We start from the raw sequence: 107063 nt of genomic DNA, 5'->3' as shown, positions 1-107063 counted from the left end.
AGATGGCACACACTTAATTCAATTAAGGATGGGTGGACTGTAGCAGTTGGGAAGTTCTTGAAATGTAAGGTGAAATTAAACTACCATAGTAATAAAATAGAAAGCGGGCAAGGTAAGAGGAATAGGGTAAAAAGAATTATATAATGAAATGGCACCGATGTGTAAGGCAGTGTTTCTCAACCTTGGCAAGTTAAAGATGTGTGGACTTCAACAGTGGAGCTGACAGGGGAATTCTGGCAGTTGAAGTCCACACATCTTAAACTTGTCAAGACTGTGAAAGACTGGTGTAAGGAATTATATTAATAGAAAGGGTAAACAAGGTAGGGAAAGCATGCGGAACAGCTTCTAGAATGCCTTCCAACCCCTTTATTAGCATAGAAGGAACATTTTCTTCTGTACGCCAAAGTAACATTACATCTGTGATTAAGAGCTTTTGCTGTACTTCATGTGGTATTTGTGTGTTGTGTGCGCAACAGGAAGTATGGAATGGACTGCATAATGGCCAGGAGGGGGAAGGAGGGAGGGAGTGTAGAATGGAGGTATTGGCAACATTCTCCCATAGGAATCCTTTGGGGAAATATTTTTCTCCACTGAGCCGTTTCATCAAGCTTTATTTGAAAATTCATCTTTCTTTTGCTGCCTTCTCCCCCACATCAAACCTAATCCCATTCTGTTCAATTTTCTGATTATTATTATACTGATAGACATCACCTTAATTCCCTTTAGAAAAAATATTTTTTAACACTCTGTTGAAAGTGGTGCAGACCCTGAACCGCTTTCAACAAACCAAATACTTCCTTAGGGATGCTGGCTGCTTCTGCTGCTGGATATCTGCAGGTCCAGGGTGATCAAGGAGCCTAAAGGGAACTGGATAGCAGAGGGGATAGCAGATTCAAGGGGGCTGTCGTGAGGCTGAAGTTATCCAGGCCTCTAAAAGTGGAGGGCAAATATTAAGCCAGGGGAAGAAGAGATATAATGAGATAAAACACCCACTTTCTAATTCTGACAAATATCTGACATCAACAATAAACCACACTTAGAACCATGGGAAGAACTGTAATCCAGAGAAAAGGAATGGATAAAAAGATACCAGATATACAACTTTACTTTCTTAAAATGGCTGCTCTGGACCTGGTAAAATGTTTTTCCCTTTCATAATCCCAGCCTCCAGCAGATACTGTAACTTGTTTTTTTAAAAAACTTTTGGCCAGTTTTTTTTTCCTATACAAGGGACAGCATATCTTACATTGTCTCTTGCAACTACCGTACGTCCAGGATCTCTTATCAGTACTCACGCTTGGAAACATCAACTGTTAAAACTGAGTAGGAATCACTACTATTGCATGGTAGCTATGTTTGTTTGCTTTAAAAAAGATACCTGGGATTTATTTAAGAAAAGCACCTTTAGGGAAAAATAAGAATGTTGACTTGAAACCTGTGTTGCTTTAAACTGTTGAGCCTAAAATTTCTGTGCTAAGCAAAACATTTGTTGGCTCCATTTCATGATCTTTCTTGCCACAGTTGTTAAGTGAATCTCTGCAGTTAATCACACAGTTGTTAAGTGAATTGACTTTAGTTCTCAGATCTCAAAAGGTGATCACATGACCCCAGGACACTGGAACCATCATAGATACATGCCAGTTGCCAAACATCTGAATTATGATCACATGACCAAGGGGATGCTGCAACGGTCATGTGAAAAACAGTCAGAAGTCACTTTTTTCACTACCATTGTAACTTCAGTCACTAAATGAATGGTTGTAAGTTGAGGGCTACCTGTAGTCCTTGGGAAAGCTTAATTACTTCATGAGTTAAGACCATATAATGCTCAAGACTGAATTGTTCATGAAAGGTCTGAAATCTCCACTTAGACCAGGGGTAGGCAACCTCGGCTCTTTTATGACTCATGGACTTCAACTCCCAGAATTCCTGAGCCAGCATGAATTCTGGGAGTTGAAGTCCATGAGTCATAAAAGAGCCGAGGCTGCCTACCCCTGACTTACCATGAATTCTACAAGTGGCTTTAGGTGAGGTACTTTGTGAGTGCTTTGACATCATTACCATCTTCATTCCCAACTGCCTTGCAAAGCTGGAGGAAGCCCAGTTGCAGTCATTCTCAATTTTATCTGTTTTGCTAGCATACCCCCATCATTTTTAGTTCTTGCCGATAATATTTCTGTCTCTGAGCAACATCCATGACAGCAGGTTCCTTAGCTGCAAAGTTATTGTCCTCTATTTACCAATTGGCAGATTCCCCAGTTGGTCTGATTATGGCTGTGTGTTGTTACGATAGCTACTTTGGGAAAGCAGAGATTCCTGACAATGATCCAAGACACTGGACTTCTACAAATAAAATAATGTCTCAAGCCCGGAAACTGAGACTCTATTAGCACTTTTGTGAATTTAAAAAATGGGCAAGCAGTGAGCTCTGCAATGTTGGAAAATAAAAGCCGAATTTTACTCTGGTTTCAAGTGAACTGTGCAGAGCCAGAAGCCATGTACCTTCAGAAGACTGCACAAGTTTATAACCAATCTTTGCTGATGCAAAATCTTATGCAAAGATGCCAGAAGCCTTGTGTTGAGATGGTGTCCTCCATTATCCTAATAAATACATTACTACCTGTCTGAAGGATTGTGGAGATCACATATCTGAAGCATTCTGAAAGAGACTTACAAATGCTAAATAGCTTTATTAGGATATTTTAGAGTGGTGTGACAAAAGCTTAAGAATTTATACTGCATTCCCAAAGTAATTTGGTGGGACTAGGAAGAAATCCTCTTTAAGAGGTTAGTGTCTGACTTCTGACCCAAAATGGTCTCTGTATCTACTGTACACAGTTGGAATGATAAAAAAAGAAGCCATATCACAGCTTGTTAGCTTAAGCCAAGGATTAGATAAAGGTAAGCAAGCATATCTATGATGGCATTAATGGCATATTAAATGTCAGAGCTGAGCTATTTACCAGTATTATAGTTCCAAAATCTCATTTATCTTCTAGTTACGTATCATCCAAAACCTTCAAGAAGTTCATAAAATGCATTATAATTGGCTAAACTTGTACACTTTTAACCAAGGGCTTTCGAGTATGTTTAAACTGATCTTTCATTGTTTTCTATTTGTCATGCATGATGGAAGTTAAACCCTTTGCATTTTTTTTTAAAAAAATTAAATTACTATATACCTAATAACATTCCCATATAGGTAGACCTATTTAGAATAAAAGTTTAAGAAAACCGTTAAGATACAAGTCACATAGTGCCACCTCCTGGTGAAAAATAAGATTCTATAAAAAAGAGTCTGAATTAAAAGCTTCCCACAAAAAAAATGACAGAGCATTTATTAAGTAAATATGTTTCAAACTATACAATATTGGTAAGAAAAGAAAGATATTTCACAATTGCAAAATTGTAGCTAGAATTTAAGTAAACAAATAATACAGATTAAAAATAACAGCTATACAATGCATCAGATCCAGTTCCCAAAAGGTGCTTCCAAACGGAAATGTGTGAACCAAAGCATTGGTCTACAACTTTTTAAAATAGCCACATCTTTTCCCAGGATTGCTCATCTGCCCTGAGCAGTTGCCATCTGATCTGGAAAAAGACAAGGATGCTTTAAAAAGCTGCCTGAGTATATTGTTTTATGCTCCACAGACTTTCAAGTTCCATTTTGGAATTGAATCCAAACAGCTGCATAGCCCTGTTAAAATTATTTCAACTAACTTTTTAACCAATTCAAAATACTATGTTTTATATAACACATGCAGCCAAGTTGAAAAACTCTAAACACATAAGTCTCAAAACAAAAGTTTATCATTGTATAGATTCTTTTTCTTGCAACTTTTTTCACACTAACTCAAATCTGGCAGTTTGGTTCACAGAGAACTCTGATTGCTTGTCAAAAAAGAAAATCACGTTTTCAAGAGGAAAAATGTTATTCAGGACAGCAAATATAGAAGGTAAATATAATATCCGAAAGACAGAAGTTTTGCCATTCTGTAGTTGATTCTTGGGAATACAGATGCCCCTAAGCCCAGGTCAGAGAAAGCCAATTGACTCATAGGCACCTGGGTGCCAATTTACAACCAGAGTGGTATGGACAAAATAAAATAAAATAAAAGGCAAAGTGGAAAGATTCTCTCCTAATCCTCATTAAGCAAAGTCAGCCATCCTCTTCTATCAAATTGCAGACTGCATATTATACTGTAGGTACTGAACAATGCCTCTCTTGAAAACAGTGTAACACCATTTTAAAAAAGTATTACTATGTTTTTATATATACATTAAAGTGCAGTCTCTTTTAAAGTAGTCCCTATCCCTTGGAAACTGATCTGGAAGCTCTGCAATAGTATTGTTAGTAGTGATAATATCATAATTAAGTATATCAAAGCCCTATCTCTTTCGTTCAACTGTGAAATGGCTGAAATTGTGTAAGCAGAAGAGAATACAATGCCTTTTAAGTGACCAAGTTACAGAATGGAATGTGAAACACATTTTCGCTCAACTGGGGCAGCAGCTATCTACAATTTTAAGCATTTAAGCTTCATCAAAAAATTGGTAACATTCTTGTAAGTTTCCAAAATATATTCCTATAAAATAGATCTGAAGTGTTATGTGATTTTCACACTAATTCGCAACACAAAGTCACTTTCATAAAGACACCTGCTTTAGGAAAGAACAAAACGTTAAAACTCCAACTTAAGGCTCTGCACCCTCTATTTAAAGAAAAAAAAAGAGAATAAAATCTATTCATCATCATCATCATCTTCTTCATCATAGTATCTGTTCTTCTTGATCTGTTCTTCCACAGTTAAACCTTCTTGGTCTTCTCCTTCAAAAAGCCCTACATCTTTGGATCTATAATTTGGACTAGTGGGGAATTCTTTTTCACTTGAGAGAATCAAGCATGTATATTCTGGAGAGATACAAATCATTGGCTCTTTCTCAAGAGATGCTGGCTGTCCTGTACCACCTTCTTCTTCCTCCTCCTCCTCTGGCTCAGCATTGTTCTGCCCATTCTTAAATAGGAACTCTTCATTTTGTGCTTCTTCCTTTTCTTGATCTAGTTCTTTATCCTTCTCAGCAGTATTTGTGGTGCCAAAATACTCAATTGTACTGCTTTCTTCCTTTGGTTTGTTTTGGACTGCCATTTCCTTCACAAACTCGTCATTTTGCTGTGCTGTACTTATTTCTTGCTTGGGAGGAGATGAGTTTTCCATCCGATAGTTCCTCACAGATACTGTTCTAAATGAGGCAGCTACCGTAAACGGTCGACTTCTTTCTTTTAATGATGATGTTCTGCGTAACTTCTTAAGATCTTGGTCCACTTCTTCCTGAGGATCTGGTTTATGGACCTCATCCTCTGGGGGCCACTTTGGTTTGAATACTTTAATGCCTTCTTCCAAGACACTCCCTTGACTGCCTTGTTCAGGAGGTGGTGGCCAGGAAATCTTCAACTTTTTTGTCTCTGTAGTTTTTTCCTCCTTCTCAGGTATTCCAGCAGCTTTTGCCTCCATGCTGGCAGCTAAAACCCCAACTTTTGCAATTGGGGCATCTTCTACTCCTGGACTATGAGGGGCTTCCACGGCATTTCCAATATAGTCATCATTCTCAGTTTTGCTTGCCCATGGTTCTTTGTGAGGCTTAAGTCCAAAACCTTCATCATAATTACCTTTGGATTTAAAGAGCTGGTTAAAGTGAGGCTTGCAGTAAACATGTCCTTGAAGAGAGGCATATGTTCCAAGTCTGTATAAATAAAATAAAAATGCCCATTAAGAATTGAAGAAGCTTACCATGCCTTCAAAATAAAAAAAAGTCACGTTTTATCACTGACTCCATAAGACAACCTAAGGTAACGTATGAGATTGGGCCGTTGCATGCATCTACTGTTAAATATTATAGCAGTCTAATTACACTAGTTGTTCTGTTTAGAATCACTTTCCTTATATAGCAATTTTAAAAGGGAAAAAATTTCAGATATAAAAAGTAGTCATAGTTTAAAAGAAATCATGGTTACTAAAAGGAACACCTGCTGTTGTACTTATTTCAAAGGGCCATATATAAAGAGAAAACTGTTGTACCCCATCTGCAGATGGAAACTGTAATATTAAACACTGTACAATAATTCATTTCAGGTCAAATCACTTTTTTAGCTTTAAAACTTAACTGGACATGTGGATTTTGACTAGAAAATTGTCAGGGAATTGCGCAGCCAGTGTCCAAATGGAGTCTGAGAGGCTGACATGAACCAGTATATTTACAGTAAATAAGATAGACAAACAGGAACATCGTCAGGTAAACCAACACAGCAGGAACATCATGAGGTAAAACAGAGAGCACACACACACACACATGGCACAGAGGAAAAAGGCGGAAAACAAGGAAACTCCCCCTTTGCTCTCACAGGAACCAATCACAGCTCAGATTCCCTCATGCTCTCTTTAACCAATTAGCTATAACTGTGTGCTCTTACTCATTGTCCAACTCTTCACTGCTCCAGCTATTAAATTTTAAATATCTTAAAAATGGATTTGAAATATAGATAATTCCTGCTTAATGATGTTAATTGAGACTAGAATTTCCATTGTTAAGGAATATGGTTGTAATGTCATGAGATTACATTGCTTAGCAACGTTAACCCCAGCAATTCCCATTAGCGACGATAGTTATCTGATCATATTTTTGAAAAAAAATATAGATTAGTAGCCTTCTCCATCTCTAAAGCTGTTAATTTTTAAGCTTATATGATCATATGAATTATAATTTTCTTTTTACTACCACAATTAGAAATCCCACAGTAGCTTTATTATCTATGATTACTTCATTGTAAGCATGTATAATTGCCCCCAAATTATTATATCTCTTAAACTTCTCATGACCATCCACTATACTCGGTTCACATTTTGGTGTATAGCTCTACTGTACTAAAAACATTTCTCTACTTTAAAGCACATTAGAACATTACATTTATAGTAAATTACTTTTATTTTGTCTGAGGCTTACGTGAGTTTGCTGTTGCAGTAAGAACACCGGAAACAGCTAATGTGATAGATTTGCTGGTTTGCAAAGAGGCGCTCCATTGGATATACAGTCTTCTTGCAAGCAATACATATTTCTTTTGCTGGCACCTGAAACTTCTGTTGGAAGAAAAGTGGACGAATGGTGTAAATATGAACAAGCTTTTGATATTTGAGTCCTGAGCCTCTACAGAACCTTCCTCTAAAGTTAATACAGATTAAATTGTTTATTTTAAAAATAACATTCTCTCCTATGTGTACCTAGTCCTAGATCCCATCACATTAGAAGGGTTGCCATTCTTGAAAACGTTTGCAAAATCCCAAAATAATTTAGCAAACTATCTTTTGTTGCTATTTTTAACCGTCTCCAAAATTTATCAAACAACCAGATGGAATGGACAAAATTCTGGATTTCTACCAATTTAATGTTACAATTGTATCATCTTCTTCAGCATCTCTAAAGGGACAGCAGATTCAAAAGAGAAGTAACATAAGAGGCAGACCAAGAGCAAAAGCAGCAAAGGCACTCAAGAGTCTAAAATGATGAAGACAGATTTAAAGGCTCTAATCAAATTCTTAAAATGTTAGCACTTAGTTTCACCACCAAAACGCCATCATCCTGAGCATTATCAAGGCTACTCCCTGTTTAAATGCCACACAGAAACTCACATTTTGTTTTTATTCAAGGTGGCAAACTAATGCTCAGAATAGGTCTGCTAAAAAGCATGCTAGAACTAGTCAGTCAGCACCACTCAGAGCTGGCTTATGATTGAAGCATGTAAGATTTTTCCTCTTCTCTCTTTTCCACTGTCCAAGCTTGGGGCTCTGCCTTCACCCAAGCAGAAAATGCATGAGAAAGTATACACAAAATTGAAGAAGCACAAGGAATTAGGGAAGCTTAAGGGTACCTACAGGCTGTGGTCAAAAAGTCACAATGGCAGCCATAATACAGGTAGTCTTCAACTTATACGAGGGCAATTCGGAAATAAGTCTCCGTTTGGTGATCAATGACACTCGCAGATACAGAACTTTTATTACATTAGAAAACTACATCATTACATTACTTTTCGATATAATCGCCATTTGAATTGAGGCACTTGTCATAACATCTTACAAGGTTTGAAATTCCTTAGTAGTAGTTGCTTGGCGGCAAATCTGGGCTGTGATCAAAAACATCCCAACAGAACTGCTTCAAAAGTTCTTGGGTGCTTCTAGTGATGTGCAGGTGAGCATTATCATAAACCAACACCGCACCGGAAGTGATGCCATAGAAAATCCCACCAAATGTGAAGATGCCAAAGGAGTACTGCTAGTGAAGTTCATGGAGTGTGGTTCGACCATCAATTCAGAAGTCTACTGTGAAATGTTATGAAAACTCAGACGAGCCATCCATAACAAGCGTCGGAGCAGGCTGACTTCCGGTGTGGTGTTGGTTGTTGATAATGCTAATGTATAATAAAAGTTCTGTATCCGCGAGTGTCTGTCATGGATAACTAAACGGAGGTTTATTTCCAAATTGCCGTCATACAACCTCAATTGGGATTTGAACTTTCATTACTAAGCAAAGCAGTTGTCAAGTAAGACGTGCAGTTTTGTGGCATTTTTTGGTCACAAGTGTTAAGTAAATCACTGTGGTTAAGTGAATCATGCAGTTGTTAAGCAAACCAACTTCTCCCATTTACTATGCTTGCCAGAAACTGGCTGGGAAGCTTGCAAATGATGATCACATGACCCAAGGATACTTCAACCATTGCAAATGTTGGTTGCCAAGTGGTAGAATTTTGACCACCAGGGCTCTGCGACAGTCATAAGTGCAAGAACGGGTTGTAAGTTCAGTACCGCTGTAACTTTGAACTGTTGTTAAATGAATGGTTGTAAGTGACTGATTGTAACCTCAGTGAATTTACCTGAGCAATTAGGTGAGCTTATTTTTATCACATGTTCTGCCTTCAAAATCAATTGTCAAACAATTGATTCTTATAATAAACTATCTACTGAAATAATTTCATACTTTTGGAATTGTTTCAAAAAGCAGAAATTATGAATGTAATCTAATGCATCAAAACTCTTTATGTGCATTATAAATGTTATAAGAATGTGCTGTCTAAATAAAAGTAAAAACAGACTGGTGGCACAAATTAAACAAATAGCTAGGACACAGCTGGAGGAAAGAGCTGTGCTGCTAGACAGATTATTCAAGCAATGATGACAATTAATAATATTGTACCTAAAGCATGTTAAGATTTCACTTAGTTTAAACACCTGACGTTGCTTTACACATGGATTAGCTGCCCAGAGCTTTTGGAAATGGTTGGCAAAAAAAAGCACAAGGCTGGTTTTGTGTTCTACAGAAAAAGTTTTTTGAAAAGAAAGAAATGTTGCACACAATGAAACATTTTCATTATAATGATCAGGGAAGCTATAGTGTCATGGAATTCCCCTAATTAGTGCAGACTGTAGATCCTTCTTAAAGAATCCAGGAAATAAATTTGAATATTAAAACCTCGCCTTTCCCAGTTTACTCTGGGAACAGGCACTTGCAATAAATGGCATCAATTGCAGCAATGTGTATTCCCCTTCCAACTTACATGGGAGAAACTTTTGGAGTGTGCAGAAGTATATTCCTTTTCAAGCATGTTATGAGGAGCAACTAGAGTAGAACTGTGAAGTCCAGTTAATAAAAAGAGGAGAGGACTCAGGAAAGCTGAAAGATGAGCTCACGTTAAAAGGGAAGCAGAAGACAGGAATAGAGAGGAGCAGGAAACAGAAGCTGAAAAAGACAAATGACTATTTATAAACTTATATAGATGACTGGAAAGTATAGTAAGTGTTCCTCCAGTGAAAACTATTTTGTTATAAAGCTATTAAAGTAGACTTAGCTGATAAGTATTATGAACAGGTAAAAAAATTCAAAACAAAGAGTAACAGTGTATATACCAGGGGTAGGCAACCTCGGCTCTTTTATGACTCATGGACTTCAATTCCCAGAATTCCTGAGTCAGCATAGCTGACAGGAATTCTGGGAGTTGAAGTCCATGAGTCATAAAAGAGCCACGATTGCCTATCCCTGGTATATACTGTAACATATTTCACACAGAACTGTTTAAGAAAAACTACATGGACACATCAGTGAAATCATTAGCAATACTGCACAATTTCCTATTTCAGTCAAAAATCTGACTCCCCTCCCTCAAATTAGTGATAGAACAGAAATCAAATGTTCTGGGTTCCATTAACATTTCTATGACTCAAAAACCATACCATGGAGTAACCTTTCTACCCCTTTAATAGACCCAGCTGAGAATAGAATTTAGTCTATTGCAATTAAAATGTAGAGGAAAATATAGATTGACACTTGTCTTCATTATTTCAGAAATGTCACCAATAACACAATAGACCTTATGATATGTGAGCAACTGGACTTCCTCATGGCTAAAGAAAGTTTAAAGCATTTTATATTAATAGAGTAGAGTAGAGTAGAGTAGAGTAGAGTAGAGTAGAGTAGAGTAGAATAGAATAGAATAGAATAGAATAGAATAGAATAGAATAGAATAGAATAGAATAGAATAGAATAGAATAGAATAGTTGGAAAGCAGCTTGGAGGTCATCTGCTCAGGCAGGAAACCCTATACCATTTCAGACAAATGGCTGTCCAGTCTCTTCTTAAAAACTTCCAGTGTTGGAGCATTCATAACTTCTGGAGGCAAGTTGTTCCACTAATTAATTGTTCTAACTGTCAGGAAATCTCTCCATAGTTTTAGGTTACTTCTCTCCTTGATTAGTTCCCATCCTTTGATTCTTATCCTGCCCTCAAGTGCTTTGGATAATAGCTTGACTCCTTCCTCTTTGTAGTAACCCCTGAGATATTGGAACATGTATTGATGCAAATTTGTTAAGTACAGAAATGGAACAAGCTTAGGGTCTCCAAAGTAGAATTATACCAATATGCCAGTCCTGAAACGAGTTTCTAAAAAACTAGATCTTTCTAGGCCTATATATGTATTTTTCTCATTTGTGTGCACACATGTACAATGCAGCCATGTCATTCTTCATTTGTATATCAACATATTCGTGTTGCTTATTTTGAATGCATTATTCTGTATGTTGAATAAAAATTAAATTGTGTTATATAGAAACCACTGTACCAATGATACAATTTTTTAAAATAACTTTTGTTAAGAGATCCTCAAAGCCAGCGGAATAGGGTTAGAGATACCGACTTGGTGATTTTAGGTCACTCACCTTTTCTCAACTCAATCTATATCCCAGAACTGAGAAAAAAGGTGTTAATTGGAAAAAATTGAAGACATAAAATCTAACAAAGGAATAAGTAAATATATCTTTACAAATTCACAGAACTATAATGTAATATACTTTCATGGCCTAAAATGTGCAGAAAGGTAACTTTAATAAAACTTGGAATTCAAAAAGCAGCATGACTACAAAAGGAAACACAGGCAATAATGTACAATTCTCACCAACTAATTTACATTATAGATTTTTTTCCCTATATTGCCCATTGCTAATAATGAAAAATAGTCTCCATTGTACCTTCATTGCTTTGGGAGGAGAGTTCTCAGACTGAGTAGACACTCTAGAATTAGGACTTTGCTGTTTGGCATAGACAGGTCTTTCAATTTCAATATCTTTCTGGGAGCTACACCCAGCTAAAACAAAAGAAATCATATTAGGTTCTTTTCTTCAAAACAAGGCTCTTCCACACAGTCCCATTTCCACTCCCCAGTTCCACCAAATCATTGTGAAGCCAGCCAAGCAATCAACACTGCTGCAATTGAAGAGTGATGGGCATCTGTCTGATCATATGGCTCCCACCCCCAGTGCAAAAAAAATCTGAATGCTTGCTATGAAGGGAGATCTTTGAAGCTGCTAGGCAACATTACATTTCAAGGACTTATGAACAGAACATTATATGACACCTGGGATACAGTGAGGTAAGAATTTCTGGCGAGAGGAAAAAATGGCTACCCATAACTTTTGCAAAGCAAAAATAAATATTTGTACGTGATACTGGATATACTGTAGTTGGTTTATGGTCTGGTTTTGCAGTGGTGCAAAGAGCCTATGTTGAAGTGCCCACAGACAAATCCTAGTTTAAATAATATTAACTTATTAAATTCAATGCACAAAAACATTGTGTCTTACAAGATGCAAGATGGAATAAATGTTTTCTCCATAAATGAAGCTAATTAGGTCATTCAGAGCTTAGGCTTTAAATGACTGGTGAGTTATTGGTTTGACCCAACAATATTTCCCTACCATATAAAATAAACTGCTAAGTACTTTTCTGAGGAGAGGAAATTGAAAAGCAGCAAAACAAAAACAAAAAACCTAGAGGCATGATGCAACTCTGAAAACCAACAAAAGGTATTATCCAGATGCAGGACAGATATTAAATAAAGGTCTATAGATCCATTAGCAACATCGCAGAAGAATCGTTTTTCAAGGATTAATGCTCTTAGCATTTGATTTCCCTAGAGCTACAACTGATATTCAAAAAAATTAAAAACAATATATTGAAAATAATGAGATGCTTTTATGCTTTGGAGCATAGAAGGTAGTCTACTTAACACCTGTCTGAACTCTTTAAAGCTGTCATATATTTTCCTAAGATTAAGCAAAATTCTTTAACAGACAATTCCCAAAAATTATATACTGCAATTGGAGTAAGTTAAAACATATTTTCTTTTAGCCTCTGAGATCAATTATTTATTTTGAAATGGTTAACATTTTCTATTATTTTGTACTTCAATGTTTCAATGGGAAACAGGATGTAGAACCATTTCTGCACTTCATTTGATTAGATTCAGTCACATAAGTTCTAGCAGCTAAAGCTTTCTGCCATTGACTGGCCAAGATTTCTTTCATTAATTGCATACATTTTAGTCAATAAAAGCATTGCACTGATGCATATGCTCACGACCACAGCTGAGCCCAAAATTTCTGTTGCTATGTGAGACATTTGTTAAGTGATTTTTGCCCCATTTTACGACCTTTCTCACCGTAGCTGTTGTGAATCACCGCAGTTGTTAAGTTAGTAACATGGTTGTTAAGTGAATTGGCTTCCACATTGACTTTGCTTGTCAGAAAGTGTCAAAAGGTGATTACATGATCCCTGGGACACTGCAACTGTCATACGTATGAGACAGTTGCCAAGCATACAAGTTTTGATCACATGACCATGGGGATGTTGCAAGTGTCATAAGTGTGAAAAACAGTCATAAATCACTTTTTCTCAGTGACTCTGTAACTTTGAAAGGTTACTAAATGAAGTGGTGTAAATCGAGAACTATCTGTAATGTTAAAAAGTGTTGTTTACAATTTTAGATGAAGCGTTTTTTTCAGGGGGGGCATTCTTTAAAGTAAAATAATAATTGACAGGACAGATCTGTTTTAAATACTAGGTTTTAATTTTTGGCTTTCCCCTCCGATTAAGACAGAAAGAATGGCAGTTTATTTTCTGCTAACTGAAGCATAAAGGGAATAAAAAAAAATAAAAAGGACTAAGCCTTCTTTCTCCCTATGCTAGAGTCCTAAAATAGTTCCTCTTTCCTACTCTTAGTATAAAAAAGTTTCACCTACACACAGTTTATATAAAACTGTAATTAATCTATAGTTGGCCTTAAAACAGCACATGCACATATATTTAAACTCATTTAATTTTTGTTTCATCTGCTTGCCAAATTATGGTTTAGAATCTAGATCAGGGATCTTCAAACTTGGCAACTTTAAGACTTGTGGATTTCAATTCCCAGAATTCCTCAGCCGGCTGAGAAATTCTGGGAGTTGAAGTCCACAAGTCTTAAAGTTGCCAAGTTTGAAGATCCCTGATCTAGATAATAAGCTTGTGGTTAACTGAAAGTAGAGGAACCAGCTCTGTAGAAAAAAATGATTAAGTGAGACCAAGGAAAGTTAGCCTTGTGTCTCTTATAAGCTATTTTTGCCTTGATAATTCCACCAAACAAGCTATTTCTTATCTTCACATCCACTCATATTTCCTTCAGGAGACAACACAAAAAGTACATTATTTCTAATACACATTAACTTCATGGAATAGCTTGGTACTCCTATGTGAGATCACACTATTCTGATAAACCATGACGCCAGGCAGATTTATATTCCAAATCTATTATTCTGCAATAATTCAAATTCAGAGATGGCATTAACGTAGAGTTGTACCAATATTTTTCATTTGTCTTTTGCATTTACAGTAGTCTCTTATCCCGGTTTCTATAGGCAAGTCCTCACATTACAACCAAAATTGGGATTGGAACTTCCATTGCTAAGTAATTTATTTATTTATTTATTTATTTATTATTGGGACTTATATGCCGCCCTATCTCCCGAAGGACTCAGGGCGGCTAACAACAATAACATACAATAATACAGAAGTTAAAATAAAATTAAATTAATGGCCCCTGTAGAATAAATTAAAATTAAAATAAGTTAAAAATTACAGTTAAAAATTAAAAACATAATTAAAATCCCTGTCAGTTCAGGTCAGCCAGGTGGAAAAAGAGTGTTTTGAGGCCGTGGCAAAAGGACTGGAGATCTGGGGCCATCCGAAGCTCAGGGGGGAGCTGGTTCCATAGGGCTGGCGCTCCCACAGAGAAGGCCCTTCCCCTGGGGTTCGCCAGCCGACATTGTCTAGCCGACGGTACCCTGAGGAGGCCTTCTCTGTGTGAGCGCACTGGGCGATGGGAAGTCGTTCCTGGCAGTAATGCGGTCATTAAGGAGCATGCCCTATTTTACAACTTTTTTACCACAGCTGCTAAGCAAATCCAGCTTCTCCCATTGGCTTTACTTGTTAGAAGCCTCCTGGGAAGGTTGAAAAAATGAAAATGTAACCCTGGAATGCTGCAACCTTCGTAAATACATACTAGTGGCCAACTGCCTGAATTTTGATCGTGTGAAAACTAGTCATAAGTTACTTTTTTTCAGCACCATCGTTATTTTGAACAGTATCATAAGTCAAAGTCTACTTGTATGGCAAAATCCATTTAGTTTTATTTATTTTTTAAGTCAGAAATGACCAACTATTATGCAAGCAAGAACACAATCCAGTCTGTTTTAAGCACATGCAAAATTCCTAAGAGGTTCAGACTACAGGACAAACAGTTGTGCGGTGATTTAGGCAAGTTTACTTCTGATTATATAAAAGACTGGCACTGTTTCCAGAATTAAGTTTCAGAAGGCAAAGTAGGCATTTTTCTGAACTAAATAATTGGTAAAAGCTAACCGACAGGGGGATCTTCAATGCAGCATTGCAAACTGAGCATTTGTGCTTTTTACGGGACCTATGAACAGGGTCAAAATAGGAGCTGGTGAAGGGATCAGCTCACCAGAATTCTTCTCTGGATTCAGAAGAAAACAAAGGTCACCCATGTGGATCTATTTAAAAATGCCAGAATATAAGAGTGGTATGCAAAATGATGTCAGGATGAATTTACCAATGAAACCAGTTGATGTTTTGATAGTTAAAGAGACATACAGGTATAATCAGAAGAGGGTCTTGAAACGCCTTCTTGCTTTGAATTTACAAAAGCAATATATGTGGAACCAGAAAAATTTTCTCCGGGAAGAGACAAATAGGAACTGCTCAAGCTGTTCCCAGAAAAACACAAAGAGAAATTGATAAGAAATCAACTTGATGGATATATAAAGTGGATTTGCGTGGTTAAGGGCTAAAAATATGTTATGGTTTTCTAGTTAGCTGTTCATGGGATTTCTTTTTGGCTAGGATTGTATGATAAGACTTTAAAGGCTTTATTTCTAAGAGGGAAGAAATTTCTTCTGTTTTATCCTTTAGAGAAAATGATAAGTTTGGCTTGCAAAATTAATTTTCTTACTAAGATTAGAATATGAATATATATATACTATATATATATATATACACTCTCTCTCTCTCTCTCTCTCTCTCTCTCTCTCTATATATATATATATATATATATATATATATATATATATATATATATGTATATGTATATGTATATGTATATGTATATGTATATGTATATATATATATATATGATAGTTCTTAACAGATTGTTATTGATCAGGATGTGTAATTTATTTAATTTGATTATTGATAATCAAATTACAAGAGACATAGGAAAAAGAGGGGTTTTTAAAATTGAAATACTAGAGAAGGCATTAATTTAATTGCTTATATTTGTCTGGAGGAAGGAGGGAGTCATCTCTTATAATCTTTTGTTTCTGTTTTCCTTTCCTTTTTTTCAATTTTTCATCTTTTTATATTTTTCTTAATTTGCATTTGTCTTTTTATCTTTGTTTTTGTAAACCTTAATAAAACTATTAAAACAAAACCTAACAGACAGGAACATCTGTTAATTCTTTATTTTTTAAGTTTGGGGATAAAAGAGAGATTAAGAACTCACCAGTGCCATCTTCACAGGGACTGGAATTCAAACCATCACTTATTGAAACCTGTAGGAGAGAAATGTATAGGAGCCATCGTTTCTTATGGAGTTATCCAGAGAACTAGAAACTACCTCATATAGTAAGCATAAAAGCAGCAAAGCTTTTTGTGTGTGTTGGGAAAAACACCAAGCAGATTGTGATTCAGTGAAAAAACAAAGCATTACTGCCACATCAAATCTTAAATTGTCATAAACAAGCAGTCCCTACTATTGTGGATTACATAAACCCTTATACCATGCCTGGAAGTTTCTGAGGACTACAAGCTAGCAATTGGCAATGTGAAAAACAGAACTCTCCCAGATAGTGTCCACAGAACCCAAACATTTAGTAACGCTTTAATTTATATTTTAAGGTAACAGTTAATTTTTAAAAAGAACTGCGTAAGATCAGCAAATCACAACCTGACATCTTATAAGATTTGGGTGACAAAGCCAAAGCCTCTTACATTTGATAATTCCCAAAGTTTTTTAAAAAAAACTTTGGCACCAGTACTAGAGAAAAACAATATCCTTGAGGCCTTGGATTGCAAACTGGGAACAACTACAGAACATGCAGAGTTTTAGATTCTATTTGTAGTCACTTGCATTGGACTAACAAGTCCAATCCTCCAGCTCCAAGATCTGTTTGTCTGTCTATCAAATATATATGCTTAAATTAATAGCTTCCACTACCATGATTTTGCAGCTCAAGTGCTTGCACATTGTTTGACCAAATCAGATTCTATGTAATTAATGAACATTTCAAAATGAAGTAAGTTCAGCGCAGGTACTATAAGACTATTTTCTTTGAGTAATATTCAACTTCATTTTTACAGATGCATCCATGTTTAATTTTTTTTTAGTATGGAAATAATTTGCCACTGGAACCTTCTGAATTTTTTTTCCAACTTCCCAGGCTAGCCTATCACCTTAATATGGCTAGGAGATCTATCTCCCTTTCAAGCACACGTGAGGATCAGCTCTGCTTAGCTTCAAAGGCCAGACAAGAGATTTCACTCCCAGTTGCAATAAATCTTGAGATATTCACTATACATGGTACAGTACCTATTCCAAAGTTAGCAGTCTTACTGATCAGCTTGATGCAGGAAGCTTGGGCTTGAAATGAAGCCTTGAACAAAGACCAAGGTGTAATCTGCTATGTCAGGCTGTCTTTTTAGTAGTGTACTTGGCTATTAAGCCACTAAATATCAGTAGCTTAAACAGTTCTCACACCTTTTTTTTGAAAAAGCTGATATGGATATAATTTCAACCACTGAGAATGCTTTGCAAGGAGGGGGTCTGATTGATTCAACACAGCTTAGTACCAACAGCTGTTGGCTATGTTTGCCTTGAAACACCAGGTCCAAGGACAACAGGAGAGCTGCACAATATAGAGATATTTCAGAGAGATACAGCCCTTCCCTTGGTTATGTAGTCTCCGTTCTAGAAAAAAAATGATATGCAATGGCCTCAATTATGTTAGCATTTTAAATCAAGTTAGCTAAGGTAATGGTTGCTGGAATTGGGTATGTCTAGTTTAATGAAGAGAAGGACGAGGGGTGATACGATAGCAGTGTTCCAATATCTCAGGGGTTCCAATATCTCCCCAAAGGAGCTTAAAGACTCTGTTCCAAAATTCCAAGCGCTCCGCCCAAAAATCATATCACTTATTTTGGGTGCCCATCAATTAGCCTGCATTTACGGCTGTTTGCAATGTCCTGTGGTCATGTGACTGTGATTTACATATTGGCCAAAAACCAACGTTTACTTCTGGGTTTTGGCAAAAATGCCTCATAACGTATAATGATGGCCACAAAAAAAGGTTATAAAATTGGGTTGGTCATGAGGGTGACCTGATTTACAACCGTCACGACTTATGATCACAACGTGCAGGCTCCATTAGGATACTAAGTCCAGGGCTACCTGTAATTTCCCACTTTGTTTTCCTCAACACTGAGTGATTATCTTTTAACATCTTGTTATTTGCATTAACAGTTTTTAATGTGCATGTCAATGCTTATGCATTCCACCTTTGAAAACACTGTACCGTTATCAGGAAGAAACACCAGCTTATCTTCACTCAATAAAAGTAGAACTCAGCATTTTATCTACAGGTTCTATCTGGAATTTTAGAGGACTGATCAATATACACAGAGACACAGAAACACACACAGGATATATATTGGTATGTGTGTATGCACATATATACATGCACTCTTGAATACAGGGCAATCATAAATCATGGCTTGGGTCCGGACTATCTAAGGGAACACCTGCTGCCGGCATCATCTTCCCATCGTCCTGTGCGCCCCCACAGGGAGGGCTTTCTCAGGGTACCGGCGGTTAATGAATGCCGGCGGGTTATTCCCAGGGGAAGGGCGTTCTCTGTGGGTGCGCCTGCCCTATGGAACCAACTACCCACGGAACTTAGGACTGCCCCGGACCTTCGCTCATTTCGCCGGGACCTGAAAACCTGGCTCTTTGATCTGTTTGGTCCAGACTGTGGGGTTGTTAATTTAACTGGGTTTTAGATTTACTCTTGGGGCTTGAATTTAATTTAATTGTTTTAATTGATTTTAATTTTTGTATTTCATGGTTTTAACTGCCCTGTAAACCGCCCTGAGTCCTACGGGAATAGGGCGGTATACAAATTCAATTAAATAAATAAATAAATAAATAAATAAATAAATAAATAAATAAATAAACAAGTTGTGCCACATTCAGAGTAAAAGGGTGTCTCCCCCTCCCCAGTATTCACCCGGTTAAATCAAATACACCTTAAGACTGCTCAATTAAGGAATTAATACACCATAATAAGCTTAACTGCAGCTTCCTTCTAATTTACAGTGAAAGTCCCACTGTGAGCAATTAAACTGTGCAAATTAACAAGAAGCCAAGTAAGCTGGGCTAACATTCTACGCTTGGGGGTCCTATTTGGAGAAACAGATGATTGCAGGCATTTCACAGCACATTCAAGAGCACTCTCAGTGAAGACACTCATGTTTTAAGCCCTCATGTGATATGAAGCGGTGCTTTCGGCATGCAAATGAAGACGTAACATGCTGGTAGGTTTATTAAATATTCTTGCGCACATTCTGCCTATACCTAGGAAAGTTGTAAAAACTTTCCCCACGCCTCATTTCCACATTTCCTGCATGAGGTTCTCATGCGTATCAAGCAAGCGCTTAATCGGGCAGAAGGGAAAGCCACAAATAAAGCCTATAAAATCATAAGTTATTCACTCTTTCAACTCAGCAGGAAGAGGCCTTTTACTGAAAGCATCCATTCAGCTGTAGGAAAAGAACAAACAAGGGAAATTACTTCTTTAATCCATGATGTTTGCTTCAAAAGGAGCTAACCTTCTGTTGGGGAAGCAACTTCGAACAAACCAAGAGGTTACTAGGATAGGATGAAGGTCAGTTTGCCTGAGAAGGCAGAGAAAAAGCTCCATGTGAGGAATAAAAATGTGCTGATAGCTTTCAGGAAATAAGGTTATAGGTTCTGCACAGGAATTTTTTTTTACGGGTATCTCATGCTACTCTACACATTGCTTCACGTTCAATGACTCTATTAATCTGTGCTTGGAAACAAAAAACTACTAAGATTATTCTGGATACTATAATACATATTAAAGGCCCACTCTACTCAGTCTCAGACAGTGCTTCTCAACTTCAGTGATTTTAAGATGGACTTCAAAACCCAAAATTCCTTAGCCAGCATGTTGGCTGGGGAATTCTGGGAGTTGCCGAGGTTGTAAAGTTGCCAAGGTTGAGAAACACTGGTTTATGCTAATAAAGGTAAAATTATATATATGCTATAAATTTTAGATTGAAATATTTCCACAATCTTAGAGCCAGAAGATTAATTCACCAATTTTCATCAGTACATACAATCCCATTTTAAACATTCACAGGAATTCCATATCTGGGTTGTTTTAATTTTTAGCACCATGGCAGTCTCTTACCTTTTCTTCAACGGGCTGGGGAAAGAAATTGTCGGAACATGGTGGCAAATTCTCCTTCTGCTCATAATTGTAGTCTTTGTCTTCATTTTCATTTGTTTGAACCTCATTCTACAAAAAAACAAACACTTGAGTTTGAATAAATACTAGGCTTTAGATTAAGTGAATACGGGTTGAGTATATTTTTTAATATGTCTACAGTTAGATTTCTATATAGAAGAATATGGCAAAAAAGATAAAAAAATGTAACATTAAAGTAACAGACCCATTATCTATACCCATACAGTATGTTATTTTAACCATTCAGTTGTGTCCAACTCTTGGCAACCTTAGAGCGTTGGACACGACTGAATGGTTAAAACAACACAGTATATATGTCCTATATTTAATTACCGTATTATTATGTTAACATTCAATTATATTCCTAAAGTCATTCTTAAGGCTAGAACTAAAATGATAGCTTCATATCATAGTGAACTAAAACCTGCAACATCAATCAATCAATCAATCAATAATAAACCAAAGGCAAACTACCTCCCTTAAAATCTTACAGTAGGACCAGGTCCACATATATAATGCTAAAGAAACTTGTTTGAAAGCTAAAGAAACCTGTTTCTAGAAAAATCAGTAAGAATTTCCAAGGGAATTTCTCAACAGAAGCATTGATATATGCAGTCCTCAGTTACAACCACTTGTTTAGTAACCGTTCAACAGCACTGAAAGAAGTGACTCACAACCACGACCGTTCTTCGTCCTTGTGATGGTTGCAACATCCCCACATCAATGGGGCAAGCTGGATTCGATCAACAACTGCATGATTCATTTAATAACTGTGGTGATTTGCTTAACAAGGTAATAAAATCGGGTACAACCCACTTAACAACGACCTTGCTTGGTAACAGAAATTCTGATCCCAACTGGGGTCATAACTCAAGGAATACAGAATATCCCTTATACAGAATATTCCACCAGTAAGGCACAACCCTTAAAAAAAGCCCTCTTTTGGCAGTTACTAGCCTCCACTCAGTGGCAATAGACCTTCGCCTACGAATTTGGTCTCTGTCTCAGTTTAAATAATTCCATTGTAGTCCTGATGGATTTTTTTTTGCCCAGCAAAATGGGCATAACAACATTCATTTCAGTATCACACTGGTGCTAACTTAAATTAATTTACATTATGTAATTACTATTAATTGTACAAGTGAGTCAGAAGTCATGCTGCTGGATAAAAGTGCCCATTTGTTCCTGTTAAAAGGAGGATGAGTGAGGAGAATTGTAGCTGTGAGAACAATTGGAAAAATTATTACTGGCAGAATCATAATTCACTAAAATTAAATTATTTCTAAATGCCAAAGCATCGCTACAGGAAAAGTAATAGTGCCAATCTGTTACTGTGGGAAATACTTCACTGAAAGGAATTTTAAAAGTTCAAAGATGTCAAAAGCCTTATAAAATCTTCACAGGGTTGAGAAGAATTTTTTTTCTTATGTTAACAAGAGTTTCAAACTGGTACCTCTACCAATACTAAAATATTTTTTTCTTTTGTTAAAAAGCTAGCTGTATTTTGGGAAAAAGAAATTATAATGAATATGGTTTGTGATTTTGCTCCTGGAATATGCAGGAGTGATGACTTTTGCATTGGAAAAAGAAAAGCTATTGGGGTTTTTTTGTTTTGTTTTTTACCAAAGCTTTATTTGCAGGCAGATGTCTACTTCTCCCTCTGCAATACATGCATACACACAATCATTAAACCATGCAAAATTGCAGGAGGAGAGATATCTTCCTTGCCATTTCCTGCCTGCCTCGTCAACTGCAAAGAATTTGGGGAAGAGAAATGTATTTTCCTTTAGGCTTTTGCAAAGGCTTAGGGAGAAAATGCACTTTGTTCATCCCCAAATTCTTTGTATGCTAAACTGAAGAACATAACATAAACTCTGATGACATATGATAGGGTTATTTGGGCTGATGGCTTCTATTCTACTCTCTTATTTAGGGAACTCTGAAATTTATACACTGCCTTCTGCATGGTACTCTTGAGATATTTTAGATCAGAATTCCCAGTGGCCAAACTTGCTGTCTTTGATGTGAATTGTAGTCTAACATGCCTTGAGAGGATCACACTTGCATAAATTAATCTAGATCTTGTAAACAGAAGGAAATCCCACCCACTCCCTGCCAAAAATTTATGTATATACAGAAAATATCTGGGTTTTGCACAGGGAAATTGTTTCTCCTTATCAAATTCCCAAGTAAAATGCCATTCCTTATTATCTTAAGCTTTAAGGAGCTATCAGCTCTGTAAAATAATATGTAACAACTGTTACTTATGGGTTTCATAGAATAGACATTGAAGTCTAACCTCAACCAGCTGTTCAGGGTTTATCACAATTTAGCCTTCCATTCACATTCACATTCCTTTCCTTCCTTTTTTATAAGAACCTCTGACAAATGAGTTAGCAGACTCATCCTTGGGGGATTACTTTTTCCAAGAACGTCAAAGAACATGAACTGGAATGGAGTGCAAAACAATACTGGAATCGAGGAGGAGGGCATCTAAACACAACCAACTTTTAAGACCAAAAATGTTTTCAATTTCAGAACTGCATTTATATATAGAAAGCCAGTGTTCTTCACGCTTTCTTAATTTCAGCGGCCTAATTTGGGAATAAATGGGGCTAGATCTTCTTTGGCAAAACAGGTGGGTTAGGGTTACCCTAAATCAGACATGTCAAACACAAGGCCCTGGGGCCGGATCCGGCCCGCGAAGTGGTTTCATGTGGCCCGCGAAGCCATCCTGGAAACAGTGAGGGAATGGCCCCCACTGCCTTGGCCCTGGCCCAGAGACCCTCCTTCTGCCAGAGACCCTCAGATCTGTCCCACTCCTGCCCAGGCCCCCATAGGCACCCTTGATGCGAACGATGTAGAGCTGGCCACGCCCACCCAGTAGGCCATACGCACTCTAGCCACGCCCGCCCAGTAGGCCACGCCCACCCTGGCCACGCCCACCCGGCCCCTGAGGGCAACCGCAATGCTGATGCGGCCCTCAATGAAATTGAGTTTGACACCCCTGCCCTAAATACTTGCTGATTTATTGCACAGTCTCCAGATATTATTTAAGTAGATGTTGATCTACCCTAGGTTCAAATTAATTTATTAATCTCTTCCAAACATACAGAATATAGAACAAGTTCAGTAAGCAGGATAGTATATAGTCTATTCGGTTGCTTTAAATGTTATGGTCTCTTTAAAATATAGCAAAAACTCATTTCAACTAGTTGTTGCTCGCAATTCCTTATTTCCGGCATGCAGTAGCACAAAATGGCATTCTGTAGGCATCTCCCGTCCATGCAAAAACAGAATCTGCTGATACTGCAGGACTTGGGAATCCTGACACCCACAGTTAAGGGCAGCGTTCAGCACATCTACCAAGGGGAAACATGCAGGAAACATCACATTTGAAGGCAAGAATGGTAGCAGCAAAGCCATAAACCGAGTTGATGGAGGTCATCCAGGTCATGGTTGTCTCAAAGGTGCTTTTTCAAAAGGCAACTGGGTTTCCTTTGTTTTTTTTTTTAAATTCCATTTATATCCCGCCCTTCTCCGAAGACTCAGGGCGGCTTACAAGCTTAGCAGTAGCCTTCATTCTATGTATATGCCTGCTTATTAGGGCTTTCACACACACACCAAGCGGCATTATTACAAAGTCAGCTTAATTGCCCCCAACAATCTGGGTCCTCATTTTACCTACCTGGGAAGGATGGAAGGCTGAGTCAACCTTGAGCCTGGTGGGACTCGAACCTGCACTAATTGCAGGCAGCTGGTGCTACTTAAGGAGGCATCAGCCTACTCCTCCACCAAGGCTCTGTTTTTCCTTGAAGATGTTTCGCTTCTCGTCCAAGGAGCTTCACTGGTTGAAATGTCTTGAATGAGAAGTGAAATGTCTTCAAGGAAAAACAAAGAAAGCCCAGTTGCCTTTTGAAAAAGCACCTTTGAGACATAAATCAACTCTCTCATCCTCAAAAGTTCTTTTTTGCTTAGAAGAGGTGGCTGGGCATTGCTATGTACATTTTCGTGAAAAAGCAGCTGTTGTAAGAGACCAGAGTTGTAATACTTGGCTTTCTTGAAATTGTTCATTTGATAAATTGCTATCCACTCATTAATTATTCCCCTACACCAGCCTTTCCCCCACTTGCTGCAAAAAACAAAACAAAACAAGAATATCTCCTTCAAGTTACATCTCCTTCAATGCACCATCTGTCAGCATTTTTGTGTGATCTGGAGTTATTGTTTCTTTCAAATGGTCCTTGAAGTTATTGATGGTCTGCTATTTAGTCTTAGGTGAGCATCCATGTTCAAACTGACGTTACTTAGTCAAGTAATGAAATGTCCATAAACAACTATGCTCAGAAAGCACCAAGGACTCCATAGCTGAATTCCCCTGCCCCCGCAAGAGGATATTGCCTACTGTGCCTCGATCTACATCCAGAAATACACAAAACATAGGGAATGGACTCCTACATCTACGTTTTATTTTACTGAAAAAAGCAAAGAATTCTAAGCCAGTCATTAGAAACACAATTCTTTCCATTCTGAACAAAATAGCACAAAATTTCCATTCCTTCCAGCATGGAACATGGAGTCTCTGATAGTTCTTTCATTACAAAACTAAGTGCTTTGGTGTAAACATAGGAGTCATCGATGATGATGATGATGATGATGATGGTAAAATGTTTAAAAGCTTTCTGATTCTTACAGGTAAGCAAAGCTTATCCCCTATGCTTTACAAAGGCAAAAAAGACAGAAAATTCCCACACACATAAAAAGAACTTGAAAGAGGTTACACCAGCTTTAATTAGAAATAAGACTTTAAAAGGGGAAAATTCATGAATCAAGAATTTTGAGCATGCAGGGCAAAGTCATCGGTGACATTTTAGATGGAATCCTCTACTGCAGAGCTGTGACAGCCACCCATCTCTAAAAAGTAAAACTTACCACATAACTGTGAGACCCGCTCTGCTTGGACACAGCCGCTTGGTACTTAGCAAGCCTATCCTTGATGGATGTTTCTGAAAAACGAGGTATTTCTAAATTTCTCCTGTTCTCTGCTTTCTCCGGGGTCGATACTGCAGAGGGGAAAAAAGCAAATTATCTAGAACCATGTTTTCCAAACTTGGCAGATATAAGATGTATGGACTTCAACTCCCAGAATTCCCCAGACAGCATGCTTAAAAGGTGGAAAAACACTGATCTTCTAAAATAAACATAAGACAGCTGCTGTTATTGAGATACATTATACGAGATCAAAACTTCACTCTGCTTAACTCAACAGCCATTTAATAACCCAGGTGGCCAAAGGGCATGAGTTAATTCCAGCTCCATAACCGAAGCAAAAAGAGTCTACCTTAAAGAATGAACTTTGCCTTGTTTAGAGATTCCTTTGGTTTCTTTGCTAATTTAAAGCTAAATTATAGGCAACAGCATCAGACCTGGAGGAGAGTGTTTCAAGAGCTACACTTTTCAAAACAAGAAGTTGACGTAAAAGTAACAAAAGTGTAGGTTGGGGAAATAGATGCTTATGCTTTTGGCTCCTCCCCCAAAAGTACTTCCCCATTCCCATTTGAGAAACTGATGAATTTATTGCTGAACTTATATATGAATTAATATTTCATATAAGATGAAGCACTTCGTACTTATTTTGTATATATAGCCATGGTGGCGAACCTACAGCATGTGTGCCACAGGTGGCACGCAGAGCCCTCTCTGTGGGCATGCGTGCCGTGGCCCCAGTCCTAGGCCTTCAGCTGGGTTTTATAAAACCTTTTCACTTTAGGCCTCCGCTGCTGTTCAATTAACCATAATGGACCTGATTTTATGACCATTTTTACTGTGTTCATTAAGTAAATCATGTGGTTAACCCAATCACATGGCTGTTAAGCAAATCCAGCTTTCCCCATTGACTTTGCATGTCAGAAAGTGTCTGTGAAGGTCACAAATTGTGATCATGTGACCACAAGATGCTGAAACCCTAATAAAAATGGGAGCCAAATTTTGATCACGTGACTATGAGGGTGGGGCAAAAGTCATAATTTTGAGGATGGGTCATAAGTCACTTTTCCAGCGCCACTGTAACTTCAAACCATTGTTAAACAAGTGATCAATCGACTACCCAAGGATAACTCTTGCATATTATAATAATCAGACACATGGTTTCAATATATTAACAATATATAAGCATTTATCTTACATTTCTCTTTTAGCTTTCATATAAAATAATTAGATATATTTGCATTTTAAGCTGTTTAACATTTTGAGTTCTGAAATGCCCTTCCTCTTTATTAAAGGGATAAATACTGGGCATGCCAGTGTACATATAGGAGTCATCCCAACTATACTGAACATTGCTTACATGAAGAACTGTGGCTTCTTTCTCCATGAGGTAAGTCGAGGTCCTCTGAAAAGAAATGGCTCTCTGAGATCATCCTACCCTCAGCAGCTCTGCTATGGTCGTGAACAACCTGCTTTAAAAAGGAAAGATTCTCTGATTATTGTTTGATTAGTGGTCAAATGAAGAGGAAGAAATAGGTAAGCAGCAGCAAGAAAGGTCAATCCAACAACATCCACGCAGCAAGCCAAGATGTTCTTTCTCTCGCAATGAAGTGTAAATGTACAGTGAAAGCTAAGAATTTATTCAAGCTGGTAAACCTTGATTTTGTTACGTTGACTCTATTAATTTTATGTGAAATTCCAGGTGTCTGAAAGCTATTAGACCCAAACAAACTAAGATATGTCAGGAGGTCTGGCCTGAGGTTGGCACTGTGTCGTAATGGGCTTTTATTAGGGAACCCTTAGAAGAAATAGTCTGTAAGTCAGGTTTAACTTTCACTATTTATTAAAGGAGGCAATTACATTTTAGGCATTTTTGTGTCCAATGGCAGGAACACATTTGCAGTGTGAAAGTTCTGTTTTAAGAATTAGAATTAAATATATCCTGGCTCAAAATTCTTTACTTATAAGTACGGTAATGTTGGTTGTTAAAAAACAAACAGTCCCACAAGTTTATCTATCCAGATTCAGAGCTTCTGGATAAAAGCTGCCAATGGAAACCCAGGTTAGCATACACAGTATATTTTTAAATTCTTATTTTGACCCTTTAGCAGAAAATATAGCAATTTCATCTGACCTTTAATGTTACTAAAAAAGTCGTATAATTTAGATGTAGTAAAAAAGAAGGCTCAAATACACAGAGACATACATATACATACTTCACCTCCTTTACACACAGCACACAATGACCTTAGTGAAGATAACCACATGAAATAAATACATATATACATAAATATATAGATAGATTGATGAGAGAGAGAGAGAGAGAGAGAGAGAGAGAGAGAGAGATAGCAGAGGAATCATTCCAATTCTAACAACAAAACTGAATGAATCCTTGGGCCAAAAATTATCAACAGACTAATCAACAAAGCCTTTGAGCAAATCCATCAGTGAGAGATGTTTTATTTCAGAAGCACTTCGTTTTGAAATAATCTTTTCCAGTAATAGAAAACATGGGGGGAGGAATCAAAATAATTTCTTTTCAAATTTAGAGATGGTTCTTGTTAAACTTCATAATGCTACACTTCATCAAAACACAAATTTCAGTGATAAAATACATTTTTAAAAAAGTGCAGATAGAAGCCAAATAGATTCAGTTTCATTAACAATGAGAGCTAAGGGGTTGCTCTAATTTCTCAGGATCTGATTCTCCTCTCTTACTAAGATGCTGTCAGCAGACAGGAATTTATCTGGGTCTGCATTTTTCTACACTCAAGAAGGGAAGGATTAGGCAACAGAATTGTAAGCCAGCACAAGTGACACACCCTACACACAGTTGTCACATATAAGTACTTCCTAGATGGTGAACAGCTTGTGCAGAAAGTTTAGAACCAACAAGAAAAAGCATTTCATCAAAGGAAAGAATGAATGTGTGCATGTTGACATTTGGGTATATGTGCATGCGTGAAAGTCAACAGCAGAAAAAATCATAATGTCTTGACCCTATTATTGTCAGAAACAGCAGAAAGGATATAGGAGACAAATGTGCTGACTTCAAACTAATTTTACTCAAAGAATTGGTTGTGGATTAAAGTAAAGATGGTTTATGGGTTTTGTTTTTCTTGTCACCCTTAGTTTAAGAAAAAGCAAGGAAAAAAGGAAAAAAAATATTGAAAGGGCAATTTATTTGTATAAATGTACTGAGGAAATATTAAGATGGGCATCAACTTCCATGGCTCTTCCACTTTTACCACAGTTTTTTTCTAAAGCTGTTACTTACCATCTAATAATTTTTTCTTCAATACTGTAGTTACAGCAAAGTCCTGTCACATCTAGAATTCTAAAATACAAGCCCAATGTTGCTCACTCACATAATTGAAAGGACATGACATCATATTTTAAAAGTAAAGCAGATTTCTGCTTGTTTATGCTAAGGTTTGAGTCAGTTTAGAATTCAGGGGGGTCAAACTGCCGGCCCGGGGGCCAGATGCATCATAGTCAAACCGCGCCCAGCCCATTGCCAACCATAGCAAAAAAAGTCTATGTCGCAACACATCACGTGATGCAAGTTTGACACCCCTAGTCTAGATCCTTAAAGTAGCTGCTCTGATTACCTGGAACAATCCAACTAAATCTACGCAGAACCCACTTAGCCCTTAATTAAATTCTGGGGAAAGGAAAAACAAAGCTACATTATACAGTTTTAAGAATTGCCTGTCCTTAACAAAGCTATATGGGAAGGTGTGGCAGAAATTATGCATCGGTTGTAAAAGATGTGTGTCATTGCCAAAAGGATAGCCATACTGTTTAAACCTGCACATCCTTTGTTTTGTGCAATATCTAAATTATCATAATTGTCCTCCTTGTAGAGAAGACCTCCCAGGTGGCATGATCCACTTTAATTCAAAAGGCTAAAAAAAGATTACTATGCAGTCATCTTTAGAATGATTACATCTATAATGCCAATTGACTATGAGATATAAATTGCTTTAACTTCCAAAAAATACATTAACAATCAATTCTCAGCTCAAATATAAATCCAGATTTTTTTCAAGAACTCCACAAGATTTTGTCTTTCTTTTAATCATATGTATCAGATTATTTCATTGGTATTTCAGTGCCAATTATTTTGCAAATACTGTTTGCATTAAAAGGTCATGTGTTAGGACTGAGTGTAGATATGTTAATTTTTATTATAATACGATATTATATCTTAGGCATTTTAGAACTCAGTACTTTTTAAAGGAGAGTTTGACAGATGGATGAAAGTATGGAGTGGTAAGATGTAGCATAATCAACAAGCAAAACAATGTCCTAAAATATCTTTGCATTAACTCTCCTAGTCTATTTTGCAGAAAACACACATTGGGGCGTGAGATTAAACTCGCATTCTCTTCAAAAGATTTTTCTAATATTATTCTAATATTTTGATTAAAAAACTCCACTATAGACATGTGTTATTTATACATGCTCAGATGTAGCACTATGCTGCAGATCTGCTAAATGGGATTGGAAGATGAATCAACATAGATCTGCATTCCACTCTTTAGTGTGCTAAAACCAGTTTGCATACTCTACAAGCAGTGTAACTTTGCAAATATATCTGGGGGGCATCTAGAAGAGGAAATCTGTTTAAGTATGTAATTATTCTGAATCCAGGATTTTATTTAAAATCCCAATGTCTAACACTGAATAAATTCCAGTTTATGAAATCTTTGTAAAGCCTTTCTCTTTCGAGATCACTGCTCAATGTCTTCACCAATTTATTCTATATTCTAGATAATTATCTTGTTAATGGTCAAAGTCAGTGCCTGGAAAGAACTACTGAAGCTGGAAGCCTTGTCAGCGTCTCTTCTGTCATCATTCTCAAATATCAGCCTGTTTCACAGCTGAAATGAATTAAAATGGGATTCTGACAATTTCCAAAGCAATGACGCATTCACTGCCAGTCTCAAGAACCACCTATGTCCCATATTGTTATTGAAATGGACCACATATATTTTTTATTCTAGGCACTTTTCAGCACAGTCTTTGCCAACTTAATATCCTTTCAATTTGTTGGCTTTCTAAACTCAAGACATGATCACTTATCTCATAATTAATGCAACTCATTTGGAGTTACTGTGTTGGGCATAATGTTGATAATACATTCTAAACTTAAAACCTTCTGGATACATTTAGGCCTTTATGGATATTTACTATCTCAGATTCTATTATTTAAGAACAATCCTTAGTATAAGATATACAACAGCATATAAACATTTTATTACTGCAAAGTTGGTAGTAATATAGCAAGATGTAGTTTAAAAGTAGGTGAGTGAACCAGAAAGGTAAACTTTATCTAGATCTTTGAGCTTGAACAACAATCAGGGTATATTAGGATTACCAAAATGCATAAGAAATAAAAGTGGGTGGAGGGGAGTGGGAGGATCAATCAATGGGTAAGATGTGTGAATACACAAAGACTCTGAAGGTATTTTCTAAATACCAGGGTCAGCAACTTGGGTCCTGCAATGACTTAAGTAACTCTACTCAACTTGCCAGGAGTTTGATCTTGAATGGCTCAAGGTTGATTCAGCATCCCATCCTTCCTCGGTAAAATGAGGGACCAGATTGTTGGGGGCAATAGGCTGACTCTGTAAATTGCTTAGAGGGGGTTGCAAAGCACAAGTCTTAACCACAAGACTTAAGACTTGAGGGTCCCTCAAGCCCAATGTTCCACAAGACTTTTCAAATTATTCTTTTAATAGAAGTAAGCTAGCATGCTCTAACAGCTTTCAACAAAGCATTTATAGCAATGCCTTTGTTCTGCATAAAGGTCTAAATGGGCGAGCACAAAGCATCCTGCAAAGCACATTTGCCTTCTGAGATATTGTATTTTAATAACAGTGGGGGCACAGTGGTTAGAATGCAGTATTGCAGGCTAACTCTGCTCACATTGCCAGGAGTTCGATCCTGACTGGCTCAAAGTTGACTCAGCCTTCCATCCTTCAGAGGTTGGTAAAATGAGGAGCCACAGTGTTGGGGGCAATAGGCTGACTCTTGTAAACCGCTTAGAGAGGGCTATTAACCACAAAGAATGCCCTTCCTGCTACACATATGTAGTAAGTAGTGCCAATGACATAAAATATGTCCTGGCATAAAAAAATCTCCCTAATGATCATTATTTTATGGCACAGGATAATTAATACAGCATGATCTACAGCAAAGTATAACCTCTGCCCATCAGAATTTTCTTTATTCTATAACAGTCCTTGCAAAAGGCAAGCTGATTAAGATAATGATTGCTCCAACATTATCTAGTGCATTTTCGACAAGTAGGGCTGGATCTCCAGATGATACAATTCACTGACTGCAATTCACCAGCTCTCACTGCAATGCCTTTCCAATGACAAACTTTTGAAGAAAGACCACATTGTTTATTAGGGCTTCAAAAATTACTTGAAAGCATTGCACAAAGCCCACCACATAACCGTACAAGACCAAAATGCCACTGCTTTAAGGAATATACTGTACTCATTAAAATTAATGCAACTAGAAATCTGCTTTAAGAAATAGTACAAAGGGGCTTGGCCTTGGGCAAGGTCCAAAGCACTTCTTTTGAAACATTTTCAAAAGCTGCAGGCACAGCCATATTGTTTGTGTCTTCAAATAAGTTATTAGGCAAAGGAAATGACGTTATCATAAAGCACATAGCACATAATTCTACTAGTCTTTCCTTCACTGCTGCATGTAGTAGTCAATCATTATAATATTTAAAATGCAACAATACTAACTTGAATCTAGAGGTATCTAGTGTGAGGAAAAAGGCATTTCTATTTGCATAAGGCAGCCAATCAAGTTCTTTCAATTCCTACTATTGTCTGCATTCTCTATTATGCAATTTCAGAGAAGCTCCTGAACTTTCAAAAGAACTTAACAGGAACATATGGGAGAAAAAGCCCTCATTTTGTATCAAATCTCTGTTCATCTCTACATCCAAACCATTATGTTTTGAGAGTTTATACAGTATACCCCTCCTGCATTTATCAACAAAATGGTTTGTTAAAAAAAAATCCTTAAATAGAAGAAGGGGGGGAACTGTTTGCAGTTTTCAACAAGATATTTACTTCTTACTGCTGTGAATTGATGTTATAGTTATTAAACAATCCAATCATCACATTACGCTTATCTTTCTTTCGAGCAATCAATGTACTTACTTCTCCTTCCTTGCCCCCAATTTTTCCCTAGTGACTTCTGTTATGTTGTCCAATCAATTCTCGCTCCTGGAAGTTCATTCTAAATCTATCATTTCAACTTATTTTAAAGAGAATAATTATAACTCAATAGCAGTCATATCCTAGTTGTAACATCACATAAGATTTATCATAGCCTATTCTTCTTACATAATTCTTATTATGTATTAATTCTGGACTACACAAAACTTATCATAATGAGGCACTTTCTGTCCTTTTCTTACTGCTACCCTATTGATTCTCCTCCATCTATATCCCAATCGCTCAGTTCACATCCTTCCCTTCTATTTGTTTGGTCTCATGATCTGCAGTTTGCAGGAGTAGCTCCACATGAGGTAAGAGGACATGCTTAATAGGCTTAAATCCATGGACAGAGACATCAGTATCTCTGTAATGCTGTCATCTGCTCCCAGATATTGGATAACCTAATACATAACACACATATGCCATTATATACCGTATGTATTCTAGTGGCTTCTGAACGTAACAGGTTGGTACACTCAGGACACATCAGGCATATGAATCAATGAAAACTGTATTATATATTTTATTCCAATCCTGATCTGAAGTTTCCAGAGCCTTGTAGTAAACTAATTCTGTCCATTGCACATATATTTTATAGGATTTTATATAAAATTGACTGAAGTTTAGCTATAAGGAAGAGGAAGCAAAAAATATCTAAAGCATTTAGTTTACCATTATAGCTTTTGTGCATCTGTGAAATCCAGATTTTGGCTTACTGCTGCTCTGACTTATTTTCTGTACCACTAATTTGTCAGTGATGCAAAACTACATAATAATAATTTCTATTAGGATATAACGTGTACAATGCAGAATTTTTATGACAGTTTTTTTTTTTAAAATGTAAACAATGATAAATATGCATCTAAAAATAATGTCTTCAGGCTGAAACATTCTTTCTGCAAGATCATTTTTACACAGCTAAGAATAGCTTTCTAATTATAAAGAGTATGAAAATTTTTCTCTATGGGCCAGTTTCCTTTTATAACTGAAAGATTTTTAAACCTGGAAAACTTGCATATTCGTACGGGTAGCATGTTTAATTGACTTTAAATCTGGCCTAGAATCAATAAAGGCCACACCTACACTAAGTTCTGAAACATGCTTAAGGTGAATAAGCTATGTCTACAGATCTTGGGATAGCTGTACACACCCAGCTATTTCATCCTTGTTACGTTCAGATCTAATTGGATCACTCAATCAGCATTGCAGGCTGCATCTAGTTAAGGTAAGATAAACTGCTCCTATGGCAACCTAGATTTGGAGATCTAATTTACAAAATTTAGCTTGACACCAAACTAATTCACCTTTTCAAAGCCCTGAGGAGTTTTAAATCACAACTATATCTGTTTATATTCTAGCATGTACTTGGAACACATTACAAGGGACTAAACTGATGGAAACTATGAAGAAACCGGGAAAAGTCAACCAAAGAGGGTTTCAAGTCACTACCATATGCAACTCATTTTCTTGTTACTCAATTTGCAATTTTCCCCAGGGATACAGTCTGTAGTCCACATGCTGGATCAGATTTCATGAGTACTTGTAGGAAAATGAAAGGCCCATGAATTTGCAAGTCAAAACTGGTGAAGACAGGCATTCTCCAAACTTTCTTCCTGTGAGAAGATTCAGCAGCAGACAGAAACATTCGCCAGGATGCAGACAGAGAAAAGTTTAAAATTTTTAGCTTCAAACATTAGTTTCCACAACTCAAAAAAATCAATGAATGGTAATACTGCAATCACAATATGCGCGCACACACACACACACACACATTCCATAGGTTCTTTTCACAATTACATGCATGCACAGTTCACAATTTATTTGGAGGCTTCAACAGGGCCAACACCCCAATTAGGCTAACCTTAGTTAATTAGGTTTCTTTTTGCAACAGCCACTGGCATTCTAAAAATCTGCATTCCGCCACACACACTCTTCTCCTTTGAGCGAGAATTACTGTGCTATCTGCATGGGGGATTTTTGACAACAGGACAAATGAAGATACTAGTCACCCCTTTGCAATTTGGTATTTTTTTTTTCAAGAGCTAGGGAGAATTGAAGCAAATCGTTCCTTACCTTTGTTTGAACTGCATCCCCCCTCTCAAACATCATCTTTAGTTTGCTTAGAGGAACATTAAACTTCTCTATTTTCCCTGACGATTCTGAGATTTCACTGAGATTCTCCAGCTTTCCTACGTCTTGTCTGGATTCTCTAAGACAATTTTCCATTTCCCCACTCTGAGATGAATGTGTTTTATCCTCTTCGCTGCCAACACTGGGATATCTGAACCGGCCAAACACTCTGGAAGAGGACTGAAGTCTCAATCTCGGACTAATAATCCCTGAGGTTTTGTTAATTTCTGCTAGGGAAGCAGAGCCGCTTTCAGTTCCACCACCAGGGCTGACAGCCTTCTGCCTAACCTCAGCACGGCAGCTCTCCACAGTTTCCTTCCGGACTTCTGTCCCCAAGCTTGGATTTTCCCACTTCTTCTTCAAGATGCTGAGGTTCCCCCTTTTAAAATGAGGGGGAAGTGGGTCAATGCTCTAAAAAAATGAACAAGAAAGTGAGACCGGTTATAAAAGTTGTCCCGAAGTTCTTTCTCCAGGGTAGAAAGGAAGTTAAACGCAGTTTCAGACAGCTGTGAATAGTTAGAACTGTGCCACATGGAGCAAGGCTGGATCCAGGGTGAGGGAGGGAGAGGGGAGGGAAAAAGAAAAAGGAGCTGAAGCAGGAAGTGAGAGAGCAGGATGGCCTTATATGGAAGCAAGGGACTCGGTGAAGGAGAGAGCTAGAACCAAGCCTTTCTGTCTCACAAAGGAAGGAGAGAACAAAAGCCCACCTTCTCTCTGGCTGCTTCAAGAAAAGGTGGGAAGCCACATGAGGTGGCTCCTGTCAAAAGAAGCCCTGCTCCCCATACCAACAGGCTGAAAAATAGCTTTTATCCGTGGGCTGTTAGGCTTTTAAATGGGACATAATCTTATGCAGAATTGACTTGGGAGGCCGGTGTGTGGTGTAGTTGGTTCACATGGTGTGGTAGGATGGAGGGTTTGTTGTCACTGTGTGTTGGGGGGAGAGAGCACGGGGGAAGGCTCAGCTAATCTCAATGTACACATGTTGTACTTTGACAATAAAGGTTTATTATTTATTTATTTATCTGCTCCACAGGATGACAAAGAGGACCCAACAGCAAGGTTTTTTAAAAAAATAAAAAAATAAAAAAATGGAGGCTTATCTTTCAAGGAACCTGTCACTTTTTTAAAAAAATAAGCATTCATTGATAATATTTTGATCATTTTTCTTCCTAACTGTGCCAGCCGTTAATTTTATTTCTTTTTTTACCTATTTATTAAAGGTTGATCACACACTTCACAGGGATTGTGATTTGGACCACCGATTAAATGATTTTAAAATAGAAGGGTTCTAAAAGGTTTAAGGTAGACCTGGAAAACCTTGTGCCCTTCCTGTTTTAACACAAGCATTTTACTTACTCAACGGGCAAGTCCTCTGCCCAACTTTTTCTAAGCCAGCCATTCATAGCAGTTGGCAAGATCCAGCTAAAAAAAATAATGGAAAGGGACTGCAAAGCTTTAGGTTATTAAAACAGGATAAGCGAGTATTCTGGGGTTACGTCTCTCTGTTATTCTTGGGGCCACATGCGAGTTCCACCTTGCAAATCAGTGAGAAGAAAACATAACTTTCAGTAATAATCAGTTTTCTGTCCCATTTCAAGCAGGTTTAAATTTGCAGAGAGAAGTAATGGTGCAAGATCAGGGAGTCAGAAGTAAAAAAAAAAGAGGGTGGGAGAGGTACAGAACCACATAAAACAATGTTGTCAATGCTTTTATAACAAAATCAGGTTCCAAAAAAGTATTCCGTTGCATCTGGAGATCTGGCACATACGGTACAGCACACTGTGACTCATATTGGGCACTATTTGAATTCCTCTTTGTTTTAACACCCCTGTGCAAAATTCACTTTTGTGGCCTCTGCTGACCTGACTCAGAGTTTACTATTCAATCCTGTATGTCAAAAGAATTATCAGCCAGACAGAGTTTGCTACCTAACAGACACAGGTCCAAGAGTCATCTCTTTAATACAGTGAGTCAGTCACACATTAGACAAGGAATGCTAAAAGGAAAAAAAAAGTTTGATAACAATCAAAAGCAGGACAGAGAGTTCTCAAGCTCACCAGAACAAAACTTCATCTAACACAGAGAATAATCAATTCCAGCAAATACTCTTAGTATGGTTGGAAGGTTACGCTGAGCAGACAGAACAGAATCAGGAGCCTGGATAAGGTCAAACATTAGCAAAAGCTGTATCCACATTCAGTGCCCTAGATTAGATAATAGAGGCCAAAATCAGCATATTTAATCAGCAATCTGTTTAAATTCAGAGCTATTTAAATGAAACCACTTCAGTGAACATAGTAGTGGGGAAGTTACAGAGGCCATTCTAAATTTCACTTGTACAGTACAGAGAAACTCCCAGGACTTAAGTTAATAACCAAAGGATCTCCTGTGGTCTAATCTCCCTTCTTCATTTATGTAATTTTTACCAGTGTTGCAGACGTTGTCATCTTCCATTTGTAGCCTTTTTCAGGTTTTCCCTTGTGCTTTCACCACTTTTCTTTACCACCACAAAGATGGAATATCTGTATTTTTTTTTTTTTGAATGATCTGATGGTAGCTTTCTATATGTTCCACCCCTTATATAGGTAGTCCTCGACTTACAACAGTTCATTTAGTGACTGTTTGGAGTTACAATGGCCCTGAAAAAAATGACATGACTGTTTTTCAGACTTACGACCGTTGTAGCATATCCCCATGGTCACGTGATCAAAATGCAGGCGCTTGCCAACTGATCCGTATTTATGACAGATGTGGTGTCCTGGGATCATGTGATCACCTTTTGTGGCCTTCCGACGATGTCAATGGGGAAGCCAGATTCATTTAACAAACATGTTACTAACTTAACAGCTGCAGCAATTCATTTAAGAACTGTGGCGAGAAAGGTCACAAAATGGGGCACAATTCACTTAACTGTCTAGCTTAGCAAGAGAAATTTTGGGCTCAGCTTTGGTTGTAAGTCAGAGGTTTTAGCTTCTTCCTCTACCTTTTCTAGGTGTCTCTCGAACCAAGAGAACTGACTGAGGGAGAGAACTCACTGCCTGCAGAGCAGGAATGTTCTTTGCCCTGCTGCTCCTCCTCCTTTCCCTTCCACCATTAATTCAAAATTTTGCATCTGAAGACTTTGGTGAGATGATCAGCCCAGAAATGTGATCGCTTCTTCCTGTTTCTAAAATGTTGAGTCCAGCCTTCCCTGTGAAGATGCAGTCCTGGTTCTCAAAGAAGATAAGCTCACACTAATGTGAAGGAGGAGGTAACATGATAGCGGTGTTCCAATATCTCAGGGGCTGCCACAAAGAGGAGGGAGTCAAGCTATTCTCCAAAGCGCCTGAAGGCAGGACAAGAAGCAATGGATGGAAACTAATCAAGGAGAGAAGCAGCCTAGAACTAAGGAGAAACTTCATGACAGGGAGAACAATTAACCAGTGGAACAACCTGCCTCCAGAAGCGGTGAATGCTCCAACACTGAAATGGTATAGGGTTTCCTTCCTGAGCAGAGGGTTGGACTAGATGACCTCCAAGATCCCTTCCAACTTTATATTATTATTATTATTATTATTATTATTATTATTATTATTATTATTATTATTATTATTATTATTATTATTATTATATTACTATTACTATTACTATTATATTATTATTATTATTATTATTATTATTATTATTATTATTATTATTATTATTATTATTATTATTATTATTAGCCTGACTTAACAATCGGAGGTTTTCAGGTGCAAGTTGTTTTGATGTATGCCTAGGGCAGGGGTCGGCAACCTCGGCTCTTTTATGACTCGTGGACTTCAACTCCCAGAATTCCTGAGCCAGCATAGCTGGCTCAGGAATTCTGGGAGTTGAAGTCCACGAGTCATAAAAGAGCCGAGGTTGCCTACCCCTGGCCTAGGGGCTCCTATCTGTGGACAGGGAAATACAATTTGAAGGCAGTGAATGCTGGTCCAAAAATAGAAATATATTCTGCCTTGTGCTTCAAAAGGTGATTTAAGCTCTCACTGCAAATTCTTGACTCACCCTGATTCCCGGCTCCTGCGAATACACTCTGCAGTAGCAGAAATTTGGAAGGCCAAATGTTTGCTATAGGGAACACAGGGAAATGTTACTGATTTGCTTATATCTGTGAAGAAGGTATTTATAGTGGACCCCAAAACAGGACAAGACAGTTAATAGTAAGTCAGTACTGGCTGGCTGACAATTCCTTATGTTAAACTAGAGGTCCCCAACTCCCAGTTCGTGGACCAGCACCGGTCCACAGCATGCACAAAGAAGCGAAGCCCCATCCGCGGGATGCAGCCAACACATGAAACCATGCCTCCTCCAGTCCACGGAAAAAGCTCTCTCCATGGAATTGGTCCCTGGTGCCACTATGGGGCACTATGTTTGGGGCCACTATGTTAAACTATAACTAATCAGAATGGTATTCTGAATACAACTGGCACTGAAGTTTCTGTTCACAGAAACAAACTTTGGAACCAAAATATAATATAAATTAGAAAATGAAGCTAAAATCCTCCTGGCATGTTTTATTCCCAGAAGCAGAACCAGGCATTATATCTGCATTAGGAAGATTATCTGTCACCAAGGCCATTTTTCCAATGGCTGGTTAAAGTATTATCCATAAGTTCTTAACTTGGTTGAATATTTGCTACACCTAGTGCTGTTTCTTTTCTTACCTCATTTATAGTGCACGGGGCAGGTTGAGAAAAAGGAATGCATAATTCCTTTGCTTCCATTTCCCTTCCTTCCCACCCAACAGCAGGAGCCACAGGGAAAATACCCCCCCCCCGTTTTTCTCTTTCATGTAGTATGAGAGTTGGGGAGGGGCTACTCCAGCAGTTTGCCTTTGGTCAGAACTCCTTCCAGCTTAAGGCAAAGGGTTTAGGTGGATGGGTTCATAGAAAGCCTGGCTAACAGTTGAGTGGTACAGGATAGGAGTTGTGTATTGAAGCCAAAGAGAAAGTTGGTTCTCCCGCTGCACCATACTGCCTCCCATTACCAGTTAGCTGTAAGTTAGGTTCCTAATTAGGCTCCCTTCAAAGATGAGTTTAAGTAAATGGAGATGAGGCTGTCGAGAAAGCAAGAGAGAAAGAACAGGCTCTCTGCCTTTCCCTGTACAGCATAGACCTCTTGGTGCCAGTTGGGTGTCAGCTGGGCTGATCCCTCTTTTAAGTCAGATCTACAAACAGAGACAACCTGGCCTTGGGAAGAGCTATGCCTGCAGCAGCCAAAAGTGGCCAATAGGTGCCAGGCTAATTCCACCCTCTAAGAAATCACCACCAGAATGCTTAATAGAACAATATCAGAGCACAACTATGGTAAAGCTGCCATGGGTTATTGACTACTTAAGAGGAAAACACAAGTTTAATACAAGAATCACTAAGGATACCTTTAATTATTTAAGATTTAAGATTTAAGATTTATTGAGATTTTTATACCGCCCTTCTCCCAAAGGGACTCAGGGCGGTTCACAGGGCAATTATGCTGCTTCCAGGAATGTGTTGGGACATTATAATGACATGGCAAAACAAACCAACCAACCCGTATTTACTTAATTCATATTGTCATGAGGAAAAATTAGGAAAAATTCTAAGCAGAATGACTTCACACCTACATAGATGAAAAGTACGAACTTTACATCCCAGAATAAAACTTGGGCTATCTTGTGCCACTGGAAGGCTGTTATAAAGCTTTCTTTTTTGCAAATACTTTTGCTATGTCAAATGTCCTATACTAAAATTTGGAGTTAATGATTAGAGAAGTGGATAGCCTGTACCTCAGGACAAATCAGAAGCAGCTTCAAATAGTCTTAAGGCCAGATCATTCTCCCAACTTTCTTCATGCTGGAGCAGGAGGCAAAGGAAGATGCTATTGTTCTCATTCTCCAACACCACATGCATTTCTGGATGTCTTTCCTTTCCGACATGCAGCGCAAGATCTACAAAGGGATGTGCTATACAGCATGAGCCCAGGCTTAGCACACTGGGCAAAACCCAGTCAATTGTGGTTTATTCAGTTAAGAATGTGTAAAGAATCCATGGCTTTGTACAATATGTGAATTCAGCTACTGTCTCTTTATATTATTTTTGTGGGCTTCACTAGAAGGATATGTGTTTAAAAGGCTTAAAAATTATTGTTTGCTTTTTATAGAACAAAAAACAGAGAGAGAGACTGTACTCAGTTAATACACACAACTGGGTCCAAAATCTTGGTCATTGAACAAAGCCATCATTAATCAAGATGTGGTGTTTTCTCTTAATGATGCAATCCTGGCCTTCTGGGTTGGGGATGTTAAGCAATCTCGGGCATTGTTAAGTGGAGTTGATTTCCAGGTAAGGAGTGCAGGGTGGCTCAGGAAAGTGGGAGAGACGCTGGGAGGCTCTGTTCAGTACCTAAAAATCCTCTCTGCCAAAATCCAAGCAGGATGTTCAGCCACTGAGTAAAAAGACACTTGTGTGTGGCCTGTACTGGGCCTCCTCCACCTGCCTGGAACATCCTCCGTGCCTTACCTTACCAGGCTGCCACTCAGTTTTCTGTTTGGATTTCAGTTCCCTCTCGTCTCTGGGGGATAACTGAAAGAGTTCCCTGCCAAAGGATTTCACCTCCTCTCTGTGCATGGAAGGAATCTGATTTGAGCTCTGTTTCTGCACCCTGCCAAAGGAGTTTAGCTCCCCTTAGCAAGAAGCTCTTTCAGACAATCCCCAGACAAGAAAGAGTCTTCTTGATAAAAGCGGAAGCCCCTTGTAGTCTTCCCTGCTGGCTTCCCCCACTGACTTTCTGCAGAGAAGGTTGCAAATGGCAATCACATAATTGTGAGTGCTTGGCAGGCAATCATAAGTGCAGACAGATTGCCAAGAATCCAGATCACAATCACATGACTGTTCAATGTTTTGGGATGGCAGGAAGTGCATTATGGGCTATAAAGCACCCTTTCTCAGACCATTGCAATTCTGGACTGTTGTTAAACAAACAGTTGTAATTCAAGGACTACCCATAGTAACAAAGGATTACAATATTCTGATCATATTAATTTGTAATTCTAGTCCTGGAATTTTCCAAGATGTGAGGGAGGGGGGAAGCTTAAGTGGAATTATGATGTTCCCATTTCAGAACTGAAGCTTTGAGTCCAAAACAGTATCTGATAACAAAAAATCTCTGAACAGCTGGAAAGTATTACTTGGAATAGCAAAGATGTTATTTTGGAAAGCAATGGCATGTTAGCTTTAATTTTTTCTTCAGACCTGCTACTTTGACGAATAAATTTTTTATTTTTTTTTAATTTTAATTCCATTTATATCCCGCCCTTCTCCGAAGACTCAGGGCGGCTTACAAGCTTAGCAGTAGCCTTCATTCTATGTATATGCCTGCTTATTAGGGCTTTCACACACACCCCAAGCGGCATTATTACAAAGTCAGCTTATTGCCCCCAACAATCTGGGTCCTCATTTTACCTACCTCGGAAGGATGGAAAATATAGATAATCAAGAACCAAGATCAACCTTATTTACACAAATATAAGGAATCAGCTAAAAAATTAACATAAGCAAAGAGGCAGAATTAGGCAGACACCTTTTATCTAAATTTGAAAGTTAGCATTACAACTGCATAAAAGCTGAACATAGCAGCCTAACATGCTTTGAATTTAGGAAAAACAAATTAACGTCTCAGAAGTTTCAAGTGTCAGGAAACTTACCTTGATTTTCTCATTAGTTAACCCTCGTGAAGACAAGAAACTGGGTCATAGCAAAGTCTAAACCAGGGTGGTGAACTGTGGCCCTTTTATCTGTGGACTTCAACTCTCAGAATTTCTGAGCAAGCATAGCTGGCTCAGGAATTCTGGGAGTTGAAGTCCACAAGTCATAAAAGTGCCACAGTTCCCCACCCCTGTTCTAAACTAAGGCCTACAGCTAAGAACATTTCTCAGAGTCAGCATTGGAAGAGGAGACAGAGGAAATCTTTTGAGGAAGTTCAAGAATAACTGCTAGAGGGGATTAAAAAACTGAGATGTTATTAAGCTGTCATGCTACTACTGAATTCATAACAATTTTAAAATACTTACATTTCTTTTTTTCTCCCCAGCAGCTTCCTCAGCTGCCTTCTGGTATCTTTACAGCAAAAGATAGGGGAAAAAAATTATTCCAACCACTAAATTTTTCAATGATACGTATACAAAATTTCAACAAACTAATTGTTTTTTTTAAAAAAATAGTAAGCTATAAGTAATTGATATCACAGTTTAGAACAGACATGTCAAACACAAGGATCCGGCCCGCAAAGTGGTTTCATGTGGCCCGCGAAGCCATCCTGGAAACAGTGAGGGAACGGCCCCCACTGCCTTGGCCCTGGCCCAGAGACCCTCCTTCTGCCAGAGACCCTCAGATCTGTCCCACTCCTGCCCAGGCCCCCATAGGCACCCTTGATGCGAACGATGTAGAGCTGGCCATGCCCACCCAGTAGGCCATACGCACTCTAGCCACGCCCACCCAGTAGGCCACGCCCACCCAGACCATAGCCACCCGGCCCCGAGGGCAACCGCAATGTTGATGCGGCCCTCAATGAAATTGAGTTTGACACCCCTGGTTTAGAAGAAACGGGGAACAAAAATGTGATCTTATGAAAAAAACAAAACAGGAAAGTCCTATGCAAAACCAAACAAAATATGTATTTTAAAGTGCCACATGTGACAGATGTATTGTAATATAAACTTTTACCAGCTACAGATCATTTTGCGAAATGCAAAAGTACTAATTTCATGCAGCCAGATAAATCCATTTGTAAACCCACAGAAAGAAAGGAAATTGTAATCCAGCTGCACTAATACTTCATGCCTCTCTCTGATAAAATAGGACAAAATCCATCAAGTTTATCCCACAATAAGTGATCTTTTAAAGATAAATAAAAATTGCATAACATTTTTAGTAAAAGATTAACAAGGATATCCATTGCCCAATTAGTTTACACCATAGCATTAGCTATCTATAATTATTTAAACTATTTAATTTTTGAAGCTTCTGGTGCTCTCAGAGGCCTCTGACGAGGAAGTATTGAAAGCCTTCAAGCAAGAAGATTATTTCAAGATGACTCTTTCCACGTTTACATACCAAGCAGCAATTGCAGAACAAGTTAAAACCAGCAGGTGAGATAATAGTAAACCTGAGGCGAGTCACTGCTCTTGAAAAGGCTGATCACCACACCCATGACTCAGGCTGATCTGATACCCTTTGTCCTACACTTCGCAATTATGCCACCTCTTTAGCAGCCTCCAGATTCAGATTCTAATACTAATTATAAATCTTTTTCCTTCCGAATAAAAAAATATATATAGGGAAAAATCAGAATACAACAGAATTCAAGTTCCTTTCCTGGCAAAACAGATTAGATCAAAAGATGCCCACAGAATATAGTCACTTGATACTCCAGTGAAATATGGAATGTAAATGGGGATTCTTTAATGTTTCCCAATCTTATTCTTAGGCTAATATAAGGAAGACTTTTTGAACTGCCTCAGGGTGCTACCCCTGTTAGAACAATTTTGCCCTACCTCTACCAAGCTTTTTCATGCGTATCAGCAACATAGGGTTCCAAAATCTCACTTCATCAAGATGGGATAATGGCAGTTGGCTCAGATTGCTTTAAGGGATCTTATACAATCATAACTGATCAGAAATGTTTTCAACAGCTATGACCCAGCATGCCTCCACAATCAGAGGGAATTTGCTTCCCAGAAATGTATTCATTACTTTGCACAAACGCTCCATCTCAAAACTCCAGCAATGAAATATTTAACACATAAAAATATGCATCAGCTTTCATCACCAACTGCTCTTCAAATGTGTTGGGAATTCAAGTATTGCAGAACTTTGGAAATTGCAGGCCCTGTAGGCCCAATGCAGCTAGAGCAGTGTTTCTCAAGCTTGGCAACTTTAAGATGTGTGGACTTCAATTCCCAGAATTCCCTGGCCAGTGTGAAGTCCACACATCTTAAAGCCTGAAAAACACTGCCCAAGAAAAACTAAGAGAAAGCTGAAACAGCATATCTGGAAGAGGAACACTCAATGCTACTCTATCAATTAAAAGTAGCACTCCAAAAACAAGCACAAATTGAAATATGTGGTTATTGTGAGAAACAAAACTTTGAGCTATATAGCCTTCAGTCTCCTTCAGTTGAACTACTATTCAATTTCAGTTATGTCCCACTCTTCCTCCAAGGAACGTAAAGTTGCATAAGTAGACCCGATTTCCAGGTTTCTATGATCAAAACATCCCTGTGAATTAGTTGGAGAAGTATTCCACAATGCCTCTCTGATGACACTAGTTATGACCTGCCACTGGAGACTTTTGGTCTATAGACATGCCTACTACAGTTGCTGAGCAATGCTTTCTATGGCCTATTTGTCAGATTTACATACTGCTTCAATCATGACAGACAAGCATTATTTTTGACTTGGGCCATTCAAAGCCATTATCTTGATGAATAAATAGCTACACTTGCTTCATTTAGTTTCCTAGCTATATTTGGTTTTTTCTCACATATTGCTGAAATTTCTACCAAATGAATTAACGTAACAAACATGAGAGCAGCTTTTATTTTTTTCAGATGAACATGCCAGATTTTGATCTAGGATAGTAGCCTGGCCTCTCTGCTTTGTAAACCATAGTTTATGCCTCAGCATGTTATATAACCAACTTAATTGTGGAAACTATTGGTTCATTGAACAAATCAGAATCTAGCAATTTCTCTGTGAGCTGATGCAATCTTTGGCTGTAGAATGTGGATTTTTAGTAAGAACTCCCAGATCAGCCTACTGTTTAACAACAACAACAACCCCATCTGTCTTCAAGTTTATTGTTAAAAAAAATTAAAGTCTTACATCAGTCCAGCCACTTTTTGCATCTGATGAACCAAGCTGCAATTCACAAAAGCTTATGCCTTTTGTTGCAACAGACAACATGGCTCTTCTTCTACATAATTAAAAAGTAAACTCACTTTCAGATTATACTTAATTCCTGATGCCTTCACAAATGCACTCATGTAGGTAAAGAATAAAGTATTTTGCTATGCCTTCTTATGGAATTTTTGGTTTTACTTCCTACTTTAGCTTACAACACTGGGATCCAAGGATTAACTAAGTCTGACACTGATTGGTTTTTAAAGGTCGGTCAGGGTGCTGCTAGCAGTACTTACAGTGGGAAGGGAAGGGCAGGAAAAGAAATGAGAAAAGGCAATACAAGTATAATCTGTTCTCTCTCTGACCTGGCTGCTGCTAGAATGATCAAATGAGGATCAGATGACCCATCCCTGCCCTGGAAGTTCTCATACGGTCTCACAGGGTACATATAGCTGATCATTTACTGATCATGTGCAGTTACTATGGTGATGGGGAAAAAAACAACTTTACAACTAATACTTACATTTACTGTACAGTATGACCTTGGCCTGTCTGTAAAGCAAAGGATCCTGAACTACAATCGTAAATACTTTCATGATTTCACTTAGTGACCACTTTGCTTAGCAACCGAGTCCCCAGTTCTAATTTTGGCAATACCTATACAGAGTTTGGAGCCCTCATATACAGCCTCCACATAACTGAAACAGAAGAAAAAGCAGCTCCACGTTGTCTCCTGCTTTAGGAATAAATAATGGCAAGGCTGTCTCCCTTACTGAAAACTACATTTATTATTTATTCCAGAGAAAGAGACTTGTAGGATTTTCTGCCTTCGATGCCAGAATAATTTGGCCAGTAATTTGGCACCATAATCCTTAAATTTACAATTTTAAATCGTAATTCTACTTCAGGCAGCATTTCACCTTGGACTGGATTAGTCTGTAGCTCAACTGAAGCAAATGCAGAAATTATTTAAGGGTTTATATGCCACTCCTGTAGGTGCACACTTTTGAGAGTAGCTTTTAATAATTAAAAACACTAGAAAAATGCAGTAACATTCTGTTAAAGTAACAAAACATTGAACAGAAAAACATTTAGCAGGATATGTTTGACTGATTCAGTAGTTTCCTGTTGGAATAACAATTTTATAATATTGTAGAACAGAGCAAAATGTGGTTGGGGGCACCATGGGAACCAAATGGTGAAACAAATGTCGGTATGACTTGTTCCCATCCTTACAATCTGCACAAAATATGCTAGTTCTCACTATATTGCATCTTCTTAAAGTTTCTTTCCGATGCTCTGAAAATATGTGATGAACCTTCTCTCCGCCTTCGTACTAATCTGCAGTCAACTCTTTTAATAAGCAAATTCAAAGCTAAAACATTTATACGCAGAAGTGACTTATTACACTAGCATTTTGGGTTTGTCATTAAAATGTCTTAATGTCTTAATGGGGTTAATTTGTCCAAAACATGGTTTAATGGTGTGTATGAGCCAGCCATCTTCTTGTCAAATTATACAGCGATGGAGCACTTTTTTTTAATTTAAGGAAGGCACACATAATTTTAAACAAGGCACTGTCTTGCAGCCATCCAGCAAGCTGATAGGGCCTAGAGGTATTCTTGGAAATAAAAGTGATGTTGGAAGCTGTCAGTTGTCAGATACTAATTTCATTTTTTTAAAATTAAACTAAATTCATTTTAAAAAATCATTGGGACAAAAAGCTTGGAAGGCACTGAAGAGGTATCTGGGTGGACATTGGAACTTCTGGAACTACCCTTGTAGGATCTTTTTGTCAAGAATTAAGAAATCAGTCGATCAATTATAGCAGCCTCTACATATGAATGTGCTTCCCCGCTGAAGCTGTTGGATGTTGAGGATATTCAGAGTGTGACCTTTACTGGTCCATCTTGAACAAGTTCAGGGATAGTCAGTTCTAATTTCAGCCTGTGGAGGAGGTGCTGCTATGCTAGTGGCAGGTAAAATTGCTGAAAGATTGGATTACAACAGTCAGGCCTTTTCAATTCTGTCTGTCTTCTTTAGAAATTTTAAACTGAACTATGCTCACTTGTGCTCTCTTTGTCTCTCGCAAGAATTCAGGGAAGGCATTTCCTGAAAACACTTAAGGCAGAATATGCTGCCAATTGTGGCTCTTTCTTTCCTTGGTTACAATGACGTTTTACTTTCCTAAGAACAAAAATACAGTTTTCTCAAACCCCTGCCTTTCTTTCTGCAAAGGAACATAATTGTCCAATACATAAGAAATGTGATTCAAAAACCTTATGTTAACTCAAATTTAGTGTCCTGTGTAAACCAATAACCCAAAATTACAGATGTAGTGCCACCACAGAAATTGGAGCACAGACCAGCTAGAAAGCAACAAAATACATCTGACTAAAAACTATAATTACATATATAAAGTGCAGCAAACTATGGTTTGATGGGGCATCTGAACCGAGCAGCCAAAATCTCCAAGGTACACTAGTTGCCACCACCATATTCAACCCCTCAAAAACAGAGGCCAGCAGCTCAGAGAATCTGCATAATTCCAAGAAAAGATCCTTAAATCTCTAGGCCCATCATTCCATTTGTTCCTTATCAGCTCAAGCTTTCTCTATTTTCTTGAACCCTAGTATCTACGTATTCATCACCTTTTAACTATATACCTAATAATAAAATTTTAAAAGAAAGCAAATTCCTGAAAAATACATAGCAAAATACTTTCCATTTTAAATATTCATTCCTATACCAGGCTAATGATGATTCCATTAGCTAAGCCAGGGAATATGCAATGCAGTGCCAGTAGACCCAACATGTCAGACATTTCCCTTGCTGATCCTGGCCTCAAGACATTAGGGGAATTTACACAAAAAATAACCACAAAAACAATAAATGCTACAAAGTGCCAGATAGGATTATCCTTATAGAAAATGTCTTGGGGGGTGTCCATGTTTGCTTTCTAAGCATTCTTAGGAAATAAAAAGTAAGGGTAATTTAATTTAATGTTTTGTTTAAAAATGTGCGGCTTGGCCAGAAAAAAAGAAAAGAAAAAAATAATATTGGTTAAAGAGTATTCAGGGAAGGAGTAGTTACTTATTGTGAGCTGAAATGGAAAGGATTTTGTTCTTTTGCTGATACACAGATACACATATTACTTACTCAATCCCCTTCCGCACCTCCACTCCAAGGCTGAAAATTCCCATTAAAAAGCTCTGATATTTATCAATTTGCATCTAATGTGGACATTCCTAATTACAACACAATGTATTAGGCTAATAAAGGACTTTTAAGGTAAACAATGCCTCAGAGTCACTTGAAAAGCCCATACACCGGAAACTTGAGACATAATTTTGGAGTATTAATTGTAAAAAGGACTAAAGTTCTGTGTGTGAATGTATGCCTTCTCTATATTTATTAAATATCTTTAGAGAAATTGATATTGAGCACAAAGTTTTACTGCAGCTCAACTCACTACTGCTGCGAGTTTGGAAAAAACCTGCTACATCAAGTCTTAAAACATGGAGTCTAAAGTAAGGGCTATATGTATCTGAAAAAATAACTTTATTTGATAAATAACATCACAACCTGAAAATCCCAACAGAACTTACTTGGAAAACCTCTGTAGGAGAGCTGACGATGTGTTCACATTGACGAGAGACAGTTCTTTGGCAGTTATCCTCAGAGAATGTGAAGCCCATTGCCTTCGGTTAAATGGAGATGGTTCCATTCTGAAATGCAGTAATGCCTATCGGAGAATGAAAATGACAAACTATTTTTTATATAGAAATACTCTCCATCCCATTGTCTTTGAGTGACAGTATTTCCCCACTTTTAAAAAGCCCTTTCATGCTAGACCTCAAGAAGATCAGAATATTTAACTTTCTGTTTAAATTTTAAGAAACCATTCTCTAGAAATATTTGTTTCTGATCCTCTAGATAGCATAGATTACAACAGCCACAGTTTCCAGCCAGTATTGCCCTGGAAGTTATCAATTTGGGAAAAGTTAATCTCGCTCACTCAAGCTACTCCAATAAAATAAGCTACACCTCATGAAAACAACTGCTGTGAATAAAATTGTTAGTCTGAAAATATGTTACTAGATTTTCTGAATCCTAGATCAGTCTGTAAAACAATGTTTTTATAGTAAAATATGTTAATTCATTAAGTACATTTTAATGACTGATATATCAGTACATTAATATCAACACATTGTCACTAATATATAATGCCAATAAGTCTATAATGTCATGGTAGTGATCATGTGTGGCTATATATTATTATTTGGATGACTGGAGTATGTGAGACCAATTCAAAATAAGCAGCAGAAGCAAAAAATATTTGTTCAGGAAATTGTCAGCTTATAGACAATGACAACTCTAAAGAAAACACAGTGAGATACAGAATATATCAGTCTCACAACAAAAGAAGCCTTCAAAACAACAGATAGTTTCCATATAAAGGCAATGGCACTCCACTGGAAAGTACCAGGAGGTATGAGAACGCACCTAAGATGTGATTTGTCAAACTTTAGAAGGTTTTAACATGTAGGCGTACTTTGGAGCTATCTCAGACTACCACAGTTGACATTTTGCCTTTGTTCTTCTGGAACACAAGGTTAGCCTATCCATACAGACTTTGAGTTGTACAGTTATGCATGGATGAGAAATTCATAAGTGAAGAACTTGTACAGCTTATCACTGTTTGTGTCAGACCTGGGGTTTTTTTAAGGAACAAACTGCATTGAAGGTACTTTCCATCTTCAAAAGATCTTCAACAAACACAATGGGTTTTTGAATATGCATCTACATAACCTGTCTTTCACCCTCATTCTCCTCACCCCATTCCAATTTAAATTCTACATCAGTCTAGCCACTCCATGTATTGTAAAGGATGAACTGCAGCTTACAAAACTTTTCAATAATGTTGGTTAGTTGGAAAATGTGCTACTAGTACCCTGATTTTTTTTCCAACCTCAGTATAACATTCTTGGGTATAATTTTGCAATAAAACCTCTTTTCTGGTACTGGACTGTCATCCATATAAGTAAGCAAATGCATTAAAATGCCCTTTTCTGCATACCTTTAAAAATCAGCCTAAATACATGAAAAAGACTGCAGTTAAGAAACTTAAGAAAACCCATTACCAAATCTTCTTTGCAAGATTTACATAGAAGGTTCATTATAAGTAACATTTTAGTTTTAAAGAAAGAAGTTCAAGGCAAAAAGTGTAACACTTAAAACCAGAGCAACCGAATATATTTATGAGTAGTTCAGCGATTCTGCACTGCCAATAGTTGCTCTTCTGGAGTAATCTGTTACTAGCAAATTATTATAACTGCACAAAATTGTTATGGAAAATTGAAAAATCAGTTCTAAAGAGGCAGATTTTAGCAGGGCAGATATCACTGACTGCTCTCATTCTTTGTTTTGTCTTTCTTTCTACAACTCCTATCATCTTCTCAAGCTGAAAATTAGGATAGGCTAACTTCACACCAACCTTATGAGATAGCGACAATGAAAAAAACCCAGCAACGTATACACTCCCCAAGTCCCTGTCATAGTTAAGCAGACACTGTATTTGAATAACAGTTGTCCTGTGTCCAAAGCACTCATTCCATCACATCGGCTAAATGTTATGTGATGATACTAAATCCTGGAATTTAGGCGAAAAGTGAAAAGTCCGAGTAGATAGTGTGAGCAGTTTCTTCCATGTGCAATGAATACAATGTCACATAGCATTATCCATGTCGGCAAGTTAGAAAGCATGACACACACTGCATGAAGTAATACTTTACATTTCAGAGAATGTTGTTTCCCCTGAATGATAACGTATCATTTTATCAACATATGGGGAAAAGATATAGGGCTTAACCTCCAAGTGATGCTAAAAGTACTCCAAACCACTACAACTTGTATGCCTAATGAGTTAAACAGAAACAAATGTTTTTTAAAAGCTATTAAGGCCTATGATCAAAGGGCATTTCAGGAAATAAGGCAATCACTGGTGGGGATGACAGGTGGGGTCAGAGCCCAGATTCAAATCCTTTCTTCACTGTGAAACTTATTAGGAAATCTTAGTCAATTACTATCCACCAAACAAACTTACAGAAATACCTATCCAATGCTCTATTAAGCCATAATATATGTATAGATATGCAGATAGCCAAGCTAAATGCAAGTTATTTAATCATAATAAACTATGATTTGTTGGGCTGTATTTATTCACGCTACCAAATTGTATATGCTTCTTTATGGCTTAACATATTTTCTGAAACCAGATCTTGTGGTCATAAAAACAATGTGTAACCTAAATGTGTGGCATGAACCCAGTCAACTAACTTGGTTAGGCGATCCATGGCATATGTTACCATCACCCTTAACCTGCAATTGACACAAAATGATGGTTTTGCTCAATAAACAAGCTAAGCACAAGCAAACTACAATGTGACTTAATGTGATGGTTTGATTCACACAAGAGAGATATAACATGGTTTTAATTTATTCTTGTAGTTTTTCAACCATATTTATGCTTTAAAATGTTGTGCTAAGGTAGCTATAAAGCTACCATAATGATTAAAAAAGGGCAAGAAAATTGTAAATACGCTTCGAAGAATATAAAAGGTGATGTAATAAAATAAATAATGCAGGCCTTGTCTTCAGGCAATTGATGAGAAGGCTGTTTTTTCCTGTCTTTAGCTTCCTCAGGGATTCCAAGAAAAAAAAATTACAGAGAGGGAGAAGGGACAGAATTCCTTTCTTGACTTCTTGTTTTAAGCATTCCTGTCTAGGAACTTGTAATCAACCAGCATTGCTTGGTGGCTCCCAGGGGGAGAGCGTTCTCTGTAGGCGCCCCTGACCTATGGAACCATTTACCGGTTGAGCTCCGGATGGCTCCCGACCTTCGCTCCTTCCGACACGATCTAAAAACATATCTATTTAAGCAATCCGGTCTGGTCTGACGGGTTTAATTTTAATTGTGGGTTTAACTTATCTTCTACATTTGGGCAGTAGGGCTTAATTTATTTTCAATTTTCTGTATTTGTACATTTTGACATTTATGTCACAGTTCACCGCCCTGAGTCCTTAGGGAGAAGGGCGGTATACAAATCAAATAAATAAATAAATAAATAAATTGCTGTAGCAAACGAATCTCATGAAGTAGCTCCAGCTTCAGACACAGATGCTGAAGTCCAGCAAGGGAAAGACACAGCACACAGGAAGTTCGGAAACTGGTTCTTCCACTCTGCTTAGTGAGGAAAATGAACCAACAGTAGAAACCTGGAAGAAGTCCTATTCCCCTGGGTAGAGACTGGCAGAAGGAATAGATCAGGGGGTCTTCAAACTTGGCCCTTTTATGACACTCTGGCTGAGGAATTCTGAGAGTTGAAGTCCACAAGTCATAAAAGGGCCAAGTCTGAAGACCCCTGGAATAGACTGTCTATTCCCCAACATAACAGGAACAGGAAAATGTGGCAATTATCGAGTATGTGCATTTGCAAATATAGGAGACCTAGTGAAGCATACTGAAAACAAAATGAGCTATTCAAACTCTCTTCAGGGAACTGAAGCTGTTGCTTCTAACGAGAGTCCACTGGATGGAGATAAGGCAAAAACTAGGCTGCAGAATGTAAAAACGTTCACCCCATTCAAGTAGCTATCATGAGAAGGGGCGGATATTCATATAAGAAGTCTGAAACATCAACCTGCACACAGGTTCTTGATAGAAAATTTAGAACAGTAAGTTTTTATTTGTGATTTAAACCCTTTGTACTGCATTATGTAAGAGTACTTAGCATCAGCACTCTTCTAAACAAAATTGCATTTTTTTTAAAGAGTAAAGAGCAGGCTTTAATTTTGACAATCCTTTAAACTTTGGTGGTGTTACTTCCTTTGCTGTTTCTTAATCTGAAATATATCTTGCATCATTATTAGTTATTTGTATTTGTGCACTTAATAATCATATAGTAATATATTAAAACTGTTCGGCCCCTTCATTAGATTGTGGGCAGGCATAAAGAGTGCAAAGGAAATGCTATCTTCCGAAATGGGGTCATATCTGTATATACATCTAACTGTGTAAGGTGATCTCTGACTCGGGAAGATTCAAATTCTCTTTCAAAGTAAGTTGTGTCACAACATAACCCATTCAATTTGTAAGCCATTCCTGATGCACTGGAAACCTAATCCACTTTTCCTTTATCTTGTCTTCCCGAATGGCAGATTGCTTTCAGGAGCTCACTACAAGCAAGCATGAAATGTGAGCTGGGAGGTAGGATGCTTTGCAAACACTTCAAGTCTCTCCGATGAAAGAGAAAAGCAGAAGAACGGCACACCGGAACGCAGGCTCCACTAAGAAGTCACAAGAGAAGAAATAAAGTCGGCATCCTAAAATTGCAGAGAAGGTGGAATTTTGGGAGTGTCTGCCATGTCCCAGTAAAGATTAATGTCACGTGACTCCGGGGTCCCTTCCAACACTGTTATTCTGACTGATGGGGGCGTTTGCAAAATACATCAGGTAAAGACTCTATGTGGTAGCATTACTACTACTTCTCTGGATATAAAGAACTTGGAAAGGTGTGAGATACAGTAATTCGGATTCGAGGCAGGAAAGGTCTTTCCGAGAGGGCTTGGGGGCACTCTGCTTCCATAAGAACACGTGTTTTTTTTTCCTTAGGATTGGGTGGTAGCTCTGCAGTCTCACAGCAATATGGTTTTGAGTTAAGGATGCCCAGACAGCATGCAGCAAATTGTCACGCACTCTTGCCTCCTGCTCAATTCAGATACACATTTTCCAGGGACCCTGAGGCTACCAGGTAAGCCAAGAAAAGGGGTAGCTTCTTTAAGACAATGACAACCTCTAAGCATGCCCACAGCCCTTCCAAAGCAGTTTTTGCTTCAGATCTGAATACGGTAGCTGCACATTTTGTTTTCAAAAGACGGGATAGGAGCCTGCAATGGTTAAATCACGTATTCCTAATATTGAAGAACTGTATGAATTGAGCTCACCTTTACCAGACACCTTCACTTACCCACCCTGGATTTAGCATGTGGCGCAACCGGAATGGGACAATTTGCCACAGCCAACTTGCTGCCGACCAATTCAACAATTCAATTTAATTATTTAAAAATAATTTTAAAACTTATTTTAATTTTTGTCATTCACATTTCATTTTGTCCCTTCTTTTGCATCCTTTCTTTAATAATTATATTCCACCATTTCTTTAATATTAGTATAACTCTTGTCCCATGGCAAGTTGTCCCATGGCTAGTTGGCTGTGGCAAGTTGTCCTAGAAGCCCTGGGGCAACTGTATAATTTTGCCTATTCGTCCAAAAGTGATTTGAGAAGGAAATCTGGGGGAAAGCTCTTGGTGTTCTATTTTTCTCTCTCCAGGATTTGGCTTTAGGAACACCCCAGATTTATGGAATCTCTTCCTTTGATGTCAGTTTGTACTCCAATCCACAGCTCTAGAAACCCAGTACAAAATTGTGTGCATTTCACTGAACACGAAAACCTCTAGCAAACCCTTGTGTAAATAAATTGTTGCAGTTCAAAATGTTTGTGAAACATTTTTCTAAAACGAAGCTAAGCAGATCCCAGGAAGTGTTTGTTCACCAGCACTCCCTTGGTCCCTCTCACCTTACCTGCTATTAAGAGTGCTATTTAATATACACTTTATAAAGGTGAAGTGCCATAGTCACACATTAACTCAAGATTAAAAGTACAAATTTCTTCCTTGCAATGTTAATTTATAGGGCTGAGCATGCTTCAGGATGATTCACAAAAAAATACTTCAGTCCTTATGCAAGCACAGCTATTAATTAAGGCAGCCTGATGTTTTTCAGCCTTCCATAGCCTTCCATAGAAATTTGAAAGAAAGCTACCATTGCTTTAGGGAATCAATTCAGTGTATTGTATGGGTTAATGATGCTGTACTTTTCTGCAAGGTCAGAAAGAAGCCTGGAAAAAAAAACAGGTTGCTTTACAAGGAGAAGACAGGTATTATCATTCACACATTCATGGTTGTGAATGATAATTTCTTCCAAATAATTTGAATCTTGCACAGCCTTACTGATTTATGCACCCTTCTGATTTTAATAATCTTTTGCTACAGAGTACCACCGTGAATGCAAAGTTTTAACAGCTAAGAGCAACATAGATGCCAAGATGAGAACTGATTATTTTTAAATATGGATTTCTGTGGAACATATTTCAATTATTATCTTTCAGCTTTAGGTTATATTTCTTTATACTATGTTCTGCACATACTACCCAGGGTTTCATATCAAATTCTACAGTGGCCAGCAAGGACAAAAATGACTTAATGAGATATTACCCAGAAATACACCCCCACACACCCCCACCCATTCCCTAGTTAACATATGTCTGCCCCAAAATAATACACATGTTGATTTTAAGGGAAAATTATGGTATCCACAAGGCAGGGCAACACTTTCAGTAAAGGTATAGAAATTTTGCAACATTTCAATAGTGCCTTGTACTTTTTCATCAAACAAGTTACTGAAAGGCAAGAAGGAAGGAGGGTATAGTAGTGACTAATTTTTGACGAAAATGTGTATTTTCATAGATGTTGTTGAAAGGCTGTTCCCCAGAGCTATTTTCATTCCACTAAGCTTAAAAATAATTTTCTGAACAGCATGTCTTCACTACCAAATGATGGCACATTCCCTTCAACTGACTATCACGGATCAGATCAGAAAAAATCCGTATCCAGAGCAGACATGTCCAACTCACTACGTCACGTGACATCGCACAACGTAATGGGATGGTTTTGCCATTGCCGGCAATGGGGTGGGCGCGGCTTCCATGTGATGCATCCGGCCCACGGGCCAGCAGTTTAACACCCCTGATCTAGAGGGAGACCTCTTCAACTCATTCCATCTTTCCTTGATTTTTTTACATGTGATTTGAAAGGAAGAACCCTGGTAATTGTCAGGGACAATGCCAGGCTATTCCTCTCTTTAATTTTAGAAGACCAGTGGGTGGAAATGTAACATTAAAAAGAGTTTATCAGGTAGAGAGAGGATAGAAAGTCAAAGAGCTGAGTGTTTCTATCAGTGGGAAACTGCCCACCCCCAAAGATCTAAGGCTGATGCTGCAAATTGGGTTCACACCAATTTCATTTGAACTACAACAGCAGCAGCTAATTTATAGATGCAGGCTTTCTTGGCCAATGTCAAACTGATATTCCAATGTTTTGCCAGCAGCTGTGGCTGGCATCTTCAGAGTTGAAATTGATCTGCTCTCTAGCCCGCTTCTTGGCAGCTCACTTTCACCTCTGAAGATGCCAACCACAGCTGCTGGCATAACATCAAGTTACCAGATAATTAAGCCACAGACTATTAGTTTGGAAACTCATCAACACTGGAAGAATGTAAGCTATTCTGCTGTTACCCAAAATGAAGATGTGATGTTTTAAGGGGGATCATAGCCAATCGAAGAGCACACAATCACTACAGGTGGAGCAGCCATAAGGGTAATGTATGCTCTCCTCTGCAGGAGCACACCTTTCCTCCTTTCATAAAGATAAGGCTGATGAGACTTCAACCGTCACAACTGTTCCTACAGAATAGCATTTGCCAACTAAATGAGTGGTTCTCCACCTCAAACTCTTTATCAAGGCACTTCCAGGCTTGGTTCAGGACATTAAGTGTTTAGTGTAGTTAATGTTTACATGGGAACATTCATCCGTAAATCAAACATTACCTAACTAGGTTGGTTGTACCTTTCACTACTGAAACTGAAGCTTCAGAATGGGTAGGTTTTATGACACCAATGTAATTTTTATAAATCCTGATGTAAAACATGACAAAGACTGTGATTCAAAAATTTGGCTTTCTTTCTTGAAATCGAGCACAGAAAGATTTAAAGAAGCAGATTGCCAGTGTCCTCAGAGCGACACACAAACGTGAATGGCATGTTTTAATGACATGCTATTAGAATAGTCACCAAATTTTGCCACTTCACTGAATCTAGGCTATTTTAACCAGCTTCTATGGCAAAATTCACTCTTAGTAAAACAGTTAAGAAAACAAGATAATAAGGAAAGCAGCTCTGCATGAAATTTGGCAAGTTAAGTAACCAATCCTCCTCCTCCCTCTGAGCCAAGTCCAGTCTTCTCTGTAAAATCATGCCAGGCAAAAACTCTTTGCTATTTATTTTATTTATTTATTTAAGCCTAAAGAACCAAGCACAATGTGTCTCTCCGGCCCTAACAGTGCACTGTACAAACACCCTTTTCATGCATGCTTGTACTTTTGTCAAAAGAACAAAGATTTTAATCTACATGACAAGAATCATTAGTTATTCCACCATTAGTTATTCTATAACGTGTTAATAGATATTACATAAGACCTGTCCTGTTATAGACTGGCTAGAATCCAACCATTTATATGAAATTTAGTAACATACATTATATACCTATGATTCCAAAATAGTTATGAAAGCATGAGGCCAGAGACACCTAAGAGTATACGCATGTAACAACAGGCATATCCATTGCAAGTAAAGGCGAACCTTTTAGAGACCAAATGCCCAAACTGCAACCTAAAACCCACTTAAGTATTGTTGGGTGCCGGGTGGGCATGGCCCATTGTTTGGGCGTGGCCATTGGGTGGGCGTGGCTACAGTGGTAATGGCAGACTGGGTGGGACTAAAAAGTTCAATCAATCAATTCCAATTTTGTGAGATCTTTTTTTCCCCGCGAGTTGAAATTCATTGATTGAACCTTTTTTTTTTTTGCACACAGCGGTGGAGGCCTAAAGCGAAAAGGTTTTTATAAAACCCAGCAGAAGGCCTAGGACTGGGGCGATGGCACGCGTGCCCACAGAGGGCTCTGCATTCCATCTGTGGCACATGTGCCATAGGTTCACCACCACAGGCATATCATTAAACATAAGACAGCTATGCTGGCTCAGATCACAGGATCATGTTCTACAACCACTTTCTATAAAATTCAATCCAACCAGAGGTTAGCCTATTGCTAAGCACTCAGTACAAAAACAGGATAAAAATGGCACATCCATTTAATAGTTCTGAATGTATAATTTTTATTTATTTATTCATTAAATTTGTTATACCCACCAACTTCACTAAAAGTGATTCTGGGGGATACACAACAATCAGATAAAAGTTAAAGTGTACCATGCCCAAAATGCAGCCATGTTAAGAAGGCTATGATATAATGAATACATCAAAAGATTTATCTCAGGTTCTGCTAACTATTGTTTTAAAAATTAAAAATTACTTCCTGAACTTTCTCTTTAAATGCAAGACTACAACTTGTTGCTTTTGTAGATTTTGCTAAGTAAATATGCAGACAGAGAATTCTAAAGTGCAATTATTCTTCCTTAGAAACCCTCAGATCAATCAAATCAAACTTTTATTATGGTCAAAGGTTAGCGTAAGGTGGGTTGGATGCAAATAATTAAACATCATAAAATAGATCAGAATTTTAAAAATCACGTCAAAACTAAAAATATAGAAACAAAAGTCTTAAAAAATCTAATAAGGAATAAAAACAGTGGATAGGAATAAAAGAGCATGACAAGCTAAATCTATCACAATACAAATCACTTTAAAACAAACAAATTAGATGCTCATTAAAGCCGGTTTGTGGCACAGGTCATCTTCTGACATATTTTAAGTACAGCTGGCAGAACCTGGCAATATTGTATGTTGTAGCAGGGTTAGTATCTGAAAGCACAGAGAGGAAGAAGTAAAAGCCTTAGAAACCGGGTTATGGTAATAGAAAAACCCATTAGCTCCTGAAAGAGGTCAAGAAACTGTCACATTACCCTTCTTCAAAGTTACTCATTCCTGGATAAGGGAGGAACTTGTACAGAATATTCCAAGGTTACTCCAAAACGAATAGAGAAGATAATCAGAGCAGTGGTGCCATTTGCACACAAATCTATAGAATCCTGCCAACCTACCTTATCAATTGCAATCTGCTTAGCCAGAATATGCAAATAATAATAATAATGATGATGATGATGATGATGATGACGATGATGTTGGAAGGGACCTTGGAGCTCATCTAGTCCAACCCCCTGTTCAGGCAGGAAACCCTATACCAGTGATGGTGAACCTTTTAGAGACCGAATGCCCAAACCGCAACCCCAAAGCCACTTATTTATTGCAAAGTGCCAGGGTCACATCAGCATTGTGGTGCCCTCGGGGGGGGGCAGGCGCCTCTGTCAGGCAAAAACCGGGGGCGCAAAAATGGGCCACTGTGCTGCAAGGCACAAAAACGGCCGCTGCCGTGCCACAGGGTGCAAATACAAGGTGCTGCAACACGCAAGAATGGGGCAGGCACTAGCCCCGCCCCATTTGCAGCCCGTGTGTGCTCATGGCCCCGTGTGCTCATGCACGCATGTAAAATGCTTCCCCCTCCCAGTCCACCAATCGACAATGGTTGGTGACCTCTGCTCTACCACCTCTACTCGGCCACTTTGCCTCTTTGTGCTGGGCGGGGCTCCTGCTCCGGGTGGCGGGGTGGCCTGATGGACCTGCTGGTGGTGGTGGTGGTGGCGCACATGCCAACAGAGAGGGCTCTGAGTCCCGCCTCTGGCACGCATGCCATAAGTTCGCCACCACTGCCCTATACCATTTCAGACAAATGGCTGTCCAGTCTCTTCTTTTAAACTTCCAGTGTTGGATTAGATTGTTCCACTGGTTAATTGTTCCAACAGTCAGAAAGTTTCTCCTTAGTTCCAGGTTGCTTCTCTCCTTGATTAGTTTCCATCCGTTGCTTCTTGTCCTGCCTTCAGGTGCTTTGGAGAATAGCTTGGCTCCCTCTTCTTTGTGGCAGCCCCTGAGATATTGAACACTGCTATCATGTCACCCCTCGTCCTTCTCTTCATTAAACTAGACATACCCAATTCCAGCAACTGTTCCTTATATGTTTTAGCTTCCAGTCCCCTAATCATCTTTGTTGCTCTTCTCTGTATTCTTTCTAGAGTCTCAACATCTTTTTTACATCGTGGTGACCAAAACTGGATGCAGTATTCCAAGTGTGGCCTTACCAAGGCATTGTAAAGTGGTATTAATACTTCATGTGATCTTGATTCTATCCCTCTGTTAATGCAGCCTAGCACTGTGTTGTACTACCTCGCTAGTACTTCCTAGCTAGTACAGATAGTCCTTGATTTGTGAACATTTGTTTAGCAACCATTCAAAGCTAGAATGGCCCTGGAAAAAGTGACTTACAACTGGTCCTCATCTTACTACTGTCGCAGCTTCCCCATGGCCATGTGACCAAAATTTAAGCAAGTGGTATGTATTTACGATGGTTGCAACAGCCCATGTAGTAAGTCATAGTTCATTTAATCATATGATACTGAAGAAATCATGGATGAGTCCATATACAATACTACTAACAGTCTATGCTTTATAAACCACAAGCATAATAGTAAGGTTTACGTACAACATTAAGTCAAAATCAATCAGTTTTGCAATAAAACAGAACATGCATTACTATAAGAATGGTTTCAGAATCATTTTTAATTGATTACCTTTTCTTTCTGAGCCACGTTTTTCTCAACATCCACTTTTTTACCTCTTAAGGATCTATTTTCAGGAATGTTTTATTGAAATACATGTAAATGACAGAAAATACTATACAAAGCTAACAATAAGAAGTTAACTGGCAGCTTACAAAGCTATATTACAACGCTGGTGATGACCTATAAAGCCCTAAATGGCTTGGGTCCAGATTATCTCAGGGAGCACCTGCTGCCAGCATCAGCCTCCCATCGTCCTGTGCGCTCCCACAGGGAGGGCCTCCTTAGGGTTCCGCCGGTTAGGGAATGCCAGCGGGTGATTCCAAGGGGGAGGGCATTCTCTGTGGGCGCGCCTGCCCTATGGAATGAACTGCCGGTGGAACTTCGGACTGCCCCGGACCTTCGCTCGTTTCGCCGGGACCTGAAAACTTGGTTATTTGATCTTTCTGACCTGGACTGAGGGGGTTTTAATTTAACTTTAAATTTTAAATTTTAATTTGTTTTAATCGTGGGCTAGTCTTAATTTAATTCTGTTTTAATTGTATTTATTTGTACTGTTTAATTCACCCTGTAAACCACCGTGAGTCCTTCGGGAATAGGGCGGTATATAAAATCAATCAATAAATAAATAAATAATAAATATTCCCATAATATACTTCCCTCAGAAATTCACTCCTCAAGGTGCCTACCAGTAGTAAAAGTGTTTTCAACACTTTCCTTTTCTTTTTTTTTCTTCTTTTCTTTTTTTTTTATTGAAAAGTTTTTCAATACATTTTATCTTTAACAATCCCTCCCCCCCCACCCAACCCTTCCTAACCCTTCCTAACCCTCCCCCCACCCCCACTTTCCTTTTCTTATCATGAAAAAACTTCATTAGAAAATCTATACACAAAATCCAGGCTTTTATGCGTTTGTTAAACTGAAAATGTATGTCTTCCAATAATTTTAAAGGCCATTCATTCACCAGTATATCCAACTCAAACAGAATTCTGTCACAGTATATTAACATTTCAAGAGATCTTGATGAACTGAAGTATTCAGTCACAAATTATAGAACAACGACCACAAATCTCTATCAAAATCACTTCTTTAAAAAAGTAAAATGTCTCTTTTTAGTAAAAACAGTAAAGTATGACAGCTTAAAAATCAGTTCAATAGCTATGAAAAATACATCTTTAAAGTAGTAGATAAAAAAAGAAAATTCACCCAAAAATATCTACCTGGCATATCGGAATGGTCAATTAAGAGTGTCATAGCCAATGGCCTAATACTGTAACTATGGCTTACTAACTGCCTGCATGAATTCATCTAAGATTACTTCAGTGCAATCATTCCAAAAGGAAACAAGGTGGTGAAAACCAACATCAGACTTGCCCTTACACAAAAGCAATTCTCAACTAGTATATACTTGGTATGTTTCTTTAAAACCTAGACTTTTAAAAACTATACCACCAGATCACTCGAGTGGTACACCTAATAAAGTGAGGGTGCTGCATAATTTAAACCAGCTTTCTTGAATCTGGTGCCTTGCAGATTTATTAGGGTCATTTGTTTCCAAGCATTCCACACAAGCCTTGGAAATATATATTCCCAACTCTCCCAGGAGGTCCAAGGTTTAGGAAACTGAGATATAAGTGATGCACCACTCTTTATGCCTCCCTTCTTCCAGAGACTGTTACTAGTCGCTGTGCAATGCACAATAATACATGAATTTCTCCAAAATATTCTAATCCAGATAATAGAACATTTAACTGAACTAAATCAAAAGAAAAAAAGGACATTTACTATTAAAACTTGGCAAAACAGCGGATAACAAAGCACTAATGAATCTCCAGATTCATGCTTGGATATAAGGAGGTCATTTAACACCCTTAATAAAAGGGCTTCTTGTTTTCAGCAGCAATATTTATGCCATAAATTAGAGACATCTGCAATAGTACAATTACCTGCTTCTGCCACTAATAGGCTTAAATCATTTCCTCACTAGAGATAATTTTGCTGCTTGATCCATAAGCTTCATTGTTTTCTGGACAGGTTGCTTTCACAACGATTTTAAAATGATTATGATATGGAGCTCAAGTTGACATATTTGCTAAGTGAAGATAGTTTGTGTGTGGCTCACCATTTTGTGTGAATTCAGGCACCATGGCCTATAAAACTAGTCATGATTTAGCAAGGGTAGGCAACGTTGGCTCTTTTATGACTCAACTCCCAGAATTCCTGAGCCAGCCATGCTAGTCATAAAAGCTAGTCATAAAAACTAGTTATAAAAAAGTCAAGGTTGCCTACCCCTGGTTTAGAGCTTAGGGCATGTTGTGGTACAATTTATAGTTATTAAAAGCATGTTAATCAACTATGGCAGGGATCCCCAACCCCCGGTCCATGGACCAGTACCGGGCTGCGGCATGCCAGCAACCGGTCTGCACAAACAAGCAAAGCCCCATCCACGAGTTGTAGGCAGCACAACAAAACCACACACCCTCCTTTCCGCGGAAAAGCCTCTCTCCACAGAACCAGTCCCTGGTGCCCAAAAGGTTGGGGACCTCTGAACTATGGTTTAAGGTAATATATGAAGAAAGTAACATACATGTCAAGCTTATCCACAAATGTTTTCTTTGGATCTTGCTTAGTATATAGTACAAAACTACCTTTTGTACTTTACAGACTATGCTTTGTAACTAGCACAATATGTGACCCACACTAATGTAGTATGTTTACAAATAATGGTTAATGTAAACCATAAATTGGTATTGTGCTATCCAGATATAGTTAAGAAAACACAGTTTCTAACTAACAAAGAAAACAGCTTATGGGGTGTTGGTTTGATCTCTGAGCTTGGCAATTTGGCTGCAAACGTTTCACCTCCATTTGCAGCCAAATCGCCAAGCTCGGAGATCAAACCAATAGCCCAACTACCAACCCCAGCTACTAATATTCAAACACATCTCAAAAAAGCTTATGTAATAAACTATTTTAAAATCTGGATAACAAGTCTCAAATTTGGAACATTAAGCTCAGACAATTGAACAAGGGGTGGGTGGAGAGGAATTACCCAGTTTGTTGAAAAATCCATAGTAGCCTGATTCAAACATAATTCTTAATTGTTGGGTTTACCCATCATGGTACATCAGAGCAAAGCATATTATGGCTTAATATGATGTGTGAATGCAAACTAGAATACTCTTACCAAAGTATAATGTAACTTTTTTCCACAGCCAGTAGTTATATCATGTTACAGTGTGTGTGTTTGTATTAATACAGTATGTATTAATATAAATATTAATTATGATTGAAGATTTCAGGTCAGAGGTAGCCCTCTGTATTTTGAGTCACTATCAATTGACAATTATTATTCTGCAGATTTTTCCTTTATGAACAACAACAAAAAATCCATTCCAGGTATTAGCAACCACTCCCTCATTTGCAGTACAGTATGTAGCCTAGAGAGTATTCCAGTGTTCAGGGAGAAAGGTGAGTCAAGGACATAACTCGGTCAGAATAAATTTTTAGATTTTAAAGGTACACCTTGAGCTTTAACAAGCCATACACTGGCCTCCACACAGTTCTTTTTATATACCTTTTCTCAGCTCACTTTGGTTAAGAATTAGTCAAATCCTGGAATAAGCAGGATTTACACCTTCAACCATTTTTCAAACATGGCAATTTTCATTAGATTGTATTTTACAGATTTTATGTAGTTGGGCTTGCCTCAACAAATGCAATAAATAAAAATAAACAATATTGGTCTCAAGAAAGGTTTTGGCTAGCTTGCTTCCTTGCAAGTATTATGCAGTACTATATTGATGGGATAAAAAAGGAGAACACTTGATTACTATTAGCCAAAGGGAGAACTGATCATCATTTGACTAAGGACAGCACTAGAATCAATAGGCCAACAACCTTGCACCCTATTAAGCCTACATAATAGATACTGCAGTAATTTCTAGGGCAATCTTTCCCAGTAGAATATTTTTGTACAATACCCTTGCAATTGTGTTGGGGCAACTCCTCCCAAGGATCACAGCCAGCATCCTTGGTAATATAAAACTACAATGCCAACTCATCTGGAAGGCAATAAATTGGGGAAAACTAACCTAATGCCAGGATTACTTGAGATTCTAATAAGCTCTGGAAAAAATGCTGAAAGATACACAGATACACAGCTAGGTTATCTTTCATAAAATTCAGTAACCACTTTCCCCAACAGATTCAAGATCTTAAAAACTCAAATCACTATACAGACATTTCCAGCTTATTGAGCACCAAATAGTTTAACATTGAGAAAATGAAGTCCACAAGAACTATATCAGGTATTCCCAAAGTGCTAACCAAAAGGCAAGATCAAGGTGTACACGATGAATGACAATATGGAAGACTTGGCAAGCCCATTATTACTGCCTCTACCTAATGATTTTCAATATAAAAATGTCTAGGAAATTATAAAGACTTTTAACAGAAAAAAATCTAACTTTCTAACATAAAAACAGGGTTCTAGGCCAGAAACATAACAAACATATACACACCCTGGAAGAGATATCTTCCTACAAATTGAGCTTCCTGGCCCCTTGCTATTTAATCTGCTGAAGACTTATTGCTACCTATTTGTTTATTCAAAGCATTTGAGCAGCCAAGAGGACACCAATAGCCAGTTCACTGCAGACAACTAAGTCTGTTCAACAAACTACATTCTTTTAACAGTCTCATACAAAACCCTCCCCCCCCGAATTAAACAACTCAAGGCTTCCTTTAATAGTTACTCAACTCTTTCTTCTCCCATCCAAAGGACGGAAGGGATAAAAAGAAGAGTGGTTGGCATTTCACTATTAATTGATATAACCATTTCAGAAACAGGAAGCAACCACGGGAGAACAGCTACCCATTCCTTAGAAAGGATATACTGGATTATGCACACCATGCTATAGGGAATTTGATCCTAGAGTGATACGAATTACATTTTCCAAAAGCAAGATTACAGCATCCCGGCGAAATAAAATGTGCGTCACAAATACCAGCAAGATAAGCAAAACGTAATTGATTTCCATCTACCTCGACTCCTCAACGGCGGCGGCCGCTCCCCAAACCTCTTAACTGCGCGCACCTGTTGCTTCTGCTGCGGCAATAGGTACTTCCAGCGCTAAGTAAAGAAGCGAGATAACCACGCCTCCCCGGAATCTGAGCCGCCTATGCCCGCCTTTTGGCCCCGCCCCATCATGTTCTAAGCCAGAATGCTTCTAATTCTTTAGCGCATGCTCGGCTTGCTTTGTTCCCCTTCTTTCTTTTCTTGCACTGTCTTCCTCCCCCTCCCTCTCTAAAATACACGGTATTCCCATTTGTTGATGGCGAACAGCGTAATTTAGTAAACACAAATTTATCCTCAGAAATAAATGGTGGGACAGCTCCTTGTTCAAATGAGCAATGGCTTTTCGAATATGGGCTACCATCTATTTTTCGCTCTTGAGATGCCGCCGCACACAGAATTAAACTAGCCAACCACACCTTAGTCTTAGCAAACCCAGCCAATGTAGTTAGTTTATGGCTCAGTAGATGAATGATCGAGTAAACCGTGGATAATAAGTTAACCATAAATGAGCCTGTGATAACAAGCACAGCCAGTAGATAATTCTCGAAATGATTTCAGATCTGCGCTAAAAATGCAAACGATTCAATCCTTGGAATTTTCATAAGCAGTTTTCCATGCAACCTATTGTCCATAAGTTGCAAACAAAGGAAAAAATATATTTTACAGAACAATAGAAAAGGCATATTAAAAGGGAGATTCTGAATACTGAACTGTTACATGTGACACTTGCTTTACAATATTGGGAAGTCTAAAACTGAATTTCATTTGCCTTTTAGAGATCACATTTCATCTGTGCAGTGTAAGGATTACTTTCTGTCCATTAAACAATTATACTAGTACAGTATTTACTGCAACCGTTACTGCTATAATCAAGTTCTTCCACTTTGCTGGTCTTCCTCTTTTTCTTTCGCCCTTCCCAGTAATGTAGGTATTTTAAGAAAGGTCTTCACATCATGTTTCCAAAATATTATACTGCAGTCTGAACTTGGTCATTTGTGCCTTGAGTGAGGATTTATTTGTTCTGATCCATTTTTAAATTTTAATCAGCTAGCCAGAGTTTTTCAGAAATCTCCAAGAGCAAAATTTCAAAATTTTTAGAGTGTTTCTATTTTGCTTCTTCAAAGTCCAACTTTTGTTTTCATAGAGTGTTATAGGAAAGCTATTGCTTACATAATTCTGATCTTTGTATAGACAACTGTGCAAACTGAATACAGTACCTTTCCCAAGGCTTTCACTGCTACTATTCCAACTGTTAGTCTGTGGTCTATTCTTGACTGTTGGTTCTTTTACTGTTGATAGTGAATCTTAAAGGCAAAAAGTTACTTACCGGTATTTTCATTGTCAGCTCTAAAGCTGGTTTCTGTGCCTGTTGTTACTATCAGAGTAGTGTCATCAGCATAGCATAGGTTATTGAAGTTTCTTCCTGAAGTTTTAAAATCACATTCATCTTTTCCCCATCCAACTCCTTGTTTTGTTGTTTATATATATAATGCTTTGTTTATATATAATAAGGGAGACTAGAAAGCTTTGCCTCATTCCTTTGTCAATTTGGAGCCAGCCTGTTTTGCTGTTTTGTCTGGACTATGATTTCCTGAGCTGTGTACAGGTTTTGCATGAGGCCAATGAGATGTTCTAGGATTCTTATTTTTCTAAGTGCATTTTTGAATATGATTGGTACAATCAAAGGTCCTTCTATAATCAGTGAAGCACACGCTGACTTCTTTTAGATGCTCTGTGGCTTTCTCAATTATCCAGCATGCATCCACAATAATGTATACTGTTCCCCACCTCTTTCTAAGCCATTGGCATTGCTCTATGTAGGGTTTTAATCTTCCTGGAATAATGTGGTATGTAAAATTAAGAGTATTGTATGACAGTTTATATTGTCTATCAAATGTCCTTACTTTGGTATTTGAATGTAGGCAATCATCTTCCAATCTTCTGGCCACTATGTTTTTCTCCAGATTTGCTGGTATAGCTTGGCCAGAACATTTACTTATTTTTGTTCTGTTGCTTGATATTTTTCTGTAAATATTCCATCAGTTCCTCTAACCTTCTAACGTATTAATAATCAGAGTGCTGATCTAACTTCATATTCTAATACTAGAGACTCTTGTGAGTTTAGTACATTTTCTAAGGCATTTCTAAAAGTTCTTATGAACATAGAATATTTTCTAAGATATTTTGGAATTTGACATTCCTTCTGTAAAGTTTTTCAGGATACTTCTTCCATTTTGTTTTTGTTTTCTTTGAATCGGCCAGATATACCAATGCAAGGTTACATTGGAGTTCAGCAATCTTTTGGAAGAATATTTCCTTTTTTCAATTTTCCGTACCTGTAGCAATATCACTGCAATTCTATTTCTTGTTTCTTCTGACAGCTCTTTAAAATTCTTTCTTAATTCTTGAGATCTTTGTCCTTTTTTTGCTTTGGCTTCTCTTTTCATAGCAATTTTCATAATTTAGTTTGACCTCTAGTTTGCTTTCTTCTGGCTCTTGATCACTGGCAGTCTCTTTTCACACTCAACTTTAATAATTGCTTCAATTTTTTTGGATTAAAATTTGGTGGAACATTCAAAAGATTTTTAAGAGAAAGATAAAGTTTTCTCCACAATTGTTTTTATTGGGTATTGTTGTAGATTGTGATACTAAAGAAATTAATTGGATGTTGAACTTGATAACAGCAGCACGGTTACTGGTGGGACAATATTGGAAGAAGGATAGTTTGCCTTCTATAGAAGAATGGGTACTTAAGGTATCGAATCTTGCAGAAATGTCTAAGATTTCTGCTTATTTGAAGGATCATTCGCAAGAAAGATATATTTCAGTTTGGAGGAGATGGATAGATTATATTCAGAATAAATATGGGACTAAAAAGTTCCATTTAGCTTATGAGTAGATTTTAGATTTTTATTAACTTTAGTATTAGTATTGATTATATTTTTGTTTAAGTTATTATTATGTTTTTAATAATTTGAATGTATCAGTGTTAAAGGGGAGTTAAAGCACATTATTAATTTGGTTAATTTTATAATGGATAATTTTAGTTAGAATATGATTATTTTATTTATGACCCTGTATTCAGCTCTGGGAAGTGGGGGGGGGGTTTGGGGTGGGTGGGTTTTGGGGATGTTTTGTAAAAAATTTTTTGTAAAACTCTTTAATAAAAAAAAAATTGCTTCAATTTCATTCCATGCATCCTCTTGTTCCTTCTCAATGAGTTTCAGGACTTCAAAATGATCTCTGATGTTATCCTTGAAAAAGGTCATGGAAATGCATGGATATCAATTGTGATGAGTTTTAATCAGTGACTTGACATACAAGTTAAAAAGCAATGGTGCTAGAATACAGCTTTATTTCACCCCCTTGACAGTCTGAATATAGTGGGAAAGGTCCCCTTCCTGCTTCTTATTCTAAGGCCAGTTTTATCGTATTGTTTATGAATCAGGAATAAGGATGGAGAGATAGTTAGTGGATGCAGTTGTCAATTTGCTGGTTCTCTTGCGGTACTGTCTGTGGATAATTATTTAGAAGGGGCAACATTTGTTGGACAAATTGATGACTAAGGGAGAAAGCAGAGAACAGATCTCCTGCTGCCAGTTAGGCTAGCTAGTCCTGAGTTTGGGATAATTCCATAGGAGAAGTTTCATAGGAAGAGCAAATAAAGAGATTGGGGATCAGAATCAGAGAGCTGGCCATGTTCAAGGCTCCTATGGAAAGATTTCAGTTGAATGGAGGAATAACAAGTTGTTGATGAAGCAGCCTTTGGATGAATAGAATCAGGATCCATACAGGAAGAAGCCAGTTGGGGTGGGGCTGTAATTTGACAAGTGTGATCTTTAGAGTCCAGTTGTGAGGGATTATCAGCTACGGAATCTGGAAGCTTATAAAGAGTTTATGTTAAATTAATATACTTGTGTGCTCTCATTTCTCTGAATGAGTTTTGGGCTGGCACCCTGGCATCCTATAATGATTAATAATTAACAATAATCAATTATGATAAATTAGTTTTACTTTTTTCTAACAAAAGAAAAAAGTGGACAGTTGATTCTCATGAATTATAAGCAAGTCAAATGTTTTAAATTGTTAGGCATAGTATTCCAGGCTCCTAGGAAATTAATAGCCTGGATAAATTATGCCATATCTACTGCCAAAAAGAACACACAAGCAATAACTAAACTGTATAGGTTAGCAGGGGGCAAGTTACATTCCAGCAGCAATCAAACTGTTTACAGCTAAAACAGCTGCCCAACTATTATATGGGATACAATTTGGCCCATATTCAAACAAAGATTTATGAAGCATTTCAAATAAATTTCCTTTGGGCTTTGATGGTATCTCAAAGTGCACACACACCCTATGCAATCTTGAGGCTTGAAGCTAAGGTGTTAAGTATTAAGGTTCAGGCATGAACTGGGATTCTAATCTCAGGATTGAAAATCAAGTTTGCATCCTACAGACCTGTTGCCTCTGCTGTTGTTAGATAGCTACCAATCTCATTGGCACCATATCTATTTGAAAAACTTTTCCTTTTTGGCCTCTCTCTTGAATATTTAGGTCAATTAACTTGGGAGATGGTCAAATCAATACTAAAAGAGAGGATCGTGGACACTGATTGTCAAAATGATATTTCCAGTATGCCTGAATTGTATCACCAAATGTTAGGTAGTCACAAGCTCTTTTCTGCGGGATATCCATACAATCTAATCTTAAGCAAATATAGATGGATCTTTTCCAGAGCCTGATTTGATGTCCTACCACTTACTTTTACTAGCAGGAAGATTTCTTCTTGCAGAATCCTTATTTGATTTTGCCCTTGTGGATTCAGAAAGGTAGAAACTCTTAGTCATGTCCTCAGATGGTGTCCTTTTCATGATGTCCCAAGATGTGCTCTGATCTCCCCAATCATCTCCAAATATGAGGATCACACTGATAAATTTTATGTTTATTACTCTTTTTTTATTTAAAAAGTTTTACAATACATTTTGACTTTAATCCCCCCTCCCCCACCCCCACCCAACCCTCCCTATCCCTTTCCCCCATTCCCTCCTTCCCCCCCCCCGACTTCCCAGAGCTTAATACAGGGTATAAAATCAAAAAACAAACATAAGCACCCCTATGTTATCAGCAATAGACTATTAATTCTATCTCCCTCTAGCTCATATAAAATGAATACAAACAATATTAATATTACAAATAAAGTAAAAAAGAAAAAGAGAAAAACAGAAAAAGAGCTTTACTCAGAATAGATTTTCTTAATCCCAGTCCTTATTCATATTAATTTCAAAAAAAAAGAAAGAAGAAAAAAAAGAAAAAAAAACTTTCACCTACTATTTACATTCTCCAACCTTTCTCTAATTTCTAAACAAATTCTCAGTTACGCGCCAAAAGCGCCTATCTATTAACCTTAATAATCTCCAACCAAACTAAACCATAATCAAAAATAATTCTTGCATGTATCACACCAAATGTCTCGCAGTTCCAAGTCATCCTTGAGTTCAAATAAAAAGAGTAAAAAAAAAAAGGTTTAAGCAGTTTGTAAGACAACTTGTTGTTAATTAGGAGCTTGCATACCCATTCTTAGTTCAACACATACTTTTAGTCCTAATATACTTTTCTAACAAGCTAATAACATCCATCTTAAATTGTGTTAAATATTAAAAAAAAACTTTCTTTCTCCTCTATGATAAATTTAATCCATTAAGATTCTAATTTAAAAATTTAATCAGCAATCTTAACGCCCCAAAACTTTTGGAGCACGTCTGTCATGACCCCCAAAACTTCTTTGGACCGCGCCCCTCCCACATCTTCACTGTAAGTACACTTTGGAGATTCCATAACTATCTGCTGGTCTTGCTCTTGCTCTCGTCTCGCTCTTCTTAGGGCGGCACGCGTCTTCCTCTGGCCTCCTGCAGCATCCGATGAAACTGTATCTTGATCCCCTCCAACACCATTGTCCTCTATCTGTCTGTCTGCAACATCTTGAAGCTTTCCCTCGCCGTATCCCTTTACAGCTTCCAAAAATGATAGGGGGGTTGCTTTTAACACATTGCTATAAAAATCACGTGCCTGGGCCACAGTAACCAGACGATGTCTTTTACCTTCATGCGTCACCACCAGTCCAACTGGAATCTCCCATCTAAACTTAATATCACATTTCTTAAGTTCCTGTACTAAAAATGCAAAATCTTTCCTTCTCCTTAAAATCTTCGGAGGAATCTCTTTTAAAACCAAGACTTCTTGCTCAGCCACTACCAGTTTAGTATCATAAGCAGCTTGAATAACTTCATCTCTAATTACTCTCTTTGTAAAATAGACCACCACATCTCTGGGTAACTTCCTTTGTCTTGCAATCCATGAATTTACACGAAAAATTTTGTCCATATTTCCCTCAATTTCAGATGCTGGCTGGCCCAATACCCCTTCCAGAGCCTCAGAAATCAGCTGCTTTAAATCTTCTTTACAGTTCTCCTTTAAACCCCTGATTCTAATAGCATACTGCATCTGATGATACTGAGCAAGGCTCAATTCTCCGTCCATTTTATCCCTTATATTTTCATTTTCTAATACCTTTGCTTCTAATATAGAGTTCTTTTGACTGAGATCCTTCACTTTTACATCCAGCTGTTGCACACATTCAGCTACAGATTCAATCATAGACAACATGTCCACCCTCATTGCTCTAAACTTCTCTTCCATCTTCTTCTCCAATTTCTCCATTTTCTCCTCCATTTTCTCCTCCAACTTTTTCAGCTTTTCATCCATCATGTCAGACATCAATTGTGAATGCTTTCCAAGAGCATCTTGTAAATCCTTAAGCGTCAATGCCGGAGGAGGTGCAGGAGGAAGCAAAGCTTGCAATGAGGTCTGTTGCACCAGGGAAGACCCCGCACTCCGAAGAGCTTTAGAAGTTTTAGCCGCCATCTTCCCCCACTTTCACTTATTGCGCACTTTCACTTTAAAGCTATAAAATCCATTGAGCTAGAGAGTAAAGATAAGAGTCCACATCACCTTGACCTCCTGTACCGCTCTGCCTGCATCTTGATAATCAAAAGTATTTCCTTTTGGCAGGGGTGGTTGCTAACGCCTGGCTCTGCTCCATAAATCCCGGAGCAGGGGCACTGCGCAGCTCGGAGCAACCCAGGCTTCGGGGGGGCTCAATCCTTCAGCCGCCCAAACTCTCAGCTCAGGCGGCCCCGGAGAGCTCAACCCCTACCTGGGGCCTCACCCCCTCCTCTTCTCCCGAGGAGGGGGCTTCAAATCCATCTAAACAGCTGATCGGCGCTGTTTACGATGGAAAAACACAGCTGCGGAGCGGGCAGCCCGAAAACGGCTGTCTTCGGCGTCGCCGGAAGTCGCCGGAAGTCCTATGTTTATTACTCTTTAAAGGATGTCCACACTATGTACCAGGTGGTCAAATATCCTTACTAAGTCATACAATTGTGGCAACTTTTAATTAGATGTATCATTTTATTGTCATAGTCTTATCCCAATTGTTGTATTAAACTTTCTCTTTTTACTGTAAAAAGCTGGTCAACGACTATAATAAAGACATTTGATTTCACATATCAAAGGCTGTATCTGGGTCATAAACATCATTAGTTCTCCAAAAGATCCTTGGCCTTTATCAGTAATATGTTGATTGCCATCTGACCTGAGGGGGCATCTTCTGGCACGATAACTTGAAACACATTATCTAGGGTGTTTTCTTGGTGAAATATAGGAGTGACTTATCATTGTCTTCTTTCATGCAGTATAAAATGGTGCCTTTGCCATTGTCACTAAAATGAACACCTGCCTCCAGCGTCTTTCAGTATCACTGCTGCCTTATATAGATGCCTGTTTGCTTTAACTAGACAGCTGGGTTGATTATTACACCTGGGATAACCTTATTGGGAATATATACTCTTGGCATACATTTTTTATTTATTACATTTTATCTCACCTTTATTATTTTATAAGTAACTCAAGGTGGCAAACATATCTAATACTCCTTCCTTCTCCTGTTTTCCCCACAACAACAACCCTGCAAGGTGAGCTGGGCTGAGAGTGACTGGCCCAAAGTCACCCAACCGGCTTTCATGTAAACTCACAATCTCCTGGTTTCTAGGCCAGCACCTTAACCACTACATTAAATTGACTCTCTAAATCAATCCCAGCATTTTTCAAATCCCTTCTAGAAACATCTGGCCATAATGAGGCAGTACAGCAGTACCTGAGGGGGTAATGTGATTTAGAATAATAAAAACACTAATGTAAAAGACCATTATTTTGAATAGTCACAGGCTGCTGCCAAATATATCACTGGCTGGTGGAACTGCCAATCAAAGTATAGCAATGCAGGACATTTCCTCCCATTTTACATTCCTGTCAGCCTTCCCATGTAAACCAGACAAGAATCAACCAATCAATCAATCAGAATAGAGCTGGAAAAGTCCTTGGAGGTCTTCTAATCCAACCCCCTGCTCTAGAAGGAGACCGATACCACTTCAGACAAGTGACTGAAAACCTCCAGTGATGGAGCGCCCACAACTTCTAGGGGCAAGCTGTTCCACTGGTTAATTGCCCTCACTGTTAGGAAGTTTCTCCTTAATTCCAGATTGCTTCTCTCCTTGGTTAGTTTCCACCCATTGTTTCTTATCATCCAAGGTCCCTTCCAGCTCTATTCTATTCTATTCTAAAATAAAGGAGAAGAAAGAATGTCACAATCAGGAAAGGACAGTGGCAGCAATACTGGCAGCATCCCATAGAAATTTCCCGTTTGTTAATAGGATTTCAAAAATACCTGCTTTAAAGTAAAAGGGATAAGAAAAGTACACCCACCACTGGGAGAGTTCCCAGTGCTGGGATCTGATAATGGTCATCAAGAAGGATAGTTCAGTAGAGAGACAAAATAATAAGAATTTGTGAGGTAAAGTTTAAGAGTAAGTACATAACTGGGCACATCTAGTTTTAAAAAAAGGATAGTGAGTAGGTTCTTAACACAAAAGCTAACAGATGGCTATCATAATTGGCTAGTGAACAAGGTGACCATTGTAAAAAAGTGTGAGAAAAGTTTCCCTTAGGAAGGAAGTAATAGAGAAATCAAGGAAATAAAAAAGGAAATGAAATGAAATAGAGCTGGGGTGTCAAACTCAATTTCATTGAGGACCGCATCAGCATTGCGGTTGCCCTCAGGGGGACGGGTGGGTGTGGCCAGGGTGGGCGTGGCCTACTGGGTGGGCATGGCTAGAGTGTGTATGGCCTACTGGGTGGGCGTGGCCAGCTCTACATCATTCTCATCAAGGGTGCCTATGGGGGCCTGGACAGGAGTGGGACAGGTCTGGGGGTCTCTGGCAGGAGGAGGGTCTCTGGGCCAGGGCCAAGGAAGTGGGGGCCGTTCCCTCACTGTTTCCAGGATGGCTTCGCGGGCCACATGAAACCACTTCGCGGGCTGGATCTGGCCCCTGGGTCTTGTGTTTGACATGTCTGAAATAGAGGATTCCTTCATGATGGCATGTTTGTAGAAGAGATTCAGCTTCTTCTCCAAAACAAACTATATAGATAGTTCTCAACTTACAACCACAGTTGAGTCCAAATTTTCTGTTGCTAGAGAAGTGAGTATTACCCCATTTCTAGAACCTTTTTTTGCCACCTTTGTTAAGTGAATCACTGCAATCATTAAGTTAGGGACATGGTTGTTAAGTGAATCTGGCTTCCCCATTGACTTTGCTTGTCAGAAGGTCACAAAAGGTGATCACATGACCCCCGGACACTGCAACCATCATAAATATGAGTCAGTTATGAAGCATCTGAATTTTGACCATGTGACTATGGGATGCTGCAACATCTATTCAAACAAGCAGTTTATAAGAAATTTTAAATTTGTCCTACTTTGTTTAGAAAATATAACATCTTAAAAATGAATGCATGACAATCTTTTATTGAATTTGACTCACAATCAATCAGTTCTTGAGGAAATGGAGAGAAGGAACTTAGTGGAATTTGCTGGAGAATATAATAAAAATAGTAGGGCTATACTAATTTTATTTACAATGACCTCATTAACTGCAGGTAAAAGTTAAGGACCTGACCGTTGACATACTTTAAAAGTGTCAATAACAGTAGCTCAATTAGTTATGAACGAAGAAAAATCCCCATACTAAGTTAATTAGAAATGAGAAAAAGATTGAATATGTAGGACAAAGAAAACGATAAGACCTAACATAGCATGTTTTCAAAACAAGGGAAGACTTAAAAGTAGTGATGAGGTTTGCATAGCAAAATCTAACCAGATCACACAATACCCAGATCATTGGTACAATAAGAAAGCTAGAATTAGAAAGTTACAAATAACAAACCAATAATATAAAGATTGGATAGGAAAATTCTTCTTTCATGCAAAAAAGGCTGGAAGAACATTTCTACAGTATGTGGCCCACTGAAAAACTCAAAGCTAAAATAATTCATCTTGACATGCAGAAACTGTAATACAAGAACTGTATTTATGGCAGCTGTATTCAAAAATTCTATAAACCTGATTTCAACAGTCCAAATTTACTGGATGCAACAATAGAGGAAGATGGTGTGGACCAGATCCAATGCAACAAATAATTTGCAGAGGAGGACCAAAAGCAACTGTAAGTAATGGTGCAAAATTTTAAAGACATCTTCAGGAGTCAGCTTGTCCTGAAACACTGGATCCATACATAATAATATACCATTGAATATTATAAGAAATTACCGTAAGAACATGCTCAGACTAAAGATAACTAGACCTTTTACCAGTCAGTGGGATTCATCAGTGGTGTTGGTTAAAAGGTTTGGTGACTTTATGAAAATATATAAAGATTATAGAATATAAACTTCGATTAATGTACTTTATGGGTATTATTTGCAGTTTAGTTGAATTACTGGAACATGCCATTCTTATTTCTCCTCTAAACCTATCTAAAGTGTCTGGCAGATGAAGATGGACCCCAATTCAGTGGAAACGTTTTGTATTTTAGATTAACCTATGAAGGAAAGCTGGTAAATTGTATAATATCAGTAATTTACTTTAGGGAATGTGTCCTGCTATTTGTCTTGTACTCATGGTACTATTTTCAGTACTAATAATGAAAACCATATAAAATATTCAGGAATCCTGTTCCATTGCATAAGGATAGTAGGATTTACAATGAATGCATAAAAGTTGCATACCTAGGTTATAATATGCAGGGAGAAAATGTCATTCCTATCATAGATAAGGGAATGATAGAGAGTAAAATATGTATGTAATCAAAATGGAGGTCCGATTTTTTATTAATGTTTTAGTGCTTTAGCCTCTGTCTGACATTAAAAAAGTATGCAGAGTTCTCTAAACTGTGGAAGAAAAAAAAGGAACATATATAGGTGTTATGGAATTTGTTGTGCAGAGGTCTCCTTGTGCTACCAAAGAGTTGCACAGACAAGGAAGGGCACTGAGAGCAGTAAAAATCACACACAGAAATACACTGAGTTCTAAAAGCAAAAAGTATTTTACTTTGAGGTGGTGTAAAAACAAAAATGCACAGTCAAAAATAAACAGTCCAAGTCATACACAATAGCAACAGTCCAAGGAGTAATCCAAACTACAAAGTCTTCTTACCGGTCCAGAGGTCAATACACAGTTCAGGTTTACAACAGTAGTAAACCAACAGCAGAGCAAAAACAGTAATAGTAGAGATCAGTGAATTCAGAGAGAGAGAGAAGCTACGTTCCTAGCTTCCTCTTATGGCCATGAGAACACTTACACACCCATTGGCCAATTAACAACTTAAAGACATAGCATTATGGTTAATATATTTTCAACCCAACATTGTAGGCTAACACCATATGCCTAACATTCTCCCCTTTGGGTAGAATAATATATAACTCTTACAATCTTATGCACATTCTTTCACAATTAGCATTGTGTTTCACAGCACTTTGTACATTCGTAAAATGGTCTGCAATATTTACATCAGATGGACAATACTCTAACTGTATTAATTTATCTTTGACACATTGTCTGACATTTAAATAACGAAGATCAGTATGTTTAGATCTTGTTCTTACTGCAGCATTATTAGCCATCTTTATCGCAGCTTGATTGTCCTCATACACAATGAATGGATCATTTACATTTAAACCCATATCTAACAATAATTGTTTGTACACTAGCAGTTCTGTACATAACACTGATAGACATGAAAATTCAGCCTCCATTGTAGATAAGCTTATGTGTTTTTGTCTAATAGACTTCCATCCAATCAAAGAATCACCCAACATTATAGCCAACCCTGAGGTAGATTTACGAGTGTTTGAATCAGAGGCAAAACTCGCATCTGCATATGCAGTAAGGATTAACTCACGATTTGGCTCTAGATATAACGAGTAGTGAATAGTCTGCTTCAGATATCTTAATACTCGTTTAGCTGATTGCCAGTGTCTAACAGTTGGATTATTGTTGTACCTAGCTAATTGATTTACACAGTAAGAAATATCAGGTCTAGTCCAATTACTCAGATACATAAGACTTCCTATCAAAGATTGGTACATAGTCTTATCAAATACAGGACTCTCCACATTAGTGTCCTTAAAATCCATAGCCATCGGAGTTTTTGCTGGTTTACACATTTCCATATTGTATCTCTTTAATAACTGAGATATTTTACTGGCTTGCGAAATCTTAAAACCCCTATTTGTTTTCACAATATCTAACCCCAAATAGTGGCTAATTTTCCCAAGATTTCTAATTGTGAATTTAGTTTGCAATCTTGAAATGATAGTTTGTGCTTCTAACTCAGTTTTTGTTATTATTGCAATATCATCTGTGAATAATAAAAGAAAAGATAATGCTCCGTTGTGTTCCCTTCTAAACAAACAAGGATCAGCATTACTGGCTACAAAACCTAATGCACTCAACTCATTAACTATACATTTGTTCCACTCATAGCCTGATTGTTTCAATCCATAGAGGCTTTTCTTTAATTCCCAACAATCATGGTCTCTATCACTGGTCAATCCTGGTGGTATTCTTAAATAAATAGTATGTTGCAATGGAGCATGTAGATATGCAGTTTCAACATCTACATGGTTAACCATATATTGGTTTTTAGCCGCCCATACTAAAGCTGCTCTTAAAGTAGTTGCCCTTAAACTGGGTGCAAACACTTCGTCATAATCCTCAGTAGTTTGGGCAAAACCTTGTGCAACCAAACGTGCCTTATGGGTTACAGTCCCGTCTACACCTTTCTTTAACTTATATATCCATTTACAACCTATAGCTTGCTCACCAGGTGGCAGTTTTGCTTTCACATAAACCTTAAGATCCTGCAAAGAATTCAACTCCCTGTTCATTGCAGCTTTCCATGATGCTTGTTCCTTTTCAGGATACATCCTGATCTCATCATAGTTAGAAGGCTCTACACTAACTTGACATACTATACTAGCTTCATAGCGATCAGGTGGATGTCTGATACGCATTGAACGCCAAGGAATTACAGGGCTTTGAATTTCTGTCTCCTTTCCTTCCTCTGATTCATCTATTATCTCCCCTATCTCCTCTTCATCTTTTATATTTACAGGAGATGTATTATCATTACTAGTTACGTTATCAGAGGAGTCCTCAAACACTAGAGGATCAGTATTAACAGTTACTTGCTCTAACCTATCCCAACCAACGTGCTCAAGGAATTTTGCACTAGCACTGTTATATACATTAGTTGTGCCTCGTTCCCAGAAACGATAGGATCTGTGGTTAGCTTCGTAACCTACGAAGTATAATTGCCTAGCCCTATGTTGGCCTTTACTCCTGAGTTGTGCAGGAATGTGGACCCAAGCTGGGGTGCCAAATGTGTGCAGGTAATCAAGGTTTGGTTTTTTACCATGCCATATAGTATATGGTATTTTACCAGTAGAAGTATTAACAACTATATTCAGAACATGGTTTGCACATTTTGCTGCCTCCCCCCACAGTCTATCTGTTAAGCCAGAATCTTGTAACATGGTTCTCATCATGGCTTGTAACTTTTGCCCACGTCTCTCAACAAATGCATTATGTTGAGGTCTATAAGGGGCTGAACGTTTATGCTCAATGCCAGCTGATTGTAGCATATCAACAAAGCGCTTGTTTGTAAATTCAGTACCATTATCAGTAATTATGCACTGAACCTTTCTCTTTGTTTTTCTCTCCACGAACTTCAGCCAGTTTGCAAATTGTTGGAAAGTATCTGCCTTTGACTTAAGCAGATAACAAAAACCATATCTAGAGTAGTGGTCCAATATACTTAAAACATAACATGACCCTCCTAAACTTGGTTTCATGGGTCCAATTAACTCAGCAAACACAACTTCCAAAGGAACAGTTGTTTTGAAGCTGTTTATCCTGTGTGCAGGAGTTGCCTTACTCTTTTCCTGATTACAGGCATTGCAATTCAAATACTTACTACATGGCTTCAGTTTAACTCCCTCTACTAATTCCACTGTTTTACGTAGTGAGTTAAAGTTTACATGCCCTAACCGCCTATGCAATAAATGTATACACTCATCATGTGGCTTCTTGTTCTCACATATCGAGTTAGCTTTAACTGTACTAACCTGGTTACTTGTGAGAACGAATAAACCATTTTTCAAATTAGCAGTTACACAGGTTCCATTCCTCTCAATAGTGCATTGCTCCCCTCTGAATGTTACCACAAACCCAACCTTAACCAATTCCCTTACAGATAACAAGTTGAATCTTAGTTTAGGTATATATAACATAGGTAACTGTTCATCAATGCATGGACAATAGGAATTACCTTCACCAGAGGCCTTCATCCTCCAACCGTTGGCCAGTGAAACATATTGGTTGCTGTTTTTCATATTAATAAACCTCTCTTTCACTTTAGTAATGCATTGTGAAGCCCCACTATCAACAACCCACAATTCATTGTTTCTGGATGTTGGTTCACCAGAAATAGCCAAACCAATGCCCTTCTTAGCCTTCCCACTGCTATTCACATTCTGTTTTTTACCCTTTCTACAGAATTTGGCTATATGCCCTCTAGCCCCACAAGAATAACATTTCTTGACGTTGTAAGCAGTGGAGAATGGCTGCTCCTCTTGTGGCTGTGTCTCTCTCAGCTGGTCTCTGTCACGCCTCCTTCTGGACTCTTCCAGCAGTCTCCCAGTAATGTTAGTCAATGTCAGTTCCTCTCTGGTCAGGACTTCCAAAGAAGAAACATATCCATCATAACTCTCATCCAAAGATGACAGAATAATGTAGACCTGATGCAACTCTGAAAAAATCAGCTCCTTTTCATGAAGCTCTTGAAAAATTGCTTTCATGTAATTTAAATGGGTCAGCATATCTCCATTCTTCTGCAGACGAGCCCTAAACAGCTTACGTGTAAGGTGTATATGTGCACCCACACTGTCACGAACATAAAGCCTTCGCAAAACACCCCAACACCTAGCAGCAGACTCCTCACCACGAATATGGACAAGCTGCTGGTCATTCAGTGTTAGTCCAATAATGCAAAGAGCTTTCTCATTGCTACGTTTAAAGTTGTCTAACTTCTTTGCATCCTCTTCGTCATCTGGATCCCAAGCAGTAGTATCTGGTGGGTTATTTACAACAGCCCATAGTCCTTCCTTGCGCAAAAGCAAGCAGCATCTTGTGGACCAGGAAACATAGTTTGTCCCATCCAACCGGGTTATCCAGGAGATGCCTGACAACAGTTCTTGTGCCATTTTACACCAAATAGCTAACACAAACTCAGCTAGCAATACTGTGTGTACTTACTCTCAGTACAGGCCTGGGCCCATAACCAGTGTTATGGAATTTGTTGTGCAGAGGTCTCCTTGTGCTACCAAAGAGTTGCACAGACAAGGAAGGGCACTGAGAGCAGTAAAAATCACACACAGAAATACACTGAGTTCTAAAAGCAAAAAGTATTTTACTTTGAGGTGGTGTAAAAACAAAAATGCACAGTCAAAAATAAACAGTCCAAGTCATACACAATAGCAACAGTCCAAGGAGTAATCCAAACTACAAAGTCTTCTTACCGGTCCAGAGGTCAATACACAGTTCAGGTTTACAACAGTAGTAAACCAACAGCAGAGCAAAAACAGTAATAGTAGAGATCAGTGAATTCAGAGAGAGAGAGAAGCTACGTTCCTAGCTTCCTCTTATGGCCATGAGAACACTTACACACCCATTGGCCAATTAACAACTTAAAGACATAGCATTATGGTTAATATATTTTCAACCCAACATTGTAGGCTAACACCATATGCCTAACAATAGGAAATGTTAAAAATACTAAAGCTCACTAGAAAAAAGGGAAAACGAAACAGAGTATTTGCAAGGAGAAAATAACAAATTTGTAATAGATGACAATGAAAAGACAGAACTTCTTAACTTCTATTTTTTATCAGTCTTAGATAGGAAGTGAAGCACTAGTGGAACATGGTTATATCACTGGGAGGAGAACTAGACTTAATACAGAGAAGGATATTATAAGAGAGAATTTAGCTAATTTAAATGAATTCAGATACCCAAGACCAGATGGATTATAACTCATAGTACTAAATTTCATGGTCCAGCTGCAGGAACCAAAAGGAAGGGGTATAGAACACTCAGCAAATATTGACTTACTCTAGCTACACTATAGAATCAAATGAATCTCTTTATAAACCATTTTAAATTATTTAGTAAAGGTCAATTAATTACAACACTTTCTTTAATTGTTAACCAAATAATTGTGTTCTCCTATGTCTTTTCCAGATTACTCACAGTTTCATTAACCCAAACACATAATAAAATATAGGAGGAAAAGAAAATAATTTCTAAAGCAAAAAAAAGTAGATGTTGTAGGAGAAAAGCCAATTTAATTTATGGTAGCCAAAATCAGAAAGGGTGTGGTAGCACCTTTTCAGACTAAATTTTTTTACTAAAAGCGATAAGCTTTTGCAAACTGCAGCTCACTTCATCAGATCCATGAAATGGCTATAGACAGGGCAGTTATGCAGGTCTATCGCACATGCAACTGACATGTGATACAGATTATAAGTACTTTAACAATTGCAATGTGTTAAAAATTAATTGTGTGTATTGAGACCACAGGTAACCTGAAAACTTTAGATATATGTGAATGTGGCATTTGCTTACAGTTGCTGTTAAAATTTCTTTTTTCTAAAATGGGTTCTTTTAGATCAGTAATAGATTGTTCTGTGAGGTTGGAATTCTCTACTTTATACTTCTTTTGACTCCTGATGTCAAATAATGTGTATCCAATAATTCTTTTGCCCAAAATTTGCCCTGTTTATTCTACGTAAAACCAGAGGAGCATTGTTGTTGTTGTTGTTGTTGGCTGCGAAGTCGTGTCCGACCCATCGCGACCCTATGGACAACATTCCTCCAGGCCTTCCTGTCCTCTACCATCTTCTGGAGTCCATTTAAGCTCACGCCTACTGCTTCAGTGACTCCATCCAGCCACCTCATTCTCTGTCGTCCCCTTCTTCTATTGCCCTCGATCTTTCCCAGCATTAGGCTCTTCTCCAGCGAGTCCTTCCTTCTCATTAGGTGGCCAAAGTACTTGAGTTTTAGCTTCAGGATCTGGCCTTCTAAAGAGCAGTCAGGATTGATCTCCTCTAGGACTGACCGGTTTGATCGCCTTGCGGTCCAAGGGACTCGCAGGAGTCTTCTCCAGCACCACAGTTCAAAGGCCTCAATTCTTTGGCGCTCAGACTTTCTTATGGTCCAACTTTCACTGCCATACATTGCAACTGGGAAGACCATAGCCTTGACTATACGCACTTTTGTTGACAGGGTGATGTCTCTGCTTTTTAGTGTGCTGTCTAGATTTGCCATGGCTTTCCTCCCCAGGAGCAAGCGTCTTTTAATTTCTTGGCTACAGTCCCCATCTGCAGTGATCTTGGAGCCCAGGAAAATAAAATCTGTCACTACCTCCATTTCTTCCCCATCTATTTGCCAGGAATTGAGAGGGCCAGATGCCATGATCTTGGTTTTCTTAATGTTAAGTTTCAACCCAAGTTTTGCACTCTCCTTCTTCACCTGCAACAAGAGGCTCTTTAGTTCTTCTTCACTTTCTGCCATTAGAGTGGTATCATCTGCGTATCTTAGGTTGTTGATATTTCTTCCGGCAATCTTAATTCCAACTTTTGATTCATCTAGCCCTGCCTTTCTCATGATGTGCTCTGCATATAAGTTAAATAGGCAGGGCGACAGTATACAGCCTTGCCGGACTCCTTTCCCAATTTTGAACCAATCAGTGGTTCCGTGTCCAGTTCTCACTGTTGCTTCTTGACCCGCATATAGGTTTCTCAAGAGACAAATAAGATGGTCTGGTACTCCCATCTCTTTAAGAACTTGCCACAGTTTGTTATGATCCACACAGTCAAATGCTTTAGCATAGTCAATGAAGCAGAAGTAGATGTTTTTCTGGAACTCTCTAGCTTTCTCCATGATCCAGCGTATGTTGGCAATTTGATCTCTAGTTCCTCTGCCTCTTCGAAATCCTGCCTGCACTTCTGGTAGTTCTCGATCCACATACTGCTGAATTCTAGCTTGTAGGATTTTAAGCATGACTTTACTAGCATGAGAAATGAGTGCAATGGTGCGATAGTTTGAACATTCTTTGGCACTGCCTTTCTTTGGAATTGGAATGTAAACTGATCTTTTCCAATCCTGTGGCCATTGTTGAGTTTTCCAAATTTGCTGGCAAATTGAGTGTAGCACTTTTACTGCATTGTCTTTTAAGATTTTGAATAGCTCAGCTGGAATACTGTCACTTCCACTAGCTTTGTTGTTGCTCAGCTTTTCTAAGGCCCACTTCACTTCACATTCTAGGATGTCTGGCTCGAGGTCAGTGACCACCTCATTGTGATTATCAGGGACGTTAAGCTCATTCTTGTATAGTTCTTCTGTGTAATTTTGCCACCTCTTCTTAATCTCTTCTGCCTCTGTTAGGTCCCTGCCATTTTGGTCCTTTATCATGCCCATTTTTGCATTAAACGTTCCCTTCATTTCTCCAATTTTCTTGAAAAGATCTCTGGTCCTCCCTATTCTATTGTTTTCTTCTATTTCTTTGCACTGTTCATTTAAGAAGGCATTCTTATCTCTTCTAGCTATTCTCTGGAATTCTGCATTCAATTGGGTGTATCTTTCTTTTTCTCCCTTGCCTTTCGCTTCCCTCCTTTCCTCAGCTATTTGCAAAGCTTCCTCAGACAGCCATTTTGCTTTCTTGCATTTCTTTTTCTTTGGGATGGTTTTGGTTGCTACCTGTTGTACAATGTCGCGAACCTCTGTCCATAGTTCTTCAGGCACTCTGTCTATCAGATCTAATTCCTTAAATCTATTTGTCACCTCTACTGTATATTCAACAGGGATATGATTTAATTCATACCTGAGTGGCCTAGTGCTTTTCCCTACTTTCTTCAGTTTAAGCCTAAACTTTCCAAGGAGAAGCTCATGGTCTGAGCCACAGTCAGCTCCTGGTCTTGTTTTTACTGACTGTATAGAGCTTCTCCATCTTTGGCTGCAGAGCATATAGTCAATCTGATTTCTGTGTTGACCATCTGGTGATGTCCATGTGTAGAGCCGTCTCTTGGGTTGTTGGAAAAGAGTGTTTGCTATGACCATCGTATTCTCTTGACAGAATTCTATCAGCCTGTGCCCTGCTTCATTTTGCACTCCAAGGCTAAACTTGCCTGTTATTCCAGTTATAGGAGCATTATTGGCCTATAATGGTGTATATTACATTAAAGGAACATGTGAAGATCCTCTATTGTTATGTGTGAAATTAATGGGGCCTGCGATGGTGCTGTTGACATAAACATGGGGGCAAACTAGGCATCTAGGTTTGTTGCAGAGTCTTCGTTAGCATTATTGTCTTTCACAAGAATCTGCTTTAGGTTGGATGGTTCTCTGAATGCAAGCATAGGCCTCCCATCCAATTCTTGAGAAAGTGCGGTGCCACTGTCTAGTGGGGCTGTAGCTTATTAATTATGCATTTGAGTGGTTTGATCTGTGAGACATAGGTGACCAGCAATGGTATTGTGTTGTGATTCTATTTTTGTGATAGATCCTCATTGGGAATAAATCCTTCTTGGGAATCAATTTATTTATTAATGATTAGTCTGTTGAACTTACTGGATGGGTAATTTAATTCTGTTAACTGAACATCTCAGCCAAGTATGTCCCAACAAATGTAATTGTTGTATAGAGTCTGGCTATAGATCATAGACTTGATGGTATATTCTGGATAGAAGCTGGAAGTAGGTAGGGTATGCATGGCAATTTGTAGTTTCCTATATAATAAGATAAGGTAAGGAAAGGAAAGGAAAGGCAAAGCAAGGCGAGGCGAGACGAGACGAGATAAGATAACCTTGATTGTCATTTTTTTTACTGTGGGCACAACAGCACACACCAAAAATGCCCACTCTCAAAGTGAAACACATACATGACACACACCTAAACATACTATATGCAACCTATGTATAGACCCACCCCCTACATATACATAACAAATAAATATTAAATACTGTCCATCTTGAGTATATAATGGAAGGAGGAAGCTTGAGAGTTCACAAGGTTAATGCTGTATTAAATGAAACTATGGCTGAATCTGGATGTTCTGCTACGGATACCATGAAGCCTCCTCCCAGAAGGTAACAAGGAAAACAGGTTGTGAAGAGGATGTGTAGTGTCTCAGATAATCTTATGGACCCTGCTCAAGCAACACTTCTGGATGGGAGGGAGGGAACTGCCAATGATCTTTTTGGCCACTCTCTGCACTGCCTTCCTGTCTGAAGCAGTGATGCTTCCAAACCAGATTGTGATGCTGTGTGACAGGATGCTCTCGATCGTCCCCCTGTAGAAAGTGGTAAGGAGAAGGAACATGTGCTTTTCTCACACGACACAGAAAATGCAGGTGCTGCTGTATCCGCTTCACCAGTTTCTCACTGTGATGTTTATGTTTCCATTGTGTAGTTTATAACTCTAGTTCTAGCCAAAGTTATCATTATTTATTTATTTAGTTTCATCTACTTTGTAGCTGAAAGTTGTGTGGATGTTGTTAATATCAGGATGGAATTTGATGAGAAATTCATTTCCGTGAGTCCAGATAATGCAAATATTATCAATGAATCTCAACTAAGGAGAAAAGTTGAGCATATATTGTTCTAGATCGGTTCTTTTATGACTCGTGGACTTCAACTCTCAGAATTCCTGAGCCAAAAGTCTCAGGAATTCTGGGAGTTGAAGTCCATGAGTCATAAAAGAACCAAGGTTGCCTACCCCTCTTCTAGATCATCCATGAAGATGCTGTCATATTGTGGAACCATGTGTGGCAGTACCACAGATTTGCAGATACTGTATACGTCACTGCCAACTGTAAAATAGTTATTGGCAAATACAAACATACAGTCTGATGATGTTTATTATGTTTACCCTATTTGGTGGGGGCAGGTGATAATATATAGTGCTTGAATATCCATGGTGGCTAAAGTGACATTTTTAGAGTAATTGCCAATGGATTTCAGTGTTCTTAGAAAGTGTGTGTTGCCTTGGTGGCTGAAAGGGAAGTAATTGTGTAGTTTACATTAAATCTCCTATCATAGTCATATTTTCCTAGAAATAAAGTCTTCATGATTTCTACTTATTGAAGCTGAAGTTTTATTTTTATGTAGCATATATAAACCATCCAGATTCTGATTATAATAAGAAAACTGAAAGAAAATTTCTGAACTTGTACAGACAGAGCCTGGTATGCTGGCAATTGACAACAAGAGTAAACTGAAACCAGTTCCTAGGCACTGCCAACAGGGTGAAAAAAATGGTGGACTTCCAGATGATATTGAATATTTCTCTCAGCAGCCTCATTAAGCATATCTACCATAAAGGGAGTTGTAATTCATCAGTATTTGGACATTGGAAAGCAACATGTTCCTCACCTTGGTGCACAGCTAGGATACTTTATTCCAAAGCACATAATTCATAATTGCTTTACAATGCCTCACTCCCATTCAATACTAATTTATTTGATTCCCATTTGGATATTCTAGAGTCTGACTGTAGCAAGTCCAGGGCTGCAAATGACCCGCCTTGACAAATAAATGGGTAAATTTCCAAAAAAAACAACCATAAAAAACCAACCCCAAACCAAAGGGACGTGAGATGAAAGATAGGTGAATATTATTTACCTTTGCTTAATTAACTACAGCCATATTTGGCTATGCTGATTGTGCTTGCATGTGGAACATATTAATAGAAATAGGTGTGCCAGAAACTGATTATTCTTCTGAGAAATCTTTAGAATGAACAAGAAGCTACTGTATCTAGAGAAATAGTGATTAAAAATAGGGGAGGGAGGAAGACAAAAATCCACATTGTTCCCATATTGTCAGGTGTGAACAAACAGACCCACACATGCCAGAGTTCATGTGAAATATTTTATTATCTTCTGACTGTAATACAAGAATGTTCCCCAGTCTGGCAGTCTTCCCTTGGGAACAATTATATAAGGCTCCAAGGAACTTGGGGGATGGGGTCGGTCCTAGTTCTTTTGGAGTTGTGCAGTGACCAAGCTAACTCTATACTTCATCCCTTTTCCCGGCCAGGCTGGCTGCTTCCCAACACATACCAGATTCAAGGTGCTGGTAATGACCTTTAAAGCCCTACATGGCTGGAGTACCTTAGGGAGCACCTGCTGCCGGGATCAACTTCCCTCCGCCCAGTGCGCTCCCACAGAGAGGGCCTCCTCAGGGTGCCACCGGTCAGAGAATGTCATCTGGTGGCCCCCAGGGGGAGGTCCTTCTCTGAGGGTGCGCCGGATTTGTGGAACCATTTACCGGTTGAGCTCTGGATGGCGCCCGACCTTCGCTCCTTCCGACGGGATCTAAAGACCTACTTGTTTGAACAAGCCGGCCTGGCCTGATGGGTTTGGGTTTTATTATTGTTTTAATGTTTTAAATGTATTTTAACTTATTGTTCTGAGGTACTGGGCACTTTGTTTAATTCATTCTTAATTTTTGTATTTCTGTATTTTACTATTTATTGCCCTGTTCACCGCCCTGAGTCCTTGGGGAGAAGGGCGGTATACAAATACAATTATTATTATTATTATTATTATTATTATTATTATTATTATTATTATTATTATTATTATTATTATTGTTGTTGTTGTTGTTGTTGTTGTTGTTGTTGTTGTTGTTGTTGTTGTTGTTGTTGTTGTTACTGAACTCCTGGACCAGATGAGACTAAGTTAGTCTAAAATGACAATAACCATTGCCTATGTTTGATCATTATGAATGTTTTTATTCTAGTAGAATTTGGTCACTTCAAATGCTTACTTATTCAGAATCCTTTTGCTCCAATAATATAAATCCTGATTTATTACATTCCTATTGCAAAATCATTCTGTACACCCTGTTCCTAGAGGCACAATCTTCTGAGGAGAAAGAGGAAGAGATGGGTACAACTAAGCAAGCTACAAATGGCCTCAGGCATGGCACTTCTGTTTTTCTCCACAATATTGCATAAAGGCCGTTGTTTCAATTTATGTGGGCGAAAGTATATGACAGTGTCCTAGGACATATTTGTGGGTGAAGTTATGCAGTGATTATTTTGGTGATAATGTTACCTTCTAAAAAGCTGTTTATAAAATGCTTAATGTTGTGAAAAACTATTTTCCCAGCAGAGAGGAAAAACATGATTAAAATGCTCAGGGACATTCTACACGCATTTCATTTAATTATATACTGAATTATATACTGCCTCTGGCAGCATGAAAGGCACGCTGAATTGTGTCTTGACTGGGTGACAAATCCTATAGAATTCAATAGGAACTACTGACAAATAAGTCCCCCTTCACCTGGATAGCCCCATCTCTGTAATAGATTTTGTTTCTTGGCATCATGCTAGTAATTCAGTGTAATTTGATAACACATATTCAGTTTTTTAAGAGCACCCAGTTATTTCTAAAAATAATTCTAGCTGAAATTCAGTATTACCTATGAAGAATTGCATGAGGGGGAGAGAGAAGGAGAGGGAGAAGAGATTTCTTGGCATTTTTCTTTGTTCACGTCTTTTCCATCTCTTTATGCCTGCATTTTTTTTGCCCATTTGAGGAGAATAATAAAAATGATCCCAGGGAAGAAGCATACCCTGTTCTGGTAATGTAGACCCAAACCAACCCTACAGCTGTTCATTAATATCCTGGTTTTGCTCTACATTTGTTATTTCTGCCTAACAAGGAGTCTACCAAGTTCCTGGCAATCCTCCACATTTATGAGAGGCCTTTTATTTGTTAAAAAAATGATTCCGTTTCTTAATTATTATTTTTGCCATCAACTGTAACCACTCTTTTCTTCCAGTTGGCAAAAACATTGGGTTCAACCGAGCTTGAGTTTGTTGCTCAGGAGAGTGACCATGAGTCACTATTTGGCTGGTGCTTAAATTTGCCAGATATAAATTTTTGAGGAGGTTTGTCCTCGTTATTTTTGCCTATCAGGAAATTCTAGAGGCTCAGGTCTAGAGTTCCAATACAGTATTTCTACCAATATCCACGTTTTTGTTCATACTGATGCTTTTCCCAACCAAAAATGAAATGTTCGGGGCCCAGACTAATACCTGTGAGCCTTTGATGTGATTTCATCTCTTGGTCTATGCTGGCAAACAATGCATAGGATACAAACACAATTGCATTGTCGTGCTCTTGCAACTGGTCATGACAAACTGCATCTCATTGTGGAGCTGCATGAGGCATTACAATTTCCCAGATCTGAAGCACAATCCTATCTCAGTATATTATTTAAGTTATCCCATATTATAGACAAGGATGCATTAGTTCCTTTTGCACCCTGCTAACTGGGGGATGAGGTAGGGTGGAGCCTAAGCTAACTCTCACATTTAATTTAGCTCTAAACAAACTGAAATTTATTTCCTGGTCAACTAAATCTCCACCCTACTTAAATCTCCACCCTACCTCCCAGCACTGCATCATGCAAACCTATGTCTGTAGGTTAACTGTCACATCTGGTAAGCTATTCTCCAAAGCGCCCGAAGGCAGGACAAGAAGCAACGGATGGAAACTAACCAAAGAGAGAAGCAATCTAAAACTATGGAGAAACTTCCTGACACTTAGAACTATTAACTAGTGGAATAACCTGCCTCCAGAAGCTATGAATGCTCCAACACTGGAAGTTTTTAAGAAGAGACTGGACAGCCATTTGTCTGAAATGGTATAGGGTTTCCTGCCTGAGCAGGGGGTTGGACTAGATGACCTCCAAGGTCCCTTCCAACTTTACTATTATGATTATGATTGGCATGAAGTCCTAGAATAGGACTATCATATCTAGACCCCAAAAATCTGAATAAAATCTTCTGCCTACTAATGGTTGTCTAGATTTTTGCAGTCCAGAGAGGTATCAGGAAAATAGGGCCTAAAAATATATATATTTCTATGGCCATCTGGAAGGGTTAAAACCAGGTATGAATGCACACATCCCCCTAAGCCTATTTATATAGCACCAGCTCTGATTGGGTCACTGCCAGTTTTCTTTTCACTTCTGCAGGAAAAACAAAACCAAAAATAGGAAAGGAAGCCACATCTACATAATATACAGTATATAGATAGATAGATAAAAATATTGTCTTAACCACTGCCAGTAATGTAACCTTTCATGTTCTAGCAGTGCAAGGTAGTCAGTAAGTAACCAAAGGAGGAGATGACTTGGATAAGCATGTATGTTGTATATATTCAACTTATTGTCTTATGGCCATATATTTAATTTGGCCTCCTTTAAAAAGTAGTAACCACATTTCTTTCTTCAAGTATTTTGCTAGCATCTAAAACATATAAAAGTATGAAACCCCATCCTTAATGCTGAAATTCCTACTATTCTTTGGCAATGAAAAGTATACAGTAATGAATTTATGAAGTGTTTTTATTTAGTAGCTATAGTGACACATTACACAACACAAAAAGTATGAACATTTTCTGCAACATCAGTGCTTTTCAAACATCTGACTGCTTAACTGATTTTAGTTACTGGGGAATAAAAGAAAAAAAAAGTATAGAAAATTAACCACTGGAAGAAATGGGTAGACTTTGGTTCTTGAATAGTGCATGTCAAATAATACACTGGTTGCCAATTCCTCAAACAGACCATTTTTTTTTCTTTAACTCAGAATTGGCATTAGCACTTGGAAGCTGTGGGGCCATAACTCTAGCAGAATTCAGTATGGAAACTGACCCCGAAGTAACCTTTTGTTAAACCTAGGGCTTTGAGCAATGTCAAATGCTAATTTATTTTTGTGTAATGGATATTTTGTTAAGAAATGTAGGGAAAAAATGTGATTTGGCATTTGTATCCCTAACCCCATCTCTGCCTTTTATTCAGTTGCTTGATCAAGTTATTTGTCACTGAGGCCCGTTTATTTCTTTTCTTTAAAACAAGCATTGCAGCAGGAAACTGTGGGTTCAAAGAAAAACTTATATGTTTATAACTCAGAATCTGTTATCCTCTTTAGATTTAGGTTTGTGGTGGAATGTTTGGTATGACTCAGAAAAAAGGAAAGTGCTAAATATTTGAGTCCTGGAAAGTAGAAAGTGTGAAAAAGGAACTCAAAACAACCCCATCTGGTTTTGATAGAAATGGAGATAAATAGGTTGACATGAAGACATGCTACAGACTTTCAAGATTCTGTTACAAAACTCTTACCACATTCAAGTGTAATTCAAAACTCCTAGTAGTTTCCAGACTGTGCCTACCTTGAATGTCTAGCAATTATTTTCCTTTTGACCACAAACTTGTGTTCTGGGAAATGAGTATTATTTATGACTAAGCTTATTACTTTATGTACATAGGTATTTTTTTCATCTGCAACACATATTCCATTTCAAATGTGCTTGCTCACCCCAAATGATAGGAAAATGCAAATGGTGACTGAGTCTAGCATGTTTAATTTCCTACAGCCTTATCGACTGAAGCTGTACTACTTTACTTAAGGAGGGAAAAGAAGCTACTGGCGCAACAGCATTCTTTTGAAATAGCAGGATTAAATTAAAATAGTAGGACTGGCACCAACCAGGTAAACAAAGTTGATAGTTGTGAAAATAACTATGAGAAAATAATTATGACGAAGAGTAGAATAAAAAAAATAATAATAGGCTGGTAGGTTGCTCAGCATTTGACATAGGAAGCTGTCATTACGGCAACTTTTAATTTTATTTATTTTTTTTATTTTTATTACATTTATATCCCGCCCTTCTCCGAAGACTCAGGGCGGCTTACAAGCTTAGCAGTAGCCTTCATTCTATGTATATGCCTGCTTTCACACACACCCCCAAGCGGCATTATTACAAAGTCAGCTTATTGCCCCCAACAATCTGGGTCCTCATTTTACCTACCTCAGAAGGATGGAAGGCTGAGTCAACCTTGAGCCTGGTGGGATGCGAACCTGCACTAATTGAAGGCAGCTGGTGTTACTTAAGGAGGCATTAGCCCACTGCTCCACCAAGGCTCTAATTTGCCTACAGCAGCAGAAAATAAAAGCCACGAACAAGCCTTGACTCAAGGCTGACAAATACTGAGCTGGGGTGGCACGTTACTGAATTATGAACTATTGCCCTGGGTCAGCTGGGCATTTCTGCTGTGTACTGAAAGCGGCTCAGGCCAGAATGTGCCTTGGGCCTATGGTTTCTCCTCCCCGCCAGACTCTGCTGAGGGCTTCCAGCACAATAGGGCTTAGTCATACTATTTGTCAGCCTGACTTGGCAGACAGGATCTTTAACTTTTGGCCTCTTTAGGAAGCAAATTCCTGATATGCTGCCTCTGAGGTGGAGTTTCCTGTAGGTGGAGAAACAAGGCTCTTGCGAAATGATGAGAGTTGAAGTATGACTTGCTGGAGGCAAGGAGCTCTTAACACGTACTGACAACAGACACGCTGGGGAAACCAGATAAGGGTGGTCTTGATTGGCTAGTTGTAGGTTAGCGTACAATTCAACCCCTATACTGTGTTTTTATTTTAAAATATGCTGATTGTTTAAGTCCCACTGATTCAATAGGACTTATTTCCAGGCAATTCTGCATAGGATTGCCATTAATTGATTTTTTTCAGAAAGATTTCCCCATCAATTGGAAAAATGCTTCTTTTATCAGTGCCTGTAGCCAGATACAAGAAACAGTAATAAACAATCCCAGGAAGACTCTGATACAAACGTGACTGCTTTGTCCTTCCTTGAGTTCTCTATCTGGAGGCAAAAGAAACCGATTAAAAGAAGTCTGATAATAAGACATCTGTTGTAACTTCAGTAAACTGAGAATATGAATGTTACTATGTCATGACTTTTATCATTTGTAAATTGGTTAGCATTGGTTTCCATCAGTTGTTCCATTCCACAGAAAAGTTGTTTTTCTGAAAAGCATCCCTCATTCTCACTGGATCTGAGGAAAAAGAAATCTTTTACGGTTTGGGAGTAGGAAAGGGAGGGAGGTCCATAAATTCCAAAACCCAGACAGGCTCAGATGCAAAAGGCAAAAAAAAAAAAAAACTCCAGAAGGAAGAGACAAATTCTTCTGGATTGATCTGTTTATACTAGCCTCTTCTAGCCTTCTGTGTCCACTGGTCTAAATCATACAGACAGATCAACAACAAGGAGCAAGACCACCTAGACAGGCCAACACAAACCCAAATGCATTTTGTGCTACTGTGGAAAGGAAGAGAGAGTGCGAGAAATAATTCAACTCCCTAAAAAAGACGTTATTATCTATCTGATTCCTCAGAGATTTGATTACCATCTTTGATTATTCACCCTACTGGATGGTATTTATATGGTTATAATATTAAATCAGAAAGGTGACTATTCCTGCTAAAAGGGACAAGTCAGCCTTCCATCCTTCCGACTTTGTAAAAATGCCGCTGGGGGGGGGACGAAAGCCCTAATAAGCAGGCATATACATAGAATGAAGGCTATTGCTAAGCACATTGGTTTGTGCTTCTTAGATTGTAAGCCGCCCTGAGTCTTCGGAGAAGGGTGGGATATAAATGGGATTTTAAAAAAAAGGGGCAGAAAGAGACATTCCTTAGCTCAGCAAAAATCCAGTACCTTTTCTTGTAAAACCAGTTGTCAAAAGCTCTGTGTGACAAACCTTTCATCTGTGCTTTTGGACCCTTAAAATTCATGGATTACGGCCAAACACATGTTTTATAAGGCTTTTTATTTATTTGTTGCTTGTTTTATAATATGAAGCTGATTTATCTAAACCTTTTTAAAGTATCTTGGACTCTCTGTTGAAGAGTAAAATATCAGCCAAACTAATAAAACTTTCAGTTAAATAAATTAATAAAAATATCAGAAAAATATAAATGGATCAGGCCTACAATAAATACTGTAGATTGTTATCCGATCCCTTATATAACATTGTTTTAACATATTGAAACTAATTGTGATTATTATTTAATTTACAAATGCTTAAAATTATATCCAGATATTTTCCATCTGGGAATATTCTGAATCCTGCAAAAGAAGAAAGAACACGAGTTTATATATAACACAAAATATATTCATAAATATGTTGTGTATTTTTAAAGCAGTAAGTATATGATTTTGCTTTCAAAATTTTGGCATTTTGAAGCTATTTACTATGCACAGGTGTAAAGATATAAAATAGATTATAGTTGTACAATTAACATTTAACCATTTTAAAAAATTAATTTTAAAACAGAATTATATTTTTCAAAGTTTCAAAATAGCAATTTAAATCTGTGATTGCATGCTGTGAGTTGTTAATACTTTTTCTGCTTTCTCCTTGTCTCGTTGCAACTTGCCAATGAATATGTTTCAAAATGCAACAGATACAATCATATAATGTGTTAAAAAGAGGTGCATTGCAAAGTGTGAGCAACACATCTCTGCTCAAAGCATTAAGACAGTTATGTTCTTTGCAAGACTCACAACATTGTTCTAAGGGCTCTTTGTGTGAAGGTGTACAAACATAGTACTTTGCTTCACTAAGAGTCCCAGTAGAAGTAATGTCTCTGGATGAACTTCAGATAGGATAGTCTAGGAAAGAGGCCCCCAACTTTTTGGGCACCAAGGACCGGTTCTGTGGAAAAAGATTTTTCCGTGGACCTGAGGGGGTGTGGTTTCATGTGCTGCCTGCATCCAGTGGATGGGCTTCACTTGTTTGTGCGGACTGGTTGCTGGCATGCCACAGCCTGGTGCTGGTCCACGGCCTGGGGTTGGGGACCCCTGGTCTAGGAAGCAAAGGTACCTGCAGGATCTGATACTTCTGTCAAAAAATGAAAACAGTGTTGCACCATTGTGATACCATTTCTGCCCCCATTATAATGTATGTGGGATGCCCTGATGCATATACAAGCTTACATCATGATGGTACAGCATTGCTCTCATCACTGCACCTTTCATGCACACTGCAGATGCTTCTGTATAATGTAACTAAAATAGACACTAAGATTCACTAAGCAGGGGACCAGCGTGCCTCCAGAAGTTGTGGGTGCTCCATCATTGGAGGCTTTTAAGAAGAGATTGGACAGCCATTTGTATGAAATGGTATAGGGTTTCCTGCCTGAGCAGGGGGTTGGAGTAGAAGACCTCCTTCCAACTCTGTTATTCTGCTAGTCAATTGAAATTAAACTGTGATGAACTTTTCAAAAACTGATGTAAATTTTTCCTATTCAATAGTGACATCTACAGGCTACTTTGCACAGAACTGCAGCTAATTTCATATTGTTCCATATTAAGGTCATGCCTATCCAGTATTCCCAACCACTAACAGATACTATCTATGCATCATGTATTTTACATATATGAGCTGTTTTAACCACCTGAGCAAATTGCAAGAAGTAGATGAGGGGTAGAGCCTTTACAATCTTTCCCTTTTCTTACCTAACCAGTGGTTAGTTAAATGAAACTCTGTCTTTAAGAGACAAGGGCAATCTTTCTTTCTTCCTTCCTTCCTTCCTTCCTTCCTTCCTTCCTTCCTTTTCAAGATGTAGTTTAGAAACAAGTGAGGCTTTTCTGTTCTCATGTCTTTACTTTTTAGGAAGCTGGCATGCAGATTGATAGTTTACTTCTACTCTCCTCTGTCAATCAATCAACCAGGTTTTTTTTGGGGGGGGGTTACTATAGAATTACAGGACTATTATTCTCCTGGAAGACAGATCAGTCCTATAGTGAGTGGGGGGGGGGAGGGACACACACACACACACACACACAGAGAGAGAGAGAGAGAGAGAGAGAGAGAGAGAGAGAGAGAGAGAGAGAGAGAGAGAGAGAGAGAGAGAGAGCTGTCAGTCAAGGATGAAGCTCACATGGAGCAGAATTATCAATCAGGATGAAACTCCCCTAATACTATGATAAAGTAGCAAACAAAAAAGTTGCTAACTGACAGGCCTATTCTGCATAAGTTAATTTTTCTTGCAGTTCAAGCCAAGAGAGTCTGGCAAGGAAATCAATATTCCTATAAACAATAAGAGTAAAAAACATCAATTTTAGTCTTTGAGTTGATTGATAATAGGACTGTTAGTCAGTTCACGACTCTCAGAGGTGGGCCCAACAGGCAGAAATCTGGGGGAAGGTTCAGGCCTATTTCAAGCTTCTCTTGCTCTTGTTTGCAGCTGGTTTATCTCCAGTTACTTTAAAAGTAACCTTGAGGAACAGGAAGAAGAGACACAGCCAAGACAACAGTGAGATAAAACAAAATGAGCCCAAAACAGAAATGTAGTTTGAAAAACATCTTAGATTTGACCATCCCTAGATCTCACAAAGAAAAAGAGAGAATGGGGAAGTATATTCAGACTGGAAAGATTTCTTTCTTGTAATAGTATAATAAAAGTACCGGTAATATTAGCATTCATAATCTTGCTTGCTAGTGTGGTCTAAGGCTAACAGTGCATTCCTACCTTCCATCAACCTGTCAGCAAGGGTTCTATTTGTTTGCTTTTGATTCAACTATGCCAATCTCTTAGAAATACAATGTTTGTTTGGAAAGAACCAATCTTTCAGAAGATCAATATTCAGATATCAATATAGTTCAGAAAAGTCTATGTATGCAAACTATTTGCTCTGTCTAGCTCATAGCCCATGTCAAAATGGCCCCCAACAACTTAAGAAGGGGTTATGTGTCTGTAGCAAACTTAAATGGCCAGATAGAGCTGGACATATTCGTGGTCTGACTGAGTCATCAGCCTCATCACTGGGGCACTGTAGATTGTATGATAAGATTTGCATTAGAAGAGAGGGAACACTGCATTAACATCAGCGCCCTCTGTAATGGTCTGGGGATGAAATTTATGCATTGATTCATCTTAGATATAAATCTGATCTTTTGTGTGAGAGCTCAAAGCAGCATTCAGAATATCCCTCCTGCTTATTTCCACAATAGCAGCCTTGTGAGGCAAGAGACAGAGATGGAAGTCATGTCATGAGACTGTGTGCTTTAAGAATTGTTGAAAGCTGCTTCATGCAAGGCCAAGTAGGATGTGAGGATGAGCTAGTGACATGCAGACTCCATAAAATTCCATGAATGGAGCAGGAAGAGCTGCTTCATTTCTTTGTCTCAAAACAACTAGGATCCCTGACAGAAAGGAGGCAGTACTTGACTAAAGTAAGAACATGGGGAGAGTGGCAAGCAGTCAGAATGATCCTGCTTTGTGGTCTTAGGTCTGGATAGAGAGCCAATAGAACAGCTAAGGGCTAGCTTGCCCTTCTCAGCCAGGGTCATAATCATAGACAGAGGTAAGCAATTTTTGATGGCCATGGGCCAACATTTGGGGGATGCAATGGGCATGGCAATGGGACAAATTTCCATCATACATGTGAAAATATTGTCTTCCTCCTCCCTCCCCCCGATTTTATGTATACTTCTCATTCTTGTCATGCTACCATTCATCTGTATGTGCTGGCTGTTTCAGAATGGCAGGAAACCATTTCACTCATTTGTTGCTTATGTTTGGTGCTGGGCATACACAGGCAAAAACATGTATAGAGTCAATGGTTGCCTACCCATGCCACAGAGATATCCTGGATGTATCTATGAAGAGAGGGAGGAGATCATCTTCCCATCTTTAAAACCTCTATCTGAAATAGCTGTTACAAAATAGAGCCGGGGGAGGGGGGGAAGCATTGTTATTCAAGAACTAGCTGCTAGAAAAAGGGACAATCAGAGGTATCTATGGAAGCAAAAAACGTTCTGAGAATGATAATGGCAGAAGCATTACATCAGAGAAATTGCTGAAGCTACTCTAGATTGATGTTCTTTAATCAATATGAGAAAACATTGCATTAACATCTTTATGATTTCTACTAGCCGTCATGACAGAGATTCCTTAATGCAAGGCCACTTACCGAGTCTCCATATGTCGAAGGGGCTTCCCCCTAACAGAAGAAATGTCTAATTCCAAAAATCTAGGAATATCTGGAAAACCACAGGACTCAGACCACAGAAAAGACACAGGTACTTTGGGTCCAAGGGGAAAACTCAGTTCTGTGATATCTGTCTTCCACAATGATTCTATTTGCTCACTGCTTGGCTTTCTTCTGTAGAGAAAATACAGTTATAATCCAAATGGAAAAATATTGGGCAGTCTACTATTTAATACATTTTAATAAAAAGATCTATCAATTTGTATATATTTAACATGAGGCAACAGCTCTGCAGAGAGGAAAAACAATTATAGAGAGATTGGTGTGTTTGTTTAGATATGGTGTGTTGAATAAGATAGAATTAAGTGGATGTCTACAATATAGTAAACCATGAGGCATGAACTATGTTTCTCAAAACACAATGGCTGAATTCACACAACGCTATTAGCCAGAATCAAATTATGTCTTAGAGTAATAAGTGATGCTTCATCAGCTCTCAACTACCCCCCCACCCCCACAGCAATTGGATTATTAATATTATTATGCTATAGGCATTTCTATATAAGATGTATTTCGGGCATTAATTACTTCAAACAATACAATGACTAAAAAAAGTAAATTATATTCTTAAAAGATCTGGGAATAATTTTGGAACACCCTTAACTTAGTCTCATCAGAAAAATTCACAATTTTTCAAAGCTATGAAAAAGTTAACACTTCCCTTTCATAAAGAGCTTTAGAAAATAATACAGTTGTGCAATGCTTCAGATTCAAAGATATTTTAGGACATACAAGAGCACAAATATAGCATCTGTCTACATCACAGCAATTGTGATTTTCCAGATTTGCATGCAATCCTCAAAAAAGATATGGATGCTTTTAAAGTGTTGCAAGCAGGTGGTATATTCATGCTTCAAAGCATGTTTGGGCGATCAAACCATAGTTTTGTTACTGATTCAACTATCTTTTATGTGTTTTAATGATTTACGGGGTTTGATGAAAATGGTATTGCAGTTATTGCCATAAGCAATCTGATGGTTGCATTTGATATTTTGCTTGAACATAACTTTAAAAATAATTTCCTACAGGAATTTAGGTTACCCGACATGAAAAATATAACTTAAGGATTTGCCCCATTGTAGCCTTCCTTCCCCATGGGTTTTTTTCCAGCCATACCTGACCATAGCTGTTACTGTGAAATCTTGAGATTTCTTCACCCTAATCAGCGGGCTTTTGTAAACCCTGGACTTCAGGACGACAGATCTAATGTGAGGCATGTGGAAGGTCTCCTTCTTTGTGCTATCTTCTGCTTTAACTATCAATGGACATGGATTGCTGAGGTGGAGTTGGGCACTTGAACGGAGCTATAACAAGGGCAGAAAGAAACAATAATTTATTGCACCTCACTATGGATGTTTACTAAGGGACGTGGTGGCTCAGTGGGTTAGGACGCTGAGCTTGTCGATCAGAAGGTCGGCAGTTTGGCGGGTCGAATCCCGAGTGCCGCGTAGCAGAGTGAGCGCCTGTTACTCGTCCCAGCTTCTGCCAACCTAGCAGTTCGAAAGCACGTAAAAAGTCAAGTAGAAAAATAGGGACCACTACGGTGGGAAGGTAACAGCGTTCCGTGCGCCTTTGGCATCTAGTCATGCCGGCCACATGACCACAGAGATGTCCTCGGACAAGCGCTGGCTCTTCGGCTTTGAAACGGAGATGAGCACCGGCCCCTAGAGTTGGAAATGACTAGCACGCATGTGCGGGGGAACCTTTACCTTTACCTATGGATGATTAATTGTCTATTATTTTGATTCACCATACTATCATTGTGAAAAATTAAATCTGAATCAGATTGTTGGTTTGGACTTCTAACTGGCTAATCAAATACAAATCAAGAAAGTATACTTTTTTCTGTAAAAATATTTATCTACAAGTTAATTCTAGCGTGGGGATTAACATCCCCATCTTGAACATCCGATTCCTACCTTCATTTATATTGCAAAATAGAATTTGCTGACTGGATTCATACATCATGCTACATCATTATCTATTCTTTAACCATTATTTTAATCAGCAACAAGTAACTAAGATTACACACAATACACAATACCACATTAGGGTTTAGTAAGCTATATGAATACCATGTGAGTTTAAGCTACTATATAGCGAGTTTCTTTATTCTCTAAACTTTCCCCAGTGTAGGATGATTGTGAATCATAACTTCATGACATCAAAGTTCTCCAATTTGGCAATCTCCAAACGAACTGGCAACCTCCAAACATATTATGGTATTCATAATAATAGTAAGTCTAAAAGATATTAGAAATAGACAGCAGTAAAGGATTTTTAAAAAGCTATTGCTTGCATCTGCACTTTGTATACATAAATTCTTTGTGTACATAAAATATGTCTGTGTGCGTACATACACATATAATTATACATAGATATTATAGAAGAACCATAAAAGGGAAGGAAAGTGATTGGCCATGACTTTTTTGGAAGAGAATGGTGGAAAGGCACAGCTGCAGGGGAATTGTCCAATGGAAGGATGTGGCAATCTGCAGTCCAGACTGACCTTGCAAGCTGCTGCCAAAGTATCTCAGTCCTGAGTGGATTTTCATAAACTCGTTTGAGCCAAACCAGGATGAACACAGGGTAGGAACAGTGTAAGCACTAAGAGCAGTCATTGATAAGTGTCTCAAAATACCAGAGGATGGGGAATTGGATGAGTGCTTATAAACTCCCCAGAGCTGTGGAAAAGCAGTGGGATTATTAGCCTACGTAACTGAGGTTTTATGCTGTCAATTCATACTTTTGGGCTTACCTGGGCAAACAGATCAACCATTTTTGTAAGGCAGTGCTGCCGCTGCTTCTCTACAGCACTCTGCTTAACTTTCCAGCTGTCCAGAAGCCTTTTCTGATAAGCATCCACCTTGTCCACCATCTTGTACAAATTCTGCATTTTAGCACTATCTTTTGCTTCTTTGGCCGTGTCTAACTGAAGAATTAAGCTATGTCTGTGAATCAGGAGTAGTGAGAATAAAGTAGGTACATATTTCTTTATTGCAAGTAGTTTAGACTTAATGCTTTAATAACTTGAACCAATAAATAATTCTTCTTTCTCTGAATCTCAATTATATATATCTCAGCTGCTCAATATTGCTGTTTAATATTTCAAAGTTGGAATAGTAACGATAATATGTTTCTTCCAGGTATCAATGTCTAACTTTTATAATTGCTTACAGTTTAGGACAGTGAAGCTCCACCCATTAGTACTAGGGTCTGTGTGTGTAGGGGCCGTGGATGTATATGTGTCATCAATGTTTTTTTTGAAAGAAAAAAAAAGTTGCCGGAACTCACACACATCATACAACCTGCCTTACAAGGTTCCATCCAAAAAAGGTACCGGAACTCCATTCTGAGCATTCTGTAACAAAAAAAGCCCTGTGTGTCATGCTGATCAAAGCAGTGCTACCTTGTCACCAGTCCTGCCCTTTTCCTACAGGCATTGGAGCAGAATCCTACAGATGCCACTGACCTAGTCTGCTAAAATAGTATATAAAATCTCTAACACAACTGCTGCAAGTTTTTCTTTCTTTTTTATTCTTTTCTGGTAATTTAGGAAGAAAAAGTGGGTAGTCCATTCATATTACAGTTATATTATAGTACTATATTATACACTTAAATAGTAAAAGAAACATTAGACCTTTACAAATTCCAGCAATAGAAGTCAGAATGGCAGGAAGTTAACATGTAAAGTAAAATTCCACTGAGATAAATGAGGCAGATTTCTGAATAGGTTTTCTCAGTGCTTTTTTTGTAAAAGAAAAAGGTGCCGGAACTCACACATGTCATACAACCCGCCTTGCCTACCCTACAAGTTTCCATCCAAAAAAGGTGCCGGAACTCCATTCTGAGCGTTCTATGAGAAAAAAAAGCCCTGGGTTTCCTTGGGGTCAGAGTATGATACTGGTTCTTTTCCCCCTTTGAGAAATAGTTTTTTGTTCTTACAATTTCAAACACTGTAATCTAAAATTTAAATATCACACATGTAGTAAAAAAAAAGTTACCTTTTTAAAAAGGAAAACTAAAATTAATCTAAGAGTGAGCAATTCCCAACTCTACTTTTTCATTAACATATTTGCATTTGAAAACAAATGGTAGAGGAAAGTATTGGTTGTAGTGGTTGGAAAGGAAGTCAGTCATGCAGATGGAAAAACTAATTTTCAGCAAAAAAAAGTACAGGAAAAATAACTTTTTCTAAGAAAAAATGCATAGTTTATGCATAGTAATACGCAAATTTTAAAAAACCTTCTTGTAAAGTTTTTGCCTTATATACAATTTTGCTAACTACTCACTATTGTTTTAATCTGGCATCTACAGAAATTCTGATAGCTAGAAATATCTGTACCTTTTCAGATGTTTGGCTGCTAATATGGGAGCAATTAACTGAGAAAAACAAGAATAACTAGGAATTTTTATCTGGAGTTGCCTGAAATTAAAATGCAGTTACTGCTTTTGTGAAATTTTGTATTAACATTTCCATTGCCTGCTTTAGATGTCTTCCTGCTTTCAATATTTTAAACTTGTACATTTTGTTTTAAAAAGTATTAATATGTGCACCAAACAATTCAGAAATGCCAACAATTTAGGATACTACAAGGAAAGAAAGTATTTTTCAACTGATACATATGCATAACCAGACAGAACGAAATTGGGCAATATTTATTTAACAACCGACAATGTATCGTTCATAACTTAAGTTATCAAACCAATCATATGAATATTTATTCAGTAGATAGACTCTTTTTGATTAATAGAATGTATTCCCTGCATTGCAATCTCAAAAGTATTAATGTATTGCAGAACTATTTGATAACAGAATTGGTGAGGAGTAAAGCACTGAATATTACTTTCAAAGCATCCCTTAGGCAAGGAAGATGCAGCTTTTAAAACTGTGGATATTTTTTGTTCCCTCATTTAAAGTAATTAAGAGGCATAATAACAAATCTAACTAATAAAACTGAGGTGCTTGATCCCAGGAAAGAAAGGGTTTTTGGACCCACTTTGTCCTGTTTCCAGAATACTTGGTTTTATTGTCTAATGCTAGGGGAACATAACTGAAAACAGTTGAAGCCTATAAACAAGTGAAGCCTATCACGGCTTTTGCAAAATATGAATAGGGCCCTTCACTATACAAATAGAAATTATAAATATGTGCAGTACTTCACACAGAGAGAAAACTGCAAATAGTTACACCCTACATTATTTCAACATTTAGACCTTGCTCTCTGATGAATAGTAAACAAAATGTTGAAACTAGAAACCACACCTTCTAAAACAAAAACCCAGCAATAGCTTCATATAGTTACAACTGGGATTTAGTAAATCCAATGCATGTTTACAGTATACACAGGAAACATTATTCTCCACTATTTATGGCATACATACAAATCCTCCTCTTACACATTCATTGATATTTAATGAGTAATATCTTCTTCCAAAATGGTGTTTACAAAACTTCTTATTGGTGTCCTCCAAAGTTTCATTTTCTTCTATTTTTTTCCTTCCAGAATAATATTAAAACTAAAAACTTGTTATATTTTCCCAAAGCCTGGGAGATTTATAAAATGGACCTTTTTATTCATTGTAGTTTGCCTTCTGCTTGCCTAATAATTTGTAAAAATTGTAGACTGCTTATAATATGAGTAAAGTTTTCCATTGTGTTTATAAATTGTTGGGATATCTCCACCTTGTTATATTTTAAAGTAACAAATGGCAGGGTATAATACTGAGGCCTGTAAATACCAAATATTTGGGAAATAGTGTAAAACTGCTTTATGACCTTCAAGTTTGCAAATATCACATTTTCTAAGTTTCTCTGGCACTGATGTGACTATTAAAATTTCTTTTCATTGAGAATATTTATTCTAGCAAAACTCCTAGCCTATTTGCAAATGCTAGGAAATCATTGCCATCAAAGTCTTGCATGGCTTCTGCATTTTGTGATGTCTAAATGGCTTTAGATGGAACAAGGATTAATTAATTCCTATAATATTATAAGGCTTTCTTTTAAAAAAAACAAAGAATGGGTTGCATGTAATAGCCAACTATTTAGTATTCATGTTTTGAGACATGTAATACTGCTTCATTAATTTGAATGGCATCTAAATCAACTGTAAGTGTTTTACCTGGACAACATTTTGTACATGGGTTTTAACTCATCATCTGGAGAAGAATTCTGGCAACTCATAGGTACCCAATCCAAATATTTGCGATTTATCTGGAAATGAATGACTTATATTTAGGTTGGAAGGATTCCTGCTTAAAAATATATTTTCAAAACATATGCATGTCCACACTGCTGTAAAACACTCTTTCTAAATTTGGGGAAATTATTTAGGCATATTTGGATCATCGAGTGTACTGGAACAATAAGCCACTGGCTTCAATAATCGATCATAATTTTGAAACAATGTTCCACCTTTTGCATGGCTGCTAGTGTCAGCATTCACATCAGTATGTCACTATGTCTTCAATTCAGCTGTAGCCTTTTTATTCTTAAAATCATTTCCATCTTCTATGGATCTGGTTTACTCCACGTTTAATCAGGTAATGTTCCATATAGGCATCATATTTGTTCAGTTTTAGAACTGCAGCTTTACCAGCTTTTTAGTTAGTTTCTGCTCATAGTCATCCGTGAGTAAGCTGTACAGGGGGATTGCCCACAGACATCAGAATGCTTTCCAGATGTGAGACAAACAAAGACATTTCCCTTTGGAATGATTTGGAAATACCAGAAATCGCAAAAAATAAGTGACTATATATTAACTGCCATTATGAGCTATCCTTGTCTATATTTTGCTATGTTGTGGATAAGATTAAAAAGGAAAAGGAGTTCCTGTGGGTTTTACTCTGCTAGTCATAGTCAGCTTCAGGGGGCAGTGCTCATCTCTGTTTCAAGGCCATTGCGCCAGCACTGTCTGAAGACATTTCTGCACTCATATGGCCAGCATGATGTCACAGAGTACTATTAGCCTTCCACCAAAGGGGTATCTATTTATCTACTCATCTGCATGTTTTCGAACTGCTGGTTTGGCAGGAGCTGGAGCAAGGACAGGGACACACTCTGTTGTACAGTGCTCGATTCTCGAATCTGGGCTATTGGCTTTCCAGCCAACAAGTCCATGTCTTAATTGCTGAGCCATTGTGTTGCCCTGAATAGGGTTAACCAAAAATTAACTACCGGTATATCACTATATAATCTGTGTATGTGTTTTTTATTATTAAAGTAGGTATTTTATTATTTTATTTTATTTTATCCTTCTTACCTTTTGATTCT

At 38.1% G+C, this 107063-nt stretch overlaps 1 protein-coding gene across 5 annotated transcripts; it reads right to left on the bottom strand.

The window, feature by feature from the left end:
* Window positions 1-3245: 3245 nt before the first annotated feature.
* LIMA1 (LIM domain and actin binding 1) lies at window positions 3246-66434 on the bottom strand. Of its 5 annotated transcripts, none has more exons than XM_081321419.1 (11): window positions 66314-66434; window positions 49353-49489; window positions 42915-42960; window positions 34790-35257; window positions 26821-26932; window positions 25407-25537; window positions 20418-20525; window positions 16433-16481; window positions 11568-11683; window positions 7003-7136; window positions 3246-5745 (listed from the first exon to the last, which is right to left on the bottom strand). In XM_081321419.1, exons 2-11 carry the CDS (start codon window positions 49469-49471, stop codon window positions 4746-4748), a joined length of 2283 nt encoding a protein of 760 aa, XP_081177545.1. In that variant the 5' UTR covers window positions 49472-49489; window positions 66314-66434; the 3' UTR covers window positions 3246-4745. The 5 variants fall into 5 exon arrangements, with proteins under 5 accessions (XP_081177545.1, XP_081177546.1, XP_081177547.1 ...); XM_081321420.1 differs by having other exon boundaries at window positions 26821-26929; XM_081321421.1 differs by lacking the exon at window positions 34790-35257.
* Between the last annotated feature and the right edge of the window lie 40629 nt (window positions 66435-107063).

The sequence above is a fragment of the Vipera berus genome (assembly GCF_964194415.1).
Source record: "Vipera berus genome assembly, chromosome: 2".
In the NCBI taxonomy this organism is placed as follows: Eukaryota; Metazoa; Chordata; class Lepidosauria; order Squamata; family Viperidae; genus Vipera; species Vipera berus.
This window is presented reverse-complemented; position numbering and strand designations above follow the sequence as displayed.

What these genes read in the sequence shown, in the direction of transcription:
- LIMA1 (XM_081321419.1), bottom strand. Translation starts at nt 49,471, where the DNA reads ATGGAACCATCTCCATTTAACCGAAGGCAATGGGCTTCACATTCTCTG. An exon ending in CCCAGCCCGTTGAAGAAAAG is followed by an intron (nt 16,482 to 20,417) that starts GTAAGAGACTGC and finishes TCTCTCCTACAG; the next exon opens with GTTTCAATAAGTGATGGTTT. An exon ending in CTCCTCCCAAAGCAATGAAG is followed by an intron (nt 7,137 to 11,567) that starts GTACAATGGAGA and finishes TTCTTCCAACAG; the next exon opens with AAGTTTCAGGTGCCAGCAAA.